The sequence below is a fragment of the Diaphorina citri genome, unplaced genomic scaffold (assembly GCF_000475195.1).
Source record: "Diaphorina citri unplaced genomic scaffold, Diaci psyllid genome assembly version 1.1 scaffold885, whole genome shotgun sequence".
NCBI classification, from domain to species: Eukaryota; Metazoa; Arthropoda; class Insecta; order Hemiptera; family Psyllidae; genus Diaphorina; species Diaphorina citri.
This window is the reverse complement of record NW_007378317.1, coordinates 1-125,626: the sequence shown is the minus strand read 5'-3', so window position 1 is coordinate 125,626 and position 125,626 is coordinate 1. Positions and strand designations below refer to the sequence as shown.

The 125,626-nt window shown below is 38.5% G+C and overlaps 7 protein-coding genes and 1 long non-coding RNA gene across 11 annotated transcripts; 3 read left to right on the top strand and 5 right to left on the bottom strand.

Moving 5' to 3' along the window:
• Positions 1 to 39,375: 39,375 nt before the first annotated feature.
• LOC103512796 lies at positions 39,376 to 47,496 on the top strand. The gene is made up of 5 exons (XM_017445570.2): positions 39,376 to 39,477; positions 40,678 to 41,210; positions 41,964 to 42,768; positions 46,050 to 46,118; positions 46,307 to 47,496. Exons 1-5 carry the CDS (start codon positions 39,466 to 39,468, stop codon positions 47,396 to 47,398), a joined length of 2,511 nt encoding a protein of 836 aa, XP_017301059.2. The 5' UTR covers positions 39,376 to 39,465; the 3' UTR covers positions 47,399 to 47,496.
• On the bottom strand, positions 41,220 to 43,124 carry LOC103512802 (cuticle protein 18.7-like). Its single transcript, XM_008477592.2, has 2 exons — positions 42,989 to 43,124; positions 41,220 to 42,795 (listed from the first exon to the last, which is right to left on the bottom strand). Exons 1-2 carry the CDS (start codon positions 42,998 to 43,000, stop codon positions 41,932 to 41,934), a joined length of 876 nt encoding a protein of 291 aa, XP_008475814.2. The 5' UTR covers positions 43,001 to 43,124; the 3' UTR covers positions 41,220 to 41,931.
• A 207-nt stretch (positions 47,497 to 47,703) lies between the features above and the next one.
• LOC103512800 (skin secretory protein xP2-like) lies at positions 47,704 to 54,418 on the top strand. Its single transcript, XM_008477590.3, has 2 exons — positions 47,704 to 49,215; positions 52,554 to 54,418. Exons 1-2 carry the CDS (start codon positions 49,102 to 49,104, stop codon positions 54,156 to 54,158), a joined length of 1,719 nt encoding a protein of 572 aa, XP_008475812.1. The 5' UTR covers positions 47,704 to 49,101; the 3' UTR covers positions 54,159 to 54,418.
• A 7,750-nt stretch (positions 54,419 to 62,168) lies between these two features.
• LOC103512799 (proteasome activator complex subunit 4-like) lies at positions 62,169 to 63,588 on the bottom strand. Its single transcript, XM_026826188.1, has 3 exons — positions 63,443 to 63,588; positions 62,961 to 63,089; positions 62,169 to 62,410 (listed from the first exon to the last, which is right to left on the bottom strand). Exons 1-3 carry the CDS (start codon positions 63,584 to 63,586, stop codon positions 62,183 to 62,185), a joined length of 501 nt encoding a protein of 166 aa, XP_026681989.1. The 5' UTR covers positions 63,587 to 63,588; the 3' UTR covers positions 62,169 to 62,182.
• A 2,566-nt stretch (positions 63,589 to 66,154) lies between these two features.
• LOC103512798 (protein TRC8 homolog) lies at positions 66,155 to 109,251 on the top strand. The gene is made up of 9 exons (XM_026826187.1): positions 66,155 to 66,778; positions 67,268 to 67,573; positions 69,946 to 70,078; positions 76,050 to 76,286; positions 76,805 to 76,940; positions 77,361 to 77,471; positions 105,780 to 105,895; positions 106,243 to 106,450; positions 108,994 to 109,251. The coding sequence occupies exons 1-9, from the start codon at positions 66,520 to 66,522 to the stop codon at positions 109,249 to 109,251; spliced, it is 1,764 nt and encodes a 587-aa protein (XP_026681988.1). The 5' UTR covers positions 66,155 to 66,519.
• LOC103512795 (serine/arginine repetitive matrix protein 2-like) lies at positions 70,714 to 75,609 on the bottom strand. 4 transcript variants are annotated; one of them, XM_008477583.3, is made up of 5 exons: positions 75,303 to 75,608; positions 73,713 to 75,168; positions 72,819 to 73,442; positions 72,368 to 72,486; positions 70,714 to 71,374 (listed from the first exon to the last, which is right to left on the bottom strand). In XM_008477583.3, exons 2-5 carry the CDS (start codon positions 74,973 to 74,975, stop codon positions 71,128 to 71,130), a joined length of 2,253 nt encoding a protein of 750 aa, XP_008475805.1. In that variant the 5' UTR covers positions 74,976 to 75,168; positions 75,303 to 75,608; the 3' UTR covers positions 70,714 to 71,127. The 4 variants fall into 4 exon arrangements, 2 of the variants coding, with proteins under 2 accessions (XP_008475805.1, XP_008475806.1); XM_008477584.3 differs by having other exon boundaries at positions 72,372 to 72,486; XR_541560.3 differs by having other exon boundaries at positions 71,240 to 71,374; positions 72,372 to 72,505; positions 75,303 to 75,609.
• A 4,934-nt stretch (positions 109,252 to 114,185) lies between the features above and the next one.
• Positions 114,186 to 114,981, bottom strand: LOC113468902 (serine/threonine-protein phosphatase 2A 55 kDa regulatory subunit B delta isoform-like). Its single transcript, XM_026826189.1, has 2 exons — positions 114,748 to 114,981; positions 114,186 to 114,286 (listed from the first exon to the last, which is right to left on the bottom strand). Exons 1-2 carry the CDS (start codon positions 114,979 to 114,981, stop codon positions 114,197 to 114,199), a joined length of 324 nt encoding a protein of 107 aa, XP_026681990.1. The 3' UTR covers positions 114,186 to 114,196.
• Positions 114,982 to 122,763: 7,782 nt separating this feature from the next.
• On the bottom strand, positions 122,764 to 125,245 carry LOC113468903. Its single transcript, XR_003392489.1, has 3 exons — positions 125,013 to 125,245; positions 123,165 to 123,547; positions 122,764 to 122,981 (listed from the first exon to the last, which is right to left on the bottom strand). It is a non-coding gene; the product is annotated as an uncharacterized LOC113468903 (long non-coding RNA).
• Positions 125,246 to 125,626: the final 381 nt, after the last annotated feature.

Below are 125,626 nucleotides of genomic sequence, written 5' to 3'. Positions count from 1 at the left end.
AGGTTTGTCATAGAGAGATGAAATTAATTTGGTCTTTCCTGGTATGGTCCAAGGACAAGGACAAAACTGTTACAATTACCCTGGAAAACACAAGTGTTGCATGGTACACTCTGACACTTATGAATAACAAGTCCAACGAAGCTGCTGCTTCTTTTTAAAAAAGTAGTACATATTTTTTTTTTTACTAGGTACTCTGGTTTCTCCTCTACAACGGGTTGAAGATTTCATGTCCCTTTTTTCGTTACGATAGAATAAAAGAGAAGAGAAAACCCGTAAAAGAGGAAACTCAAGATAACTTGGTCTACCTTGTATTTTATTACTCACTCCTACCTTGACTGCAAACGGAAAGCGGAGCACTACTGCCTACCGCTTAATACTCGTAAAAGAAGTCATACCTGAAATACCTACTTACCAAGCAGGCTTTCTAATATTGTTCCAAAGAGATTTCCAAGGATAGCAATCTCAGCTTTCTGAATGGAAAGCAAAGTTTCAATTGCCCCAGGTACTGAGTTGGCTGGCAGAGGGGTGTCTCTATCTACACGTAATACTGACGTGTCACGTTTCTACACAAGTTGGGGTATGAAAGATTGAGGATGTAAGAGTTTAAAAATGATATTTCTAATTTTCCTTACTTTTTCTCTCTCCCTTTTTACTTTCCTTATCCTATAGGAAGTAAAGTAATGTAATCAGGTCAAATTTTCGATGGTCAGTTTTTAGTGCCAAAACTACCTACTATACGCATGTGATTCTAGCGCACTTGTTACTTTCCTTATCCTATAGGAAAGTAATGTAATCGGGTCAAATCGAAGTGTTAGGGGTTCGAATTTTTCACATTAAATATCTTGGGTACCTACTTTAGTTATTAGAATTTATTACGAATGTAAAAGTTAATTTGGAGATATTAGACAGGCTTGAGACTCAAAGAGGAAAAGCTGATTATAATCTCTTTCTTTTTATTACGAATGTAAAAGTTAATTTGGAGATATTAGACAGGCTTGAGACTCAAAGAGGAAAAGCTGATTATAATCTCTTTCTTTCTTGACTTTTCCCATGTTTATTTCTCCATTTCCTTATTAATATCTATGTAGGTATAAGATGTACGTACAAACTTATTCTACAATCTCTCATCTGATCTTTGATCACATAAGGGTTAAACTCGTAAATTAAACCTGAAGGGTTAACCCATATTCTAGAAAGCTATCACAATATGACACCCAGGTGCAATTTGAATTATTTTCAAACGTTCATTACAACGGGTTGAAAGTTTTTAAAAACCATGACGTCACATGTCTCTCATTAATACCTGAGTTGTATGTCAGACGTGAGATAAGTGACACACGGACACATACGCGAAAGCCATGTTCATATAGCCATATTAGGCTCGCCATGTAACGTACATGGCCTATGGTGGCTATTTATTTTTGACAAAATTATTGATAAATTTACTGATGAAATTTTGCAACTACTCATTCATTAATGTCTTACTTTACTTTGCTTGTCCACGATCCACGATACATGTATGATACCTAGTTCAATGAGACAACTCAACCCTACATCCCTACATGAGGTTTTTTCAAAAAAGTATCATTCCAACTGTCACGGAAAAAAAGTTTTTAAAAACCATGACGTCACATGTCTCTCATTAATACCTGAGTTGTATGTCAGACGTGAGATAAGTGACACACGGACACATACGAAAGCCATGTTCATGTAGCCATATTAGGCTCGCCATATAACGTACATGGCCTATGATGGCTATTTATTTTTGACAAAATTATTGATAAATTTACTGATGAAATTTTGCAACTACTCGTTCATTAATGTCTTACTTTACTTTGCTTGATTGTCTACGATACATGTATGATACCTAGGTCAATGTGACAACTCAACCCTACATCCCTACATGAGGTTTTTTCAAAAAAGTATCATTCCAACTGTCACGGAAAAAAGCGAAAATAATATGAAAATATGCACCAAAACTAGTCCAAAATATGCAACAACAAAAAATATGGGTACATGAAAGTTCCAAAATATGCATTTGAATTTTTTCATAAAATCTGGCCTTTAGTTATCATTATCATTATTTACGAGCTGGTGAGAGTAAGAAACCAAATATTTCTCTCTCTCTCTCTCTCTCTCTCTCATACACGCTCTAAATAGTCTAAACCTCCTCGAAGGTTTCACATGACCTGAATTCGACCTTGCTTCCATCTCTACCAATTTTCCTTCTCTCTCTCTCTCTCTCTCTCTCCCTCCCTCTCTCTCTCTATCTACGTCCTTCTCTCTCCCTCCCTATTTCTCATCATCTTCTTCTTTCTCATGTGTTATTTTTTTTTTTCTTCTTTATATCCTTCGTGTCATGAATTTCAGATTTTTCCCCTCCTAGATTTTCCCCGGATAGGGAGGGGAGGGGTTAAAACTAGTCTTTCCCTCCTCCACTCCTACTTCTATCATGTCCAATTAATTTAAAGTGGTCTGTATACTGTGTTTCTGTTTCCATCTCTACCGATTTTCCTTCTCTCTCTCTCTCTCTCTCTCTCTCTCTCTCTCTCTCTACGTCCTTCTCTCTCCCTCCCTATTTCTCATCATCTTCTTCTTTCTCATGTGTTATTTTTTTTCTTCTTCTTTATATCCTTCGTGTCATGAATTTCAGATTTTTCCCCTCCTAGATTTTTCCCGGATAGGGAGGGGAGGGGTTAAAACTAGTCTTTCCCTCCTCCACTCCTACTCTATCATGTCCAATTAATTTAAAGTGGTCTGTATACTCTGTTTGGAGTGGTACGCGGATACATTTTAGGTGGTACGCAGTCATATATTAATAACAATAAAAAATGTTGAATGGTGGGGTTTTAAGACTATAAATCAAAATTTCATTTTGTATCTAAGTGAATTCTATGTACAATGTACATACATACAAAACATACAGTTGTAGCATGCATTTTCCTAAACATGACCAAATGTAATTTTTCATCATTATTATTTTTTATTTGCATACAACCTAGGTCCTAGACACACTAGACAGGTATTTGTGATACGCTAGGATCCCATAGCGTGAAGTGATATAGGTACCCATTATTATATATAAATATAAGGTGGTACGTCAAAATCTCTGAAAGTTTCAAGTGGTACGTGTTTACTAAAAGGTTGAGAACCCCTGTCCTAGACACACTAGACAGGTATTTGTGGTACGCTAGGATCCCATAGCGTGAAGTGATATAGGTATACTTGTGTATTATGATACTCCTTTTGGAAACCAACAAAGATTTTCCAAACCCCTTCCTTTTTTATTTGCATACAACCTAGGTCCTAGACACACTAGACAGGTATTTGTGGTACGCTAGGATCCCATAGCGTGAAGTGATATACCTAGGTTTTTATTTGCATACAACCTAGGTCCTAGACACACTAGACAGGTATTTGTGATACGCTAGGATCCCATAGCGTGAAGTGATATAGGTATACTTGTGTATTACCTATGATACTCGCAAGTAAATTTACATACTGGAACTTTCCTCAGCATTCATGTGATCATGATATTTTGTATAATTTATGCAAATCTCATTCTATACTCCTAACTTCCACTACTCTGCAATAACGAGAGGAGTTGCTGCGAATATGTTGTCATATAAGAGATATAAAGGGAAAGAAAAGGGAGAGGAGATAGAAAAATCTGGTGTGAACATCACACGACTTTCCTTATCCTATTAAATGATAATTAGTTGAGTGCTCTTTTACCTTAACTTTTACAATAAACCGTTTAGTCGGTATAGCTGAAAACCGCCAGAAAACGGTCGAAAACCGTCAAAAAGCGGTCAATATACCAACAGCAGCACTTATATCAACCAATTGTATTGTGTTGCATCCTTGTCACATTTGTGAACTACATACCAAATTTCAAGTCTTTAGCTCATACCGTTCCCGAGATATTGTTGAACTACACCGAAAACCGCCAAAAAGGGGCAAAATACCGCCAAGCGTTGCACCGATCTTAACCAAATGTTTCGTGTCGGGTGAACTACATACCAAATTTCAAGTCTTTAGCTCATACCGTTCCCGAGATATTGTTGAACTACACCGAAAACCGCCAAAAAGGGGCAATAAACCGCCAAGCGTTGCACCGATCTTAACCAAAAGTTTCGTGTCGGATCCTTGTCACATTTGACAGCTACATGCCAAATTTCAAGTCTCTAGCTCTTACCGTTCTCGAGATATTTTGTTTACAAGTTAATCTCAAGAAGGAGCAATAAAAATTGAATGAAGAAACAGAATGGCATATTAAGTAGGTATCAATTTGGTAGGGTAGATTTCTCATACGGAATCACCCATTGGTATATTAACTGCTTCCTATGGAAAACGACAAATTAGTGGATGTGTCAAGTTTACTTCTGTATCATTGGTGCAGCTTATGGACCTTATTTGAATTAGGTACGTTTCTATCCCTCTTCAATAAAGCTAAATTAATTAAATTGCCGAAATAACGGGACTTCCCGTCTTAACTCGTCATTTATTTTCCGGAATTTTTCCCTGCTGTATTTCGCATTATTTTCTGAAATAATTTAAATTTTCCTTCCACCTACATGATGTAGAGAATAGAAGTTACCTGGTATTACTTTAGCCCCTCTTAATCTTTGTGTGAAGTACGTGAGAATATCGTATTGTCCATCATAAAAGGTATGAAAGATTGTATTTGAGAGCTTACCAAGGGACTGGAGCACCATCTAATAAAGCACAGAATTAAGAGGTTGAGATATTCTTTTGTCCTTGATTGAACCTAGCATAAATTTTCCGGAATTTTTCCCTGCTGTATTTCGCATTATTTTCTGAAATAATTTAAATTTTCCTTCCACCTACATGATGTAGAGAATAGATGTACCTACCTAGTTAGTTACCTGGTATGACTTCAGCCCCTCTTAATCTTTGTGTGAATTACATGAGAATATCGTATTGTCCATCATAAAGGTATGAAAGATTGTATTTGAGAGCTCACCAAGGGACTGGACCACCATCTAATAAAGTACAGAATTAAGAGGTTGAGATATTTTTTTGTCCTTGATTGAACCTAGCATAGCTGTTCGACCTTCACAGCTTGTTGAATTTTAAACTTTTTTGAAATCTTGTAAACAGCCAAAAGCCATGTTTAAACCAGTTAAAGTTAAAGGTATCTGACACAATGGAAAAAAATTGTACTCCAAAATTTCAAATTTATCAGCAAAAAAGCACGAAAAATATATACCTACATAACCCAACAAAATGTACGTTGCGTACCTGCGAAAAAAGTGTAGAAAACCAGAGAGATGGAGGAGAGGCAAAAAAATTCGAGTTTTAGGAGAGACAAAAAAGGGGGAGGGTGGGAGAGAGAGAGAGAGAGAGAGAGAGAGAGAGAGAGAGAGAGGAGAGAGAGCGAGAGAGGGAGAGAGAGAGAAGTCAAACTTATTTGCTACACATTGTATTATAAAGAGTTAAAAATATGAAGCGAGGGGGGAATGGAGAGAGAAAAAAGGGACTGAAAAATGTTTCATTTCACTTCACTTGTCTACAATTTTGATTTATGGAACATTGGAATTGGAACAAAATGGAAATGGAATTATAAATCAAAAAAAGAAAAATGTCTACCAGGACAAAAAACTTCACACAGTTTCTGTTGTGTGAAAATAGAAAGAATGATGAATTTGAATTGGGAGAGAAAGGGACCTTCACACAGTTTCTGTTGTGTGAAAATAGAAAGAATGATGAATTTGAATTGGGAGAGAAAGGGACGAGAGAGAGAGAGAGAGAGAGAGAAGGTAGAAAGGGAGGAGAAAGAAGAGAGAGGAAGGGAATGTGAGATGGAAAGAAAAATGGTCCGTATGAGAGAGAAGTTAAATCTCTCAGAAAATTTTGAAAAATATCAAACTCATTTCTCTCCTGCCTCTTTGCGGTAAGCTTTTAAAATATCATAACTACGGTGACTGACGGAAGTGTTAGGGGTTCGAATTTTTCACATTAAATATCTTGGGTACCTACTTTAGTTATTAGAATTTATTACGAATGTAAAAGTTAATTAATGAATGTAAAAGTTAATTTGGAGATATTAGACAGGCTTGAGACTCAAAGAGGAAAAGCTGATTATAATCTCTTTCTCTCTTTCTTGACTTTTCCCTTGTTTATTTCTCCATTTCCTTATTAATATCTATGTAGGTATAAGATGTACGTACAAACTTATTCTACAATCTACAATCTCTCATATGATCTTTGACCACATAAGGGTTAAACTCGTAAATTAAACCTCGGAACATTGGAATTGGAACAAAATGGAAATGGAATTATAAATCAAAAAAAGAAAAATGTCTACCAGGACAAAAAACTTCACACAGTTTTTGTTGTGTGAAAATAGAAAGAATGATGAATTTGAATTGGGAGAGAAAGGGACGAGAGAGAGAGAGAGAGAAGGTAGAAAGGGAGGAGAAAGAAGAGAGAGAGAAAGCAGGAAGGTTGGAAGATTTTTTTATTCTCTTGCCTACCTACACATTGTTATTTACTTAATCTCTTCTTCAACCTCGCCCTTGTCCTTGCCTAGGTTAGAGTAGTGTCTTAACTACCCAGAGCTTCGTGCCTTTATACCACGTAATCCTGGGACAAAAGTTAACCAAGCAAGACATCCATTCAAATGAGTTGAACCTGGAATAATTCTTTTTTATTTGAAAAGATAAAGGTTACCATTGAACCATTGTCATCCCTGTTTTCTTGTCTCTTTCTTTTTTTTTTCACAGCAGAAAAAATTGAAAATGTCATTTTCCGTTCTGTCGAAATCAATGAACCTGGAAATAATTCTTTTTTTTTTTTTTGAAAATAAAAATAATTCTTTTTTATTTGAAAAGATAAAGGTTACCATTGAACCATTGTCATCCCTGTTTTCTTGTCTCTTTCTTCTTTTCACAGCAGAAAAAATTGGAAATGTCATTTTCCGTTCTGTCGAAATCAAAAGCCACACAAAATCTCTGTGACGTCATAAAAATGAAATTAAATCGTTAAACAATACCCGACATTGTATCCAAGTACCTTTCCTCTCGAAATCAAAAGCCACACAAAATCTCTGTGACGTCAAAAAATTAAATTAAATGGTTAAACAATACCCGACATTGTATCCAAGTACCTTGATTCCTTTCGAAATCAAAAGCCACACAAAATCTCTGTGACGTCAAAAAATTAAATTAAATGGTTAAACAATACCCGACATTGTATCCAAGTACCTACCTTGATTCCTATAACTTGGGTGCCAAAGATGTTACAAATCGTGTTCTAAACAAGTTGAAGTTGTATACAGGGGTAATATGGTTCGTGCTTTCATTACAAAATGCTGCGAGGCGACCTTTTTATTTTCTTCTTCTGCTTCGCCTAAGTACTTCTCTTGTATAGTGTATAGCTGTTTCAGCATTCCTGGAACGAGTGCAGGAAGAATCATAATAAATGCTGCCATTTGTACAGGAATTTGTTTCTATTGCTGGAAAACACAAGTGTTGCATGGTACACTCTGACACTTATGAATAACAAGTCCAACGAAGCTGCTGCTTCTTTTTAAAAAAGTAGTAGGTACATACCTATTTTTTTTTTTACTAGGTACTCTGGTTTCTCCTCTACAACGGGTTGAAGATTTCATGTCCCTTTTTTCGTTACGATAGAATAAGAGAGAAGAGAAAACCCGTAAAAGAGGAAACTCAAGATAACTTGGTCTACCTTGTATTTTATTACTCACTCCTATTACAAAATGAAATTTTGATGTATAGTCTTAAAACCCCACCATTCAACATTTTTTATTGTTATTAATATAATTATGACTGCGTACCACCTAAAATGTATCCGCGTACCACTAGTGGTACGCGTACCACCGGTTGAGAACCTCTGATCTAATAGATCTAAAATATTTATGTTTGTAATGAAAAAGTATTTGATTCGGTCGAAAATTTCATATTCAGGAAATGGTTGTGTGCTGTTCGCACCAGATTATTATCTCTGTTATCCTCATACCTACTCGTTGTTTTGGTTGCTCGGATTACAATTATTGTTATTAATATATGACTGCGTACCACCTAAAATGTATCCGCGTACCACTAGTGGTACGCGTACCACCGGTTGAGAACCTCTGGTCTAGGACCTAGGTTGTATGCAAATAAAAAAGGAAGGGGTTTGGAAAATCTTTGTTGGTTTCCAAAACTTTTAGCTGAAAAATGTAAAAAGGAAGCATTATCTATAATTAGTATGTGTACGAGTGATAGGGATGTGTCATGTTGCACTTTTTTACTTTCCTTATCCTTTAATAACTCAAGTTGAAGAACTATAAACTATCTATGTTGCATTAACATTAATTAATTAACAGAACCATATAGGTACCTAGCTACAAATCCTACAGCACGTACTTAATCTTTTCCTAAAATATAGCTTTAAGATTTTGACACTCTTTGGTTATAATTTTCTCTATTAGAATTTAGAATACACCCTAGGTTCTATCCATAGACCGCGACTGGTATACAATACACCGCCACTGGTCCAACATTTTGTACAGAAAACTGTAGGAACGAAGTTTTCAGCTGTCGTTGAAACGAGACTTCCGTTCTCCGTTGTAACGTCAGGTGAGATTTAGATAAGAGAAAATGGCAGCAAATGTCAGTTGTGTGAGGGCATGTATACTCATATATGTTGAGAATTTTACACCCAGTTTCTCTCTTCCCTGATGTTAAGGTGTACACTTGAAAACACAAAAGTCAACATGTGTCATAAGCACTCATTCAAATTAGCTAGAGTCAGAATTCAGCATACCTTAGCAAGAAAGTTACCCGGATGAAGTATTTGCTCTTAATAGGATAAGGAAAGTCGTGTGATGTTCACACCAGATTTTTCTATCTCCTCTCCCTTTTCTTTCCCTTTATATCTCTTCTTTCTTTTTCTTCTTCTTTTTCTTCTTCTTCCTCCTCCTCCTCCTTTTCATCCCTCTAGATGTGATGTTTGTATAATTTAGCCTTATCTACCTTCCAGTTTTTTTTTTTTTTCTTTCTTTCTTTTTTTATCGCTGTTCTTTTCCATCTTGTTTTCTTTAGATTTGCTCGAGCTAATGTTATGAACATGGTTCTATCCCTCTCTTTCTCTCTCTCCCTCCCCCCCTCTCTCTCTCTCTCTCCTCTCTTATCATTGCAAAGAGAACTTATTTTGCAATGATTCTTTTCTCCCAGCTCTTGGTTCCATGTGAACTAATATTACATAGGTTATCATTTCATTAGATTGCATATTTTTATTACATAGGACTTGTGCTTATCTAAATAGCAGTATGAAGGAGAAGAGTAGATAAGTAGCATACAGTAGGAGACAATAAGCCAGTCCGATCAATGATTCTTTTCTCCCAGCTCTTGGTTCCATGTGAACTAATATTACATAGGTTATCATTTCATTAGATTGCATATTTTTATTACATATTACCTGTGCTTATCTAAATAGCAGTATGAAGGAGAAGAGTAGATAAGTAGCATACAGGAGGAGACAATAAGCCAGTCCGATTATTCAGTTCATTGCAAAACTGAACGGTCTAGCTTTTACTTGCAGAGTGTGCAGAGTTATGTTTGAGTTATTTTAACCAAATGTTCCAATTGGTCGAGAATTTCGTTTTAAAGTTCCATAAAAAGTACGTAGGTAACTCCTAGGATAGACAGGATTGAAACATTCAAATTTTAACCCTGATTTCCAGATATAGGATGAAATGGGTAGCTAAAGGTAAGATAAATCCATGTTTTGAGCAGTTCAACTGAAAATATTTATAAAGAGAGAAAGAAAGAGAGGGAGACAGAAAGAGGGTGGGAGAGGAAGGAAGGAGAGAGAGAGAGAGAGAGAGAGAAAAGTAGAATGAAGGAGAGAGAGCGTTTTAGAGTGTGCAGAGTTATGTTTGAGTTATTTTAACCAAATGTTCCAATTGGTCGAGAATTTCGTTTTAAAGTTCCATAAAAAGTACGTAGGTAACTCCTAGGATAGACAGGATTGAAACATTCAAATTTTAACCCTGATTTCCAGATATAGGAAGAAATGGGTAGCTAAAGGTAAGATAAATCCATGTTTTGAGCAGTTCAACTGAAAATATTTATAAAGAGAGAAAGAAAGAGAGGGAGACAGAAAGAGGGTGGGAGAGGAAGGAAGGAGAGAGAGAGAGAGAGAGAGAGAGAAAAGTAGAATGAAGGAGAGAGAGCGTTTCCAATATCATAAAAACCACTCAAATCTACATTTGAAATTACTCGTTCACCTTTCTTCTCTCTCTTATTTTCTCCCCCTCCTACCGTCCTTCGCATTTTGAGAATAAAAGAAAAATTTGTAATTTTAAAGTTTTACCTCGCACCTCTTCTTCTTTCATAGACCTTCTTTCTCCACATCTTTGCTTCCCCTTCTTCTCCTCCTCCGCTTTTCTTCTCCACATTTTTGCTTCTCCTTCTCTTTCCCTTCTTTTTCGCTTTCCTTCTCTACATCTTGGCTTTTTCTATTTTCTATGTAGAGTTCAAGCCACTTCTTTCATAGACCTTCTTTCTCCACATCTTTGCTTCCCCTTCTTCTCCTCCTCCGCTTTTCTTCTCCACATTTTTGCTTCTCCTTCTTCTCTTTCCCTTTTTTTTCGCTTTCCTTCTCTACATCTTGGCTTTTCCTATTTTCTATGTAGAGTTCAAGCCACTACCGTCTTTCGCATTTTGAGAATAAAAGAAAAATTTGTAATTTTAAAGTTTTACCTCGCACCTCTTCTTCTTTCATAGACCTTCTTCCTCCACATCTTTGCTTCCCCTTCTTCTCCTCCTCCGCTTTTCTTCTCCACAATTTTGCTTCTCCTTCTTCTCTTTCCCTTCTTTTTCGCTTTCCTTCTCTACATCTTGGCTTTTCCTATTTTCTATGTAGAGTTCAAGCCCCCCCCCTATCCCTAACCCATCGTGAGAGCAGAAAGTAGCTTTAGAGAGCGAACTCCCTGCATTAATTCTTCATTTGATAAAAGGTTTTCAGCTTTTCTCATGTTCACCCCACCAGGCATGAATTCAGCCCGTGGCATTCTGAGAATGATGAAGAAAAGGGGGAGGTAGAGTAATTCAGCCCGTGGCTTGTGGAGGGAGGACACAGGAGACAGAGGAAGAGAGAGATTAAGAGTGTCTGTATCTCGCGATTTCTCTTTTTGAATTTAATAATAATATAATTTTATTTTCCTTTTTTTCTGTTCTTTTTCTATCTCTCATTCTCCCTCCTTTTCTCTTTCACAGGAGACAGAGGAAGAGAGAGATTAAGAGTGTCTGTATCTCGCGATTTCTCTTTTTGAATTTAATAATAATATAATTTTATTTTCCTTTTTTTCTGTTCTTTTTCTATCTCTCATTCTCCCTCCTTTTCTCTTTTCTCTCTCTCTCTCTCATACACGCTCTAAATAGTCTAAACCTCCTCGAAGGTTTCACATGACCTGAATTCGACCTTGTTTCCATCTCTACCGATTTTCCTTCTCTCCCTCTCTCTCTCTCTCTCTCTCTCTCTCTCTTTCTCTATCTACGTCCTTCTCTCTCCCTCCCTATTTCTCATCATCTTCTTCTTTCTCATGTGTTATTTTTTTTTCTTCTTTATATCCTTCGTGTCATGAATTTCAGATTTTCCCCCTCCTAGATTTTTAGTTAATCTCAAGAAGGAGCAATAAAAATTGAATGAAGAAACAGAATGGCATATTAAGTAGGAAGAAATGTTGGAAAGAAAAAAAGAAGAAAGAGTTGTGCAGTTAATCTCAAGAAGGAGCAATAAAAATTGAATGAAGAAACAGAATGACATATTAAGTAACCATACTTCAAATTCTGCTTCAACTTGTGCTTTTTGCTCTAAAATATTTTCATTGTTCAAATTTCTTTCTATTCAGCGGAAAAAAAAAACTTTATTGTACCTCCTTACGCTTTCTTTCGTTTTACTTTGTTTGTTTTGAACGCGAAGAAATGTACTCTGTTTGTAATAGTTAAAGTGCTGTTGCTTAGAAGACTCTGATGTACTCGGTAATTTTATTGTGGAGTTTTGCATTATTATCGACTGCATGTCTACCATTTCCTATACATGGAATTTCAACTTAAAAGTACATTGGTACCTATTACATACTATCAATTCATAGACCTAGTGCTAAATGGTAAATAAACTGAAATTTTCTAGGTACCTAGGTATCTGCCTACCAACTAGATTATGTGTGGGTGTATTGTATGAGCTACCTAATATGTAAAATTTGGATGAGGATTTTGCTTTTTTATGTCTCTTCTTTAATTGCCATTCTAATGAAAAAGTTCAAAGAGTTGTGACGTCAGATTTCACGTCAAAATGCGCAGAAACGCTTGCGCATAAACAAATTAATTCTTCATTTGATAAAAGGTTTTCAGCTTTTCTCATGTTCACCCCACCAGGCATGAATTCAGCCCGTGGCATTCTGAGAATGATGCAGAAAAGGAGGAGGTAGAGTAATTCAGCCCGTGGCTTGTGGAGGGAGGACACAGGAGACAGAGGAAGAAAAGGAGGAGATAGAAGAATGAAGGAGGAGAAAGAAGAAGAGAAGCAGGAGGTTCTGATTGGGACAATTTTTTGGATTTTTTTTTTTTTTTTTTTTTTTTTTTTTTTTTTTTTTTTTTTTTTTGTATACAACTCCTGTTTTGGATTTATCCACCCATATCTCTTACTTAGTGTGCCAGTGTTTCCAGAAAGCATATTTATGAAAAATAATTTGTATAGTACATAGTTATTTCCCTACTGTACTTACCTATCCATGTCTTCATGTCTACTTGTATTTAACCTAACCCATAATACGCAGTTGTACGTCCTAGATCCTAGAATACTTGTATATTCTTCCTCATAGCCTAATATGTACGAGTATTTATAATTATTAACCTAACCCATAATACGCAGTTGTACGTCCTAGATCCTAGAATACTTGTATATTCTTCCTCATAGCCTAATATGTACGAGTATTTTTAAGGTACATAAGGTAATAGATTCAATGGTTTCACTTAGAGCGGGGTTTGAAAAATCATAACTGAGATCAATCTAGGATTGAGCTATAGGTACTTAATATACCTATATGTAGTTCAATCCAGAATTGAAGCCAAAAAAATCCGTAAAACATACGACGCAGAGGTCAAAGTCCTATTCAGAAATATTCACCAGGCAAGTAGGTACCTGTCTACAGTAGGTATACCTACTGTACCTACTTACAGTAGCTCCCAAAAGTAGGGGAAATTGAAATGAAAAAATATTGAGATGGAGAAATTTTTCCGCTTTTTTTTTTTTTTTTTTTTTATACAGCACTCCTGTATAAAAAAAAACTCCTGTTTTGGATTTATCCACCCATATCTCTTACTTAGTGCGCCAGTGTTTCCAGAAAGCATATTTATGAAAAATAATTTGTAGGTAGTACATATTTATTTCCCTACTGTACTTACCTATCCATGTCTACTTGTATTTAACCTAATACGCAGTTGTACGTCCTGGATCCTAGAATACTCGTATATTCTTCCTCATAGCCTAATATGTATACGAGTATTTTTAAGGTACATAAGGTAATAGATTCAATGGTTTCACTTAGAGCGGGGTTTAAAAAATCATAACTGAGATCAATCTAGGATTGAGCTATAGGTACTTAATATACCTATATGTAGTTCAATCCAGAATTGAAGCCAAAAAAATCCGTGAAACATACGACGCAGAGGTCAAAGTCCTATTCAGAAATATTCACTAGGCAAGTAGGTACCTGTCTACAGTAGGTACCTGTCTACAGTAGGTACCTGTCTACCTAAAAATAGAGCAACATTTTCTGAAAGTATGATGTACTATGTAGAACAAAAGTCCTTCAAATGCACAAGTCAAGCAAAGTTTCATTATTAGTATCGCACATGGAGTGCTATTTTAACCATACATAGGTACCTCTCACTATTCACCATTTTCATTCTGACAGAAACAATTTTAATTATCAATATGTAGGTATGTATCTGCTCTCCTCGTCTACCACATTATTTGTAATTTTTAAAAGTTATTCTATCAATGGAAAATTATCAACAACACGTGTTGGTCTGGTTGGTCAATCTCATATAGGTATTTGGTCCCTTGAAATTCTATATATATGTATTTTATTTGGGTATTTGTAATAATGACGAAACTGCTAATTTTACAATCCCTGATTAGGTAGACACATAATCGTGAAAAATATCGCCATATACAGGCACGACGCATCCCTGTATGATGCCCTAGACACCCTGTATAGAGTCTGTTTCCTCTCTCTCTCTCTCTCTCTCTCTCTCTCTCTCTCTCTCTCTCTCTTTCTCTCTCTCTCTCTCTCTCTCTGTTTTTTTCCAACTAGAGATAACCTTCTTTTATCATAGGTAATAATATAATATGACCTCTTTTGATAAAAGGAACTAGTTACCCATTATCTAATGCAAACCATCCACTTTCCATCACCCAGTTAGTGAACTCCAAAACTCCATTGTTGAACAACTTTGAACTTTGCGTCCCAAGATAATAATTATTTACAACAGCAAATCATTAGACTTCTACTTTTTTCTCCATACTTCAAATTCTGCTTCAACTTGTGCTTTTTGCTCTAAAATATTTTCATTGTTCAAATTTCTTTCTATTCAGCGGAAAAAAAAAACTTTATTGTACCTCCTTACGCTTTCTTTCGTTTTACTTTGTTTGTTTTGAACGCGAAGAAATGTTGGAAAGAAAAAAAGAAGAAAGAGTTGTGCAGTTAATCTCAAGAAGGAGCAATAAAAATTGAATGAAGAAACAGAATGGCATATTAAGTAGGTATCAATTTGGTAGGGTAGATTTCTCTTTTCTCATACGGAATCACCCATTGGTATATTAACTGCTTCCTATGGAAAACGACAAATTAGTGGATGTGTCAAGTTTACTTCTGTATCATTGGTGCAGCTTATGGACCTTATTTGAATTAGGTACGTTTCTATCCCTCTTCAATAAAGCTAAATTAATTAAATTGCCGAAATAACGGGACTTCCCGTCTTAACTCGTCATTTCTTAAAGGTGAAGTCTTGGAGATAGCCACAACCCTCTGTCTTATGTCGGTCTCATGTCGGAATCAGCACTAGGTATAATGTATTGTGACTCCTAATAGATACAGCCTACAGGCACAACAGGAATTTATTGTGCAGTGAAAAAAACTGTCCTCTTGTAGAAAATAGTAATGTGTTTTCAATTTTCATCTAATCCGATTATTGGTAAATAATGAACTTTGCTTGAAAGTTGCGCCTTGCCTTCAGTTTCTCGTCATTTCTTAAAGGTGAAGTCTTGGAGATAGCCACAACCCTCTGTCTTATGTCGGTCTCATGTCGGAATCAGCACTAGGTATAAGTATAATGTATTGTGACTCCTAATAGATACAGCCTACAAGCACAACAGGAATTTATTGTGCAGTGAAAAAGACTGTCCTCTTGTAGAAAATAGTAATGTGTTTTGTACATAGGTATTCTTTAACCACGATCGAATAAACTACGGGCTAAAAAAATCCCGGAGGGACGGACCCAGCTTGTTTTATTCCTATAAACTTTGTCTCGTGCAAGTTTTAATGAAAAAGCTGGCCATGAGAGGAAAAACGTGTGTTTTCAATTTTCATCTAATCCGATTATTGGTAAATAATGAACTTTGCTTGAAAGTTGCGCCTTGCCTTCAGTTTTGTGATTTTTCCTATAAACTTTGTCTCGTGCAAGTTTTAATGAAAAAGCTGGCCATGAGAGGAAAAACAACATGAAAGTTCCAAAATATGCATTTGAATTTTTTCATAAAATCTGGCCTTTAGTTATCATTATCATTATTTACGAGCTGGTGAGAGTTAGAAACCAAATATGTAGAGGAAAAACGGAGTTTCGAACCTATAAATAATTAACAAAAAGTTCTAGCGTGATGTGGAATTTTTATAAAATGAAAAATTCATCGTGCTACCTGTGCTTAAAAGCTTTCGTTCAGTATGCTAACTGGATTGCACCAATCAGTCTCTGATAATGATACATAGTAATAAAATCTCTAATTAGTAATTAGGTATTCTCTATTCAACATCGGCAGAGCACTATAGGTATTTTTATACAATGTATAGTATTTTATTCTACATACCGTGTATGTAAGTATTTAATAAATTTGACTCCCCAACTCCCATTCTATTTTTAGTTTTTACTCAAATCTACTAATCCCAAGGATATTCTTAATTGTGAAATAGACACATACATTCCTACATAAAACTCAAAACAAAACGCCTGCCTATTCTTAGGGATTCGAAAATTTTCATTTGTACACAGTTAAAATTTTAATTACCTACCTCCTCAGAAACGCCCCCAAATTTTAACCAAGCCGGATTAAGATTGAGCTGAAAATTTTATTCAGAGCAATGACATGAATACAAAAACGATGAAGTTTAAGTAATCAAATAAAAACTTTTCGAAGGCAGAAAGAAACTTTTTTTGGTCAAAAGCAGTCGAAAGTTGAGTAAGTGCTAATTACTAGGTATTCACATTTGAGGAAAAAAAAAAAATACTTTTATGGAACTGGTGATATTTTAAGATCAACCGCTAACTGCTTGAAGGCAGTTAGTCCTTCAAAAAAAAGGTACTGTTTCAAACATAGGTACCTACCTATTTCTAGAAAAAGTAAAAACACATACCTATTATATAGGAAAAAAAAAAAATACTTTTATGGAACTGGTGATATTTTAAGATCAACCGCTAACTGCTTGAAGGCAGTTAGTCCTTCAAAAAAAAAAAGGTACTGTTTCAAACATAGGTACCTATATCTAGAAAAAGTAAAAACACATACCTAGTATCTACCCTGCTTATACTGCCAAAGTAAGAGTCCCTTTACATACTTAAAAAAAAAAAACTGATAAGTGTGGGTAATTCCGCCACTGAGGTCAATTCGTATGCACTTTACAATTCCATGGGAACATAAATCTATATAGAAGAAAACTTGCCATGAAAAGAAAATAACGTGAAAAGCGGATGAAGATGTGTACACACAAATATGAATAGTGTTTTCACCATGAATGTAAAGCTATTTTAGAGTAGGGGAAGAGAGGAAACCTAGGGCTCCCTGACATGAAAAGAAAATAACGTGAAAAGCGGATGAAGATGTGTACACAAAAATATGAATAGTGTTTTCACCATGAATGTAAAGCTATTTTACAGTAGGGGAAGAGAGGAAACCTAGGGCCTCCTGAACTCTGGGATAAATATTCAACTTCCACTCAAGCATGTGTGAAACGAGAGTAAATGACGCCTGCATAATTTAGTACGTACAGTGTATGCTACACGCATTGACGTGATGGTATTCAAATCGTTTCGATTTCTGGTGTAAACTTTAATTTTGCATCTAGGTATTGGGTAGACACTGGTGTGGAGTGTGAAGACACTAAAAAGGGACACAATGATAAAAGAACACTTGAAATCAACACACACATATTTGCAATTTTCGGGAAAACCCCTCCACGAATACCGTCTGGAAATATAATGCACGCAATAGAATGTCAAAATATCGGAACCCCAGATCTAAGTCCATGAAAAGAAAATAACGTGAAAAGCGGATGAAGATGTGTACACAAAAATATGAATAGTGTTTTCACCATGAATGTAAAGCTATTTTAGAGTAGGGGAAGAGAGGAAACCTAGGGCCCCCTGAACTCTGGGATAAATATTCAGCTTCCACTCAAGCATGTGTGAAACGAGAGTAAATGACGCCTGCATAATTTAGTACGTACAGTGTATGCTACACGCATTGACGTGATGGTATTCAAATCGTTTCGATTTCTGGTGTAAACTTTAATTTTGCATCTAGGTATTGGGTAGACACTGGTCTGGAGTGTGAAGACACTAAAAAGGGACACAATGATAAAAGAACACTTGAAATCAAACACACGTCATATTTACAATTTTCGGGAAAACCCCTTCACGAATAGCGTCTGGAAATATAATGCACGCAATAGAATGTCAAAATATCGGAACCCCAGATCTAAGTTCCGTACGAAATAACGTTGCATTATTCCACTTTACTGATGTTGACTATTTCAGTTGTCTTCAGTCAGCAGTCGTGATGTGTCTTCAGCAGCAAACATTGCCATTTCATTTGCTGAATACAAAGTACCTTGACGTGATGGTATTCAAATCGTTTCGATTTCTGGTGTAAACTTTAATTTTGCATCTAGGTATTGGGTAGACACTGGTGTGGAGTGTAAAGACACTAAAAAGGGGTACAATGATAAAAGAACACTTGAAATCAAACACACATATTTGCAATTTTCGGGAAAACCCCTCCACGAATACCGTCTGTAAATATAATGCAGGCAATAGAATGTCAAAATATCGGAACCCCAGATCCCAGATCTAAGTCCCCTACGAAATGTTTTTTCTCCATAATTTAAATCCGTTGAGAATAATTTTCATCTTCAAAAGTTCACGGAGTATGTGCTTCTTCTCATTTTATGTTAAACTCTTATTCAACTTTGAACACTGATAAATCTTACTTGATTGCTATTCTACTGGAAGTACGTTCGGTGTCTTTGGACTCTGTAGCGTTAGTACCTATAACCTATAGGTGCGTACTGTAGGCTGTTAAGAAAGACTATCCAAAGATTCCCAAAACATACTATAGTTGTGCGCAAGCGCCTTTGAGGTATAGTATCATAAAAGTCATTTGGTTTTAACTGGAAGTACGTTCGGTGTCTTTGGACTCTGTAGCGTTAGTACCTATAACCTATAGGTGCGTACTGTAGGCTGTTAAGAAAGACTATTCAAAGATTCCCAAAACATACTATAGTTGTGCGCAAGCGCCTTTGAGGTATAGTATCATAAAAGTCATTTGGTTTTGGTCGAAAAAAAATGATCTTCTTCCATAGGAATTTTCTTATGACTCTGTTTGTGCCACAGTCCCCAAAAGTTGCAATAACAGCTTTTGGATGTTCAGGAAATCCCATATCTTTGATCTTCTACAGAAGATGCTTTTTACTTTATGCATTATCCATTGATATGTGTAACTAGCTAATCATTAAAGAATATTTATTGGACTTCTATTCATATTCATATACCTATGTATATTCTTTGTTATTCTCTCTCAATATGCCAGGGGAGAATCTGCCCTGTTCATTCCTTCTTAATATAGCATGATTCCCCAGAGTCTCTTTCAACTCTTTGGGTACGAAGAGTACAGTGCTTACATTTTTATTATATCTATTTATTTTATACAAGTATAATATCTTTGTTGTTTTTATTTGTGTTTTCTTCTAACTTTTGAGTCTTGAAACTTTCTTTTTTATTTTCCTCGAGCTTTCGCTGTTATTCTTTTCTCTCTTGTACGAAAATAATGTCCTACATTATGTTTACGGGGTACGTAGACATTTATGTATAATAGTTTATCTCTACGCAAAGAATGTTTTTAAAAAAATAGCAGTAGGTATATTTTAATAACTCTAATATACACCTCAAGCTTTTTCTCCAGCACTTGTTTCTTTCGTTCTGTACGCTACTGATTTGCCTTGGTTCAGACAGGCAGATGTCTGCTACAGAAAGTTTAGCTGACACTGCTACTAGAGTTACTGGCATCAGAGGCAAAGTCGTATATCACCCTACTATCACGCATCACTGGATCCCTTTGCTTTCTATATTCAATCTCGGCTTTCTCCCCGACTACCCCATTTCTCTCTTCTCCTAGTCTCCACAATCCCAATATGCAGTTTGTTTTAATGTATCAAATGACAGCATACATTTTTTATCATATAAACCATTTCTATGCACACATACATAAATAAAAGAGAGCAGAGGAAGGGGATCCTGTGTGGTACCCACTTGTCACTTCTACTCCATTTGTGTTGAAGTTTCATTGATGGTGTGTGTGTTCCATTGCAATAAATACATTTTTTGAACTTTCCTTATTAGGAGAATAAAGAAACTGTGGGAAAAGAGACACAGAAAATGGCTTTCTATTCTGATCGAGTACCTTCCTATCTGAGAACAAAACAAAATGTTTCCCTGTCATTGGTCAAAATTGTAATCGATCTGACATTACCAAAGTATCAAAATGTATCGAATGATGCTATGGCAATGGTTCCATCAAGGGATAAACTATTATACATAAATGTCTACGTACCCCGTAAACATAATGTAGGACATTATTTTCGTACAAGAGAGAAAAGAATAACAGCGAAAGCTCGAGGAAAATAAAAAAGAAAGTTTCAAGACTCAAAAGTTAGAAGAAAACACAAATAAAAACAACAAAGATATTATACTTGTATAAAATAAATAGATATAATAAAAATGTAAGCACTGTACTCTTCGTACCCAAAGAGTTGAAAGAGACTCTGGGGAATCATGCTATATTAAGAAGGAATGAACAGGGCAGATTCTCCCCTGGCATATTGAGAGAGAATAACAAAGAATATACATAGGTATATGAATATGAATAGAAGTCCAATAAATATTCTTTAATGATTAGCTAGTTACACATATCAATGGATAATGCATAAAGTAAAAAGCATCTTCTGTAGAAGATCAAAGATATGGGATTTCCTGAACATCCAAAAGCTGTTATTGCAACTTTTGGGGACTGTGGCACAAACAGAGTCATAAGAAAATTCCTATGGAAGAAGATCATTTTTTTTTCGACTAAAACCAAATGACTTTTATGATACTATACCTCAAAGGCGCTTGCGCACAACTATAGTATGCTTTGGGAATCTTTGGATAGTCTTTCTTAACAGCCTACAGTACGCACCTATAGGTACTAACGCTACAGAGTCCAAAGACACCGAACGTACTTCCAGTAGAATAGCAATCAAGTAAGATTTATCAGTGTTCAAAGTTGAATAAGAGTTTAACATAAAATGAGAAGAAGCACATACTCCGTGAACTTTTGAAGATGAAAATTATTCTCAACGGATTTAAATTATGGAGAAAAAAAAATATATACGGAAAATAGCGAGAAAAGGAGAAAGAGAGAGAGAGAGAGAGGGAAGGAGGGAGAAAGAGAGGGAGAGAAAGAGAGAGAAAGAGAAAGAGAGGGAGAGAGTGAGAGAGAGAGAGGAGAGAGAGAGAGAGAGAGAGAGAGAGAGAGAGAGAAAGGGAGAGCGAGAGAAGTAAGCGTGAAGTATTGAATAACAAGTTTGCATCATATGAAACTTAGGGAGAACTTTGCTATCAAAAGCTCCAATAGTGATAAGTGGATGAGCATTATATTTTCCGATAGTATAAGTACACATCCGAAACACAGTTTTGAAAGAAAAAATATTTTTGACTAAAGTGTGTTTGATTTCAAGTGTTCTTTTATCATTGTACCCCTTTTTAGTGTCTTTACACTCCACACCAGTGTCTACCCAATACCTAGATGCAAAATTAAAGTTTACACCAGAAATCGAAACGATTTGAATACCATCACGTCAATGCGTGTAGCATACACTGTACGTACTAAATTATGCAGGCGTCATTTACTCTCGTTTCACACATGCTTGAGTGGAAGTTGAATATTTATCCCAGAGTTTCAGGGAGCCCTAGGTTTCCTCTCTTCCCCTACTCTAAAATAGCTTTACATTCATGGTGAAAACACTATTCATATTTTTGTGTACACATCTTCATCCGCTTTTCACGTTATTTTCTTTTCATGGCAAGTTTTCTTCTATATAGATTTATGTTCCCATGGAATTGTAACAAAATACTTTGCCATAAGGCTCTTCTCCGCATCTCCACTTTAGCTGAGAGGAAATTACTTTGCAATATAGAAAGATCTTTTCTTGTAGTTACATATTGGTAGTGGGAACATTTTGCTGTAATAGACATCTTTTGCAGCATCTTTTACGATTACTATCCACCCCATGTAGACATCATGTGATATAAAGTACGCAGAAAAAGTAGAATGATATGGGAGTATTTTCCTAGGATGGATGAAGAGCTTACTAAATAAAACAATACTTTCATTACTAGTACCTATAGCTTCGCTATACTGTAGTAATAGATAATAAGTACAAATACAATATGCATACCTAGGTACCTAAATAGTGCTTTATTTAGAATGTTAAGCTTAGAACGACATCATAACAACACATCAAATTTTGATGAAAACTAACACGTGTTTTGGATATTTTTACGGCAAGGAATTAGAGCACGGGGGCAAATTTATAGCACAAGTACCCTAGGAGCCTAGGACCTAGGTTGTTTTATGGTCATAAAACTGATTTAGAAACATTTTATCGTACTCAAGAAAATAATTTGAGATACTTTTACTCCGAGAAAAAAAGAATCTTACCTAGCACAAGAAATTTTACCTAAAGCTACGAAATAGCGAGGTAAATAAATGCTCTACACGACATGCGACATAATAATAATAGCTATCGAAATGTTGGTTACACAAACCACTTCGGTAATGACTTTCCTTGTGCACAATGCCACGTGTCTGTCTGCAATTCAATTAAGAAATATTAATTCATAAAACCAAGGATCCCCCTGTCTGGGCAGGAAGAAAGAAACCTAGGAGCTACAAAGATTTTTTAAAAAGCTCTGAACTAAGCTTTTAGAAAACAACCCTTTACCCCGCGTCAGAATATATTCAAGATGAAAGTTTCTGAGCTTTGTATATCAATAGTTTCAGAAATGTATGCATTCAGAACGGATTCTTTAGTCAATAGAGTTTTGAACTTATTACTTTTGCTACTAGGTAAGTATATCAATAGTTTCAGAAATGTATGCATTCAGAACGGATTCTTTAGTCAATAGAGTTTTGAACTTATTACTTTTGCTACTAGGTAAGTACGTAGGTACCTATATATAGGTACGTACCTATCTTCCTACCTCTATGTACTTATTACTACATATTTATCATCATTATTTCTATCATTTCCATATACCTACTTTCTTCCTTATTTTATAGTCAACATTCATTCAAAGGTAGTTTATAAAGTACCTGCATAGCTGTCTAGGTTAGTAGGTAGATACTTACCTACCTGCCCAATCACTAAAACACAAAATTGTATGATCGCCTAGTATTTAACTTGAATATGCAATGTGCAAAGCAAAGAAATGTATACGGTCATACACATACCTACTGTGGCTTTGATTTCAGGGGTCGTATGTGCTTTTGCCTGCAAAAGTACCTGCATAGCTGTCTAGGTTAGTAGGTAGATACTTACCTACCTGCCCAATCACTAAAACACAAAATTGTATGATCGCCTAGTGTTTAACTTGAATATGCAATGTGCAAAGCAAAGAAATGTATACGGTCATACGCATACCTACTGTGGCTTTGATTTTAGGGGTCGTATGTGCTTTTGCCTGCATTATGATTTATGATCTATTATCATACAAATATATGTACGACATAATGTACCATTATTTTGGTGATTCCCTGTTCTATCTACATACCTACTGTACAGAGTACAAACGTATTTTTACTTTCCTTATCCTATAGGAAGTAAAGTAATGTACCTAATCGGGTCAAATTTTCGATGGTCAGTTTTTAGTGTCAAAACACGTTTTGAGGTGCCTAGAGCCTAAATCCAAAGTTTCAGCCATTGGTCCGTGTGTCTGTCTGTCCTTCTGTCTGTCTGTCTGTAAACAAAATATCTCGAGAACGGTAAGAGCTAGAGACTTGAAATTTGGCTTGCAGCTGTCAAATGTGAAAAGGATGCAACACGAAACTTTTGGTTGAGATCGGTGTAACGGTTGGCGGAATTTCACCGCTTTTTGGCGGTTTTCGGTGTAATTCAATAATATCTCAGCAACGGTATGAGCTAGAGACTTGAAATTTGGTATGTAGTCCACAATTAATGAGACAAGAATGTAACACAAAACTTTTGGTTAAGACTGAAATTTGGTGGTATGTAGTCCACAAATGAGACAAGAATGTAACACAAAACTTTTGGTTAAGATAGGTGCTGCGGTTGGCGGCATTTCGGCCGCTTTTCGGAGGTTTTCGACCGTTTTTTGGCAGTTTTTAGCTATACTGACTATAAGATAGGTGCTGCGGTTGGCGGCATTTCGGCCGCTTTTTGGAGGTTTTCGACCGTTTTTTGGCAGTTTTTAGCTATACTGACTAAACGGTTAGAGATATTGTAAAAGTTATTATAGAACATAAAAATAAGCATCATTCAATAGGATAAGGAAAGTCGTGTGATGTTCACACCAGATTTTTATTTTTAGCTATAGCATAAAAAGCTCCCTTTATAAAATAATTTTTGCTTTTAACTCTTTTGTATTCACATTTTATTTCATTTATAAAATCGAATAGGAAGAATTATATTTTCAAATTATTTTGAAGTTGAAAAATTACTTCGAATGTTGTTTTGTCTGATCGCTCTTTTATATTTTTCATTTTTTTTTTTAATTCTATTCATATATTTTATTTTATTATATTTGTGTGTTGAAAGCGATGTTAACATGTTCGACCTATGTAGCGTACGAATTTGAATAGGGAGAACGGTCAGAATAGAATAGAATAGAATACACAACAAAATGCTCGTATCTACAATGCAGCTCTTTATTTATCCCATCTCCAAACCAGAATAATAAATAGGTACCTGTGTATGCTCCTGTGGGGATGTGTGTACATACATGCCAGGTTCCTTGTTTGTTGTGAAAAGAATGGGAAATTCGGGATCGTTTTCCCAATGTTACCTAACAAAAGTTTTTTGAACAAAACTGGCCGTTTTCCTTAGGCCAATCACTCACTATCAGGTAGATCTGACAGGTACACTTGATCAGGTCAAGTGTACCTGTCAGGTCTACCTGATAGTGAGTGACTGGCCTTACATGCAGGCAAAATTCATTTAAATCATCATTAATAGTCCTACCTGATAGACTCATTTTATTGAATTGTAAACTTATAGGGGGTGTTACCCGAAAACGACATTTATTAGAAGCATAAATGCTTAACACATTTTTTTAGTCTTCATTTCAACACACTTCACACATTTACCTACAGACACAGTTCCAAAACTTAAGCATAGGTATACAATATTTTACAGTCTTCTAACCAAGATAATCTTATATTATAAAATCAAGATAATTAAAATAAAAAAAAAGATCCATTCACTCATTCACAGTTCACATTTCACACACTGATCGCTCTATCTCCTGAACCACAACACCTAGAAAGCTGAAATTTGGTAGGAATATTCCTTTTATAGTCTAGGTGTGCAATAAGAAAGGATTTTGTGAAAATCTAATCCGATCCTGAGATTTGATCAATTTTTGATCGCTAAAATCTCCATAAGAAATACACAGAGTGCAGAGACTGCGGGAGAGAAATGTTCCGCTCTCGACCAACATTTTCAGTTTCGTTTTATGTTTTTAGTTTGATAACTATGCAGCTCATAGGGAGCGCGCAGCGCGACCGTATTTTTTTATTATTTTCTACAAGTTTGGCCATGCCTTTTCTACAAGTTTGGCCATGCGACCAACATTTTGAGTTTCGTTTGTGTTTTTAGTTTGATAACTATGCAGCTAATAGGGAGCGCGCAGCGCGACCGTATTTTTTATTACTTTCTGCAAGTTTTGCCATACCTCGGGAATCTCGGGATGAACTAGCGGGATTCCGGAGCGAAGCGACGGAATTCAGCTAGTAGAAACATACAAGCCCAGGTCCTATAAGGTATAATAACATACATACTTTCGTGTCAGTATTTTATTTCTTTACACCTGACACACCGTTAGCGAGAAGCTAATGGCAAAAAACACTTTGTGCAAGAAAATATGAATAAGAGAGAGTACTGACACACCGTTAGCGAGAAGCTAATGGCAAAAAACACTTTGTGCAAGAAAATATGAATAAGAGAGAGTAAGAGAGAGAGAGAGAGATGGAAGGAAGGATAGGGAGAGATAGATAGCAATATGGTGAAAGAAAAATAGAGGGAAGGAGGGAGGGAGAGAGAGGGGGAGAAAGAGCAAATATGTACATTGCACTAAAGTAGAAAGTATGTTGCAAATTGCAATGCATCTAGGAGTTTAAGAGATGCATGAACGGTGAAAGAAAAATAGAGGGAAGGAGGGAGGGAGAGAGAGGGGGAGAAAGAGCAAATATGTACATTGCACTAAAGTAGAAAGTATGTTACAAATTGCAATGCATCTAGGAGTTTAAGAGATGCATGAACATAATACTAAAGATGTATATTAAATTGTTAAATATGATTTTTTAATATCTATAAGCATAAAAAAATACGAGTATCTACACATACTAAAAACGAAATATGAGAGGTATGATCAGACTTACCCCTGTAAAAACTAGGCAACAGACATACAAACATATTCACACGTATAAGCATAAAAAAATACGAGTATCTACACATACTAAAAACGAAATATGAGAGGTATGATCAGACTTACCCCTGTAAAAACTAGGCAAGAGACATACAAACATATTCATGACTTTTCCAGTCTCCATGAAATTCCCTGACTTTTCCCGGTTTTCCCGGTTTTCCAGTCTGGTAGACACCCTGTTATTATGTATTTGCGTTCCTTGATCCAGAAGAAGTAAGGATAACAGAACTAAAAATTTCACTATGTAGGTAGGTACTTTTTTTTTAAATCCCAAATAGGACGTGCACCTATTTTAATCTAAGAATCTAGGTACCTACCTATGTTTAAGAAGCATCTTCTAACACTAAATTACCTGTACAAATAGACGGAAACACTTTTTCAAACACTTATAATATACTTATTAAAAGAATCTAGGTACCTACCTATGTTTAAGAAGCATCTTCTAACACTAAATTACCTGTACAAATAGACGGAAACACTTTTTCAAACACTTATACTTATTATGTATTTGCGTTCCTTGATCCAGAAGAAGTAAGGATAACAGAACTAAAAATTTCACGATTCTAAGCAATGACCAGACAACAGTACAATTTCATTTATAAATAGACTGAATGCTAGGAAAGTAATGGGGGATGCAAAGAACTCTATTAGAAATGGGAAAAGAGAGAGGGAGGGAGAGAGAGATGTAGGTAGGTACTTTTTTTTTAAATCCCAAATAGGACGTGCACCTATTTTAATCTAAGAATCTAGGTACCTACCTATGTTTAAGAAACATCTTCTAACACTAAATTACCTGTACAAATAGACGGAAACACTTTTTCAAACACTTATACTTATTATGTATTTGCGTTCCTTGATCCAGAAGAAGTAAGGATAACAGAACTAAAAATTTCACGATTCTAAGCAATGACCAGACAACAGTACAATTTCATTTATAAATAGACTGAATGCTAGGAAAGTAATGGGGGATGCAAAGAACTCTATTAGAAATGGGAAAAGAGAGAGGGAGGGAGAGAGAGAGAAAGAGAGGGAGATAAAAAAAGAGAGAAAGAGAGGGAGGGAGAGAAAAAGAGAGAACTAGAGAAAGAGATATAAAGAGAGGGAGGAAGCGAAAGAGAAAAGAGAGAGAGCGAAAGAGGGAGGGATTCAGAAGAAATATGTACGTATTTGTAGTAAGATAACATTACAATAATAAACATAGCGAAAGCATTTGCGAAACAAAATTGCAACTACATAATATTACAAATATAAATACTAAGATAACATTACAATAATAAACATAGCGAAAGCATTTGCGAAACAAAATTGCAACTACATAATATTACAAATATAAATACACATACAAATACATACGAATATAAATATAAATACATACGAATCCGTTGCAATAGGAGCGATAAATTATCCGAAGCAAAGTGAGGGAGAGAAGGAGGAGGAGAAAGAGAAGGAGAGGGAGAGAAAAAGAGGAAAAAAGAGTGAGAGACGGAGGGAGAGAGAGAGAAAGGGAGAGGGAAGAGCGAGAGAGGAAAAAAGAAATAGGTAATAATATAGTAATACGAAGATATGTACAAATAAATAAAGATGGAGCGAGACAGAGAGAGAGGGAGAGAAATAGATAATATAGTAATATGAAGATACAAATAAATAAAGATGGAGATAAATATAAATACATACGAATCCGTTGCAATAGGAGCGATAAATTATCCGAAGCAAAGTGAGGGAGAGAAGGAGGAGGAGAAAGAGAGGAAGGGAGAGAAAGAGAAGGAGAGGGAGAGAAAATAAAGAGGAAAAAAGAGTGAGAGAGGGAGGGAGAGAGAGAGAAAGGGAGAGGGAAGAGCGAGAGAGAGGAAAAAAGAAATAGGAGGGTGTCTACCAAAATGGGAAAATAAAATTCCCTGACTTTTCCCGGTTTTCCAGTCCAATTTTTCAAAATTTCCAGTCTACTTTTCCGAGATTTTCCACCCTATTCCCACTGCACCGCAGCCGATTTTTTTTCCCCCAAGCACTCTCTCTCTCTCTCTCTCTCTCTCTCTCTCTCTCTCTCTCTTTCTTTCTCTCTCTCTCTTTCTTTCTCTCTCTCTCTGCCTTTCTTTCAGTTGAGCTATCACTATTATATGTCATTTGCACTCTAGCGCTAACTGAAAGAAATATAAAAAACGAACTTTTTATCAAGAAAAATATGAAGTTGGAGAATATACCTATAGGTGCATGGTGAAAACACTATTCATATTTTTGTGTACACATCTTCATCCGCTTTTCACGTTATTTTCTTTTCATGGCAAGTTTTCTTCTATACGAAAACACTATTCATATTTGTGTGTACACATCTTCATCCGCTTTTCACGTTATTTTCTTTTCATGGCAAGTTTTCTTCTATATAGATTTATGTTCCCATGGAATTGTAACAAAATACTTTGCCATAAGGCTCTTCTCCGCATCTCCACTTTAGCTGAGAGGAAATTACTTTGCAATATAGAAAGATCTTTTCTTGTAGTTACATACTGGTAGTGGGAACATTTTGCTGTAATAGACTTCTTTTGCAGCATCTTTTACATTTGCCATAAGGCTCTTCTCCGCATCTCCACTTTAGCTGAGAGGAAATTACTTTGCAATATAGAAAGATCTTTTCTTGTAGTTACATATTGGTAGTGGGAACATTTTGCTGTAATAGACATCTTTTGCAGCATCTTTTACGATTACTATCCACCCCATGTAGACATCATGTGATATAAAGTACGCAGAAAAAGTAGAATGATATGGGAGTATTTTCCTAGGATGGATGAAGAGCTTACTAAAAAACAATACTTTCATTACTAGTACCTATAGCTTCGCTATACTGTAGTAATAGATAATAAGTATTATCCACCCCATGTAGACATCATGTGATATAAAGTACGCAGAAAAAGTAGAATGATATGGGAGTATTTTCCTAGGATGGATGAAGAGCATACTAAAAAACAGTACTTTCATTACTAGTACCTATAGCTTCGCTATACTGTAGTAATAGATAACAAGTACAAATACAATATGCATACCTAGATACCTAAATAGTGCTTTATTTAGACTGTTAAGCTTAGAACGACATCATAACAAAATTCACATCAAATTTTGAAACCAGGGATGCACTATTCCAGAACGGGCACCAGGGGTTGGGATCACTTTGATGACATTTTCTTCCAGATTTTCCCCCGGATGCATTTTTGTAAATAAGGAAAGTTTTTCACATGAAAAATATCGTCATTTCCCTGGTGACCGTTAGTTGACGTCGTCCCTTCTCTATGTAAAATAAATCGTTTCATATTACACTATGTACTTGAGTCTGATTTATATGATTAGACATTACGTGTAGTGACTTTACTATGTGAACCAGTTGTAGTCACTTTACTATGTGACACAGTTGTAGTGACTTTCCTTTGATCCCTTTTGGCTCTTGGAGAACGCTGGGCCTCCATAAAGCTCATACACGTGAGTTGTATGAACTTACACGATTCTGTGTTAAACTTTGGACGTATCTATATGTATAGGGTTTTCACATCCTGGAAAAATATGAAACCTCTTTTCCTGAACCACAACACTAACTTGGTATGATTATTCGGATGTGTACTTATACTATCGGAAAATATAATGCTCATCCACTTATCACTATTGGAGCTTTTGATAGCAAAGTTCTCCCTAAGTTTCATATGATGCAAACTTGTTATTCAATACTTCACGCTTACTTCTCTCGCTCTCCCTTTCTCTCTCTCTCTCTCTCTCTCTCTCTCTCTCACTCTCTCCCTCTCCCTCTCTTTCTCTTTCTCTCTCTTTCTCTCCCTCTCTTTCTCTCTCTCTTTCTCCCTCCTTCCCTCTCTCTCTCTCTTTCTCCCTCTCTCTCTCTCTCTTTCTCCTTTTCTCGCTATTTTCCGTATATATAAAAGCCAAGAGAGAGAGAGAGAGAGCAAAATTATAAAAGTTTTCCCCCTCTGAAATCGTAATTACAAAATTATGTAATAATAATTATAATTATTGTTGAAATTATGAAAATTTCGAACAACCGAAAACACAATAATAATCATAATAATAAAGTTATTAAAAGTTTAAACTTGGATTGGCCGGGAGCGAGTTAGATTCTACATATTTAATTTAGTAACATCTACATATAGGTAGGTATCTAGATACAGTTAAATTCTACAGTAAAGTATTGTATTGCCCATCCCACCTCCAAACATAACCCTGGTTTCGTACGCGAACGACTGTTCGCTTCTAATTTCTGGCACGGACACCGAAGCAATGACCTGAACAACTACCTAAATACCCTGCATACATGGTTGAGCAACAGAAACTTCCAGTTGTCTCCCGAAAAGTCCACATCCACCTTTTTCACTACGTGGACAAGAGAGGTCAACACACAACTCAATATAGTGGTTGACGGCAAAACCCTGCCCACTATCAAAGATCCCAAAATCCTTGGCCTCACGTTCGACCCCATCTTGACTTTCCACCTCTATGCTGAAACCACTGTCAACAAACTAAAAGCAAGAAACAACATGCTAAAGGCTCTAGCAGGAGGCTCCTCGGGCAAGGATAAGGAGACTATGGTCATTGCATACAAATCCATCTCACGTCCAGTACGACCCCATCTTGACTTTCCACCTCTATGCTGAAACCACTGTCAACAAACTAAAAGCAAGAAACAACATGCTAAAGGCTCTAGCAGGAAGCTCCTCGAGCAAGGATAAGGAGACTATGGTCATTGCATACAAATCCATCTCACGTCCAGTCCTCAACTATGCCGCCCCAATCTGGACACCCCAGCTTGCCAACACGCACTGGACCAAACTACAGACGTGCCAAAACTCCACTTTGAGGACCGCAACAGGATGCCATCTCATGGCCCATGAGGACTATCTCCACACCGAGACTGAAATCCTGCCGGCGAGGACTCACAACCAGATGCTCTCTGAACAATACCTGCTCGTATGCCACGCCCCCCAACATCCATGCTCCAGTCTAGTCAATGGGGACCCACCTACGTAGAACTGTGCGAGAGTATGAGAGGAACATCCAACACCTCACCAACCAATCCTCAGACTCTTCCAGTCTGAACTCAATACACACCAGCTCTGTCTCTGAAGCCACCTCTAAGTACAAACCAAATCGAGTCCTCAACACACAACCCCCTCCAATAGCTCCAGAGGAGAAACATCTACCTAGGGAAACTAGGGCCAAACTCGCACAACTTCGCTCCAGGTTCAGCAAACTCCTTAACTCTTAACTTATCCAGACTCATAGAACTGTGCGAGAGTATGAGAGGAACATCCAACACCTCACCAACCAATCCTCAGACTCTTCCAGTCTGAACTCAATACACACCAGCACTGTCTCTGAAGCCACCTCTAAGTACAAACCAAATCGAGTCCTCAACACACAACCTCCTCCAATAGCTCCAGAGGAGAAACATCTACCTAGGGAAACTAGGGCCAAACTCACACAACTTCGCTCCGGGTTCAGCAAACTCCTTAACTCTTACTTATCCAGAATCGACCCTAACATCAAAGATGAGTGTCCACTATGTTCCGGAGCTCCACATGACACTAACCATCTTTTGATCTCTGGATAAGTCCAACCCAGGTTGCCTCCTTCCTGGAGTTCAAGACAGAGAGGGAGTGTGGAGAGGAACAGTAGTCCGCTGCCGCTGCTATTAGAACAACAACATGTTTACTACCTAAAAGTACCTACCACATATTATAAACTGTTGTGGAGAGGAACAGTAGTCCGCTGCCGCTGCTATTAGAACAACAACATGTTTACTACCTAAAAGTACCTACCACATATTATAAACTGTCAGAATAATGGGACAACTTGTTCTAACCTGACAGACTAAATAAAGCACTACTCATACTTAATTACTTACCTCATGGTACCAACTTCATGAACTTACCCAATATAAATTTATCGTCATTTTCTGCTTTCAGATGAGCGATCCTGATGGCATTGGTCAAAATTGTAATCGATCTGACATTACCAAAGTATCAAAATGTATCGAATGATGCTATGGCAATGGTTCCATCAAGGTATTATTATCCCTCTACTTTTCATAACTCCATGGGTCAAAAGAGGCCTAAAATTGACCAAATTTCTTCTGTGTATTACTCAGATTTGCCAAATATGTATTAAAGTCGTACAAACACTACAAACCGTCCGAGAGATTTCGCCAGAACAAACAAACAGGAAATGAAACTCAGTTTGTATAGTCAATAACTGGGATGACTTCCTGGAAGTCTAAAAATAGAGCAACATTTTCTGAAAGTATGATGTACTATGTAGAACAAAAGTCCTTCAAATGCACAAGTCAAGCAAAGTTTCATTAATACTATCGCACATGGAGTGCTATTTTAACCATACATAATAGATACTATTCACCATTTTCATTCTGACAGAAACAATTTTAATTATCAATATGTAGGTACTAGGTAGGTATGTATCTGCTTTCCTCTTCTACCACATTATTTGTAATTTTTAAAAGTTATTCTATCAATGGAAAATTATCAACAACACGTGTTGGTCAATCTCATATATAGGTATTTGGTGCCTTGAAGTTCTATATATATAGATAGGTAGGTACCTCTCACTATTCACCATTTTCATTCTGACAGAAACAATTTTAATTATCAATATGTAGGTATGTATCTGCTCTCCTCTTCTACCACATTATTTGTAAATTTTCAAAGTTATTCTATCAATGGAAAATTATCAACAACACGTGTTGGTCAATCTCATATACATAGGTATTTGGTCCCTTGAAATTGTATATATAATTATGTATTTTACATTTTATTAAAACCAATATTATCAGTTTGTTCTTTTTTTAGTTTCACACCCTTGTGTGTTCGTCCCGAAACCTACTTTTGTTGTTTATCCTTCCTTCAGTTTTACACCCACGTTCGAAATCTCGTCCCCTTGTTTCATAAAGGTACATAATATCTACATTATGTACAAGTTTCCAGGAATTCAAATTATGGCGTATATAAGAAATTCAGAAAGTATATGAGAAAACCTAGAGCTCCTTAAAAGTGGGTGAGAGAGAGAGAGAGGAAGAGGGGGGAGGATTGTTTTCCGGAAGTATCTGCAATTTTCCAGGAATTCAAATGATGGCGTCCATAAGAAATTTAGATACCTATACATATAGAGCTTTTAAAAAGTGGGTGAGAGGGAGGAGGGAGGGGGTTGTTGGGCGCTATAAATAATTGCAATAATAAATCATTGGCTGTTTAAAAACTCTTTTGGCATTAGCTCAAAAAGGGGTTGTTGGGCGCTATAAATAATTGCAATAATAAATCATTGGCTGTTTAAAAACTCTTTTGGCATTAGCTCAAAAAGAAAAAAAAAAAATGTTCCAAACTAAAAGGGAGAGAAAGCTAGAGGTAGGAAAGTGCTCATTTCTATTAGGGTAAAACTATAACAGTTGTCCAGGCTCGAAGAAAAGAATATATCGGGGACCAGTGGCCTGTTCCAAGAACGACTCCGAGCAGTCAATTTTTATCCCAAGCCCAGAATAGGTATTTTGATAAAAAGGTATTTTGAAAAGAGGGCCCTGGAAAAACCTACTATAGCATTGCGAAGTTTCCCTGTCTTTTACTGTGAATTAAATTCTTGATTGTTAAATATGTCTACCAACCACTCTTCTTTGGCCTACCTACAAACTACCATTGGCTATTTATCCTGACTATACTACAAATATATCCACTTCTCTCCCAATTGTTTCTTTTGTTTCTCCTTATTTTCCTTCTTCCTTAGGACATGCCTGGAGAAAGATAGATAATCTACCTACAAACTACCATTGGCTATTTATCCTGACTATACTACAAATATATCCACTTCTCTCCCAATTGTTTCTTTTGTTTCTCCTTATCTTCCTTCTTCCTTAGGACATGCCTGGAGAAAGATAGATAATACGAAACTGCTAATTTTACAATCCCTGATTAGGTAGACACATAATCGTGAAAAATATCGCCATATATTGGCACGACGCATCCCTGTATGATGCCCTAGACACCCTGTATACAGTCTGTTTCAGTTGTGAGATTTATTTTATATTCCCCACTGAAGTGAAATTAATGTGGTATATATTTTGCATCTCCGTTCTCTCTCCCTCTTGTCTGAATGCTTCTTCGTTTTCGTTTTTCTGTGATTCAAAATTATGTCTACCAACCACTCTTCTTTGGCCTACCTACAAACTACCATTGGCTATTTATCCTGACTATACTACAAATATATCCACTTCTCTCCCAATTGTTTCTTTTGTTTCTCCTTATTTTCCTTCTTCCTTAGGACATGCCTGGAGAAAGATAGATAATCAATTCAATTCGAATTAACAGTAATAATAGTTATTTCCCTTTGTACCCCTTAATAGTATTGTTAAAATACTGCTTCCTTCCCTTCTCCATCTCCTTCCTTCCATCTCTTTCCTTTCCCTTGATCTCTTCCTTATTCACAGTCTTATTTTTCTGTACCTACTGGGAAATGGAAAGTAAGAGAGAGAGAGAGAGAGAGAGAGAGAGAAAGAGAGAAAGGGGAGGGGGAGGAGAATTAAAACTACTGAACGAATTATAACGAGAATAGAGAAAGACAGAAGGGTACCTATTACCTAAATACCTGGAAGCTGGAAGCCTAACAGAGAAAAGTTGGAATAAAAAATTTTGAAGGAAAGTTCATGATAAATTTCAAAACTTGCTTTTTTGGCACAATGATATGAATTTTGCCTGAAGTAATACAAATGTTGCCAGGCAAGAAGACCTTGTGATGTGCGACACTTGCCTCAATTCTCAACAGAGTAATTTTTCATATGAATTTTGTCTCTGTGACACTCCTCTTCCTCTTTTGTCATTTATAACATCTTCATGTTGGTAGCTATGTTCGTCTTCTGTGCTTTTCTTCGTTTCCTCTTCTTTTTCATTCATCTCCTCCTCCTCCTTTTTCCTTTTCTTCGATGCCTTCTTCATTTTACTCTCCTTCTACTCCTCCTTTTTCTCTGCCTTTTCCTCCCACCTCCCACACATTTCCTCTGTATTCTTGTACCCATCTTTCGTGCTCTATCACATCTTCTTTGTATTTATTATACTCCTCTTTTCATATTCTTCCTCGAATCAACATTAGGGTATTTGAAACAAAGTTGTTCGCTTCCATTTCAGAAAATATTTTGAATGATATAATTATGTTAGATATGTATACCTATGTTTGAGAATGTTGTTTGTTCTGGTGTAGGTATATTAGGGAATTTTCAGGAGATAGGTAACTTTCGGTAGTACAATGAACTTTGAAATAATTGAATATAGAAGTAAACACTGAATGTTAGACACATTATACGTATACGTACTTGCATTATCATCGCACACTATATAGGTAAGGATCGCACATTTTCTTCCAGATTTTCCCCCGGATGCATTTTTGTAAATAAGGAAAGTTTTTCACATGAAAAATATCGTCATTTCCCTGGTGACCATTAGTTGACGTCGTCTCTTCTCTATGTAAAATAAATCGTTTCATATTACACTATGTACCTGAGTCTGATTTATATGATTAGACATTACGTGTAGTGACTTTACTATGTGAACCAGTTGTAGTCACTTTACTATGTGACACAGTTGTAGTGACTTTCCTTTGATCCCTTTTGGCTCTTGGAGAATGCTGGGCCTCCATAAAGTTCATACACGTGAGTTGTATGAACTTACACGATTCTGTGTTAAACTTTGGACGTATCTATATGTATAGGATTTTCACATCCTGGAAAAATATGAAACCTCTTTTCCTGAACCACAACACTAACTTGGTACGATTGAACAACAACAACATGCTTAATGTGATATTCCTCCCAGAGGAATCCAAAGAATCTCATGGGTACAAACGGGTACAATGCAATTTCTCCTGAAGATAGTGTATTGTACCAAAAGTTACCAACCCAACCGCTTAGATGTAAATATGCATGACATCGACACTTTATGAGTGTTGATTCTATTGTTTTCCTCTGTTCAGACTGATGTAATTGTAAAATAAATTGTGTGTTTTTATTTTATGTACAACAAATCATAATCCTGTTGGTTGATTGGATTTTCTTTTCAAATGGATTCTGTCTCATGTTTAGCCACCCCCATAGAATAAGATCATCTATTTCACATAAAATTGCACTTATTTTCGAAATGTTGTCTGGAGTATTTTCAATGGTGGGTGGATCATAAAATGGCACATGATTATATGTTTGTATTTTCAATTTGTAAAGTGTCGTACAAATTCCCGACTACACTACTGGATATGATATGGATTAGATTGGATTAGTCTGATTTGATTTTCAATGTTTTGCCTCGAACCAACATCTATAAGTTGAAAATTAAACAAACCAACAGCAGATGAGAGGGACAACAGCGCCAACTATCAACGTAACAACTAAAATGATACAGCCCTAGACCAGATCAACAATGGGTGCAGTAACTGCAGCACCCACAAAACACATATGTATTTAATAATTAATAATGCACACAAGTACAAAATTCGTTTGGTTCGAAGATAGAATCTCCGCTGGGTTGAATGATAGAGATTGCCTCAGGGAATAATTTCTCCCATTGCCTATAATACTGCATATTCTTTGAACAAATACAATAATTATAGAGCTCTATGGAAATGCGAGTAATAATCTAACTCTGCAGGGTTTATAGGAACGTATGCTGTAAGTGTCTTTATGACGTGTCTGCGAAAGATGGCATTTTCTTGAGTTTTTGTTGAATTCAATTGTCTAGTTAGGTACTACCAAACAAACGTCAATACGAGCATTTCACATGCGGGAATTCAGCGCAGAGAGCGGTTATTCGGAAAAGATCTCACTTTTCTAGATTGGTGAAGTGATCCCGTTTGGAAAGTCTCTATTTCTAGGAAGTTACGGAAAATCGACATTCCTGGTACTAAGTGCTACTCCTATTACTAAAATTTTGATTTCTGAAGAATTTCACGCAGAGAGTACTTCTGAAAAGTTTCGCCTGCGGCGATCCTGGAAAGGCCATACTGGAATGCCCCCCCCCCTTCCTCCAATATGAGAAGGATATACTATTTCACTTCAATTCCACGTTCATTGACATTGTAATTTCACATTTCAAGTACATAAATCATATTTTTCTCACATTGTCAAATGAGATTGCCAATTTTTTATTGCTTCTCGTAATAAAACACCAATGTTCACCAAACTTGCAAATTAGTGCCAGTAAACGCTATTGAGTCTATTGTCCAAATTGTTTATGGTGGGAATTTTTTGTATATGAAATGCAACATGTTACAAATCTTTGCGGTGAGTAGTGACAATTTCAGAGTAAACCAGGAGTAATTAATCATTTTAATTGATTCTTTGTTTCAACGACAGTACGAAAAATGCTGATTCTGGTATTGCAGTATAACAATAGGCAAGCAAGCAAAGTTACAACTCTTTTTATTTTTCAATAATTGATATGATTATTTATTAAAATTTATTATTATAGTCATATCTTAACAGAGATTGAAAGTAAAACATAGTATATCTACTTTAGATTCAACAATTTTAATAATAGTGGATTTCACCAATTGTTAAGCTAACAGCCTGTGAAGTTCAATTTTATTTGTATAGGCTTAACAGGCTGTTCAACTAACGGGCTTTTAGGGGCTAGAATGTAAGTTAGTGAAACCCACCCTCGAATGTACATGAATAGGTAAGCTCAGGACTTCAGGACATAAAGCTGAAACACAAACGCGGATAAACCAGGATATTTGTACAGGATATTATATAGAAAGCCATTAGTTCCAATGATATGTAAGGGGAAAATGTATAGCCGATTCAATAAATAAATTATGTTCATATGTGAAAGAAGGAAAAATATATGGGTCTTCAGGACATAAAGCTGAAACACAAACGCGGATAAACCAGGATATTTGTACAGGATATTATATAGAAAGCCATTAGTTCCAATGATATGTAAGGGGAAAATGTATAGCCGATTCAATAAATAAATTATGTTCATATGTGAAAGAAGGAAAAATATATGGGTACTCTATCCTACTTTACATTTACAATTTATACCACTAATAAATAATTTATAATATGAAAGTCATTAACATAATGGAAAATGAGTAGATCGATCATAGTAACGCCTACAAACTGCATTTCCACGCTATAAGCTATGCATTCGAAATGCATTTTTCCTGTAATATTTTTAGCTGAATAAATATTGATCTTTTTAGCTGCTATGGTGCAAATAAATATAGACTTTGATGTACAAGGTACAAACAAAAGAACAAGGTAAGAAAATTCGGAAGTTCAAAAATCGCTCTTTTCAACAACTTTTCTTACAAGAAATAATTTGATCTAGTAATCCGGTGCTTGTGACATGTTAGGACTAGTGGTTCAGTGAATTATACAGAACTTCTTCGGAAGAAGAGTCCTTTTTCCCCCCAAATATCAAAATTGTACAAACCGTTAATAATACAAACCGTTCAAACGTTTTGATGAAACAAACGAACTGAGGGAAAATTGGCAAAACTTTGAACTCACTTCATTCAAAACCTGTTTCACTGGAAGTTTTAGGGTGACAATCATAGAGACAAAAGAAAAAAGACTAAAAAATTAAAGCTGTCACTGAACATCAAAATCTATGACAGCAAAATCCATCGAAAATGTTAACATCTATGATGGCAAAGTAAATCGAAAATATCAAAATCTCTACATGGAAAACTCAGAATACTAATAATGAAATTATTAAAAGTGGGAAAGCTATAGAGATTGAAAAACTCAAGTCGGATAATCCAAAATTCCCGATGGGAAAATACATACATCGAAAATGACAAAACCCAAGAATAGATATACTCGTACTAACGAAGAACATTCGATGAATGGAGAAAACCAACTGGAAGAGAACTAGAGAAGTTAGAGAAGTGAAAAGAATTGATACCTATGATCTTACTGACCTCACCTGAGAGTCTATTAATTGAATACACTCGAGTGAAAGAAAGGGGAAAGGGGTGTACCCTGGCAATTCCATACACAAGGAAATAGAAAACTGCCCTTGATAAAGCTCGCGGTAAGCTTTCATATAAATATAAAGGTGCAACCCTTGACCAAACACAATTCATTACCAGTATCAGTCACCGTACGTGAGGATACCCAGGAACACACAACAAACCCACCATGCAATTCCTCGTAAGTTACTGTTTTAATTGCAAATTTTAAATAGTTTCAGTGTTAAGAGTTAAAACGAATCATTTTTTGTTAAACTTTTGTGTTTTAATAAATTTCCATAAGTATTCCGTGTAAAAAGTTTCTAACAATCAAAAATAGTTTTCATCTAACAATCAAAATAATCTAATGAATCCCATCTAACAATCAAAAGCTGCTGTGTATTCAAATTCAAATGCTAATTTCAATTACATATTTACGTATGTGCATTTTGTTGGCAAAAGAAACTTCCAAGTTATAAGTAGTTATAGTGTTGTGGATAAGTTAGAATCGAATAAAATTAGATTTGTTCAACCAACGAACGTGTCAATTTTCCAAATCAAAAAATTCAAGTGATCCCATCCATCTTATTTTCCAAGAAATTTCCAAGTATTATATTGGAAATATTTAAACACTTTGGAAGAGAAACAAAAAGAAAAATTCCGTCAAAAGATGGTAGAAAATGCCTACAAGCCTATACCGTTTTTCTTGAACAATAAAGTTGGGCTTTTGAAAGAATAACTACATATCTAGTATCTAACAACATAACACCATTCTAAGTTACTCAAAAAAAGATGGGTTAGAATTTTATCCGGTTTCCCAACTTTCAAGGTTTTGCACAAACCAATCGTTTATCGTTTCAAATCAGAATAACAAATAAAATTATTAGAACGGAATCACTTTTGATTTTGATAAAAATATCACCAACATTTTTGCATGTCTTAACGTAATTGGTGCAGAAAGGACTTAGGAATAAGTGCAAGTGCAATACCTATGTACTATTTCTGCCAAGCTGATTTGTGATGGATAACCATGAATTAACTTACAAGATCAAGATCAGAATAAAATTATTTACGTTACAATGCCAAAATTTACATAATTTATATTTTTATAAAATTAGACAGGCGACAAGCTTCGTATGGCGAATAATTTCTTGGTGTTATTAGTATTATTTCCTTTTTTTAAATGAAAAAAGAACGTAACGAAAGGGAAAAATGCAAATATAACGCAATAGTTCTAAATAATGAAAATGAAATCGACATAATTAACATCAGGAAAGGAAATTTTTGTATATTTCCAGTTGAATAATCTACATCAAATATAAAAATATTTACATACCTTTCTCAACAAAATACATCTGATACATGGCGACTCTAAAACAATCTTTTTGGTTTTGTGTTACAGGTAGCTTTCGTCGCCACCCTGGCCTGTGCCTCCGCTGCCCCAAGCGTCTACGGCCCATACCCAGCCGCCCCAGCCTACCCTGCCTACCCAGCTGCCCCAGCCTACCCAGCATACGCCGGAGCTTACGCTCATGCCCCAGCCCCAGTCAAAGTTCTGCCAAGTGGATTCTTAGCCGACACCCCAGAAGTTGCCCACGCTAAGGCCGCTCACTTGGCTGAGGTTGCTAAGGTTGCTTCCAAGGCTGCCTACGCCCCAGCTCCAGCTTACGCTCCAGCTCCATATGCTTATGCTGCCCCAGCCCCATATGCTGCCCCATACGCCGGAGCTTACGCCCACGGACCAGCTGACATCAAGGTCCTTCCAAGCGGATACTTGGCTGACACCCCAGAAGTTGCCCACGCCAAGGCTGCTCACTTGGCCGAGAAGGCTAAGGTTGCTGCTGCCGCTGCTGCCAGCCCTGACCACGAAAGCTACGCCTATGCCCCAGCCCCATACGCCTACGCCGCCCCAAAATACTACGGCTCTCACTACTAAGATCTCCTCAGCAACAACAACAACATGCTTAATGTGATATTCCTCCCAGAGGAATCCAAAGAATCTCATGGGTACAAAGAGGTGCAATGCAATTTCTCCTCAAGATAGTGCTTTGCACCATATTAAACGCTTAGATGTAAATATTCATGACGCCTAATTTCACAAGTGTTCATCCTATTCTATTTCCTAAAATTTTCTACTCTTCCTCTACATTCTACAAATCTACATAACTAGTTGTTTTTCTAAAAATAAAAGAAGACAAATCTTCTTCAAAAACTTATATTTTACTGTTGTTTCTTAAATGATTTCTTTCCAGATTGTAGAAAAGCATTGTCCATATAGGAGTATTATTATGAAACAAAGTTCTAGGTATAATGTCTGTAGTTACAAGATTGCACACATGCGAAAAGCAGTTTTTTTTTAGAAGAAAATTAGTTATGTAAGTACCTACTGCAGTAACTTCATACATAACTGTATTAGTTCAGAATTCATGAGAAAATTTGATAAGTGGAATGTTAGTTAAGAAAGTTGTTAAAAATTATTCATTCAGCTCTAGACTAGCTTCACAAAAAGCATTGGAGAAAAACTAGAAATCAAATAACATTGAATAAAATCAAAAATAAGTAAAAGTGGAGATTTGAATTTTATTTTGAATGAAAATGAATTGTTTTGGAAAATTGTGATGACAGGATGAAAATGAGGATGACATGATGAGATCATTTAGGCGACATATGAAGCTCTAGCGTGTTCAGCAAAGTGAGCAACCTTGGCAGCGGCTACTTCTGGTGTATCAGCCAGGTATCCGTTGGGCAGGACAGTGATGGAAGCTGGGGTGTAAGCGTATGGGCTAGCGTAGGAGTAAGCTCTGTTGTAGTCTGTGTTGTAAGCTTGGATGACTGGGGTAGCTTGGGCAGAAGCTTTGGCAACTTCAGCAAGATGAGAGGCCTTGGCAGCAGCTACTTCTGGGGTATCAGCCAGGTATCCGTTGGGCAGGACAGTGATGGAAGCTGGGGTGTAAGCGTATGGGCTAGCGTAGGAGTAAGCTCTGTTGTAGTCTGTGTTGTAAGCTTGGATGACTGGGGTAGCTTGGGCAGAAGCTTTGGCAACTTCAGCAAGATGAGAGGCCTTTGCAGCAGCTACTTCTGGGGTATCAGCCAGGTATCCGTTGGGCAGGACAGTGATGGAAGCTGGAGTGTAAGCGTATGGGCTAGCGTAGGAGTAAGCTCTGTTGTATTCGGTGTTGTAAGCCTGGATAACTGGGGTAGCTTCGGCAGAGGCTTTGGCATGTTCAGCGAAGTGGGCAGCTTTAGCAGCAGCAACTTCCGGAGTATCAGCCAGGTAGCCGCTGGGCAGGACGGACACGGCAGCTGGTGCGTATTGGTTACCCTGGGGGTAGGTTTTGTAGTAGTTGAGGTAGTAGTTCGTCACGTAGTCTGGGGCTTCACCGACAGCAGCAGCGGCTTTAGCTTTCTCTTGGAAGTGAGCGATCTTGGCGGCAGCTACGTCTGGGCTGTCAGCAAGGTAGCCACTGGGGTAGACGACACCCTGGGCCAGAGTGCAGGCCATGGTAGCGGCGAAAATAATCTAGAACAAAATTACCACAAAACAAATTAGTACTATTCATTGCTGAAACTGCCGAATTTTCAATCAAAGCTGACTATTTTTTTAAAACCCAATATAAACCGGTTATAGCAAATTAGATGATTTGATCTACCCATTAGGTAGGTAGTAGGTAGCAGCTACTTATGTATAAGAAAGGAAAACTCAAAGTACTTACAAAGAATCTCATGGTCCTGGCTGTCTTCACTAGAGCTGAAGATGTGAATGATGATTAGACGAGGATCCTCTGACTTTTTATAATCATTAGTATCATCTCGATGGACATTATGATATTGTCAGGCCTACCCCCTTGTTAATTACGTAACTATACCACGTGCGATACATCCATAGGAATTAGAACATGAGAAACCTCTTGTAATGACAAATGTTGCTTCCTCGTAGGATTCAATGAGGTTGATACAGTGTCCGATTGATTCAGATTATCGTAATCTCATTTCTATTGAATGTGTTTCTACTTTCTACTTAGGATTTTATCGGATTCTGTCTGACAAGAAGTCGATTCTATCATATTAACTTAATGTTTACCGGATGATAGAATTATCACCCACTTGGGCTTAAAAATATGATACAAAATTAGTTCATCAAAATTTAATATTTTTTGAAAACTACCTACGGTTCAATAAAGTTAATTTACATTACACAAGATAAATAATTAATTGTACTTGGAAAGGAGAAAAGATTTCCATCAGTAGTAGTGGTAGCAATAGCTGAAAAGTTTGCCATTTAATTAGCATTTTGGCGGTCTTTTTAGGGAAGACTTCAATTTCACGGACAAATTCTTTTGGCTTTTTTGACTGCGAGTACCTGACTAAGCTCACGGTGCTCGGTTATGATAAAAACTATGCGAAATGTGATTTCAAAATAAATAGGATTGACCTGGTCAAGTCTACCAAACTTGCCCATTATTTCAATCAATGGCTCTCACTGCTCATTGAGGTCCAGCAAACGCATGGAGACTATGGAGAGTTGTGATGGTGTTTCGCCCAAAGCGTATCACGGCGAGATGATATTAGCTGGCATCGTCATACAAACGATAATCCGTGTTCCTTTCCTTCGGTTATAATCGTAACTAAATAACTGATCAGAGTGTAGTGGCGTGGTCAACATCCTTGGGAAGCACCGCTTAACTTCTTCTCAGGGCCGTATTTAGGGAGGCAGGAGGTCCGGGACCCCCCCAGGCTTTCAAGATCTTTCTTTACTGTAGGCTGGACTCCGAAAGTTTGGAGCGCCCACCTCCCCTTCTCCCGGAAGTCACTGTTTGGATTCTTGCCCCCCCCCCTCCCCTACTCAAAACTTGCCGAGAATATAGTAAGCGATTTTGTGATTAACCAACCTAGATTGTAATTCCCACCACTCAAGCGCAGACCTGAGTCCCTTACAGTCTGAGCGTGAGAGGTGGAAAAATCTAAATAAAGACCTGGGTCTGTCAGAGCGTCTGAGATATCTAGTCTCATAAGCTTTTTCCCCCCACTCACGTTTCGTCTGACAGACCCTGGTCTGTGAGACGGTCTGAGCGTGCGTGGTTAGCCTGCCAGTGGATCAGCATACTATAAAAGGGTTTACAGCTTCCCTTGTTAAAAATCTCACGCCACACTACTTTGTGGAGCTTAGCACAACTTAGGCACCCTTCATCCTTACACTTGAGCCGCAAGGTGGGTTTTTTGTGTACGCCACTGTAACTGATTGACCTTCCAGTGGTCTTGTCCCAACCATGAAACATGTAGACAATACGTTAAACTGATGGACACTATTCATTCATGACCTGTAGCTATAGGTGGATTAAAATGTAATACATTTTAATGTACAATGAAGAACCGCCGACCACCTAGACCTAGATTATCTCACAAGTGGGGTCAAAGAAAGAATCTTTCAATTGATATCAAAGAACACAAAGTTTCTACTATGGTTCAAATTGATATGATTTCCCTGCAAAGGTCTTCGGGTGGCTCCATTTATTTCAAAATATCGACTTAATACTACTTTCAGTTCAATTTTTGAGACTATGTATTTGTAAGTTGCAGTTGTAATGAGTAAAATTTACTAACAACGAAAGAATGCAGAGAGAGACAATCAATAATTTATTGATGAGCTGCCCAGCGTCTGTGTTGCCATATGACACAGCATACTACTCAAACAGACATGTCACATTAAAATTAAATTGAAAAGATTAAAATTTAAAAAAAAAAAAAAAAAACATGGATAAATTGGTGTAGGTGGTTGAGATTGTATCAACATTGCGGTGAGCTGTAGAGATGGCGATGGATAATAGCGAGCGTATGGAATTAACGTAAGAATAATAGGGATAACGTAAGAATTTGCAAGATGGGGGAAAGTTCAAAATCAAGTACGGGTGGTCGTCTCTGTCAATCACCTATTCGTCAGACAACTAGGACATTATCTTCCTGAAGACATACTGTGTTTCATTGTACTTTTCAATTTATTTTCTCAATCAACATGTGTGACTTCTTATATGAGTGACGTCAAAGTCTACGTAACAAAAAATCCTTATGAAATGCATTAACATATCACATTCAATAATTTATAGATCACTTGGGGATTTGTAGGATGACGTCAAATTTTGAATTCCCTTGCTGAGGGCTGAAGAACTGCAGGACAATTTGAACCTGATATGAACCGTGTGGACAGGAATTCAAGGGAGGATTCCCTGCCAAACTAAAATAATTGTGTTGCATAATACGGGGCTTTGTCTGAAAGTTTGTTTGTTTCATCATAGTTAGCGAATGGTGTTCCAATGTTGATGAAAAGTGGCAAAAATGTTCAAACATAAAGGAACTGTGATCATTAAAGTTTGAGCTCGATCGAGCTTTGGCAAGCCCATTTCCCAAGTAAGAATTAAAGTTCACTAAACTTATTACTTACGAGTCTTCGCACTCAATTTATTGCTGTTTTACTTAAGTTAGTTTATGAGCTAGTGACTATCAGCTATCAGCCAAATACTCGATCCCATCTTTAGAACAACCTTTTTCGAATAATAGATGTGGGGATTCTGGGGCGCATTGATGTGCTTTTTCTTGCAGATACTTACGGTACTCGTAAAACGCCCTATGGATTGAAAGCTAAAATAGACCTAGACAGTATCTGTACGTTATTGTGTTTCCTTCATCCTATACAAGGATGTTTCATATCGTATCCTTGGGCTAGATACATATTGGTGACATCCCTATATAAACAGTGATACCCTTATCACTAATCATCAGTCACTTGGCATCACTTGTTCAGTCATCAGGAGCAGGGACAACAAGGAAATAGACACCATGAAATTCGTCGTAAGTACTTGAATTAGAAACTGATAGGGAATCTCACAGTAGTTTGAACTAGGTTGATAGTAGGAATGTATTGTGATGAGGATGAGACTTCAACAATAAGTTGGAACACTACCAATTAAATTCTGAGCGTTATTATTCAAAAATATAAACATAAATTGAGAAGAACTAATAATATCCTTATCTTACAGATCACTTTCGTTGCTATCTTGGCTTGTGCTTATGCAGAAACCGCTGTCCAACCAAGCGGATACCTGGCTGATACTGCTGAAGTTTCTCAAGCTAAGGCTGAGCACTTTGCTGAGAAAGCCAGAATTGCCTACGCTGCCGGAACTACCCCAGACTACTACACCACCTACTACAACAACTACTACAGAACATACTACCCAAACACCTACAACGCCCCAGCTACCATCACTGTCCTACCCAACGGATACCTGGCTGATACCCCAGAAGTAGCCTCCGCCAAGGCTGCCCACTTCGCTGAACATGCCAAAGCTTTATACTCTGCCGGAGCCAGCCAAGATTACAGTGGAGTTTCCTCCTACGCTAGCCCATACGCTTACACTCCAGCTTCCATCACTGTCCTGCCCAACGGATACCTGGCTGATACCCCAGAAGTAGCTGCTGCCAAGGCCTCTCATCTTGCTGAAGTCGCCAAAGCTTCTGCCCAAGCTACCCCAGTCATCCAAGCTTACAACACCGAATACAACAGAGCTTACTCCTACGCTAGCCCATACGCTTACACCCCAGCTTCCATCACTGTCCTGCCCAACGGATACCTGGCTGATACCCCAGAAGTAGCTGCTGCCAAGGCCTCTCATCTTGCTGAAGTCGCCAAAGCTTCTGCCCAAGCCACCCCAGTCATCCAAGCTTACAACACCGACTACAACAGAGCTTACTCCTACGCTAGCCCATACGCTTACACTCCAGCTTCCATCACTGTCCTGCCCAACGGATACCTGGCTGATACCCCAGAAGTAGCTGCTGCCAAGGCCTCTCATCTTGCTGAAGTCGCCAAAGCTTCTGCCCAAGCTACCCCAGTCATCCAAGCTTACAACACCGAATACAACAGAGCTTACTCTTACGCTAGCCCATACGCTTACACCCCAGCTTCCATCACTGTCCTGCCCAACGGATACCTGGCTGATACCCCAGAAGTAGCTGCTGCCAAAGTCTCTCACTTCGCTGAAGTCGCTAAAGCCACATCTTCTGCTAGTTCCAACCCATTCTACTCAGAATACTACACCTGGAACGGAAATGCTTGGGTTGCCAACCAATAAGCCTATACCAGGGGCGAATAACCGGCTCGAGGGCAAAGAGGATTGAGGAAACCTGTCATGGTTTGATCAGTAACTCTTGAGACTTCGATACTACCTCAAAAACACACAAATAGATACCAATAACAGCACTCCATGTAAATAAATCTGCAGTATTAAAATGTGTACATTATGGTTGAAAATAAACTTTCCTTTAATATGTACACATATTTTTACTTTTTTTAAATTGGTTAATTTTCGACCTGTAAGCTCCTCGCTGCTAAAGCCTTTTTTTTTCAGAACCATTAAAGCTTGATTGTCATGTCATACACGGATAGTGGGTTTTCTCCGTAATGAGTGTAGTTCGGCCAATAACTTTAAACATTTCCAATTTTTTTTACGAAAAATACGGGTCCAATAAAAATTGTTCCGAGACAACCTATACTAAAGAAAAGAAAGAAAGAATAAGAGAGTAGCAATATAAAAACACAATAGTGAACTTTATTACAAATACGTTAAACAAGAACAGTAATAACAGAAAAATTATTTTATTTTATTATCAAAGCAAATTGAAGAGAAAAAATAAAAAACTCCTGAAGACCAAGACACTTTGACTTTTAGTTTTTCGTACTAGAATTCCAAGAAAACCAAGTCGAGTATGTAATGTTGTTAGATAACGGACTCGATCAAAACTACAAATGATTACGAAAAGTTTTCACACTCCGATCTGGTTCAATACTCGGAAGGGCGAACAAGAAAACTGAACCAAAAGTCCAGAGCAAAACCGAACTTGCCTCTAGAAGTCATTAACTCGTAAACCTGTCACGGGCGAAACTTTCAATCACCTCGGTGTTCATTAGGAAAACCTTTGACGTAAAAGTTTGTCCTTTCCGTCACTGAGAAATGAATGAGACATCTACCTTTTCAGTCCTTTCTAGTGGTCCATGTGAGAGGTCTACGAGAGAAAGCTTGACGATGACGAATTGGAAATTGAGCTTTATGATTAGGACTTGGAAATCAGGAAAAAGTTGAGGAAAAGTAGTAATTTCGCCGTGAAATGAAGGAGACACCTATCCTTTTAGTACTCGTAGATTCGTATAAGCTCAACACTTGTTTTGGGGCTGTTTGCCCTTACACCTAAGCCTCAGACTGAGCTTTTTGTGTACGGAGTTAAGCTGAACCTCTCAAGTACTTGTGATAGGCCGACGGGAAATCTTAACAATGATGACTTGGATTTTGGAAACTAGGGATAAAGCAGCAACGAGATAGAAAACTTGAGAAAGCTTGCTTGAAGAAATTAAAGTATAGGCCCGAAATTTGAGTTGACAAAAGTTTTACCTATCCTACAGAAAAAGTGGAGAACTCATTCATGACTTGCAGGAAGAAATCACTGGAATGTGTGATTGAACGCTGAGAGAAAGACTATAAGTAGTTATTATAGGTTGTAGTTGTAGCCATCTTCAAATTCAAATGTCTCCATCTCCTTTTGCTGAATTCGCTGTCGGCGATTCCCAGGTATTGTGTTATGCCACTTCTATAAGTTTCAGCCAGAGATGCAGGACATGAGGACATGTAGAAGTGTCAGAGATGTGAGGGTGTCAGTTGTGTGGAGCGAAACGGTCCAAAGCTACAAAGGTCCGAAGAGGCCGAAATGGCCTAGACGTCAGACTGGGAAGGTGCCACCCGCACGTGTAGAAAATAACTAGCCGAGTAACTGTACACCCTAAATGTCCTTGGTTGAAGCTTTGCATGGTATATATGCTTCAGTGACCCTTTACCAGGAATCATTCACAGTATCAGTCACTCAGAGTGAGGATACCATCGACATCATGAGAATATTAGTAAGTACTTTCTAGCTTTCGAATTTCTAGTTTTACTTTTCTTCCTAAGCTTTCCAATGTCTTTAAAGTAACTTTCTTTTTTCACAAGAATCAAAAGTTCACCTTTGCAAGTGCCGAATTCAATAAGAGTCCAATGTCTACCTTTAAAAGTGGCTTTAGTTTTGTATAGGACATATACCTAGATACTTTTCTTCATAAGCTTTTCAATGTCTGCCTTTAAAAGTGGCTTTCTTTTGCTGATTAGAATTCAAAGTGGCTTTCTTTTTGTGATAAAAATCGAAAATGACTTTCTTTTTTGGTAAGAATTCAATGTTTACCTTTAAAAGTGTCAAGTCTTTTAAGACTCCAGTGTTAATACCTTTCAAGTGCCTTTCTTTGTGATAAGAATCATATAAAAGTTGATCTTCAGGGAAATGAAATTTCCAGTCAAATTAGAAAACTTTTGAAAGTGTTTCAAGTTCAGCCTTTGTAATTTGCTTCCTTTTGATGACTAACTATTATCATTTTCAATTGAAACTAATCAAAGAGATACTGATATAGTATTAACAAAGCCGGTAAATTGGAGTCGAAGAAAATTGCTTTTACTTTGAACAAGTTTCCACTTCATTATTTATTGATTTGTTTACCAAGTGCATCTAGTGTTTTTCAAGTTATTATTGGGTGCATTCCTTCAACATATCGTAGTCCAATTAGCAGCAAGAAAGAAATTTCAAACTCAAGTTTAATTGAACTCTGTGCCTTTCTTCAAAAGTTGACAACAAAGAAGGTATATTTTTTATTGGGGATTTCAATTAGGTCTGTGTTTCTTTACCTACCTGTCCATGTTATTAATGTTATATTTTCCAACTTCTTGGCAAACTTGGGAAATCAAGTTTATAGGATTGTACAATGACTTACATAGAGGATAGTTAGGAAATGACCGGTAAATCCTATCTTTGCATTATTTCTTAAATACTCAACTTTCATCAACCGAAGCTACTCGTAGAATACTTTACTTTTATGAACCTCAGTGGTGTAGCTGTTAGCGCGATGGACTTCAGATCTAGATGATGGTGGTTCGGGTCCAAGTCAAGTCATAAAATTTAGCATAGTGTATTGGGGAACGACATTCGTGACGAGCATTTCTGCTCAATAATTTCTTCCCTCTTTTACATCGGCTTGCATTGTTTTCCTTCCTGACCATTTGTGCACCCTACACAAAATGTATTCTTAGCAAAGTTTGAATTCATAACAATAGTACCCCTCCGAAAGTTGTTTTGTAAACAAAACACCAACATGATTTCCAAAGACAAACATCATTAAAGCTTTGTTTTTTTGAGCAGACCTGATCTAACGAGAGGTTTAAATCAATAAAGAATTGCCAATGACTTATCGCCAAGCTAAAACCAGAAATAACTATCTTATAAATATAAATTCCGGCTTTATTAGTTGACGTCTGAGTTGATTCCATTTATACGAGATAGATAGTTATAGTTGGACATATACGAGAGTTAGATAAATTGTATCAACTCCACCGAGAATAAGAATAGACGCGGCGATATTTTTAGACCAATGGTCATTTCTCGTAGGGAAACAAGGCGGGTGTAATTATTAGTGGCAGTGCCCGGGGCAAATCAGGAGTTGAACCCACGCCAAGTTCGCCCTCGAGAGTTGTAAATCAATTTACAGGAAAAACAAGATCAAGAGTAAGGTCTCTTGTCTGGAGACACTCGCCTCTGTCTCTCTCCGTTTAGATTTTCAAGATCAATGAAATTGCATGGGAGTTTTGACAGGGTTTGTCATTCGATTTTGTTTGCTTAGAAACAGTTTTACGTGATTTTATTTGAAATCTTTCCCTGTTTGTATGGGTCAAATTTTGCACATTTCATTTGATTTTTTGATCAACTTTTTGTATCTTGGATGAAAGGTGAGGAATAACTTTTGCATTATTATTTGTAGGATTTATGGTTACAAAGGACTTTTTACTGCTTACCAATAAGATTTCGTAAGCTGTTAAAGAAATTCATTATTTGCACATCAAACGGTTTTTATCCTGTGAATAACCAAGTTCGGGGTTTACAATCATATGCTAATTTTAAGATTGCTAGGAAACAATGCTCGAGCAGTCTCTAAGCACTCTTTAGACGAAAATGTAGACCCAGGGGTGAGTGGAGGTCAAACAAAAAACCACAGTTTCCATGGCCCATCTAGATTTTAGAATTCTAGATTTTAACGCAAACGCAAACCCAATAATGCAACACCACTGTAACTTCATAACTTCTCTCTAACTTCATAACTTCTCTATAACTTCAGAACTTCCCAGTAACTTCATAGTCACATTATAACTTCATAATTTCTCTATAACTTCATAACCACACTATAACTTAATTTCACCTTGACAGTCATTTCATTTTCGCTCCGGCTTAAGCCATACGATATTCAGCTAGATTTACGGCAGTTTATATTTAATCTGTATCACTCGAGTCAAAGCCACCCATTACGTAATCTCACTGTTCGACCACAACCCAGTGGTTAGCACGAGACCAAGACCATGTGGCCTCCGTCATTACACCCGCTGGCATCCGAAGGAAAATGAAAATTTCTCATACAGGGTTTATACGCTTTTCCCGGAATGAAATTCCATGACTTTTCCAGAAAATTTTTACGAGTTTTCCAGAAAATTAGGGGGCGGAGGTACTTAAAAATCAGTAAGATTACCCCTTAATTTAAATAAAATATGCAATATGCAGAACGTCATGGAATATGAGGGGGAATGCGCCGCAGACTGTTTTTCGGAAAAAACTTGATTGATTTCTAATCTTTTTTGGGGTGGGATGGATTTTTGTTTATTTTTTGTGGGCACTTGATTTATTTTGGGAGGAAAGACTTGGCGGTTCAATTGACCGGGTGGCAAATTTCATGACTTTTCCAGGTTTTCTTTAAATTTTCACGATTTTCCATGACTTTTCGATGACTTTTTGGCCAATTTTCAGATTTGCGTAAACCCTGTCATAGCGGTCTGATTTATGACGCGATAATCATTGGAACGCGTTGGATTTCTATGTAGGAAGCCAACTTGAGTTTCTAGGAGTAAGAGTACTATTGTAGATTGTAGGCTTGTAGTTTGAAAATTGAGCCTGTTTTTATGCTAAGAAAATTAATGTTCCACGGACGGTTTTTATATTTTTCCTTTTATAATTACTTGTCATGAAAGATTAAAATGCTCGGTTTCAGTGTCACTTAACCAATAACTTCTGGTCATTTTGTTAGCTCAATAACTCTTTTGTTGTTTAAGTTTATCCCCTAGTATTTCTCAATAACGGCTTCTAACCATAGATGTGTTGTATTTTGTGTTTCAGGTCGTACTTTGTGCAACAGTAGCCCTCGTGCTAGGAGCACCAAGCGCGTACTACGCTCCCCTGAAATATGCCCCCCACGCCCCCCTTCCAGCCCCTGCCCCCACCACGCCACCACCTCCCACCACAACCCCTCCACCACCCCCACCACCAGCACCAGTAGTGTATAGACCTGTACCCTACACCTACCTGCATGCTCCTGCACCAGTAGCCTACGTGCCTGTTCCAGCTCCAGCACCCAAACCTGCACCAACACCTGCACCTACCCCTGCTCCTACCCCAGCACCTACCCCAGCCCCAACCCCTGCACCTGCACCAGTACCACACCCAGTTGAAGTTAAATCCAAATACCACAGCCAAGATGAACTCGGTAACGCTGCCTATGGTCATGCTGAACCCACTCAGACTCATCACGCTATCCAAGATGTTCATGGAAACAAAATCGGTAGCTTCAGTTACGTGAGACCTGATGGTAGTGTTCATAGAACCGACTACATTGCTGACGGTGCAGGTTACAGAGTGGCTTCCAATGAACTTCCTATTGGACCCGTACCAGCCCTGGTACCAGTTCCTCACAAGCTCCACAAGAGAAGTACCTGGGGTCTATGGGCGCCTGCCCCAGCACCTCCTGCTCACCCTGCTGATACACCAGAAGTAGCTGCTGCCAAGGCCGCTCACCTTGCTGAACACGCTAAGCTAGCGCCCCGTGCCCCAGCCCCTGCACCAGCCTATGGGCACTGGTCACCCCCACCCCCAGCCCCACCAGCCCCCGCTCCAGCCCCTGTCCTACCCAGTGGATATCTCCCAGACACACCAGAAGTTGCCGCTGCTAAGGCCGCTCACTTTGCCGAGAAAGCAAAGGTCGCTGCTACCCCCGCTCCTCCTCCACCCCCAGCACCAGTACCATATGCCTACGCCCCATACGCTCTACCCTTCCCAGGACATTACGCCCCCGCCCCAGCGCCTGCCCCGGCACCAGCCCCCACCCCAGCCCCAGCCAAGATCACTGTTCAGTACTGCGGACATCTCGCTGACACTCCAGAAGTAGCCCATGCTAAGGCTGCTCACTTCGCTGAGAAAGCCAAGGCTGCTGCCGCCGCTGCTGCTCACCCAGAACACCCTGCCCCAGCACCTGCCCCCGCGCCCGTCCCTGCACCAGCCCCTCACCCCTATGTCTACCCCGCCCCCTATGCAGGACACTATGCTGGTCCCTACGCTAAACCTGTCGTCACGCCAAGTGGCTTCCTGGCTGATACACCAGAGGTCGCGCATGCCAAGGCTGCCCATCTTGCTGAACATGCTAGACACAAGAGAAGTCTGTACGCTCCACTACCAAGATATTCCTATGCTTACGCTTACGCGCCACTGTATGCTCAGACCCCAGCCAGCACCGTACCACTAGTTCCTCTGCTTCCAGTGCACCCTCCAGTACCCGCCCCTGCCCCAGTGGTACCAGCCCCTGCCCCAGTAGTGCCAGCCCCAGCACCTGCCCCAGTCGTACCAGCACCCGCCCCAGCTCCAGTTCCTGTGGCCCCCCTACCACCCTACGCCACCAAAACCACCATCGTGCATAACCCAGGACATGCCATCTCTTACGTGGTCGCCTAAACGACACCAAACCCCCCATCCACCACCTCCTAAGTCACTATTTTAGTACGTTTTTTGTTTAAATTAAGTCTTTGTACAGGAACTCGCCCGGGAATTTTCTCTCCACGATGTGTTCACTTACAAAGTTCAGCGTATACAAGTTATTTTGTACATAGTATAAATTATTATTTTTTGTAGTACCTCAGTACAATTTTGTTCTCCTAATTATTTGAAATGATGTCGATGAATAAAAAAATATAAGAGTTGTTTTTCTTATAAAATTTGGAGACTTTTTCATTGTTCAAAATCAGGAAAATCGATCTTTCCACTATGCAAAACCACACAAGTCGCTCAAGACTCTCAAGAGTGATAGGACAGACAAACAAAAGACGATCTAAACGAAAAATCTTCAAGTTGAAAATTAGACTTCACTTCGTTTTATTTAAATAAAAGCATCCCAATCAATATACCATAGATCAATTGGGACACCACAGACCACTATTAATATTGAAGTTGAAGATATTAATGAATGCCTCCAGTAATATTTTCATTGATGACTTTAGAGTTAGACGAGGTTGTCCCCTCGAATGTGACACCCAGCAAGGTCATCCGATTTGACCAACTAACTTCCAAGTGTCACCCCAGTCTCTAGTCAGCCGTACCTAGTGTATTAATTAGAACCTAAGTCCAATCCAGTTGCGACCACAGTCCTAGTGCATTAGTTAGACCTAATTCGGTCAAGAAAAACACCTGCAGTCAAATGCAGTTTTTGCATTTTTCTTCGAGACCTGTCTGTAACATTTTGCGAGAAGTTATTTTCGTCCATTTTGTGAGATCAGCTCTGAGCATAAAAAACCTTCCTCTCACACATGTGGTATTTTCGAGTATAGAACCTTAGGCATAAAAAACACTTGAACCTGATTCCATATACATTCAAATCGTGTTAGAGACTAGTTAGCTTGGAAGGTAGTGCATCTGCCTTGTAATTGTGGCTTTCTTCTATCCAGTTTTTCCTTCTCTCATCACTTTTGGGACGATAAGACCTAAGCCGTAACAGTTTCCTCTATAGCTGTGTCCACACATAGTCGATGGCCGTCGATCGATGTCGACTGAAACCGTCCCCACTGCGTCGACAACAAAGCTTCACCTCGTCGATTGACATCATCGATCAATGGCCGTCGACTATGTGTGTACACAGCTTATCAAACCTATTAAAAAAAAATCGTGTTTGACTTTCGCAGAGCGACCGATTTAACAATTCTCGTGGTCAGTGCTACCAATAGAACAACCTTGACAGAGACTGATGCATTACGCCGTGTGAGATGGTGTGGTTGGTGAAATTCAGTACACACGACTATAAAAAACCATAAAGTTCACATAAATACCGTAATTACTTCATTTACAATGGGGTTAAGATAGCATAACAAGTACCTATAACAGTGTACCCAATTGTACTTAATGTCTGTCTTGTAACACAATATGAATGGGATTACAGCGAAAATTTTACCTTAGTGGTAAATCGAAATTTCAGACCAATTTGAAAATTTTACTTGGTAAAATAGATCTTGGTGTTTGGTAAAATAGACCGAAATTAAAAATCAAACATTTAAAACAGCGCGAACGACATGCCCATAAGCATTGTTTGTTAAAGCGCTTAAGAGAGAGAAAAAAAAAAAAACATTTAAAAGTTGGGTAGCTTTTAAGGATTACACACGACACCTGGTAAAACAACTAAAAATCAAAAGTGAAAATAATAACATTTAGCTTTAGAGATGTTATGCTATTTTGAATAGAATATTGAACAAAAAAGACAAAAACTTTGACTTTGTCTTTCCTTTTCCAAGTTTCGTTATTTATTGGGCAAAAATATTCTTCTCCGTCGACCTTGTTTTCAAAGTTGCTGTATTTTACAAGCAATAATTTACAATACAAACGTAATTATGCTGAAAATACAGTAGCATGATCATCGTGCTAAAACCTGTATGATTAATATATTGTTTCAATTCAGCCATACCTCTGTGCTACTTTAAAATTAAAAAAAAAAAAATAATAATAAATAAATAAAAAATACTACCTACTTTACTTAGTAACACCTAAATGGGAAGTATTGTGTCTCTTCTCGCTCATCTGATGAGAGGCATACTACGAGATGGGCATGCTACGACACAGACCACAAGCGCCTAATGTAGCAGTTGTTTCATCGCTACGAAATAAAAACGGCGGTGAAACACTCATCTTTTTAATAAAGTAAAAAAAAAAATCTAATAAATGGGATGCATATCCCGTAAAGCTAAAAGTTCACTGAACTAATAGTTTACATGCCATATGCATGCAGAATTGCAGACACTGGTAGATTAGTAGATTTTCTACTAGAAATATCAACTGAACGCGATAATCATGCCCTCTTTAGGAACTCTGGTACCGGGGTTTTAAACTAGTGGATTGTATTGGTGGGTGTTCCATATACACTACAGAGGTGTTCAGTTAGGTGTTAGGAGTAATGACACTTTGGTTCTGCTATTAAATATACATCCGTAATTCAGTACCATACTATACGAATATTCTTAGGTGCTGAAAAATACGAAGGGCATAGCATCTGAATAGTCAGAACTTCTGATGCACATATTTTCATATTTAGTAGCAGTTTTTAAGTTAAAATTCCTCGAAATGCTGAGTTAGAAAACCCAAAAACCTCTACAAATGAGGGAAAAAATTAGTCGAACCGTTAGGTTCTCTATCATCTCTAATTTAAAACAAGCAAAGAGGGGTCAGTTTTCTTCTCGGATTCACTTTCGTAGTCCACAACAATGACAATAATTTACCCCGGGGTCTCTATTAGAATAAAAAAAAAAAAACAATGTAAACACTTATAAACATAGGAAACACTTAACATACGACCAGTCAAATACTGGTCCGGTGCTATTTTTAACAATGAATGACTATTTTGGGGACTGGATAATAAGGTATGTCTACAGAATTTAAACTATGTCGATCGACCTATACAATAAAGATATAGGAAAGATCGGCTGGGAACTGGAAACCCATGTAAAGAAGGTAAGATCAAAGGATATTGGTGGAATGAAAACGCAAAGTTTAAAGTGTGGACGTGTTTCAGTGAATGTCAACCAATTATAGTGCGAACGTGATTATCCAAGCACATAAAAGGAAAACACTGAGGAATTTCCAAAATCCCCTATATCCTGTATATTATACTGTTTGAGGAAAATTGGAAAGATCTGTATTGGTTTGACAATGAACAATAGCTTGAGGTAAAATAGTGAATTCAAATACCTTATGGATTGCTTATTTGGCGATAGCTTTTACAACAATCGCCTTATGCATACAGAATCATGCGTTCCATCACGGTCATTCAAATGACGTCAAACGACAATGTGGATTATACTATTTGGGAAAAATTGGAGAGAAACATTTATTGATGAAATGCGCGAAGTATTTAGGTTTCCAATTGACACTATGTATACCAAACAAGACAATCAAACAAGATGTTAAAATTAATGCAATTTTATTAATATGGAAACAGCCTCCGAAGTTCTCGATGAGACCTTGATAGATCTTGGAAAATGGAATGCCAAACGCTTTCCCGATCCGAGACTTGCTGAACAAGCCAACTATCCATGTCTAGACACTTGACACAAAACTCTGACATCCGTGCAATTTCAGCAAGAGAAATTTTCCAAGGGTCCAATGAAGTCCAATTTGCTTCGACAAAAGACGCACTCACAATGGTAAGACTGCGGTTCAGGACGAACCAATTAAACCCCGGTACCAATACCTGTATAGCTGATGAAAACGAGATCTTTTTTTTTCTTTCAGGTATTTTGCAATCAACAATCCGCTGAAGCCGCAACAATCAAGAAAAATGAGAGCGATTTGAAAAATGTTTTGTAAATCGATGTTAGCGATTTGAAAAAATGTTTAAATCGATTATTTTAAATTGCTCTGTCCGTCTCCAAAGTGTCGCTGTCGCCATACACCTCAAGTTCCCGAGAGTTGATCATGAACTGGATTCCAAACCAAATAGCCCCAGAGTTATTGACAGAGAATATATCAACGAACCAGATCATCGCATTGTGAAGAAGATAAGTGAAGATACCAAAAATGGGAGGAGACTTCGGAGACGGGGCAGAAGATGCCTCCGAAGATGGTCCGTTTGGAGTCAAGGTGGGGGGGTTTGGGGTTCTGGAAAGTTGGCGGAACTTGGGCTCATCCTATATAAACTGGGCCGGGGCTTCATTGGGCACACGTTTGACTTTGCCCTACAGTGTGGATAGTGTCTTACGATAGGTCCGAGATGAAGTTTTTAGTAAGTGCCCGATTAAAAGTTTGTTTTTAAGTTTGATTTTTCAGTCTTTCTTTTTACTTGGTTCAATTTTTAATCTTTTCTTGTTACTTTCTTTTTCTTAAGTTCAATTTTAATCTTTCATGGTTTTCCTTTTTTCCTTAGCATACATAGGAAAGTGATGATTTCGCATATTGGTTTTTCCTTATAAAGTTTTTTTTTTCCTTTTTTTTTGTGAAGTGATTGTTGAAAGAGGAAAACAATTTCGTTCTCGGAACGGCTGGCTTTCTCCTATCCTCTCTTCGATTTCGGGACGATAAGACCATAGCAGTTACAGTTACAGAGGGAACTGTAACTGCTATGGTCTTATCGTCCCGAAATCGAAGAGAGAAGGAAGACAGGATATAGGAGAAAGCCCAGCCGTTCCGAGAACGAACATTATCCCATCAGGATAAAATTCGCCCCGGGCGAGAATCGAACCCGCTTACAAGGCAGACGCACTACCAACTAAGCTAACCAGGCTGGCCAACTCACAAGTTAATAAACACTCTAACGTGAGATTTCGGACCAGGTTGTTCAAAGTCCCATTAATAGAATTAGATATATTTGGCGGTACCCAATACCACCCTCTCTCTGTGATCACCTGAAATGAGTGTTGAAACACCTCAACATTAGACATTAGCATCATCGTGTCAGATAGAAACATAGGGTGTTGCACCACAACAGATTCAATATAACTTCGTATACAGAGTGAAACAGTGACAGTCGCCAACCATCACGGGTGTATGGGAGAAACTAGTGAAACAAGAAAAGACGAAAGAACCAGCCTAGTTAGCTTGGTTGGTAGCGCGTCTGCCTTGTAAGCTGTAAGCGCTAGGCCGCGGGTTCGATTCTCGCCCGGGGCGGATTTTATAATGAAGATGGAAGGTTCGTTCCCGGAACGGCTGGCTTTCTCCTGTCCTGTCTTCCTTCTCTGTTCAATTTCGGGACGATAAGACGATAACAGTTACTGTTCCCATTATCAAACCTCTCGAAAAAAAAAAAAAAAAGACGAACGAATTAAAAGTCCATCCTGTTTAAACTCAATGACATACTATAGCACGACTCTGCCTGGTAGCGTGACTAGAGGAGATACTGAGTGTCAGGGCTGTTCATAGCATGACCACGGGGCCTGGGGATAACTCCAAAAATGGGGATAACTCCTCTGAATATTTTTTTTTTTTTTTTTTAAAGTTTAACTCTTGACTGTTTATATTTAACTCTTGGATTAAGCAAGTTAGATAATCGGCTAAAAACTTTGGAAACAACCAATCTGATCAGTGATCATGATCACTTAATACCTACAAGAGTTTAAGGGCCGGTTCTAGTAAATGTAAAATTTTCAAATAAAGTCGAAATTTTCGTCAAAAACGGCAAATTTTCGCCAAATCCGTTCTAGGTAGAAGGAAGAATTTCAAAAGAATTTTCAGCCAAAAATACTAGAACCCGGCCTAACAAACTTAAATCGAATTTATTTATTTTTATTATTTTTTTTTTTTTTAATAATTGTTTAAACGCATAGTTTTAATGCTTTTACATAAACAATTTACAATTTACATCAATACCTAAGTTTTAATGCTTTTACATATTTAAAATATTCTGATCAGGGCCGGATTACCCATAAGGCAGAATGGCAAGACTGCCACGGGCCCCGCGCTTTTGGGGGCCCCGCGCTTTGAGGACTTACACTAGATATTATGGTTTTTTTCTAAAAAAAGAACTGTCAAACCTCATATAAAAAATAAAAAAAAAAAAAAAAATAAAATGAAAAAATACTCGTATCAATCTTATCCTCAAAGCTGTCATACAAAGTGGTCAGAATTTTGTGACAGTAAAATTCGATTCTTTCTTTCTTAATTTAATCTTTTATTTAATTTATTGATTTTTTTTTCACTCTCCGGGCTACAAAAGTTCAATGCTTTCAAACGTATAAAATTTGTAACTTGTTCTTCTAAATTGCATGCAAGAACCCTTCAAAATTTTGACGTATAAGAAAGATCTATTTGTTAGATATCGATTTTTTTTTGCATGGAGAAAATTGGTAGTTATTAGGTCATTAGAATAGAATAGAAACCCTCTTGATCTAATAATCTAACGTCTTGATCTAATAATCTAGCATAGTATGCAATTATTTTCTTTTTTTCACTCGAAAGAAACCTTGAAAAAATCTTAAGTAACAAAAAATAGTATTCCCTAAGGCTGGATAGTGAGAATAAAATTGGTGAAAATTAGCATCACCCTCAGGGCGCTCAGACAAAAAAGAATCAAAAATAGAATGGTTCAATTTGTAAAAAAAGAGGAATTAAATTTAAATTTAGAGGTGCTAAAAATATTTAATGTAAAGTGGTCCCCCTAAATCCAAAAAAAAAAAAAAAAAAAAAAAAAATTGCTCAATTTTAAAATAATTAAACTTGTACAACAGTAACGAAGGTCATATGTTAGATGTTCGAAGGTCAGTGTCTGGTTAGTGTTGCTCTGAGTTCAGGGGTAACTATTTAATATTGTCCGTAGGTTATCTGGTGGTTTGAACAACATGTATTCAGGTACCTATATTACAGCTGTGGAACACAGTGGAACATGTGAGTTACCCACATTAGGTATCCATATGTTTGAATTACGGTAGTACAACAAGTACCTATTGAGTCTGCTTGGTACAGTAGGTACCAAGTTACTAATTACAGTAACAAAGTAACTGTTCATTCAATGTTTTATTACATCATTGAATGGGATAAACTTACCATTACCTACGTATATTTAATTTTTACATTGCGAGTAGTTACCCATTCCAAGTATTATACCTATACCTGCTGTGGCTTAGCTTGGTCTGCTTGGTAATGGATTCTAGAAATACTAATTAGCAGAGTTCAAGTTCAGTACACTATAGAGCACAAACTCGCACAGAATGTATGTGGTTTAAACTCTAAACCCCAGCTGTTTTTCATTTAGGTTTGATTTAAGATATTTAAGTTTGATGTTTGATAGAGGAACTGTAACTGCGAAGGTCCCACCGTCCTGAATGCAAAGAGAAGGAAGACAGGATAGGAGAAAGCTAGGCTTGCCGAGTACGAACCTCATCTGTTTAGGATAAAATCCGCCCCGGGTGGAAATCGAACCCACGACCTGGCACTTACAAGGCATTCGCGCTACCCTCCTTTAGGGCTGTTTGCCCCTCCAAGCTAGCTAGGCTGGCAGTTTATTGTGTTAATGTTATTACTTACATACTTTTATTTTCTAATTGCAGGTCCGTACTATAAAATGCTGAATGCTCTGATTCCCATCAGTTTCACAGCGCCCACCATTCTGGTTATTTTCTCTCTACCATCGTCTATTCAGTCTCATCTAGCTGTGTTCTCTGCTCTACTACCTCTGGGTAAGTTATACTAATCATTAGCTGCCATCTCTTTAAGGCTGAAGGTGCCCACTGAAAAAAAAAAAAGATTTCTAGATACCTATCAGAACATCCAGGACCCACTAAACGCCCTACTGGCACCTTAGCAGTTGTACAAAGACTTTTTTGAGCAATATAATTAAGCACTCTAATTACATTTTCTCAAACTGAAACTAAAGTGGAGAGATAAGGTTGAGGAAGACTTGAGAGAGAAGCGAGGAGGTGTTAGGTACAAGGGTATGGAGGGGCTAAATAAAGGACAACGCCGAAACCAAATAAAGAAAAAGTGCATTGAAAGAAGAAGAAAATTTCATTTTCTCAAACACTTACCTTGAATATCTGTGTGGAAGTTTGATCGAGCAGAGTTTTGGTGATCGAATCAATGGCTCCCTCTGCTAAGCTCTCCATGGTACTTCTATTCTCTTGTTCCCGCTCAAGACGTGTTGACTCCAGGATTGAACTTTCCACCAGGACAAACAGGCGGTCCAGGAATTGAACGATGAAGTCCTCAAACTGGGCAGTAGCATTGCATACGATGGACTCTTCCTGAAGAAGGAATAAGGAAGAGTGTATTATGAACAAAACCAGAAGGTTTCGGTCGCAAGTCGTAATACAAAGAGGCAATACAGTTAGAACAGGTACCCACTGTCGTTCGGGGGGAAAAAAAAACGTGTCGTGTTCAGTGGGTACACTGTCGTTTAAATAACATTGTCTGCAGGACATTCGGGAAAATGGGCACAACCCTTCATGGTTTCAGATTAAAAGATATTTTCTTCTTGTAATATTTTTAAATAAAAAGGTTTTCTATTTCAATTATGATTTTACAACCAATGAAGCCAGTCTTGTTAGCTAAACTCAACCGTGCAATAAAGCCTTGTTAACTTTGAAGGTAGCCTGCTTTGTAATCGCTAGGTCGCGGGTATGATTCCCGCCCAGGGTGAGCTTTATACTAGTCATCAGGTAGGGTAGAACCCTACCTGATGACTAGTATAGGTTTCGTTCTAGGAAAGGCCAGCGTTCTGCTGTGCTGTCCTCTCCCCCTACTCTCTTCGATTTTATGAAAATATGGTATTATGAAAATGAACATGAACTTTACCTCAGTCAAATTATGATACTTGGCAGCATCGGATGAATTCACGATTGGAATCAAAATGGCGAATGTCGACAGATATTGGATCGTGACAAAACACTTGTGCAAATCATTCGGATCTATACCTGGCAATACCTGGAGGACACAATATGGCAGATGAGTAAAAATAAAAAGTCAGCTCCCATGGCGTAGTGGTCACTGCGCTCGCCTTGCACGCGGGAGATCCGGGTTCGATTCCCGGCGGGGTCGAAAAATTGGTATCATGCAATTGATTGATTCCGTGACTGGCTGTTGAGGGGCCCACTCAGCCTCGTGAGGAAAATGAGTAGCTATGTAATAATGATCGGTGCCAGCATGGTAGGTAAACCATAAGCGATAGATTATGGAGATATTTGGAAAATCCTACCATGCTGCAGTGAGCACCAAAGTTGTGATATGATAACACAAAGAAACGGCATTTATTTATTTACAATAGGAAAAGTATTTACCGCTATCATGAGTGGTATAACATGGGTTATTCCCTCGGGATAAACGTCAGCGGATTGCACCAGGGGTCTGGCTACTGCCACCATGCATTGCATCACACAGGTTAACTTGTGTGGCTCCGTGATTGAACCCAACGTGTAGTACATTCTGAAACGAACATAGATACATAAACTACCTGAAAACATATCTCTAGTAGCGCGGTCAAACTTTCTTGACTTAGAGGGGCGGGAGCGCTACCGTGCTCCTTAATAGTTACCAACCTCAGGAGTGTAGTGGTTGGCGAGGTGGACTTTGGATCCGGAGATTAGCAGTTCGAGTCTAAGTCAAGTCTAATTACTTCAAAGAAGTTAAACTAGGAAAAAAATCGATTTTTTGGGATTTGGAAAAAAAGTCGAAATTGGAAAAATAAGTAAGTATAAATAACTACCCGTAGCTTACCGATAGGAGATACAGGGGGACTCGTTATCCTAGTTATGCGATCATTTCTTTTAGTTTATTCTTCTCCTCCTCTCTCTTTTTACTTCCTTTATCTTCTTCTCTTCCTCTTCCTTCTACTAATCCTCGTCCCTCTTTTTTTCTTCCTTCTGCTTTTTCCTCCTTGTTCTTTCCTCCTCCTCTTTCTTCACCTTCCTCTTCTCATTAAAAATTAACTGAATGCGACAAATTTCAAGATCAGAGCTCATTTGTGTGAGAAAATGTGAAAAAAATCCCCCAAAAACCAGTTTTTTTTTTGGCTTTTTGTCGCGACAAATTTCAAGATCAGAGCTCATTTGTGTGAGAAAATGTGAAAAAAATCCCCCAAAAAACAGTTTTTTTGGATTTTTGCTTTATGGTTCTCTGCACAAAATTTGCACCACCATTTTCGTGTTCCTGGTTAAAAGACCTTCTCCGAAACTCATGCAAATGCTTTGACTGAAATTTGACACCAATTCTATCAAATGTCTGAGCTGTTCTTCACCATTGGCATAGATCTTCAAATTTTGTGTGTTTTGGGGAAAATGAGAGGCACCCTCAGAAAAAGTTGAATAACTTTTTTTCTACTTGTCGTAGAAAGAAACGGTTTTCTTTTTTGAAATTTGCACAAAATTTTACATCTCGAACAATCATAATAATATGCAAAAAATACAAACTTACCTGTTTTTAGGAGTGATTCTCTCCAAAATTTCAGTTTTTGAGATTTTTTGACCAACTTTCCGCTCGAATAACTCGAAACTTTTCCCCCATAGAAATCTAGTTCTCATCAGGAAAAACTTGAACAGGCAGAACAGAAGAGAACTCAAGGGATCACCTTGGTAGATACCTCTCTTGAACATGATCTTCCCAGTTCTTACTTCATTTGCTCCCACAGCAATGTAACAAAGAAGATTAGTTACTGTAGATCTCTTGGCAGTGAAACCGTGTTGTTCATCAGAGATGAAATGCTTACACGCAGCAGAAAGACTGATAGAAACCAACTTGTCCAAGACTTTGGGAATGGCAGACTGTATACAGACGCCTTTGTAATTACCTACGTTGCATCTATCACCAGACTTGAAGATCGGAATAATAAAACTCAATTTCCAGGCCTCAGGGAAAATACCAGATGACAATGACCGATTAAAGATAACCGAGAGGGGATTAGCCAAAACGGAAGCACATTTCCTCAGGATAAAAGAAACGTTGCATGATATTTTGCATGAAAGATGTGCTCACAAACATTAAAACTTCAATGTGTAAAGAACTGAAACGGCAAAATACATTTTATTAACAAAACTCGTAGTCCGGTAATGATTGATACAAAAGATAAAATATAAGATACCTAGGTACCCAACTACTAGTGTTCCATTTTCCTTTCTGAAAAAAAAAGAAAGAAGAAGAAAAAACACCGTTTGTTCTGTGTTCCTTGGAGCCCGGGCCCAAATGGGGCCGGAAAGAACCCCCCTATGGCCGGCCCTGGCTGAATGAATAGGTAATCTAATAGACAGTAGATAGCACGGATAGTTAATAGTTAGGTAGTGGTAATTATTCAATGAGTGCAAGAGATGTTAATTACTTCATTAGGATAACAGACGCGTGGATCTATAATAGGGAGTGTAAATTTTAAATCAAATCATGAATTCTAGGTTTTCATGAATTTTAGGTACGTATTTTAGGTATTTTTATTTGTGGAAAAGCAGTCTTTTCACAACCTTTTATAGATATCACAGCATTACTGAGTGCCTCCTTTGCAATCAATTTCCATTTCCATCACCTTTATTATTTTTTATTTATTATTATTATTATTTCACTGGCTGTTTGCCCCCACAACTAAGCCTCAGAGCGGGCTTTTTGGGTACCTAATGCCGCCACTGGTTGCTACTTGATTACAATAGGTGTACAGCTACTCCATTGCCCGCAAGCCAAAAGGGGTATAAGTTTGTAGAGGTAACTGTAACAATGGAGGTCTAATGGTCCAAGAACCAACAACATTTCCGAGAACGAACTTTATCCCTTCAAGATAAAATCCGCCCCGTTCGGGAATCGAACCCGCGACCTAGCGCTTACAAGGCAGACGCGCTACCAACCAAGCTAACTAGGGTGGCTTTGCTTGTTTTATGCTTACACATACACATAAAACGCCTGACGAAAATTTCCACAAGCTTTATTTATGCAATGTGCACGACACTTATCGTTTGAAAACGTAAACAAAACCTTCATAGATCAGCTGATTGCTCAAGAAATGAACTTTAGTTTCATTATTCATTTTGGACAGTAAAAAAAACTCGGGCAAAAGTTCAAAGTTGTGTTAAAAAAGTTCTTGAAAGTTACGTTTCCTTGGTGTGTAAAAATTGTAAAATAGGTAGTAAATTTACGACGGTTTACAGAGCAATTTTATTTTATTTCCCTACAGTGCCCCGAAAAAAATCTGTGTCTGTTTTTACTTTTATTTTTTGTTGAAATGGAAACCTATCAAAGAGTTTACATAAGTTTGAATTGAATAAGTAGAGAGTTTGTTCCTAGCAAGTGCAAGTTCAAATGTAGTGCACTCACTCCCTAACCCACAAAAAAAAAGTAGTTCAGAGATAATTCTCATCGTAAAAAATTGATCTCAACCGTCTTCATGGCATTACGAACAAAGGTTCTCAAGTTTGTTGATGTGATCCTTCGGGTACCTCCACTATTTTTCATTGATGAAATCTTTCGCATTGGATTTGGTATTCGGATAGGATATGGGCTCAAAGTTCCAGGCAATGAGAGGCTCTTTGGGTTGAAATATTTGGATCAGTTTGAAAATAACACGACTGAATTTGATCTTGGAGGGCCCGACTCGTACAGTATTGTTGTGTATTCATTTTTCAAGCTTATATTGTCAATATGTGGTAAGTAGCACAATCACATGCAACAGGCAGCACATGCTAAAGCTGGTTTATAGTGTTTAGTTTCTTTTTACCTACTTACCTAGGTAGATAATAATTTGGTTCTTGTTGAACTGACATATGAGACTAAAAAAAGGAGAAGCAAAAAGTAAAAGTAAATGAAATCCCAGTGCAGTCTATTCAGATCCAGAGGTTAGTGGTTTGAATCCAAGTCAGGCCATTAAATTTAGGTAGGCCACTCACAATCAGGTAAACCTGAGAGGTAAGCCTGAACAGGTCTGCCTGTCAGTTCTACCTGATACCTGAGGCTTGCCACTCACCATCAGGTAGGCCTGACAGGTAAGCATGAACAGGTCTACCTGATACCTGTTAGTCAGTGGCCAGGTTTAGGAAGGTGCATTATTCAAGAAATGACTTTTGTGACAAGCACTCTATAGGTACCTACTTGGAAAAAAAAAAAAAAAAATGCATATTCTATGTTTTATATTCCAGGTTGCCTTATAGCCTTGTGCATATTCATGCTCCGAACAAAAAAACTCCTCCATGTCTACATGTTCATACTCTCACTCGGCTGCATATTTCTCTCGCATAATTTCAACGATGGATTTGTCCAGTACATTGTCAACAATATTGCCAACTACAAGTTGGGCAATCTCGAGTCGCTATGGACACTGTTGTTCCGACCAACTGGATTGCCGAGACTCGGCTCTCTTGTTGATGAGAAGGTGTTTTATAATTTCTACTACAATGTGGCCATTCAAGTTGTACTGTCTGTGTTCTTTTTGAAAGTCCATTTAGGTGAGTAATTTTTATATCATGAAGTACCTACCTGTGAGCTGTGAGCAGAAGGGTGTGTCAAAATATCTAGGAAAAAATAAGGTTTATTTTATTTATTTATTTATTTACACGCTAAGCAACAAGGCCATGTGTGAAATAAGGTTTATGTTTGATGTAAAAAATAATAATGTTGATAAAAAATCCTCTACAAAAAATTCAAGTCTGAAACCAGGAAATTGAAGTAAATGTAATGCAGTTTATTTGTGTTATTATATCACAACTTTGGTGCTCACTGCAGCATTGTAGGATTTTCCCAATATCTCAATAATCCTAAAATCCCATGTATTTTTGTCACAACTTTGGTGCTCACTGCAGCATTGTAAGATTTTCCCAATATCTCAATAATCCTAAAATCCAATGTTTACCTGCCATGCTGGCACCGGTCGCTATGTGCATTTATATGTCGTAGCTACTCATTTTCCTCACGAGGCTGAGTGGGAAATTGAAGTAAAAGATAGGTATAAAAAATGAGAATTTAAAAAAAAAGTACCTACCTACCTGTAGGTACAATTAAAAATGGCATACCATAATTTAAATGACAAAAGTTTACTTGTCAAATGCAAAGTGTATTTGAACAGAATAATAAGTAAGTAGGGTATAGTATTACCTCAAGTATTATTGTGGCTAGTCCCATAGGTACTTATCTAATAAGACATCTAAAAAAAAAAAATACTGTGACCCCTCCAGGAATCAAACCTGGGACTCCCATGAATGGCATCCTGTGGTACCCTCCTCAGATCACCCCTGCCTTATCAAGTACAATAGACTTTATTCTAGTCACACGTGCTATGGTATTGGTCATGCAATGAACTTTTCATGATAAGGTTCAATACAATAGGGTATTAGACCAGTCATAGACAACAATATGGCATTGGGAATTGAAATTCATTAAACAGTATGGGAGTACAGGGCCAGTGACTAGGTTTTTATTTATTTATTTATTTTTTTACATATGCATATGCACCATTCCTTTTAACCAAATAGGATCTTGAGTAAAGTGTTTTAAGACACTTTGTTTCTTTGTCTATCTGTCCATCAGTCTCTGTTTTTTTTTTTTTTTTCTCTCTTTCTTTTTTCCACCAAGCCATCGAGTCCACCAACCCTTCCTTCAATGACAATCCACCCATCTCTGACAATCCCCTCATAATTACTAACTTGAACATGAGTCATGTCATGAGACTAAAATGTTGATCATTGGCATGTTGATTTTTTCTTTTCACCTCACTGGGAATCGAACCCAGATTCCCCTTGGGTAAAGAATAGGAAACACTTTTTCGTTTTGTAGCAATGAAACATCTGCCACCTACATTAGATTTCACAGGTCTGTGTCTTAGCATGCCCATCCCATAGTATGTCTCTCACGACCCATGACTTTCATCAATTAGATTATTCCCTGTGCTTCTAACAATTCTTGGTAGGTACAGAATTTTTGCAATAGGTACCTCTAAGTACCTACAAAAAAAAAAAAAAAAAAAAAATTGCTCAATTTTAAAATAATTAAACTTGTACAACAGTAACGAAGGTCATATGTTAGATGTTCGAAGGTCAGTGTCTGGTTAGTGTTGCTCTGAGTTCAGGGGTAACTATTTAATATTGTCCGTAGGTTATCTGGTGGTTTGAACAACATGTATTCAGGTACCTATATTACAGCTGTGGAACACAGTGGAACATGTGAGTTACCCACATTAGGTATCCATATGTTTGAATTACGGTAGTACAACAAGTACCTATTGAGTCTGCTTGGTACAGTAGGTACCAAGTTACTAATTACAGTAACAAAGTAACTGTTCATTCAATGTTTTATTACATCATTGAATGGGATAAACTTACCATTACCTACGTATATTTAATTTTTACATTGCGAGTAGTTACCCATTCCAAGTATTATACCTATACCTGCTGTGGCTTAGCTTGGTCTGCTTGGTAATGGATTCTAGAAATACTAATTAGCAGAGTTCAAGTTCAGTACACTATAGAGCACAAACTCGCACAGAATGTATGTGGTTTAAACTCTAAACCCCAGCTGTTTTTCATTTAGGTTTGATTTAAGATATTTAAGTTTGATGTTTGATAGAGGAACTGTAACTGCGAAGGTCCCACCGTCCTGAATGCAAAGAGAAGGAAGACAGGATAGGAGAAAGCTAGGCTTGCCGAGTACGAACCTCATCTGTTTAGGATAAAATCCGCCCCGGGTGGAAATCGAACCCACGACCTGGCACTTACAAGGCATTCGCGCTACCCTCCTTTAGGGCTGTTTGCCCCTCCAAGCTAGCTAGGCTGGCAGTTTATTGTGTTAATGTTATTACTTACATACTTTTATTTTCTAATTGCAGGTCCGTACTATAAAATGCTGAATGCTCTGATTCCCATCAGTTTCACAGCGCCCACCATTCTGGTTATTTTCTCTCTACCATCGTCTATTCAGTCTCATCTAGCTGTGTTCTCTGCTCTACTACCTCTGGGTAAGTTATACTAATCATTAGCTGCCATCTCTTTAAGGCTGAAGGAAACAAGCTGGGCCCGTCCCTCCGGGAATTTTTTAGCCCGTAGTTTATTCGATTGTGATTAGAGAAAATCAGTACCTATGTAGGTACCTACCTAATTTGTTTAATATTCAGTTTATTATTATTCTTGATTTGATTTTTCGATTTTACTTTCATATAATGATTTCAAATCAAGACTAGAGCCCGTTCTCCCTTTATTCCCAATATAATGTTTAAGTCACCCATCTATTTATTGGCCTTGCTCGGCGTAGCTTGACAAAAACTTTTCCTACGTTTAATATTTTCTCTCGCTTTCAGTTTTGAGTTTTCATTTCTTCGAGACAAGACTCAGGGACGATATTAGTTTCCAGGGGCGAAGCCAAGGGAGAGCGAAGCGCGACCTTATGCACAAACCGCGAAGCCCCGCGAGCGCGCAGCGCGACCGTAAACAAGGGAGCGCGATGCGCGACCACATGCACAACCCCGCGAAACCTCGGGAGCGCGCAACGCGACCGTTTCCTACTGACGGAGAATTATTTTCTTACTAAAATATTCTAAACCGTGGCGAAGCACGGGCACCACAGCTAGTTTTATTAAATAAAATAAAAAGATCGTCTAAATGTCTAGAAGTTATTTACATTTCTTAGCAATCTGGTTGGTTGATACTTCTTTAGGAACCCAAATATACAACACCAAATTAACCTTCCTTTTACCTTTGATCTAAAATCTATGTTATCGACTTTGCTTGGTTTTTCATCCAAATTGTTCTTCGATTTTATGTTTTTGGTCATTTTTCTTATAATTTCATATCTTTCATCAATTTTTCTTGAGATTTCATTTCTTTGATGATTTTTTCTTGTACATAATTTCATAATTTCAAATCTTTGATGAATTTTTGTCGAGGTTTTATGTCTTTCAATTATTTTTCCTTGTAATTGCATACCTTTTATTGATTTTTTCTTGAGATTTCATTGCTTTGATTGGTTCTTCATTTGAAACTCGTATCCCATTCGGATTTTCTCCTCACCTTTTTCACTTCTCACTCCCCTCCCCTGCTGTCTGCTGCTGCGCATACTTGGCCAGTGTGGACAGCGCATGCGCACTGAGCCGTATAGACGCCTCCACGCATTTCCCCTTACCCCCCTCTTCCTGTCTCTCTGGAGATTTACTTCGGTTGTTACGAGTGCTAGAGGTGCTTCTGGCGGCAGTGTACAGGGTGATGTGTTGGTCTAGTTGTTGCAACGCTTGCTTTTCCGTCTTGCTGTTTCGATGGAGCGGGCTGTGGTCGGAAATTGAAATAATTCCAATTAACCCAAAATAGGGAAAAGAGTTGAGACAATGGAAGTGAGGGGGAAAAAAGGGCGAGGGAGGCCGAAGAAAAGGTGGAAGGATTGTGTGAAGCAAGACTTGAGTGAGAAAAATTCAACAGGGTATGGGGTACACAATAGGGCTGCCTGGAAGGGACTTGCAAGAAAAAGGTTAGGAAGAAGAATTAACTTGATTTATTTCCCCCAAGAGGTTTTTTATTTTTAATTTATTTCGTTTGATAGAGAGAACTTATTGTAAAAACGGAGGGAAATCTTGTCGTCCCGAAATCGAAGACAAATAGGACGGGACAGAGGAGAAAGCCAACCTTTTTAAGAACGTACCTTATCTGTTTAGGATAAAATTCGCCCCGTACGGGAATCGAACCCGCGGCCTAACGCTTATAATGCCCGCCACTCAGACTGTCTGAGAGACCTAGGTCCTGCCACACACGTTCCCTCTCAGATGGTCTGAGTGTGGGCGACCATAGATTCATATAAGCTTAACCCATCTTTTGAAGCTGTATTGCCGTCACACCTAACACCTCAGTGTGGGCTTTTTGTATATGGAGTTAAAGTGGCCATAAGGCAGGTGGTCTACCTTCCAAGCTTAGCTAGCTAGCTGGCTGGCTGGCTGGCTCTCTGGGACCTTCGAGAACTCCATAGGGACTGCTTTTCCCGAGGTTGCAGTTGAAACTACAACTAGGCCAGCCACTCACTATCAGGTACACCTCATCAGGTCCGTTTGTCAGGTTTACCTGATATTAGGATCGTGTGTTCATCAGGTATAATGTAGATCTAGCAGGTGGACCTTTTCATCCGTACCTGTCAGGTCTACCTGATAGTGTGTGTGCTGATCAGGTACCAGGTAGACCTGATCAGATGTGCCTGATAGTGAGTGAGTGACTTTCCCTAGGGGTAAACAGTCCCAAAAGGTTTTGTTAAGCTTGGACGAATCTACGACATACCTACTTGCAGTAGTGCTGGTTCCGGTTTTGTTCTTGCAGTGTTGACAGAGAGGCTTATCATGAGAGGATCTCTTAGAGAATAGGCGGTCTCGACTGATGTTTGTACCCGTGTGACGCACCTGAGGGCAAGAGTAGGGTCTAGTCCTGTGAGTAACGCTGCAAACAATTCTGTCTGTCTGCTGTAAATCTAAAAGTCCATTATTCACGGGAGAACGACTCGACCGATTTCATCTGTGACTAAGGCAACAATTTTTCCAACAATATTGTTGGGTCACAGAAGTAGTAAATAAAACTTAGGCTACCATAAGTAGGTACATACTATGTAAATGTAGTAAGGTCGTGGTGCGCAGTAATATTGTAGGATAATCGCTCGATTATCCTCCCTTTACAGTACACGGACTCACGGACAACCAGCTCCTACTTCCTAATCTGTCTATTATCGTCGACCTACCTCATCATTATTTTTCGGACACATTGTCACAATATTAATCTCCTTGAGTGAATGATCCAGCACACTGAACTTGCTCGGCTTCACGGAAATCAAATGCTCTTGATATTCGCAGCCACGCGTGTGTTTCGCCCGCACACTATTACCTCGTCCGGTTAGGCTGGATTTACTTCTTCCACTGCGTTGGAGCTCTCTTTCCCCGCCAGTATCCCGTCCGCTAGCTGGTCGCTTGCTGGAACCGCGGTGAGTCTCTCTCTCGCCGCCCGAATCCCGTTCTCGCGCGGGTATGCTGGATTTGCTTCTGGTCCCGCGGTGGAGCTCTCTCCCCCCGCCAGACTCTCGTCGACTCACCGGTCGCTTGCTGGAACCGCGAGGAGCCTCTCTCTCCCCGTCAGAATCAGGTTCTCGGCGACTAGGCGGTTTCTTGCTTGTTCGCCGCGTGTCACTCGGTGTTTTCCGCCAAGCCAAGGCCTGCTTGTCCTCCCGTGATGTTCCCCCGTGGCGGGCGTCGTATTTACCACCCCTGGTTTTGTTGGGTTGCCGGTCCTCTCTATCAACTGATGTGTCTGAGGCCACGTCACAATCACATTGAATTTGCGTGCATTCTCCCCGTTTGCCTTTGTTAACCTGTGAAATTTGAATGTTGGGGAAAAAAAAACGGTTAAAATTTACTTTATAAAAGTTTAGTGATTGTTTTAAAGCTTTTAACTCTTTCAGTTTTTTCTGTGTTGGTTTGTTTTGTGAAAACTCCCGAACGGTATCACCGATTTTGATTAAATTTCAACAAAAATGTTCAATACATAAGTAAATTTCCTTATATTCCTCGTTAGTGTTTGAACCCAAAAACTAATGAACGTTTTCTGAGTGAGGTCTACAGTTTACTAAACTAGTACTTACCTTGCAGTCACATTGGATTCGAGGTGAGGCAGATCTTAATTGACCAGCGGTCTTCCTCTGTCTAGACCAATCTCTTTTCCCCTCACTCTTAGACTCCGGCCGCTGCTCTTTACTTCGGCGAGACGCTTCTCGGTTCTTATTACTCTTGGACGATCTGACTTCCAAAGACTCGATAGAGTCTTCTTCCCGCCTGGTTTTATCTCGGTTAGATCGTTTGCCCCGGTCCAGAGAGTCCTTAGGCTTCACACTTGGTAAACTCTCCTCGGAGTCGCTATCTTCCAGGTCGTCAGGCGAGCGACTTTGCGGCACTTTACAATTTCCCTCACGATTCTTGGGCGAGTAATGATATTTCTTTTGCTTTCCTGTCACCATTTTCCGGTCATAATCTTTTCCTGACGCATCTAATTTGCGCGACTTCAAAGTCTTCCCGCTTGTTTTGCCACCAGATCGCGTTGGTTGAGGTGACCTTTCTCCCGAGGTGAGCGAGTCTTCGCTGTCAGATTGGCGTTCCTTACGGTGAAGTTTCTTGCCCGGCCGGGGCGCTTTTGGCTTGGATCGCGATTTTTCTTTCCGCGCCGGGAAGCTCTCCTCTGAGGGAAGTTCATCGATTTCCTCTTCATCTAAACTGTCGGAAGAGTCGGATGTTTTAGATCGCTTCCCGCATGCCAGCTTGTATGTCGTCTTCCCCCGATGCTTTGTCTTGGCGGGCGGTTTGGTCACGGGACACGTCAGTTCTTCGGCGCTCTCTTCTTCTTCTTCAACGTCTTCCTCGCTTAACTCTTCCTCTCTCGCCTTCCGCGCGGACGATGGCCTGGAACCCCGGTACTCCCGTCTGTCACGCTTGTGTTTGGCGGGTAGGGAACTTTGCGACGCGTCCTCGGGTGAGGAGCTCCGGTCCCGCTCCCGTTGTACCGAGCGCTGCCACTGACAGCAGTGGAGGCTACTGCCGTCGCGCTGGGGACCTTTGAGGCACCGTACATCGCACTGGCACGTGGAGCCTGCTCGCTCGGGAGAGGCTGTCTTAGCGCGGGATTTCGTCGACTTCTTGGCCTTGGATTTGTGGCGGGCAGGCTGGTCCTGTTTCGGCTTGCGTGATGAGCGGCGGGAATCATACTCTGACCCGTCACTGTCGCTACCACCCATATCTAGTGACTCACTACTAGTCCGATGACCATCGACAGCGCTGGATAGCTTGTTGAGTTCTGCATTCAGATCTTTCAGATTGAAGCAGATATATTCACCGCTGTCGTTCGGAAGTGACATGGTAGGTTTCGGTTTGGGCCGTGGCGTGATAGAACCGGTTTGTTCCTCGTATAATGCAACACTGTATCTTCTAAAATTGGCACAAATGACAACACTGTCTGTTATATCAATGTTTTCCTCTCACTGATAATGTCAAGTTCGGTTTTTGTGTTCTTCCGTTTCTTTGTAGTTTTGAGTTGCAATTTTATCCTGTCTGAAAATAAAATTCGAAGTTAAGCACTTAACCAGGGTACCTACGTACCTAAGTTCTAGTTTCAGTAAGAATCTTTTCTAACTTCTTGCCATTATTGAATGATCTTACATCTAATGCCATTGAGCCAAGCTTACCTCTAATGCTTCACTGAAAGTGACTTTCATTGTTCCACATTTCAATCGTGTGTTTGCTTCAATTGTTCCACTTTGCCTCGGTGTTTGAGTTGTATTATATGTTCTTCAATTGATCCACTTTGCTGTTAAATGTAATTTTTGAGTTATATGTTTTGCTAATGAGAGAGAGAGAGAGTAGTATTTTTAAAGTATTGTGTTGTTTGTGTGTTGGGAAATTCTTCTGTAATCTGTACTTGTGTTAAGTGGATTGATGACTGTGTTTAGGAATTTATTTAGATCCGATGCTGTTGGAAGGTGGCTGAAAATGTTCCCACAACCGTTCACCCCAGATTTACTCTTCTAGTTTTCTAGTCTCATTTTCACTTTTTTTTCTATTGCTGGCTTTTCCTGGCCACACTCGGGCCGGATGAGGTTAATGTGAGTAGGCGAATAGCTTGTTGCGAATGTAGGGTGAAATCCCCGTCCATCAAACACCTTAGGAGTTATACAGTGATACTAAACATTTATTTAGAAGAAAAAAAGTAGGTATCACATTTCATATTCTAATTATTTTTTCTAATTAACTTTTTCTTTCTATTCTAATTTACTTTTTCTTTCTATTCTAATTTACTTTTTCTTTCTATTCTAATTAACTTTTTCTTTCTATTCTAATTTACTTTTTCTTTCTATTCTAATTTACTTTTTCTTTCTAGTCTAATTTGTTGTAATGGCCTTTTCTTTCTATTCGAACTAATATTGTTCCTCTCTTCCTCAGATCCTTCAAACGGAAGACCAAGACGACAAGTCGATAGGCACCGTGTCCGCCATTTTGTTTTACATTCTCGCTCTCCAGACCGGTTTGACGGAGTTAGAACCCGAGGATCGGTTTGTGCGGCTGTGTCGCAACTTCTGTCTATTGTTCACCGCCCTGCTTCACTTCATTCACAACATTGTCAATCCGCTGCTCATGTCTCTGAGCGCGTCGCATAATCCGGCACTGCATAGGTGAGTCACAAATTGAATGTTTGATAGAGGGAACTAACTGCCAAGGTCTTACCGTCCCGAAAGCGAAGAGAGAACAGACTCAGTATAGAAGAAAGCCAGCCATTCCGAGAGTGAACCTTGTCTGTTGAGGATAAAATCTGCCCCGGGCGGGAATCAAAACCGCGACCTAGCGCTTACAAGACAGACGCACTACCATCCAAGCTAACAACAGATCGAATCAAGTGAAGTTTATGTTATCAGCCCGAGCATTTTGTATTTGGCTGAGTAACATCAGAGGCAAAAGCTTCTAGTTCGTTTTTACGACTGCAAGAGGGGAAAAATGGGATCAAACTTTCTGGTCTTCTTGTGTTGACCGAGCACCTACATGGAAAGTATTATGTCTCTTCTTCAGTTACGGAATGGGCATGCTACGACACAGACCCGTAAACAAAGCGAAGTGCAGAATTTCAGTGATTCTTCATTTTAAATTGGTATTTTTTACCAACATACGTTTCGTCTTCTCCTTTTCTCTTCCTCAGACATGTCCGAGCGCTAGGCGTATGTTCATTTCTGATCATATATCCTACATTACTTCTGGTATATCTGTGGACTAATCTACAACTGTCTACCTGGCTACTAGCTGTGTCTGCCTTCTCTACAGAGGTGATCGTCAAGGTATGGAGTGTTATGAAATATGTACCTATATTTCTTGAGAAAAAGTGGCAGAATTTTTTTACTTGACGATATGTTCTTTAGTTTTTGTTTATTTCACCAAACTCTCAAACGATTTGTCTTCTTTTATTTATTTATTTACCTATTTTTTTTTTTTTTTTCTCAATCAAATTTAGTATAAATGTTCGATATGTTTGGTAGTTTTGGCCAGATGAATTATTACAATAAATGTTCAATCTGAAATCTTGAAATCCGTGTCTTCCACACTAAACACGATACTTGAAATTTTCTCCATAAATTTGGTGCCCAAAAGGTTTTTTGACGTCCTATAGGGCCGCATTTTCTGCAAGATTTCTACACGAAACCTGTAGTAGTATTGAGTTATTGACCTTAAATTGCAATTTGGGTATGATTGTGTTCCAGGTAACAGTAAGTCTAATGATCTACTGTCTGTTTCTAATCGATGCTTGGCGAGTTACATTCTGGGAGAAGTTAGATGACTATGTCTATTATATCCGAGCATTTGGCAACACGGTAAGTGACATGCTGGCATCACTGTAGAATAATACATAATATATTTGAGATCGGCTGCATAGTAGATTTTACTGCGGACATAGGTAATTTATTGTTGTACCGACCAAAATTAAACAGAATGTCTGTTTCTGTGTCATTTTTCTTACCCGGTAAAGCAGTCGATTTTCTCATAACGCATCTTTAGGACTTTTTCCATCCAATCACAACTTGAAAAGTTATTATTCTAAAATAGCGTGTCTTTCCGGAACTCTTTTGAAAGTTTGAATTTTTTATAGGTTACCTACTCATTGTATGCAGTGAGGTTAAGGGAGTAGGCACAAGGTGGTTTGAAACTACCAAAATCTCAAATAAATCGACCTCGGAAGTATTTAGATTAGAATACTTCTGGCTTGTAAATTAAATTGCCTGTATTACAAGTCTTGTAATACAATAGTTTGATGAAACGAGGCCCAGGGGCTCTCTATATTATCAAGTGGAACTTGAAACCGCAGCCTTGGTGGAATATTTTTAAAAGGAAAAGAGAAAATCTTATCCACCAAATCACTCAAGAGATGCTCTTAGTTTTAATCCCCTGATTAGACCGTAAAAAATCTCTTTGTTTTCCCCAACTAATTTGTCAGTGGGATACCCTCCCTATACCCTAAACACCCATCCCCTAAACCCTATGTATTTTGTATACCCTAACCACCCCTATACCCTAAACACCCACCCCATCGTTGATACAGTTTGAATCCTTTATTTTACCTCTAAAACTGAATCGCTGTAAAACTGCATTAACTGCTCTAAACAACTTTATTGGACAAAAGTCTTCAGGGGTAGAAGAGATCAACCTGGATGTCAAAATAGAGTACTAAGTTCTACGCTAACTATTTCAGGGTTGAGTACAATACAGTACGTACTAATGTATGTTGGTCGTCAGGGCCGGTTAGGAAACTATCAGAGAGGGAACAGAAGGAAAGGCAGCTTTGGTTGGAAGGATGGGGTCGTTAGCTCCGGCCCTGCGGATGGAATGGAAAGCATCGAAAAGCTTTCTATTATTGGAAAATGTGTTTTCTTCGGGAAAACAATGCAAAGTTTTAAATGTGTGCTAGACTGTTCCGTCCTAAAGGTTCTCAGGAACGAGATACTCATCTACAAACGAGTAGTACAAATGTGTTATCTTGGAGATTCAAACAACAGCTCATCGTCCCGATCCAGATATAGATGTGGCAGACCCAATTCTTTGCGAACCACTAGATATTCTAACCATTGGAACCATTTTGAATACTGTCTCATGTGCTTGCTCTCAGGTGTGCTACTGAGCCGGTCTCTAAAGCTATAGGACTGTCAGAATGTGTGTGGCTGAAGACTTTTCCGACTTCTAGGTCTCTCAAACGGTGTGAAGACTTCAAAAGCTTCTTCCGCCACACATGTTTCGGCGGTCTGACAGACCTATATTTGCCGGGAAGTCGGAGCGTGAGTGACCAACCCAAGATGTCTTCGGACTGTTTTTCCCCTTTCCCCGAAAGGATTGTTACTCCTGCTCTGGTCGAATTGTTGATTTCTGAGTTCTTTGGGCACTGAACAGTCCCTAAGTGGAGAGGGTTTACAAGAATGCCTCGTGAATAGTGCTTCCCTCGTGGTGATGATTTTGAATATATGAAACTTTCCTTTCACACAAAAGGAAAAATTTCCCTCCCAGACAAGTACAAATGCTCGTACCTCTATTATACCTTCAGCTAGAACGCTAGGAGTTGTGCGAAAACAGTGAACAACAGTTGGCAAGTTTTTAAAAGGTAGATGTTATGTGCTTATGTAATAGGTTTGTGTAGACTTACATTACCTATTCACACTTTATATTATGAGATTAATTTATGAGTATGAGTACACTAGGGGCTCACAGTGAACTCTAAAAATCACTCATATGAAGAAGAAGAAGAAGAAGAAGAAGAAGAAGAAGGATCTTCGTTATGAGTATGAGTACACTAGGGGCTCACAGTGAACTCTAAAAATCACTCATATGAAGAAGAAGAAGAAGAAGAAGAAGAAGAAGAAGAAGGATCTTCGAAAAAAAAAAAAAACATAAAGTTTATCCTTTGCTTAGCCATAACTGCCGAACGGTTAGTCTGATTTTGATGAAATTTTCCAAACAAGACTTACACCTAATTACATTTTCCTCATTAGATTTTTAGGCCCGAACGGTCATTGAGGTGACCAACAAGGGGTACTTTATTGAGTAAGTTCTACAGTTCACGGAACCACTTATTATAGGTACACATAGATGTGTATAAATAGCTCAACACCAGAATCTCATTTACCTTCCGTTTCGGCCACCCCCTCAAAAAAAAAGCCAGATTTCAACAAACATTTCCAACACAACTTTTCATTTGCGAAAAACAATCCGAAAACACACAAAACACCAGGCTATCCATCCCATGTACTTTTTTTTTTTTTTTTTTTTTTTTTTTTTTTTTTATAAAATCTCAATTTTATCATCACATCTATCACCTAACTAAGTTACTCTGTAGCAATTACCTATGTGCTTTGCAATTTACTGTTACTGATTTCATCAGCGTATTTTTGGGGTGCGGCATCTGCGACACCAGTACTTGTTGGCATATATAACTACCTACCTATTTACATATTGTTCATTTTATTTTTCTTTTTAACTCTTATTTTTTATCTTCCGCATTTTCCTGTCTTTTTTTATCCAACCAAATTAAGAGTCAACCATCAAGTTCATTCATTCGTCAGGACTTACAGACAGAGGACATATTAAATTAAATTACACGAAAAGGTACAGACGAGGTAAAGAGACGGAACACTGCACAATTCCAGGAGAGGGTAAAAACTGCATTGATGATGATCTAACTAAATTCTACTCGTAACTGGATAATGAGGTTACAATGCAGCTTCCAACTGACAGTGGAGGATGGACTCGGTGGAACGAGGGGTTGAATTTGTAGAAGAGTATGGCGAACAACCAGAAACGGATTTCGTGGGAAGCATTTTTCATGTGCAGTTACCTGAAGGTCGGTAGTAAAGGAGGCTACCTAAGGCTAGCCACACACTATCAGGTAGACCTCACAGCTACGGCTGAAAAGGCCCGCCAGTCAGGTCTACCTGATAGTGAGTGGCTGGCCTAAGTTGTATTTTACTTTCGAAATTTCCCTTCTTCTGAAGCTCGTTTCAAATCTTTTCCTTATGGTTTAGACTTTAGTACGGTGATACCAAAATTGTGCTTCTCTTTAGGGAGTTTTTACCCCACGATCTATGACACTGATGGGAAAACATTATAACTCCTGCTTCTATCCTCCTCTGATATAGCGTCATAATGAATTGTTTATTTTTCAGATGTTGCAACATCTCCCTCCCTCTTCTCTTTCTCTCCCTCTCCTTTTATCCTTCCCTCTGTCTCTCTACTTCCATCTTTCTCTATCCTTTTGCCAGATTCTCTCTCCATTCTTTCTCTGCCTTCTCTCTCCCTCTCCCCTCCTATCTGTCTATCTATCTCTTTTTCATCTCCTTCTCCTCTCTTTATCATTCACTCTACCATCTCTACATTCCCCTCTCTTCCTTCGATTTACCCACTCTATCTTATGTTTCGACCAATGTTCGATTCCCCTTGGTCCAAATTATTTGGAAAAAAAAAAAAAAAAAAAAAAAAAAAAAAACTTGGGGAGAGTTCTGATTTTATGTATTATGCATGAAAAAAAAAATATTGTTTAATTTTTTCCCCCTAAAAAAGCATTTTTTTGCCCACTAATATTCAGTACTTTTTTTTACAAATATATGCAGGATATAGGTGTCATAACGAAATGATAACATTTTGATGTACCTACCTAAGTACTCGTATATCAATTTTATTTTCATCTGTGAATTCTGTGATCCTTCGAATTCGAAAAAAGGCAGGGTACTGAAGCAATTCCAATATCCTTTAATCCTAATTAATTCAATGGAAACGTAGAAAAAGATATAACATTTTTTCAAAATAAGAAACAGCGAGAAGTTATATTATGAAAATAACGCGAAATTCGACTAAATTGTTGCATATTGCATACACAGAAACATGTACATGTATGTCTGTCTGTTACGACGCTGTTACTCTGATGGACCTTTTGTTGTCCTCTTTTCAAGAAAAAACGGCTTGACCGATTTTGATGAACCAAAAGGAAATCCTCTCCTTTGACCTTTTAGTAAAGGATTCACCGAGCAAACAAATTTCATTTTGTTTATGAAGGAGAAAAAAAATCGAGCTTTCAGAAGCAGAAAGCCTTTTTTCTTTAGCCTGAAAATTCCTTACCCCTTCTCCCCCGAGCTTTCTAATTAGACGGCAAAATCTAATAACTGGTTCCCTATCTTGCAGGCAATGTGTTTGTTTTTAAAAACCAGCTAACCAGCATTTTTATTCTCCTTCTTCTTCTTCTCCTTCTTCTCTTTCTTCTTCTTCTTGTTCTTCTTCTTTTACAGGCAGTAGGGAGGTAATTTCCTTGAACAAAGGTTGCATGGACTGTATCAAAGACGGCTTCAGCTAGCCATACAAGCTGAATTTTCAAATACGCTTAAAGCCAGCCCAGTTAGCTTAGTTGGTAGTGCGTCTTCCTTGTAAGCGCTAGGCCGCGGGTTCGATTCCCGCCCGGGGCGGATTTTATCCTAATGGGATAATGTTCGTTCTCGGAGCGGCTGGCTTTCTACTATCCTGTCTTCCTTCTCTCTTCGATTTCGGGACGATAAGACCATATAGCAGTTACAGTTCCCTCTGTCAAACCTCTTAAAAAAAAAAAAAAAATAAAATAAAAAAATACGCTTAAAAAACTGGGTAGGTACCTCGGATAGGTATCGTCTCAAGAAAGTTAGTTGAGTGGAAATAATTCGGGAAAATTGTCAGGAGGGACGAAAACAGAGAGGGAATTGTCGCCGTGAGGGAGGGAGATTTCGTGAGGTTTTCTGAACAGTTTGAAGATTAGCTGAGGGATTCGGGTGGGACGGGGGGCGGAAAATTTCCCCGAAAATTAACAGACCGAGTGGGAAATTTGAGGGAAAAAATTACCCCCCACTCAACTTACCGTGGCTAATTCCTTGCCAGCTTTAGAGAGCTTTGGGTGAACGTGGTGTGTAGTGAGGGACTCGCTTGAAAAGTGGGTTGGGAAGGAGTGAGAATAGGAAGAATAACCCACCAAAGGCGTCCTCAGTCGTCAATGGTGGTATCTCAAGCTAAACCACTTGTGTATTCTCAAAAGATGTTGTCCTAGCCCTAGATAGACATAGACGGTTAGGACCACCAGGATAAAACCCACGCCCTTCTCTTTACCATCAGGCGAGAAACAAAAGAATTGAAAAAGCCAGCCTAGATAGCCTTTCGCTCCTTTCTCTCTCTCTCTCTCTCTCTCTCTCTCTCTCTCTCTCTCTCTCTCTTTCGTTCTCTCTCTCAGTCTCTCCTTTCTCTATCTCCCTCTCTTTTCAATAATCTGTTTTGCGGTCAATCATGGAATAGTCCGCAGTTTCCAATGTTTTCATAAGTGGAAGATATAGGAATAATAATTACATAATTTCATGTACATAAAATTACATAGGTGTACATAATAAATGTGTAAAATTATGTAGGTAAGTCTATCTAAAAATATTATGTAATTTTAAATAGGCCTCTCTTTCTCTCTCTCTCGCTCTCTCTCCACAACTGTCTTTAAAAATCACTTTTTTTTTTTTCTACTTTTTCCCATTTAAACCTGTAGTACGTACGTACGTAACGTACAGACCATGGGCTAAAAACCACTTTTTTGAATCAGGGTCAAAACACGGATATTTCCAACCATTTCCCGATTTTGAAAATTTGGACCGATTGCAATACTTTCATTACTAGTATAGCTCCGCTATACTGTAGTAATAGAAAGTAAAAAGGAATGGGAGAAATGAAGAGGAAAATTTGGAAACTATTGGACATGTAAATAGCATTAGGTATGTAGGTACATCTTACATCTTTCCATCCAACAGTACACAGGTATGTATTACAAGTGTACAATATTGTACCTAATAGCTGAGTATGTACACATTTGAATTTGGAAGACATGGGAATTGGAACATCTGGATTCTGGAAATGGTAGAGAAAAAAATGATGGGAACACACACAAGAATGAACCAGAATTATCCTAACTCCCTCTTTCTCTCTCTCTCCTTCTCTCTCTCTCTCTCTCTATCTCTCGCCCCCTGTCTCTCTTTTACTTCTGGTTTTCTCTCTCTCTATGGTCCATTCTCATCCTCTCTACTTTTCCCACAATTCCCTATCTCTCCCTTATTCTCACAGTATTCGCTATCACCCTTTTCTTAAATTCCCTCCTAAATCTCTCCCACGTCAGGAGGGAAAATACACGACTGCTTAGGGAACTATTCACACACAACTGACGAGCAAACACAAGAGAAAAGTACCAAAGAAATACATAGATAGGTACCTACATAGTAGCATGAAGAAAATATTTAAAGAAAAGGAGGAGGAGGAGGAGGAGGAGAAAGAGGAAGAAGACTAGGAGAAGGAGCAAGGAGCTAGAAGGAGAAGAATGAAAGGTAAGAATGAGAAGGAGAAGAAAAAGAAGGAGAAAGATGAACACATTTTGATAGCACCCATATTAGGTATCACTTGATGGTTGACAATATCAACAGATCCTGATAGCAATACCTATATGATGTAGCAAAACGTAGCTGCAAGGTAGCAATGATAGAACTGACTGTGAAACCGCTAGGTTTGTGCTGACTCGAACAACAAAAAATTAATATTTAGGTCATAGTAGGTACAGTTTTGCTAGAATTTCAAAGTACCTTGTGGGCCTGGAAACTGGAAGAGGTCAAAGGGGAAATTCATGCTGAAAAACAGAAAGAAGAGAGAATAATAACAAGGAGAAAGAACGTCATAAACATATCAAAGGCTTTCCATTTGAGAAAGAGAGAGAGAAAGAGAGAGGAGGGAGAGAAAGAGAGACAAAGAGAAAATTAACATCCTAATCAGCTTTTCTTAGTGAGTTTCTAACACATTAAACTCGTTTGCATAATTTCTTTTTCGGCATTTTTCTTTCTCTCGTGTGAGAAAGAACTCAAGGGACTTTCACCCCCTTTTAGGGGGGCCGAGGACGTTGGAGTTCTTTCTCACACGTCCCAATTCCGTCCCCCTTTTAGGGGGTGAAAGTCCCTTGAGTTCCTTCCCCTTTTAGGGAGTGAAAGTTCATAATGGGTTAATAGGATTTGCTTTTATGTCTGCCTTACACGAGGCCCGTAACCTGTAAGCCGTTCTGGCCTAGTCAGTCAGTCAGTTTTAATTGGATTTGTATTTGTACAGGAGAGCTTTTTGCTCTACTACGTTGGAGTTCTTTCTCACACGTCCCAATTCCGTCCCCCTTTTAGGGGGTGAAAGTCCCTTGAGTTCCTTCCCCTTTTAGGGAGTGAATGTTCATAATGGGTTAATAGGATTTGCTTTTATGGCTGCCTTACACGAGGCCCGTAACCTGTAAGCCGTTCAGCTACTGGCCTAGTCAGTCAGTCAGTTTCATTGTATTTGTACAGGAGAGCTTTTTGCTCTACTACCAGAAGCTGGACTGTTTTCTGTCCCACCTTAGTGGGGGAAAAATCTTCAAATTATGGGTTAATCCCCTTTCCTCCTTAGGCCATTTAAGAGTATACCATTACATGTACATGGTACGTTGCTAGGTAGGTACCTAATCTCTCTTGTACATAATGTTGTATCTTCGAAAAGATGAATACTGCAAATGTAATTCCGTAGGTAGATACCTAAAATAAGATGAAGTTTATGATCTTCAGCTCAAAAAAAAGTAAAAATATTCAACTCGGAAATTTTACAATCGTAGTTTAATCTTTACCTTGAAGCAAGAGGTTTGTACAGTAGTAAATTTTACTAGCGCGAAGGTTTTACTGAGGAGAAAAAGGAGAAAGGGGAAGAAAGAAGGAAAATGAAGAGGAGAGAGATGGAGAAAGGGAGAGAAAAGTCGTTTTTTCTCCACCTTAGGCACTGTAGGCAGTTGCCATAAAAAAATAACATATTTTCTTTTCTCGGAAACGAAATATTAATGGGAGCAAATATGTGGTTGTGGAATGCCGAGGGAAAAAAACTGGAGGTTTTTCCGACACACCGAGAAAAGAGGGAGGGAAAAGAGAGGACAGAAGTAAAAAGCGTTAAAGACGGACAAATAGAGGCCAAAGAGAAAGAGGGCAGAGACAAAGAAGCAAAGGAGGACGAAAGAATAGAAAGAGGAACAATAAAAGAGGGAGAGAAAGAGAACTTGTTAAAGAGAGGACTAGAAATAGAGAGAGAAAGAAGGATAAAAGGAGTGAAGTAGAGAGGAGATAGAGGAGAAACGGGTGTGAAGGAAACCGTATAAAGTGGGACAGAGAAAAGAACTTGATACCTACTTGGAAAAAGAGAGTTGAGAAATTGAGAATGAGAGAAAGCAAGGGAAAAAGAAAGCAATATAGAAAAATTGTGAACAGTAGAAAGAGAAAAAGAGAAAGAGAGTGGAATAAAGAGGTAGGCATAAAAAAAAGGAACATGGACGGGAGAAAGGAAAAGGAAGAGTGAGAATATGGAAAATAGAGAGATGGGAGGGAGAGAAAGAAGAGGACAAAGAGAAACACAAGGGGAGAAAGAGAAAGCAAAGTTAGAGAGATGGGAGGAAAAGGAGGAGTAAGAATATGGAAAATAGAGAAAAGCGAGAAGGAGAGAAAGAAAGGGAGAAAGAGAAATAGGAGGGGAGAGAGAGAGAAAGCTAGAGATATGGGAGAGAAAGAAGAAAGGAAGAGTAAGAATATGGAAAATAGTGAGATGGAGAAAAAGAGAAAGCAAAGTTAGAGAGATGGAAGGGAAAAAGGAAAAGGAAGAGTAACAATATGGAAAATGGAGAAGATTGAAAAAGCCAGCCTAGATAGCCTCCAGCCGTGGAAGATGGCACACCTCCATGTAAACGCTACCTGGGTCTCGGGTTCGATTCCCGCCCGGAGCGAACTTTATTCTAAACAGATAAGTTTTGTTCTCGGAACGGCTGGCTTTCTTCTATCCTGTCTTCCTTCTCTCTTCGATTTCGGGACGATAAGACCTCATTTACAGCTCCCTCTAAAAAGCCAGCCTAGATAGCCTCCAGCCGTGGAAGATGGCACACCTCCATGTAAACGCTACCTGGGTCTCAGGTTCGATTCCCGCCCGGAGCGAACTTTATTCTAAACAGATAAGTTTTGTTCTCGGAACGGCTGGCTTTCCCCTATCCTGTCTTCCTTCTCTCTTCGATTTCGGGACGATAAGACCTCATTTACAGTTCCCTATGTCAAACTTCTGTAAATAATAATAAATTAAATGTAAAATGCTTACGTAGGCCACCTATGAGAGGTTCACCATAAACATCCAATGGGCTCGGCCTCATTTTTACCTTTTCTACCGCACCGTCCGCAACGCATCAGTTAATCGAGCTAAAACCCTTACATTAAACTTCTTACACACTGAGGATTTACCTCCCAGCTTAGTGTGTCCAAATTGATGTCATTAAATCTTAGGGGGGAGAGGCATCCAGCTGAGCACTTTGGTAAGAGGGGTGTACTCGAGCTAAAACCCTTACATTAAACTTCTTACACACTGAGGATTTACCTCCCAGCTTAGTGTGTCCAAATTGATGTCATTAAATCTTAAGGGGAGAGGCATCTAGCTGAGCACTTGGTAAGAGGGGTGTAAAGAGGGCTTGAAGAATATTTTAGGGACGGGATTGGGATGGCTTGAAGAATTTTAGGGACGTGTGCTAAAACCCTTACATTAAACTTCTTACACACTGAGGATTTACCTCCCAGCTTAGTGTGTCCAAATTGATGTCATTAAATCTTAGGGGGAGAGGCATCCAGCTGAGCACTTTGGTAAGAGGGGTGTAAAGAGGGCTTGAAGAATTGTAGGGACGGGATTGGGATGGCTTGAAGAATTTTAGGGACGTGTAAGAAAGAACTCAAGGGACTTTCACCCCCTTTTAGGGGGGCCGAGGACGTTGGAGTTCTTTCTCACACGTCCCAATTCCGTCCGCCTTTTAGGGGGTGAAAGTCCCTTGAGTTCCTTCCCCTTTTAGGGAGTGAAAGTTCATAACGGGTTAATAGGATTTGCTTTTATGACTGCCTTACACGAAGCCCGTAACCTGTAAGCCGTTCAGCTACTGGCCTAGTCAGTCAGTCAGTCAGTTTCATTGTATTTGTACAGGAGAGCTTTTTGCTTACTGTCCAGAAGCTGGACTGCTTACTGTCCCACCTTAGTGGGGGAAAAATCTTCAAATTATGGGTTAATCCCCTTTCCTCCTTAGCCATTTAAGAGTATACCATTACATGTACATGGTACATGGTATATAGGTTGCTCCATAATTATTATATGGTTTTCATCTACATTTGCATATGAAGCCACGTCATACAATGTACTCATGCATATCTTTACAGATCAGTGCCGTAGGTCTCCATGAAAGCTGGGGAAACACAGCATCCCTTCCTCTATACGGGGTTTTTTATCAAACTCCTTAACTCGAAATAAATAGAAGGTGACACATCAAATTAATAGATGACTTACTTTTTTTCTCCTCCTCCTCCTCCTCCTCCTCCTCCTCCTCCTCCTCCTTTTTCTTCTTCTTTTCTTCCTTCTTCTTCTTCTTTTTTTCCTTCTTCTTCTTCTGGTCCAATAGGTAGTGCTCAATATCCCGGCTCTTCCAAAATCGGACCTTACCTGCTGATTAAAGTAGCTAGTATAAAGATTAAAGTAGCTAGTATAAAGATTAAAGTAGCTAGTTGAGGCTGAGTGCAGCCCGTATTCCGATCAGAAATCCGAAACTTTGACTCAGCCGGGAACCGAACCTGGGACCTCCGATGTGCAATTCTTACAACATAATTATAATTACCTACCTTTCTGAACCGTAATTGTAAAATCTATTAAAAACAATAGGTAAGGTACCTATTTTTCCAGGTACAAGTTACCTAGAATCTCGTATAGGTACATGGATTGTTAAATTTCCATAATTATTATATGGTTTTCATCTACATTTGCATATGAAGCCACGTCATACAATGTACTCATGCATATCTTTACAGATCAGTGCCGTGGGTCTCCATGAAAGCTGGGGAAACACAGCATCCCTTCCTCCCCTCCAACTTACCACTGGGTGATTATTCAACCTGGATTTTCAGACCACCAGCAGATCGAAGTCATATGAGTTTGTGGTTTCCCCATTTCAAAATCTCACCCCACACCACTGCTCTATAGATGAATTTATAGCTTCCCCATTTGAAAATCACCCCACGCCTCTGTTTACATTATACAATTAGATATTTGTTCAACTCTGTAAGATAACATCGGGACCATATTTTCAATAGGGAATACAATATGGATCTGTTTTCGTATGGATCCCAGTCCGTTTATGTTCACAAGAGCTATTTCATCTAACCAATTTTCCATGATTCAATTTACAATGTGCATTCAAAATGGTAAATTGCTCTCTCGAAAATCTCCGAACAATAATAAATATCTATAGTAATAATATTTATCTACAATAATGTATCTATAGTAATCATATTTATTTACAATAATATGCCTGTTTGTGTTATTTCTATTATGTGTACTCGTTTGGTCTATTTTGTACGCAGGACCTCTTCATGGCCAATCGATCTGGTGGAATTTGGACCGCGAAAGAAGCAACAAAAAGGCCATAGAATAGTCCACATACCCACCAAAGTATGACAAATGAGAAAGAATTACTCACTGTCACTCCCATTCTGATGGGTGCACCCAGAGTTTGGTTAAATATGAGTGCACGTAAATAATATTGAGTGTGAAGATATAAATTCTGAAATAATTTTATTTCTAATTTATGCTGATTTTATACATATTTCTAATCATTTATTCTAGCTTTATATTTTCCAATTTATGCTAATAAAAACGTCACTTTGCGCCTATTAACAATTAATTTGACGGAGGAAGACGACTAAAAGGTTTCTGTCAAAAGCAGCATCCAACTACAGTATAAGGTACGTAAGATGGACATCGACTGTAAAAGAGAACCCAGAACCCATGACCCACAAAAAATCAGGTGGGTAAAATCATAGGAATTTGATGAAAAAAGAACTGAAAAAGGGCTATACCTAATTTGGACGTGTTTTAGTTCTTAGCATTACCATTACCTAAACAGGTAGATTGTATGGTATGGTAAATATGACACATCCACTAATCTTGTTTCGATTGCAGTGTAAGCCCAATGCGTGATACACACTCGGCTATGGCCATTGATCACTCAACGGTCTATTTTATCGAATGTAATTAATAATAATTATTAGGAACAAAATAATCAAATATATACCAATGCATATTGTAAATTATCTCTCATATTTAAGAGAGGACCTTTCCATCCAATGGGATTTAGAAAGTTGAGAGCAAAGTCGCCACGGTTGAAAGCCAAGGACAAAAGAGTTAGGCAATGAGATATAAACTAACAAAAGTACCTTATATATCTGTGTATATCAGAAGTACCTACCTACCTTTACATGAACATTATAATATAGTACAACATATTAATATACAGGGTGGTCAAAAATTAAGGTACCAAAGCTAAACAAACGGGTGATTTATTGGGTTATACTGAGACTTTTCTCTCTATGAAAATTAAGGGTTCGCAAATGTTCTGGATTTGAGCTACACGGGGTTCAAAGTTGCACCAAAATTTGGGAATATTGTTAGTTCCTATTTTCCAAGACGCATCGGATCATTATCAAAATCACATTTAAAAAAAATATTTGTGTTCATAACTTTTTTTTCGTGATTATTATTTAGATATATGTATTCTAATTTCAATAGAAAAATCTGAATGATCTTTGAAAGATAGAATAGAATATACCTTGTTTATACTACCAGCATAGGACTGAAAAGTCCCTTTACTCTCGCAGTCTAAACAAGGTCTTATATATTTGATTGGTAATAACATTACATTTTATGGAACAATAAACAATTTTTTTAAAAAAAAATATTTTTTTAAAAAAAAAAAAAAAACCTTTTTAAAACCTGTTTAAATTTAAAAAAAAAAAAAAAAAAAAAATGTCTTCACTCACACATATTGCCATACACATCTCAACCCACGAACATACATACCACTGCACATGCTCACCATCACCACACACACTATACCACCCACAAAGATGTGAGAAAAAAAAAGCTTCTCATAATTTTCTTCCATAACTGTAGCTTATTTACTATTTTTTAAGTGCAAAATAGAAACCCTTTGACTCACAATGAGAGCATTTACGGCTCCCTATTAAATTTATAGGTGGAAAAAAGTCCTATTTCAACCCAATAAATCACCCCCTAAAATCGGTACACCAACTGCCATAACACCCTGTATGGGTTATGTATATATCTGCTTGGTACGTATAACTCTATCAAGTCTATTTTACTGTATTGTTCTGTGTCTAGGCTGTCTAGCAAGGTGGAGAGGGGGGCAAAAGTTAAAACGTATTATTCCAGGATGTGTGTCTGGATGTGTGTATTGTGTGTGTTCAGCTGCCTAGGCCTCACACCCAGACATCCCCGGGGAAATAATAGAGTGTAGGAAGAGATAGGAGGTAGAGGAGGGAGGGAGAGACTGAAGGGAGAGACAGAAGCGAGAGAAGGGAGAGATCAGAGGGGAGGAAAACTGGCAGAATGCGATAGGAAATGAACTTGTCTCTCTGAAGAGATGGACAGTGTTCTGTTGAGAAAGGAGGGGGGAGGAAGTGAAGAAAAAGAAGAGGTAGGAGGGAGAGGAGAAATTGGATGTGTGTGTTCAGCTGCCTAGGCCTCACACCCAGACATCCCCGGGGAAATAATAGAGTGTAGGAAGAGATAGGAGGTAGAGGAGGGAGAAAGAGACTGGAGGGAGAGACAGAAGCGAGAGAAGGGAGAGATCAGAGGGGAGGAAAACTGGAAGAATGCGATAGGAAATGAACTTGTCTCTCTGAAGAGATGGACAGTGTTCTGCTGAGAAAGGAGGGAGGAGGAGGTGAAGGAAAAGAAGAGGTAGGAGGGAGAGGAGAAATTGGAGAAGAAGAGCAAAAGTACGAGGAAAGAAGGGAATCAATTCTACAGAAAGAAATACAGAAATAGAAGAAAGGAAAAATAATATAATAGGTACCTCACTAAATGTCTTTCAATTTTCAAAGGTCCACCAAGAAAGGTTGTTCCAAATTAGTGGATGTGTCAAATTTACTTTACTAAAATAAAAATAAATAAATACTAAAGTTCTTACTTGAGTAAATAAATACCTAACTAAGTGAAGGTACAAAATTTAAGTACCTACCTACCGGAGGAAATTGGTGGATCTACTCATTGGAAGTCTCATATCTACATTCAGGAAATCACACATGTCACAGACGAACCTACTTTTAGGGTATTTCAGAAAATTAGTGGAGATGTCAATTTTACTCTTAGTGGAGATGTCGAAGTTCTAAAAGTACCATGTTTTGGAGTTGGATCTAACACTCCATATTTAACATCAGGTTTTAAATTTAGTGCCAGTAGCACCGGGTTTTGGATTTAGCCCCCCCTGTCCTGAGTTCGAATCCCAAGTTCACACGACTCTTAGATTCATCTTCTGTGAGTCGGAACCAATTGATTCCAGTTGATTATGTTTCTGTTTGATATTGATTTTTTGATTCTGGTGAAGCTCTTCAGTGCCTAATGGCCGGAACTCGAAGTGGATGTACCTGAGTTTCAGAGTATGTTCTCTTAATGTTTCTGAGTAAGGTCTACAATAATTCATTCAACAAGAGTGTCAGGTCTTTCTTGCAAACGCTAAGTCGCCCGTTGTGATCTTTATCCCAAACAGATGTTTAAAATTGCAAATAAATAAATAAAAAAAAAAAAAGATAAGGTTCGCTCTCGGAACAGATGGCTTTCCCCTAATATCCTGTGGCTTTCTCCTGTCCTGTCGATTTCGGAACGACAAGATCTCGATTGTTACAGTTCCATAAAGTTTTATTCATAACTACCATAAGGTTCTGTTCGTTAAAATGGTAAGGTGTGGGTAATGAATCTAGGAAAAAACCAGTTGGGTCCTTTTTTTGTACCAATTGTGTCCCGGATTTGCGAGGGTCATGGGCCCCAACCACTCAACTAAAGTTCGTCCATGGATGTTCACTATTTCAGAGGACTGGAGAGGTGTTGTTTGTATTTCTAAACCGTCACGCTAACCTGCCTAAATGAAATCATATTTCAATAATCTATACAAACAGGCACAGAATACAAACATAGTCGATAAGTACATACAATAGCAATGTACATATTGATTTTATGTATAGTTGGCTATATCTCCAATATACTTACCTACCTATGTACAGATGGCTATTGGCTGTGTATCTACTTATTGGTGGTTGGATCTTCAATAGTCAATATTGACGTAAGTAATCTGTAACGTTCAAATTAGGTGCTGGCTAGACGCACTTGTTTTTCAAGTTCCTCTGAATACCTACATTTAGCCACCAGACCTCTTTGGGTGGAATCCTTTAGACTCTAAACTCTAAAGGGTTCCGCCCACAGAGGGTTCTTCTGAAAAGTTTAAGGTCTTTTTAAGTCACTCTCTTTTCACTTTCTTCCCCCTAACCCTATTCTTCCTCTTCTCCTTCCTCTTCTCTTCTTCACCTACTTACCTTTGTCCTCCTCTTACTATTCCTCCACTTCTTCCCGTCTCTCTCGTCCTGTTTTTTCCCTCCTCCTCCTCCTCCTCCTCTGTACCTAAATACAAGCGTCTATTCATCCCCTCTCTTCGTCTACATCTTTATTCCTTCCTCTCTTTCCACTCATCCTCGTTTTCTTTTTCCTCCCCTTCTCTGGCCCTCGATTTAGTCCTCTTTTACTCCTCCTCCTCCTCCTCCTCCTTCTCCTAACTAGCTCTGGTTTCTTCTTCTTCTCCCCCTTCATTCGTCCCTCCTTATTCGTTTGTTCTGAAAGAAAATTCAACGAATGGGAAGGAAATCGAGCTTGGAGTATTGGAAAAAGTAGACGCGGGTTTCGAAAAGGTTGATTCGTGCAATTACTTACCTTTCCATGCAGTTATAAAGAAAAATAGCGAGACAACAAAAGTTCGATTTGTAATGGACGCGTCAGCAAAACAAATTCGGTCAAAACCTTCTCTGAATGAACATTTATATCGCGGCCCTGTTCTGCTCGAAAATTTATGTTCCTTGCTTCTTAGATTTCGCCTGCATAAAATTGGTTTTGTCGCAGACCAACTTACCACTGGGTGATTATTCAACCTGGATTTTCAGACCACCAGCAGATCGAAGTCATATGAGTTTGTGGTTTCCCCATTTCAAACTCTCACCCCACACCACTGCTCTAGATGAAGTTATAGCTTCCCCTTTTGAAAATCACCCCACGCCTCTGTTTACATTATACAATTAGATATTTGTTCAACTCGGTAAGATAACATCGGGACCATATTTTCAATAGGGAATACAATATGGATCTGTTTTCGTATGGATCCCAGTCCGTTTATGTTCACAAGAGCTATTTCATCTAACCAATTTTCCATGATTCAATTTACAATGTGCATTCAAAATGGTAAATTGCTCTCTCGAAAATCTCCGAACAATAATAAATCTATAGTAATAATATTTATCTACAATAATATAATTATCTGTAGTAATAATATTTATTCACAATAATATGCCTGTTTGTGTTATTTCTATTATGTGTACTTGTTTGGTCTATTTTGTACGCAGGACCTCTTCATGGCCAATCGATCTGGTGGAACTTGGACCGCGGGAGTAAGAATAACTAAAAATTTCACGATTCTAAGCAATGTACAGACAAATCTACAATTTTATTTATATAGATTTTATGTATAGTTGGCTATATCTCCAATATACTTACCTACCTATGTACAGATGGCTATTGGCTATCTACCCACCAAAAGCTACTTAATTATTGTCATTAGGCCCTGAAATCCAATCACAAAGCCGAAAAAACGAAGACTCTGCTGGGAATCGAAACCATAACCTCCAGCGTGTAAGCCCTCTCCCTCCCTCCCCCCCCCCCTTTCTCCCTTTCCTTTCCATCCGTTTTCATTGTGTACCTTTCTTTCTCTCGTTTTTTTTTCTTCTCTTTATTTATATTCAAACAAAAGTTTTCATTAGTTTTTCTGATGCTCCTTCTTCCTCATTGCTTTTGTTGGGTTCTTTATTAGTTTGCATCCCCTCCCTTGCTGTGGTGTCCAGTGCTGTAGGATCACTGGCCATTTGTGGACGAGGGAAGATGTTTTGATGCATCGTTTTCTTCTACAATTGTAAATTAGTACAGTTAAAAAGATGTTGGAATTCGAAATTGTCTTTCGAAAAGAGGAAAAATTGCGTCAGCCTTAAACTAGGCAATAATTTATTTCGTCAGCCTAAAACTAGGCAATATTTAGGCAATAGTAATTCTTTGAAGAATCTAAAGATTCCTGAAATGGAAGGGTGGCTCTTTTCCTTGTTCTTTCCGGTAATCTTAACATTCTTAACCATCCTTCAAAGAGGTACCTACCTGTTAAATTTTTGCCTAGTTTTACGTTGACTCCAGTTTTAGGTGGAAGACTTGCGTCCATTTGATGATTTATTTTGGCTCCATAAGGTATTCCTATCCTATTAACATGTAGGTAGAAGATATCTGATCTTTATATTCTTAAGTTGTTGACCATTCCTCATGCACCAAAGTTTGCAGATAAATTCAGACATAGCCTTGTCTAAAGTTCAGCATAGTGTAGCTATAGACGTACTTGCACCTTAATGTGCCATAACATGGCGGATATGTTTCATACGCTTTTCACATGAATGCAGTGTTCTTCATACCTTCCCCACATAATGTCAGAGTTTTTCATACCTTTCTCGCCATCGTCACTGATAAAATCCTATCCTGTCTTTCTTCTCTCTTCGATTTCGGGACGATAAGACCATAGCAGTTACAGTTCCCTCTGTCAAACCTCTTTAAAAAAAAGATGCTCGCATGGTAATCAGGGGACGTGGATTCAATACCAGCCGACGCAACGCGACGTATGGTATTTTGTCCTTCACATTATTTGAGAATAGATCAGTTGCGCTTACTTGGGTGCTTAACTATGGTCAAACCTATCTAAGTGGGACTCATATGGGAAACTTGGATAAGTCAGAAAAAATTGCCAGTCCCTTGGATTCCTCCTTCTCTTTGCTTTTCTCTTCATCTGTGTTTGTCTTGTTCTTTTATTTTTCTTCGGCCCGGGCGAGGGGAATAAGAACGAGGAGGGGAAAAAAACTTTTAATCTCGTCTTTAAGAAAGTTTAAAATTATAGAAGCGTGTGTACAGGGTGTTCTTGCTGTTGTGTCGTGGGAAAATTTACACGTCGTGGAAAATTTTCTATGTGGGAATTTTTTGTGCCCCGTAGGAAAGAGGTGCTATAGTCTCAAGGCATTTGATTGGTCAATTTTGACTTGAGACTGATCTAAGAACGATCATTCTTGTTCATAAATACGAGTGTTACACTCTTTGGGTCGAAAACTTTGGTTTCTCTTCGCCCCACATAATGTCAGAGTTCTTCATACCTTCCCCACATAATGTCAGAGTTCTTCATACCTTCCCCACATAATGTCAGAGTTCTTCATTCCTTCCCCACATAATGTCAGAGTTTTTCTTCATACATTCCCCACATAATGTCAGAGTTCTTCATACCTTCCCCACATAATGTCAGAGTTCTTCATATCTTCCCCACATAATGTCAGAGTTTTTCATACCTTCCCCACATAACGTCAGAGTTCTTCATACCTTCCCCACATAATGTCAGAGTTCTTCATACCTTCCCCACATAATTTCAGAGTTTTTCATACCTTCCCCACATAATGTCAGAGTTCTTCATACCTTCCCCACATAATGTCAGAGTTCTTCATACCTTCCCCACATAATGTCAGAGTTTTTCATACCTTCCCCACATAATGTCAGAGTTTTTCATACCTTCCCCACATAATGTCAGAGTTCTTCATTCCTTCCCCACATAATGTCAGAGCATTTCATACCTTCCCCACATAATGTCAGAGTTCTTCATACCTTCCCCAAATAATGTCAGAGTTTTTCATACCTTCCCCACATAATGTCAGAGTTTTTCATACCTTCCCCACATAATGTCAGAGTTTTTCATACCTTCCCCACATAATGTCAGAGTTCTTCATACCTTCCCCACATAATGTCAGAGTTATTCATACCTTTCCCACATAATTTCTACGACTTCTAGATCCCGAGATAAATCGATTTAAAAAATACCGGTAAATCGTAAACTTTGACGTCACGGCGTACCTTCCCCACATAATGTCAGAGTTTTTCATACCTTCCCCACATAATGTCAGAGTTCTTCATACCTTCCCCACATAATGTCAGAGTTTTTCATACCTTCCCCACATAATGTCAGAGTTTTTCATACCTTTCTCGCCATCGTCACTGATAAAAATCTCACTCTCCAGGTTTTTTTCTCTTCCTCTACCATCTTTCGTGATCTACTTATTGGTGGTTGGATCTTCAATAGTCAATATTGACGTAAGTAATCTGTAACGTTCAAATTAGGTGCTGGCTAGACGCACTTATTTTTTAAGTTCCTCTGAATACCTACATTTAGCCACCAGACCCTTTGGCTTTTGTTTTAGATAGCATAGTGATCAAGATGCTCGCGAACTGATAAAAATTGCCTCTGGTCATGCTAGTATTATCTTCCTTTTACTGCGTCTACCTTCCTTAAGTATTATATCTTCCTTTACTGTCTGTGTTCCTTCACACTATTCCTTCTCTTTGCTTTTCTCTTCATCTGTGTTTGTCTTGTTCTTTTATTTTTCTTCGGCCCGGGCGAGGGGAATAAGAACGAGGAGGGAAAAAAACTTTTAATCTCGTCTTTAAGAAAGTTTAAAATTATAGAAGCGTGTGTACAGGGTGTTCTTGCTTTAGTGTCGTGGGAAAATTTACACGTCGTGGAAAATTTTCTATGTGGGAATTTTTTGTGTCCCGTAGGAAAGTTTCTGATGGAGATCCCTAATATTTGGACGGAAAGGGAATAATTTTTTACCCACCTTTCTTTTTACAATTTCTCCGCCCTCCTTATTATCGTGAATTTTACCGAGTCCAACCATTTAGAGCAGCTGTTGACTTTAAGGAATTGGATCCGTAACCCGGGAGGCGGGAGGTACGCTGATGTTTCAATAGTAGGTAGGTATCTTCCCTTCCTTTCCCTTCTCATCAATGGAGGGGAAGCAGTGTAGACATGGGAACTCCAGGAGGAACAATGAAAATAATAGGGAGGACGAAAAACTGTTTCCAACAGAAGATGTCTGCTGAATAATTTTCCTCAGTCACCACTATCATCAGAGCTACAACGAGCTCCTCTCGTTGGAAACAGTATAGGATGCAAAGGAAAGTGGGTGAGATGAAAGTTATACATTCCAATGCAAATGCAATCTTCCATTGGAAACTCCGTCTCCTTTTTTCCTGCCTCGGATGGAAATGACCATTACTTTGAATAGACGTTGCAATAGTCAGATAGACATTGCACTGTTCCAGGACCATTACGCTATTCCAGGACTATTGCGCTATTCCAGGCGGCGTGTCGCTTTAGGAGTCCCATGGGAGAGGTTCCAGGAAGGAAAATGAGGAAGAAGGAATTGGAATCTGCTCGTAGGCTCCGACCAGGCGAGCGTTGGCCGTGGAGGGCGAAACATGGGAAAGGCGAAATCGTGTCTTAGGGGAAAGCGGTGGACAATGCTGGTAAAGGGAAATGTATCGAGTGGGATGCTTTAGTCCCACTTTCTTGCTGAAAATTTTAACATTTCCGGAAAATGAATCGTTCTCAGTTCTCATAACTATGTATAACAGTTCTCATAACCCTCTACCCTTCGCCTTACATATCCTGATGTATCCCAACAATATCTAGTTCTCTTGAGAACCAAGGATAGCTATCATTTCGTCCACACTTTCGAAACTTTCAATTTCAAACTTTTTCAGAGAAACGTTAAACCCAAAAGGAAGCACGGTCATCCCAAGCCCAGACGAGCCGACCCTCGACGGCGAACGTCAATTGACCCGAGTCTACTCCTTCGTATTGGATGTCGTCACATGCCATTATCCCTAAGAGTATCTTCCGTAATGGTTCAGGCAAAAATAAAGAGAATGACGTTCAGGTTCGTCACTTAATAGAAATTCCGCCGCCCCAGTAACGCCAATCCCCCTAGTCACACCGTTCCCGTAATTAAGGAGCTGGGTGCAAAAAGGGCAATAAAATGAAAATCATCAAACTGAGATATTTAAATTTAAAGTTTTCAATTTTTCATCTAAATCCTTGAAAAGTATGTTTACAGAAAACGCTGCAACTCATCGAAAAAAAAAGTTATCACTGCAGTTCAAACGCCGGAAGATAGAGCGCACCACGTTCTATTCAAAAAATCGTTTTACGCAAAAAGGGCAAAAATTCCATATTTCCCTTTTTGCATCCAGCTCCTCCATTCTAGTAACACATTCTGACCATTGCTCCCACGACACCTCGCATCTTATGGAATTTTTTCCAGATATCTTGGTAGCTTTCTATATGTAGATGGGCTGTTTGGGTGTCCCCGACCTGGTTACACAATTCTGCCCATGTTTTTTTAGTCCCTCTGCACTTTTTCCCTTACACAATTCTGTCCATATTTTTTTAGTCCCTCTGCACTTTTTCCCTTCTCGTAGTTGTCGATGGGCTGTTTGGGTGTCAATTGTCCATTTGTCCCCGACCTAGTTACAAAATAATTGTTCCCTCTACGTTAATCTCGTTACATCGACTCCTAGATCCTTGTTTTCAGAGCCCTTTTAGTCTTCTAGTATTTTGTTTTCTTAAGGTGTACAACAGGATTAAAAGATGAATCCGAGTAAGAAAATTGAAAGAAAGGAATGTTCTCTCGACTTACTGAACAGCCTGTAGTTATTTCTACCCTCAGTGTAGTAAAACTTACTGAACAGCCTGTAGTTATTTCTACCCTCGGTGTAGTAAAACTTACTGAACAGCCTGTAGTTATTTCTACCCTCGGTGTAGTAAAACTTACTGAACAGCCTGTAGTTATTTCTACCCTCGGTGTAGTAAAACCAGGTCACTGAGCACGCTGAATAGCGAAAATATTTCTTACAATATGATTTCCATTATTTATTAATTCGTGAAATTCAATAGAAAGGAAATATTATTTTAATAAACCGATGAATTAATTCCTAATAGTAATCCTCGAAAAGAAAACGCAGGAAAGATAGAGGACGAGAAAAAGAGGCGGGGGATCTTTCTTCCTTCGTTTTTTAATTGAAAGTAGAGAGTGCAGAGAAAGTTGTAAAGTTTTAACTTAATTTAGAGAACTTGTAATGACCATTAAAACTTTGGTTTGTATAAATAACGCTCGTTCAGTGGTGGAACTTTGAAAATGAAGTGGAGGAGGTAAAGTTTTAACTTAATTTAGAGAACTTGTAATGACCATTAAAACTTTGGTTTGTATAAATAACGCTCGTTCAGTGGTGGAACTTTGGAAATGAAATGGGGGAGTATTATGCCCCGAAGAACAGAACTTGAAAACCTAAAGCCAGAAAATAGTGCTTTTTAAATATTAAAATGTTTGCGGTCGAACCAAAAGAGAGTAGTGGCATTGCAAGTTCTGACTTTTTAGTCGATTTTGTGAATTACAGCAACATGGACTATATTGTGGTATTGGATGTACATAAATTCTTAAAAAATGTCGTAACATTTTGTTGAATCCCGTATATATTTTTAGTCGGACTCACCATAGGGTGATGGTATGCCCCGAAGAACAGAACTTGAAAACCTAAAGCCAGAAAATAGTGCTTTTTAAATATTAAAATGTTTGCGGTCGAACCAAAAGAGGGTAGTGGCATTGCAAGTTCTGACTTTTTAGTCGATTTTGTGAAATACAGCAACATGGACTAAATTGTGGTATTGGATGTACATAAATTCTTTAAAAATGTCGTAACATTTGTTGAATCCCGTATATATTTTTAGTCGGACTCGCCATAGGGTGATAAGTGCTTTTTAAATATTAAAATGTTTGCGGTCGAACCAAAAGAGGGTAGTGGCATTGCAAGTTTTGACTTTTTAGTCGATTTTGTGAAATACCTACAGCAACATGGACTAAATTGTGGTATTGGATGTACACAAATTCTTTAAAAATGTCGTAACATTTTGTTGAATCCCGTATATATTTTTAGTCGGACTCGCCATAGGGTCATTAACGGGGGTCAACAGATCAAACAATCTGTTTCGGCGAACAAAAACGGGTTAACTTGTTCGAACAAAGTTGATAAAACCTTTGTTTGAGCATTAAAAAAGCTCCAAGTAGATAAATATTATGGGCACTCTTCGCAGAAATATTGCTTTGAAAAGTTTGCCCGAAAGGAGAAAAGTTTTCGTTGTTGAAAAATAGCCGATCTCGGTCAGCTTTATTACCCGGGAGGAAACTTTTCACAGTCATTTAGGTAGAGACTTTGAAATGTTTCTCGCCCAAGAGGGGATGTTTTAGCCGAAGAGGAATGTCGTAAATTTATACGGCTTGATTTTAGCGAGCTATCCGGTGGCGGGCGGGGTGGTAGCGGTGGTGTGGTTTGATTTCCAAATTCCAATAAGGGTATAAAGTTGCTATCGAGTATTTTGAATGTGAATTTCCATGGAAGAATGTGGTGTCTGACAACAAATAGTCGCTTTCCATTACATGAAAAAGAACAAGAGAAACTTGCAGAGTGGAAAAAAAAACAACAATTAAATAATCTTGGGGTATACTCCATGGAAGAATGTGGTGTCTGACAACAAATAGTCGCTTTCCATTACATGAAAAAGAACAAGAGAAACTTGCAGAGTGGAAAAAAAACAACAATAATCTTGGGGTATACCTAACAAGCGGGGCCCGTCCCTCCGGGAATTTTTCGATCTTGGTTAAAGAAAATCAGTATTTATGTACCTACCTGAGTTGCTATCGAGTATTTTGAATGTGAATTTCCATGGAAGAATGTGGTGTCTGACAACAAATAGTCGCTTTCCATTACATGAAAAAGACCAAGAGAAACTTGCAGAGTGGAAAAGAAAAACAACAATAATCTTCCATATTGGAAAAGGACAAAAAAAATTGTCAATGGCTGAGGACCTTCAAAGCTTAGGGTGAAATAGCTCGTCATTTACAGGTCAACTTATCTTTACTTACTTACTTACTTACTTACTTACTTACTTACTTACTTACTTACTTACTTACTTACTTACTTACTTACTTACTTACCTACTTAAGAGGTGTTATTGAAATCCATATCAAGTGAACATGCATGACCTAGGGTACAAGAAGTCATGAAGCTAAGACCATATCACATGTAAGATAAAACATTATCGACATGCTCGTAAATACGCTATTAACTTCGAGTAAGTAAGTAAGTAAGTAAGTAAGTAAGTAAGTAAGTAAGTAAGTAAGTAAGTAAGTGAGTAAGTAAGTAAGTAAGTAAGTATAAGTAAGTAAGTAAGTAAAGATGAGTTGACCTGTAAATGACGAGCTATTTTACCTAAGCTTTGAAGGCCCTCAGCCATTGACAATTTTGTTTATTGTCCTTTTCCAATATGCAAGATTTCCAATAGAATTTTGTGTAATCAGGTTTTTAGTCCCTTTCCTTTATTATTACAATAGTAATAAAAAGGTATAAGGGACGGACTATTGTATTCGCTTCGGTGTCTGTCACTCGGTCGGTCGGTCGGCCCAGAAGAGGTTAGGTCGTAGAACAGCCGCGGTAGACAGTAATAGTACACAGAAAAAAGACGGAAGAACACGCGAAGACCGAAGGAAGACCTTGTTTATACCTAACACATTGACATTTCAAGTCCAAGTCAAGTCATGAAATTTAGTGTATTACTTAAGCGGGGAACGACATTTCTGACAAGGATTTATGCTTAATGAACTCAAAGCGAGAAAGTTTTAGATAACACTTCAGTCGTTAATTTAAGACCGGTTTCAGCGTCATCTATGTTAAGCTACGCCGAGAAAGGCCAATAAATGGATGGGTGACTTAATCATTATATTGGGAATAAAGGGAGAACGGGCCCTAGTCTTGATTTTAAATCATTAAATGAAAGTAAAATCAAAAAATCAAATTTAAGCATAGTCTCAAGGCATTTGATTGGTCAATTTTGACTTGAGACTGATCTAAGTACGATCATTCTTGTTCATAAATACGAGTGTAAAAATTCCTTTGTTTATTTACATTCACTAATGAATCTAGTGACCCACATTCTATTCTCTTGTCTTCTTCTTTGTTTCTCAGAGTTTGGACAACAAGATTCACGAGACAGTGGAAACCATCAACAGTTTGAAAACTAATCGTGAGTTCTTCCTGAGTTTCGCTAAGGATCCTCAACAATTCATTAACAAGTGGATTATATCTCAGACTCGAGATCTCAAGGTAAATCATCCAACTCATATTGATATTGAACCCCAAAAATGGAAAGAAAAAAAAGCTTCTTTCTTGTGAACATAGACAAACCTGTAAAATTTATCGAGGTGCATATAAAATTCAATTACCATTATAATAAAGTCGAGAGCCTCATCAGTCATCACTATTACCTAGCATCTTCTGTAACTACTAATATTATTCTTTTTACACAATCAATGTTCGCTAAACCGCTACTCAGTTTCAAGAATCGCTACTCAGTTTCCCACAAAGCTTGTTGCACGGAACGAATTCCAAACTTGAAAAAAAAAAAAACTTGGTCCGAGTATACATATAAGTCTCAAATATAAGAGTCTAAAATTCTACTCTAATAAGACTAAATAGTTCTTTTTACACTCTCTGTAAGCTACTATTATTGTGTTCAAACAATGTTGAGGATAAAATTCCCTAGCTCGCTCGTGTCCTTGCTTTGGCTTTGTTTAAAAAACTTTGTATGTGTAAAACAATGTAATTCACATCTAAAGTCAAAAAACCAAAAAAACTGGTTTTTGGGGGATTTTTTTCACATTTTCTCACACAAATGAGCTCTGATCTCGAAATTTGTCGGCCATTAAATGGATGGGTGACTTGAACATTATATTGGGAATAAAGGGAGGACGGGCTCTAGTCTTGATTTTAAATCATTACATAAAAGTAAAACCAAAAAATCAAATCAAGAATAGTAATAAACTGAATATTAAATAAAATAGGTAGGTACATAAATATTGATTTTCCTTAACCAAGATCGAAAAATTCCCGGAGGGACGGGCCCCGCTTGTTTGTAGTCAAAAAGGGAGATTCCACCCTGTATGTGTAGATTTTGCCGGATGTCGCGTCGCGCGTCGGCATCACATAAGATTTCTTAAAAGTTGGCGCGCCTCCCAACACCCTGTACCTACTTAAAACATAGAGCGCTGTACTTGATACCTTTATAAATATTATAATGACCTAATTTTGAGAAAATATTTTTATCCGCCTCCACATTGTATAAGTACCTAGAGTCTCTAGAGCAGGGGTTTCCAAATTCCATGTGTATTCGGGCCACATGCTACATTGGGAGGTACTTCGCGGGCCACATATGTACATAGGGGAGCACCCCCCCCCAAAAAAAAACTTTTCAGAAATGCAGTCCGATGAAATTTTTCAAAAGTATTTTCCTAGTTGTAGCTTTTTTTTACATTTAGGTAAGTTCTTTTTACCAGGAACACGAAAATGGTGGTGCAAATTTTGTCCAGAAAACCATAAAGCCAAAAAACCAAAAAAACTGGTTTTTGGGGAAATTTTTTCACATTTTCTCATACAAATGAGCTCTGATCTTGAAATTTGTCACGTCGACCTATGAACTCAAAGCGAGAAAGTTTTAGATAACAGTTCAGTCGACAACTTAAGACCGCTTTTAGCGTCACCTGGGTTAAGCTACGCTGAGCCAATAAATGGATGGGTGACTTAAACCTTATATTGGGAATAAAGGGAGAACGGGCTCTAGTCTTGATTTTAAATCATTATATGAAAGTAAAATCAAAAAATCAAATCAAAAATAATAATAAACTGAATATTAAACAAATTAGGTAGGTACATAATAGGTACTGATTTTCTCTAATCACTACGGGCTAAAAAATTCCCGGAGGGACGAACCCTGCTTGTTAATACACGGTCTTACCACAGAGAGTTTGCAGTTCATACAGAGTTCAAGAAATACTGGCCTGTGTAAATCAACTGGGTGACGTTAAAGAAAATCCTTTTGACATTGTGTTAACTCTCGGCCATTGTATTAATCAAATTTATTGTCTACAGGGATTATGAGAGCCCAAGCTAAGTGTAGTCGCAAACATAAAATATTTCAAATGGTTCAAGGTATACACTTAATAAAATACGAAAAGAGGCGACACAATACATCCTTGCAGTAGTCCCCTGAGTATTTGAATATGATCTGTGTGTTAAGTTGTTAACCTTTCATTTTCAAAGTTGTTCTTTGTCTCCAATAATTCCTATGACTCCCAGATCTTTTTCACACATTCTAGTACTTTTCAGGGGCCACTTTTTTTAACTCGGTCAAATGCTTTTTGTTAGTCTATTGGGCAGTTGGAAATGTTCCTGATAACGACTCTGAGCGTTTGAAATTACAGTTTCAAGGTTTTTCTTTATTATTATATTAGTTTATTTTTGTATCTTGTTTATTTATTATTTATAAATTATAAATCAAAATATAATTTATTAATTTCAGGTATCTTGTGATGAGCCTTTACCTAGCTGTAGTATAACTAGAACTGAATCCATATCTAATGATATTCAAACTGTAAGATCATCTTCATCTACATCTAGTAGCAGTAATGAACCAAGTAGTCAAACTTCAAGGTAAGAGCTCTCTCAATCTTTCTTTCTTTTTTTCTTCTTCTCTTTCTTTCTTTTTCTGTCATTTATTTACGGAAGAAACGGTTAACAGGACTGGAAAAGGCTGAGTAGAATACTTACGAAGGTCTTATCGTCCCGAAAGAAAGAGAGAAGGAACACAACACATTTGATTTCTTCTTCGACGCCTATGATAAAATCAGAACTAAATATTACCTATTTCATGGCCTAGTACCGTAATTACTCTACTTTCATTGTCTACCCCTAATATTAGATTTCCTCCGAGTACCCCCACTTAGCCAGGGTTTTCTTACATCGGGAAACGCCCACTCTGAGTCTGTTCAAGGTTTTCCATGTGGTGTTCTTTCCACCAAACAGATGTGACGATGTATGAGATCAACTTTGATTGTTAATTTGTTTTTGTTTACAAATACAAACGAATTAGCTATTAGGCCATTTTCCTTGATTGTGAACTTTCATGTTTTCAGATCGAGTTCTGTTTCGGCATCTTCCTCTTCTTCAACGGAGCGTGGATTCTGTTATTTGAGTCCGGGGGCGGAGTGCGGGCTGCCATGATGTGCATCCACGCCTACTTCAACATATGGTAGGTATATGTTTTTTTTATTTACTAATAACAATAGAACAGTTGCGCTTACTTGGGTGATGTTTCAAAGTCAAAAAGCTGGGAAAATAAGGGATTCCGGAACTTTTCTTTTTCTTCCACGACTTCTAGATCCCGAGATAAATCAATTTTAAAAATACCGGTTAATCTTGAACTCTGACGTCACGACATACACTCCCGCACGCGATGACGTCACATCAAATATCCCTGCAAAGCTCCCTCGCAGGCAACACATTAATCTGTTTGTGCTTTCTTCTGGGCTTTCAACATAGCAACGAGTGTCCATGATAAAGTAAGTCTAATTAATGTCCAAGAATATTTGTTTTCAGGTGCGAGGCGAAGAACGGTTGGGTGGTGTTCATGAAACGCAAGACGGCGGTGAAGAAGATCGAATCCCTCCCGGAGGCGTCTCGGGACCAGCTCAGAGAGTTTGACGATGTGTGTGCGATATGCTATCAGGATATGATATCCGCCAAGATCACGCGGTGTAACCACTACTTCCACGGGGTGTGTTTGCGCAAGTGGCTCTATGTACAGGTGAGTGTGTGGAGAGATAATGAAAGTTGCATCAACGAGATACAGCCTGATTTCCTCGAATTTGTCATCGAAAATTTTGTCAAAAGGAAACGAATGTACCATCAAAGTAGAGGAAGTTATTTGTCTGATTATTGTTCCATACAAAATTTCAGAATGTTGACTTCTAAAATCATCTAAGAAGTCCATTTTATTCCACGGAGAACCATGGTTTATTAAACAATCAAATCTTGCGTTCTTATTGGGACACCCTTTATAAGTACCATGAAATAAATATCAAATGAACCGTCAAATTTTCAGATCACTTTGAAAAAAAAAAAAAAAAAAATCCAGCCGTTCCAAAAACGAACCTTATCTGTTTATGATGAATCTCGCCGCGGCCGGGAATCCGCAACCTAGCACTTACCTTCCATTCTAACTAAAATGACTGTAAAAATCTAGAGACCCCTGAAAATTTGGAAATTTCATTGAATATTATGCATTTCTTTAAAAAATTGATTGAATATTATGCATTTCTTTAAAAATTTGATTGAATATTATGCATTTTTTTTATGTATTTCAGATCGCGTGTTGACTCTAGTTTGGATCAGGTGCGAGAGAGGTTGACTGCTGATCTAGATCCTGATCAGAGATCCAACAGCACGGACCAGGCCACCCTGGTCACCGCGGAGAGTTTACTCAGGAAGAACTCGACCAGTTGAGACACCCTGTAAGTAACTCGACCGAATACCCCGTAATCGAGATTAGATTAGTTTCTACCTGTTTACGTACTATTGTGAAATTTAGTAGGTATTGAGACCTTTGTAAAACTAATTATATCAAAGATGAAGTTGAAATTATAATTATGAAAATTACCTACTTTGCAAATCTTTAGGGGTAAAAGAACTGTGAACTGCAGATTTTGGAATCAATCAAAGAAAAAAGGTAGATATTCAAACTGTAAGATATAAAGTCCTCATCCTCTCAAGTTATACCTCGGCACATCTTTCGCATTACTTCAAGGCACATTCTTCTTCATCCATGCCTATCCAGCCAGGAACGGTAAAATTCGATGAGATAATTTCGGTCCCGGCTGGGATTCGAACCCAGGACCTTCGGGTTAAGAGTCGGTGCTCTGCTGCCACAGCACAGATGAATGTCTCATTGGTTGTTTGTTTTGTATTTTCAGATGTGCGTTGTAAAGTGGGAACTTCGAATGTGATGAAGAAACATATAGGTAACAAGCTAACAAGTAAGATCTTATTAACAAACTATTCAGGTTGGTAAGTCGATTTCTTTTGAAGAAAAATAAAAAGGTAACAGTCTAATTTGATTAAATTGAGGCGCTAGTTAATATCGCATCGAAATGGGGAGACATATAAGCTGTTTAACTCATTAAGAGCCTCTCAATTGAAGGGGGAAAAAAAAAAACAAAACTAACAAACAAAAACACACAAAGCAATAACATAGGAAAATAAGAAATTTTTATACACCCCTCTGAGGGTCAAACTTAAAAGATTAAACATTCAAAGAAATTTATTTTTCGAAATTTCATGTTTTTGTTTTAGGAGGAAATCCTCATTTTCATGTTTTTCTTGTTTTAGGAGGAAATCCTCATTTTCTTGTCATAAAATTACCTGTACGTATTGCAAGCTGTTGGTCTCCTATTTTACTTTTGACACTCTATTGCCTTTTTTTTCACCTAATTATTTTTTTAAGCCCTCACATTTTTGTACATAATTCAGTTTTATTTCTCAACAACTTTGAAATCTAAATTTCTGGCTTTATCAGTAGGTGCAGAATTTTTGCGAATATTTTTTTAGATATTTTGCTGAAAATTATTGAGTTAAATACTTTGCGATATTTTTAAAATATTGATCTGAAATTCTGAATATTTTCAGATATCCCTGAAAATGAAGCAGGTACGTAGGTAGGTACATTAGTAGAAATTTAAAAATATTTGAAAGATATTTTGAATTACTGAGTTTAATGTTTTCAAATTTTCAGGCATTTCAAAATATTAAATGAATATAAATTTTAGTAAGCTGATCAGAACAAAAAAGAGTTGAAATTTGTCGCGACGACCTATGAACTCAAAGCGAGAAAGTTTTAGATAACACTTCAGTCGATCATTTAAGACCGGTTTTAGCGTCACCTATGTTAAGCTACGCCGAGCAAGGCCAATAAATGGATAGGTGACTTAAACATTATATTGGAAATAAAGGGAGAACGGGCTCTAGTCTTGATTTTAAATCATTACATGAAAGTAAAATCAAAAAATGAAATCAAGAATGATAATAAACTGAATATTAAACAAATTAGGTAGGTACACAGGGATTCTTTAATCTTTAACCACAATCGAATAAACTACGGGCTAAAAAATTCCCGGAGGGACGGACCCAGCTTGTTTTAATTGAATTCCATTTTTCCCCCCTCATCTTTTTCTTTGTTCTGTTATAATCTTTGTGGTCGTAGAAGTGTTTTATTATTATTATTATTAGTATTATTATTATTATTATTTTTCTAGATTTAATGATATTAATGTCCTCCCATTTGCTTCCCCTCAGGACCGATGTCCTCTGTGTCACAAGATCCTGTACAAGTTCAAGTCGAAATCCACTGGGCACAAATCTTCCTCCTCGGATAACAACGACCTCATAGTGTACATGCAGCGAGATACTCAGGAGGGAGGAAGCGATGAGACGTCCCCTGCTACGACAGGTGCTCCCTCTGGCTCTCAGACACGGGAGCAAGGCTCTCAGACTGATGAGGTGAGTGGGGGATTTCTTGTCTCTTTTAACCAAGCGCTATATCCCCCTTTTTAGTCCGTCCTTCCTTTACTATTACAATAGTAATAAAAAGGTATAAGGGATGGACTATTGTATTCGCTTCGGTGTTGTCTGTCTGTCAGTCGGTCTGTCTGTCTTTCTGACCCCAGATTTGGATTTTTCCCAACTTTTTACATAGGAATCGACCATTTATTTAAAATTTTTACCCATTTGCAACTGCTCCATTGTACACAATGAAATATACAGAATTTCCTTGTCCTTGAGAGAGAGAGAGAGAGAGAGAGAGAGAGAGAGAGAGAGAGAGAGAGAGAGAGAGAGAGAGAGAGAGAGAGAGAAGGGGAAGAGAGGGAAAGTTGTGATGCCAGCCCATCCACTAATTTTAGAGGATGTGGTAAATGTAGCATCATCAAGTTTTAATGAATTTATCCTCGTGTCTGTATGTGTATGTGTGAGAGAGAGGGTGAGAGAGAGAGAAAAGGGGAGAGCTGAGAGAGAGAAAGAGAAAGGCCTAGAGGAGGGAGAAAAAGGGAGGGAGGGAGAGAGAAAGAGAAGAAGAACGAAACGAAAAAAGGAAGGAGAGAGAAAGAGAGGAGAGGGAGAGAGGGACAGGAAAGAACGAAAGGAGGGAGGAAGAGAGAAAGGGGGAAGGAGGGAGAGAGAAAGAGAGAAAAAGAAGAACGAGAGAGGAGGAGGAGGAGAGATGTGAGAGAAAAAAAGAAAGAGAGAAGGGGAGAGGGAGAGAGAGAGAGGTGGAGGAGGAGGAGGAGAAAAAGAGAAAGAGTGCGAGGGAGAAAGAGCAAGTAAATGATAAACATTAACAAAATGAACGACCTAAATAAAATCCCGACTTGTCGGATCGAGTTAAAAACAATATGTCCGAGTGACTCTATAGAGTGGCCTCAAAATAAACAAGTTTTCAATAAAATGTTCAACTGAACGAGGTTGGGTGGAAGTGAGTGGACAGTGAGTGATAGAAGGGTTGAGTGGTAGAGGACGGGAAGATGAATGATGTTGTGTGTCAGGGCCGTATCCAGGATTTTTCCAGGGGGAGGGTCCAAACAGGGGTCCAAATTATCGAAGTCTGGCCTACAATAAAGCAGAAAAATGAAGAGCGAGGGGGGGTCCCCTAAATATGGCCCTGGCTTGTGTGTGTTTTTTAATGTTGTTGAACTGACGCCATATAGGAATTTGCCCTTTCCATATTTACACTCTGGCGTGAACAGACTTCCATACCCTGGAGATTCCATATATTGGGAGATGTGTAAAGCTAGAAGCTACAAAGTATGAAAGTAAGTGAGTTGAAGGACTACTCTTTTCAGTGGACTATATCTTTGGGGAATTGCAGAGAGAGCTACCTATTTTGGAATCCAAGTATCCGACTCACTGAGTACTTTTGACATTCGCGCGCGCCTCCAAGCAGTCTCGACATGCTCTATTTTCAATTTGCGCGCACCGCACGCCCACTCTATCAATCATCTGTGTAAATATTCGGAAAAGCGTGCCAGCAGAGGCGCTCGAACGTCAAGAGTTAAAAAACAACAACAATTTTTTTAAAAAAAAAACAAATTCGCCACGAAAAACATATTTTTGTACAGTAACAATACAGTTTTTTTTTTCACAAAAAATACACTACAGATAATGTTCGTTCTCGGAACGGCTGGCTTTCTCCTATCCTGTCTTCCTTCTCTCTTCGATTTCGGGACGATAAGACCATAGCAGTTACAGCTCCCTCTGTCAAACCTCCTTAAAAAAAAAAAAAAAAAAAAAAAAAAAAAAATAATAAAATCTTAGGTTGTTTAAGATGCTCGATTCAAATTCCGGACGGGGTGTAAATTTTCAGCCCCAAGATTTTCCTTTCCCCGCTAAGGGCGCTAAGAATCTAAAGGAATGTGGCTTGAAGCGGTTCCGGTTGCTTGAAGGAACGCATTCGAAAGCGGTCCCAAGGTACAAAATACGTAACTCCGTAAAACAGGACCCTGCAGACTTTGTCAACCGAAATTCAAAAGCAATGGAGTGGAAAAATAAAATAAAAACTCATAAGTAATGTGTATCTAGATACTTGTATTTACCCTAAAAATAAAGTGGAAAAAACCCGATTTTCAATTTATTTCAAAAGCTACCTTTCACCACATACCAAAGCAGTCAAAGCTATGAAAGCTGCAAACCCATTTTGTTTCTACACATATTGACCTTTCGCCTTTTCTGTTTAACTTTCCAATTACCAGAGCTTGAACGTGTGATATTTCGTACGTGCTAGGTTGCCAAACGAATTTCTGATTGGGTAAATAAACGTGGTTACATGAGGCCAGCCACTCACTGTCAGGTAGACCTGATCAGGTATGCCTGATAGTGTATGTGCTCATCAGGTATCAGGTAGACCCAACAGGCGGCCCTTTTCAGCCGTTCCTGTCAGGTCTACCTGATGATAGTGTGTGCTCATCAGGTAGACTTGACTGGCGGACCTGATCAGGTGTACCTGTCAGGTCTACCTCTAATAGTGAGTGGCTGGCCTAAGGGATATCTACACAGGGTTTTCATCAAGGGGTATAAATAATAATAATAATAATAATAATAATAATAATAATAATAATAATAATAATAATAATAATAATAATAATAATAATAATAATAAAAATGTTCTAAGCCCTCTTTTAAAAGCCCTAATCCACGAACTATTCTTCACTCCTCACTTATTGCTCCACAGGCAGAAAAAAAAGTCGCACAAATCTTTAAATATAGGGCCAAGGGCCTGGATTAGGGCTTTGAATAGAGGGCCTAGGACGTGGATTAGGGCTTTGAATACAGGGGCTGGGGCTTGGGAATAGACCCCAGGGCTTATTTGTGGATCAGGCATAGATTGGATGCCTGATCCACTTTAGGTAGATGGCATATGGAATTAAATGAACAGGATACCAAAAAGGGTTAGTTCCCGGAGAACACAAGCAGAAAAAATGACCATGCTCCAAAACATTTAAATATTTATGACTCTCTCTCTCACACACACACTTCATTTTCGCGCTTTTCTCTCTCACACTCTTTTTCTACTAATCTCTCTCTTCTTTTCCTTCCATCCCTCTATAAATAATCTATTCCCTCCTTTTCTCCTTCCCTCTTCATCATTCTTTCGTCCCTTCTCTCCCTTTCCATTCCCTATCTATCTATCTCTCTCTCTCTCTCTCTCTCTCTCTCTTAGTTCTGCCTTCCTCTCTTCCTATCCACCTCTCTCTTTCTTCCTCTCCTTCCTTTCCGCCCTCCTCCGTTATGCCCTCTGCTTCCTACTGCTTCCCCCTTTTCTCACTTTCCCTCCTCCTCTTTCTCCTTCGTTCCTATTCCTCCTCGAACTCTCTCATTCCCTTCCCCTCTTAATCACCCTCCCTTCCTCTTCTCTCCTTCCTTTATTTCTATTCACCTCCCTCCCTTTTTTACCCTCCCTCCTCACCTTTTCTTCTCTCCCTTATTATTATTATTATCCATTCTTTTCCTTCCCCTCTTCCCTCCCAATGAATCATAAACACAACCGTGTTAACCTAATTTTTTACTCGACTAATATTTCACATTGTTCCTCCTCCGTTATGCCCTCTGCTTCCTACTGCTTCCCCCTTTTCTCACTTTCCCTCCTCCTCTTTCTCCTTCGTTCCTATTCCTCCTCTAACTCTCTCATTCCCTTCCCCTCTTATTCACCCTCCCTTCCTCTTCTCTCCTTCCTTTATTTCTATTCACCTCCCTCCCCTTTTTTTACCCTCCCTCCTCACCTTTTCTTCTCTCCCTTATTATTATTATCCATTCTTTTTCTTCCCCTCTTCCTCCTAATGAATCATAAACACAACCGTGTTAACCTAATTTTTTACTCGACTAATATTTCACATTGTAAACGTACACAAATCCACCATTCATTATAATATTATTTTTACGAGTCCATTATTACATGGCATTCACAGTTTATTGTTATTATCACTATATTATTATTATTGTTGTTGTTGTTGTTATCATGATGGAAGACTCAGTAACTTTGTTGTGGTTGTTGTTGTTGTTGTTTTAGCATGGACAATTTTATTCAAAACCGTTCGCTTCGCTCGAAATTAAAAGTGTCTGTCCGTGGCGAAGTATGCGTTGGATTAATTTACACATTTTACAATTTTACAGTGTTTTTGCCTATATCGTCAGCCATTCGCTCATTTTTGCTTCCAATCCAACTTCAAAATTTCATTAGTTGGGATGTTGGTAGTCCCAAAATGTTGAGACCTATGTAGATTCCCAACTAAGCGATCTAATCACGATCGAATAAACTACGGGCTAAAAAAACTCCCGGAGGGACGGGCCCAGCTTGTTAAAATCTTTGGTAGTGCCTACGACGAGTATTTTCAACAGAATAGGGACATTTCTGAGCTAACCACTGGATCTCGTCTTTTCTCTTTCTTCGATTTCGGGACGATAAGACCCGAAGCGAATACAATAGTCCGTCCACTATACCTTTTATTATTAGTAATAATAAAGGAAGGACGGACTAAAAAGTCATCCCCACTCAGATGCTGAGATGATCAGCTGGTATCCTTTTTCCTCTTGCCTCCCGTACATACCTGTTTAAAAGGGAAGGATTTATTAGCGATATGTTACATAGGGAGAAAAATCTAGATTAAAAAAAAAATAGCTAAATTATGGAGTCTCGTCCTTTTTCCTCTTGCCTCCCGTGGTGGAAAGAGGGTGCGTGTTAAGTCTTGGTGAACAATATTAAAGTTAAAGTAATAATACTTAATGGCCAGGTCCACAAAAAGAGTTTAAACTACGTGTAACTTTTGGATTAAACCATTTGATTTGTAGTTGGAAATAACCCGTAAATCAGATTTCCTAATCAAGAGTTCAAACTCACTTTGTGGGCCTGACCGTTAATGGGTCTAATAAATTCATATTGAGATCTCTGCATGCAAATCCTTCTCAGACGGTAGTATTTGGCATAAAAGGTGTACCTATAATTTTAGGGCGGTTATGGCCAGGCGGTGTGCAGGATTTTCTTGTTGAAGTCCAAACAGTCGACGCTGATCTCGTCCTTTTTCCTCTTGCCTCCCGTACATACCTGCGCGGTGGACAAAAGACTTGTGTTAGTATTGAACGACAATAAGATAATCTGGACCAGGAGGACAGGATAGGAGAAAGCCTGTCGCTCCAGGAGCAAACCTTACCTTTTGTGAGCACTTAGGGGCAGCCACTCACTATCAGGTAGAACTGATCAGGTCCGCCTATCTGGTGTACCTAATAGAGTGTGTGTGCTTATCAGGTATCAGGGAGACCTGACAGGCGGACCTTTTCAGTCGTACCTGTCAGGTCTAAATGACAAATCGAACCCGCGACCTAGCGCTTAGAAGGCAGGTCAACATCTATCTTGGTCTGAAGATGATGTCCTGAGTGACATCGAAAACTCACCAAATTAAAAACCTAATCTAATCGTAATTGTCTTGATAAAAATATATTTTATTTTTATCTGTTTTTGATTTTTAATATGTAAAGATAATTTTAGGGGGTTATATTGAAACTTACTTTTCTAGGTCTGAGGAGGGTTTTGGGTTTGGCGATCTCGCGGGCCGCCTCCAGGGTGGCGTCCCGTTTGTTGATGCGGTCAAACATGCGGAAGAAGTTGTTGTAGGAGCCGGTCATGATGGCGGAATCGGTGCCGGACCAGCACACCTCGAACTTGTCGAAGATGCAGTCGTTCTCGTACAGCGAGCACAGCTTGGAACGGAGATATTCGTGAACCTGGGGGGAGGGAAACATCGATCAATGCCGAGGGAATCGGGAATATATGAATATCAAAAATTCAAAGTCTGAGTAAAAAAAAAAAAGAAAAATAATAATAATAATAAATAAATATTCTATTCAGTGTTTAACTCACCATTAGTGGAGAGAAGGAAGTGGGCCTGGTTCTTTCGCCGGAGCCATCGGATTTTGTTGATCTTCTCTTCGATTTCTAAACTCTTCAGGTAGTCAAACTCCGGCTCGTGGCTCTGGAATGTCGAGTACACGTTATACTCGCCCCGTTTCGGTATACTGGTTTTGCTCTGCAAACAGAAAAGGGGTTAAATAAGACACAATTTCAATGCAATAAGATATTGACAACTTCATTCAATACCTAAATTTGACTGGATAAAGAGGGGAATTCCTTGTCTTTTCTGCTTGAAATGCAAAATGAATTAAATGTGAACCAAGGTGAGTGGATAACCCAAATGTTAAATGTTTTCATAGTAGAGTGTGAATTCATGACACAGGACTACAGAATGACCAAATTTTAGGATTTTCCAAGCTCTAGGAAGAAGGGGATTTCTAGATTTTTTAGGCTCAGAGAAAATTACCTAACTCCCAAAGGATCAAAACCTCAAATACCATTTTCAAACGTAGCAAATCGAATTCAAAGTTGGAGATAAATCGAATTAAAAGTTCGAGATAGGAAGAAGAAAATTGACCTAGTGAGATCGGCATAAAATTATAAATAGTACTACAATGTTCCTCTTTGAAGGCCAAGGGCAGAACCTGGTATTTGCCCATGACATTCCCCAATGCTATGAGAATATGTGAAATGAAAGGATTTATCTCGATACAGGGTGGTCTGCCGACGGTAAGTGGCACCCATTTGATAGAGGTCTTACGAAAAAAAACAACTGCGTTAAGTCTGACGTCACACATGTTTGAACGCTTTCATTAGAACGGAAAATAAAAATTGAATTTTTGACCTTTTACAGTTCTTTTTTTGGAGTTTTGCCCATTTATTTAAAAAAAAATTTAATTTTTTGCCTTTTACAGTTTTTTTTTTGGGGTTTTTGCCATTTTTTTATAATTTTTCCCCCCCCCCCCCCGATATCACCAGTTACATAATGTAGGTTGGGGGGGAGGGAGAAGAAAAACACATTTTCCAGAGTTTTCTATTTTGAAATTTGATACGGGAAAAGTTCACCACATCCTTCTCTCTCTCTATCCCTCTCTCCTCTTCTCTCTCTATACCTCTTTCCATTTTTCTCTCCTTCCCTCTCTTTCTTATCTGGAATTTCTCTCCTCCTCCTATGTCTCTTTTCTTTTCTCCTTTCTTATTGAAGTATATTCTTTCTCCTCTCTCTCTCTCTCTCTCTCTCTCTCTCTCTCTCTCTCTCTTTCCCGCTCTCTTTCTCCCCCTCTCTCTCACTCATTTTTTAGTCCGTCCTTCCTTTATAATTACAACAGTAATAAAAAGGTATAAGGGACGGACTATTGTATTCGCTTCGGTGTCATCTGTGGTTTTGATAGAGGGAAAGTTGTGATGCCAGCCCATCCACTAATTTTAGAGGATGTGGTAAATGTAGCATCATCAAGTTTTAATGAATTTATCCTCGTGTCTGTATGTGTATGTGTGAGAGAGAGGGTGAGAGAGAGAGAAAAGGGGAGAGCTGAGAGAGAGAAAGAGAAAGGCCTAGAGGAGGGAGAAAAAGGGAGGGAGGGAGAGAGAAAGAGAAGAAGAACGAAACGAAAAAAGGAAGGAGAGAGAAAGAGAGGAGAGGGAGAGAGGGACAGGAAAGAACGAAAGGAGGGAGGAAGAGAGAAAGGGGGAAGGAGGGAGAGAGAAAGAGAGAAAAAGAAGAACGAGAGAGGAGGAGGAGGAGAGATGTGAGAGAAAAAAAGAAAGAGAGAAGGGGAGAGGGAGAGAGAGAGAGGTGGAGGAGGAGGAGGAGAAAAAGAGAAAGAGTGCGAGGGAGAAAGAGCAAGTAAATGATAAACATTAACAAAATGAACGACCTAAATAAAATCCCGACTTGTCGGATCGAGTTAAAAACAATATGTCCGAGTGACTCTATAGAGTGGCCTCAAAATAAACAAGTTTTCAATAAAATGTTCAACTGAACGAGGTTGGGTGGAAGTGAGTGGACAGTGAGTGATAGAAGGGTTGAGTGGTAGAGGACGGGAAGATGAATGATGTTGTGTGTCAGGGCCGTATCCAGGATTTTTCCAGAGGGAGGGTCCAAATAGGGATCCGAATTATCGAAGTCTGGACTACAATAAAGCAGAAAAATCAGGCTCGAGCCTCCCCCCCAAATATGGCCCTATTTTCGGAGTCTGACCTACAATAAAGCAGAATACAATAGTCCGTCCCTTATACCTTTTTATTACTATTGTATCTAATAATTAAGGAAGGACGGACTAAAAATGAAGAGCGAGGGGGGGTCCCCTAAATATGGCCCTGGCTTGTGTGTGTTTTTTAATGTTGTTGAACTGACGCCATATAGGAATTTGCCCTTTCCATATTTACACTCTGGCGTGAACAGACTTCCATACCCTGGAGATTCCATATATTGGGTGATGTGTAAAGCTACCGTTCTCGGAACGGCTGGCTTTCTCCTATCCTGTCTTCCTTCTCTCTTTGATTTCGGGACGATAAGACCATAGCAGTTACAGTTCCCTGTCAAACCTCTTAAAAAAAAAAATCATCGTAAAAACTGTACAAACCATCTATTTATTCGGAAACAAACCGTGGATTTCGCATTTTGAAAAAGCACAGCTGCATGCAATTGATACCTACTTTGTTCATCCCGCTCGAAAAAAAACTCGTCTAGGAAAACACCCACCTTCAAATTAACTCCATTTTCATCATGGAAAATTCACATGAGGTCCTGTTAGTTTAAAAACCGCGCTTTTGATGAAACCCCCCTCAGCTCGAAGTTTCGACTTTGATGTTGAAAATTCCGTAATAATAAGGCAGCATACACCATGTTAGGGTTCATTTGCCCTTGTAACCCGCAAGCTACGCCAGTGGTGTGTGGTGTGACTTTCAAAAAGGGGAACTTATAAACTCAGTATGTCGATCTGCTAGTTGCCTTCCATTACATTAAAATGAGGGACTTTTCTGACGGAATTCCTGTGTGCGGAGTCCAGTATGTATAGGGTGACCATAATTTTTTTGGCCCAAAGCGGGACGCATTTAAAAAAAAAAAAAAAAAAAAAAAAAAAAAAAAAAAAAAAAAAAAAAAAAAAAAACTGTACAAACCATCTATTTATTCGGAAACAAACCGTGGATTTCGCATTTTGAAAAAGCACAGCTGCAATTATTGATACTTTGTTCATCCCGCTCGAAAAGAAAACCTCGTCTAGGAAAACACCCACCTTCAAATTAACTTCATTTTCATCATGGAAAATTCACATGAGGTCCTGTTAGTTTAAAACCGCGCTTTTGATGAAACCCCCCTCAGCTCTCGAAGTTTTGACTTTGATGTTGAAAATTCCGTAATAATAAGGCAACATACACCATGTTAGGGTTCATTTGCCCTTGTAACCCGCAAGCTACGCCAGTGGTGTGTGGTGTGACTTTCAAAAAGGGGAACTTATAAACTCAGTATGTCGATCTGCTAGTTGCTTTCCATTACATTAAAATGAGGGACTTTTCTGACGAAATTCCTGTGTGCGGAGTCCAGTATGTAGGACTATTGCACCCCATTCTTGTTGTTGTTTCACTCTTCTCCTTCAACTTCAAGCATTGGTTGCCATAATTATTAGGAGACTTAGTTTGAAAGAACTCTCTATTTGGGTTACTTCCCCTGCTTTATGTTTGTTGGAATGCTATAGTAAAGTGTCGGGCTTCCTGATATAGGGTTCCATATTAGAGTGCCGGAACCCAGTCACTCGATTGGGCTTAAGGCAATCTGATTTTAATCTCAGTTTAGGTAATGAAAATGGGTTTTCAATCATTATAAGGCACCCCTTTGGAAAACCTCACCACACACCATTCCTGATATAGGGTTCCATATTAGAGTGCCGGAACCCAGTCACTCGATTGGGCTTAAGGCAATCTGATTTTAATCTCAGTTTAGGTACTGAAAATGGGTTTTCAATCATTGTAAGGCACCCCTTTGGAAAACCTCACCACACACCACTACAAGGCTCTTGTATGTTGATGTATAAGGTATGCTCGCTTTCATCCCCACTCTTATTCCCACCCATTATCATAACAGACAATCCTGGCTAATTAAACAAACCCACCCAACCACTTCCTACTCGCATACAGGGTGGTTCAAACAAAGGAACTCTGAGAGGATACGGCTCGTTCTCGAACGACTGGCTTTCTCTTATATCCTGTCTTCCTTCTTTTCTCTCGCTTTCGAGACGATAAGACCTTGGCAGTTTCAGTTCGGCGTCCCAAAAAAACCCAAAGACCAACGGGTTCGATCCCCCCCCCTTGCCCCGAGTTGGAATCGAACTAGCGACCTAGAGCTTACAAGGCAGAAGGGCTACCATCCAAGCTAACTAGGCTGGATTATATTGACATCTGACTTCTCTAGTTGTCCTGTAGCATGTAGCTTTTTTTAGCTTAAGCATGTCCCAGAATCGCACTTGTCTCAAAGTACCCCATCCTACCTTAGGCCAGCCACTATCAGGTAGACCTGACAGGTACACCTGATAAGGTCCGCCTGTCAGATCTACCTCGAACTGATAGTGAGTGACTGATGGCCATACAAAAACCCTCCATGTCCACACTAACTTCTAACCGCCGCCAAATTCTCTGTTTCCAGATGAGTGCCGCCAGATAGCACGACGCGTCACGCCGGTGTGGCCGGGGTGTGGGGGGGCGGCCCGCCAAAGGCCTGCAGCCCCCCCGCCTCCCCCCCACCCCAGAACAAGTTCGCCATCAAGTCCTCCTCCATTATTCGACAGTCGAGCATCTCCAAACTTATCAACACAGCGGTGTCTAAACGGTGTGGAGGCATTATAGGTGAGTTATCGGGGGGTCCGGGTTCGGAGCCAGCCGTTTCGAGAAGGAACCTTATCGGTTCAGGATAAAATCCGCCCCGGGCGGGAATCGAACCGGTGGCCTAGCACTTACAAGGCAGACGAGCTACCAAGCTAACTAGGCTGGATGGGCGTTTTTCATGGGCATCCCAATCAGCCCTAGCTAGGTGGTTGCTTCGAGCTGACATTTGGTTTTCGCTACACAATTTTTACGAGTAGATGCCCTTCGCACTCAAAACCTTTGCTATTACGTTAGCAAGAGAAATTTCAGGCAAGTATACTTCCTGTTTAAAGTCCCCCAGCCAGGCTCCAGTATCCCTGTGAAACTAAGCATTATCCCGCGGGACTCAACTGGAAAAAGTACTTAATAAGAAACCTGAAATTTCCCTCAATATGACAAAGTTTTTTCCTGCTGCTTTTTCTTCTTTTCTTCTTGTTGTACTTCTTCTTCTCCTCCTTCTTCTTCTCTTCCTCCTTCTTCTCCTTCATCATTTCTCTTATTTTCTCCGTTTCTTTTTCATCTTATTCTACTTCTTTTTTCGTCTTATTCTTCATTTCTTTTTGTGTTTTTCTACTTCTTCTTCTTTTCTTTTGGTGTTTTTTCTTCATCTTCTTATTTCAAGCACCTTATATTTTTCTCAAGTGTCAACAGGATCTTGATTTTTATTCTTTTGTGTGTAAGCATCACACTTCACACGGCTTCCTATCAAAAGACTTTTTTTCATCAAGTACCAACACCGCATGGATTTTAGCTTTATATTCTTTAGAAGTTCATTTTATTATTATTATTATTATTATTATTACTACTATCATCGTTCTTATTATTATTATTTTGAAGAGGTTTAATAGAGAGAACTGTAACAACGTAGGTCTTCTCCTCCCGGAATCTAAAAAGGACGGGAGAAAGCCAACCGTTCCGAGAACGAATCTTATCTGTTTGGGATAAAATACATCCCGGACGGGAATTAAACCCGTGACCTGCTTCTTTACGGTACCTATACGTAGGTACTCGTATTATGAAATAAAAGAAATTAATCTTATATTATAAAAGCAAGATCCATTCACATGTCACACACTGATCGCTCTATCTCCAATTGTGAAGGCGCCGCGGCCCTTTTACCATATTTTATGTGACTCAACTTTACCAGAGAGCCATTTCCAAGGGGCCTTGTGCCCCCCTGGAAATCCTTCGTGGCCCCCCAGTTTGGGAATCGCTGCTGTATGCTACTACATATTAAGAAATGTATCTGCCATCGAGCTTCTTTAATCCTTTTTACTAGCATCTCTCTCTCTTTTTGAAATTCTCTTTTTTCGTCTCTCTTTCTTCCCTTTCTCTTTCCACTGAGTCTCTTTAAGGACGAATGGAGAAAGAGAGGGAGGGAGGGAGGGAAAGAGAGAGAGAGAGAGAGAGAGAGAGAGAGAGAGAGAGAGAGAGAGAGAGAGAGAGAGAGAGAGAGAGAGAGAGAGAGAGAGAGAGAGAGAGAGAGAGAGAGAGAGAGAGAGAGAGAGAGAGAGAGAGAGAGAGAGAGAGAACCCGATCCCCTCTTCTGTTTCTCTTTTTTCCCTCTCTCTTTTCAAAATCATCTTTTCCATTTCTCTTTCTCCCCCTCTCTTTTTTTGAAATTATCTTTTTTCATCTCTCTCTCTTCCCTTTCTCTCCCCACTGAGTCTCTCACTCTCTCTGTCTTAAGGAGAAATGGAGAAAGGGAGGGAGAGAGAGAAAACCCTTTCCCCTCTTCAGTTTTTCTTTTCTCCCTAAATCTCTCTCTCTCTCTTTGCTTTTCTCTTTCAAATCCCCTTTTCAATGAGCCTCTCACTCTCTTTCTCTCTCAGTCTTAAGAACGAATGGACAAAAGGGAGACAGAGGACAATTTTCCCTGTTCTGTTTCTATTTTCTTTCTCTCTTTTATACCGTACCTTTCCTCTCTCTGTCAATCTCTTGTACGCTTTCTTTTCATATCCATCCATTCCTTTCCTTCCTTTTTTCAACTACCTACTTCGTTGCCTGTCCTCCTCCTCTCTCTCTCTCTTTCCCTCAGACCATCATTTTGTACATTGATCTCGCTTTCTCAGTAATTATCTAACCCGTCTCTCTCTTCCCATCTTTCATCTCTCTCCCTAATTCTTCCCCATCTCTCTCTCTCTCTCTCTGTGTCTCTGTGTCTGTGTGTCTGTGTCTCTGTCTCTCTCTCTCTCTCAGACGAATATTAGCATTTAAATTCCTCTTTCATAGCACAAGCAATTAAGCATTATACTATACAGGAGGTACCTAGTATTTAAGTAGAACGCATTATAGCATACCTAAATACAGAGAGTCACTAAAGGGCAAATTGGAATGCATACCCAATAATAACCTTAGCAGTCTTAGCACTGCACACAGAATGTCGCCTAAAATCCACACCATCAGTGTAGAATTACGGGTTTAGTAAACCACCTTAATTAAAATGCTTATATCATATAGGTTACATTTAACCATACCTAACTGTACACAGAATGTCGCCTAAAATCCGAAGCATCAGAGTAGAGTTAGAGGAAGTTTAGTAAACCACCTTAATTAAAATGCTTATATCATACCTACCTGTAGGTTTCATTTAACATTTAACTATAAGAACAAGTGACATACTTGTGGTTATCATGCAATTACCAAAACATTTATTGCTTGAATGCTTGGACTTTTTTTTTTGTCTCTCTAAATACCCACAAGTAAAGCATGTATGTAGGTATCTATATATCTACCTATGGCACACTTACGAGTTTTTTATTTATTTATTATTATTTTAATAAGTAGCTATTATAGAAAAAAAAAGTAACAGATTAACTCAAAAAATAACAACTGTAAAAAGTATACCATTTATTAAATGTTGACTACAATGTTTAATACTTTAGACCTATGTACAATTGTACACAATGAAATATACAGAATTCCCTTGTCCTTCTTTATGTCACCATCAGCAACTGTCACAAGTCACTGAGGTCACATACTTACGGAAGCATCTATCTGTTTTTGCACGGTGACCAATTTTTGTTTCAACCTCTCTTTCTTGTACTTGAGAAATGCAATTCTCAGTTCTTTCAGCTTCCATCCCACCACAACCCCAATGGAAAACGTCAGGAGGCCAACAAATTTGTTTTGGAACTGCACCAACATTGCCGATTGTATTTTTAGATGCTTACAACAATATTTTTCCTGCGCGGTTACCAATTTTTGTTTCAACCTCTCTTTCTTGTACTTGAGAAATGCAATTCTCAGTTCTTTCAGCTTCCATCCCACCACAACCCCGATGGAAAACGTCAGGAGGCCAACAAATTTGTTTTGGAACTGCACCAACATTGCCGATCGTATTTTTAGATGCTTACAACAATATTTTTCCTGCAGAGAAACTCCTTCCTTTTTTTGATATTTTATGACGAAATTCTGCAGCTTTCAACAAAACTTGTGTAAATAGTCCTTGACTTTGTGCAAATTTGCTCCTTCTTCATCGCTCATTTCTGACAGCTTCCTTTGGTCGTTTGTCCAAAATATTGTCTCTGTCTTGGTTGCCAAAATACTTTGTTTCTTTACAAGTTAAAATATCGTGTCTCATAGGTTTGTAATGGTCTGGAAAAAGGAGAATGTGTATTGTTTATGTGTTTAATGTGAGTTACCAACCAGTAGCAGTAGGAGTGTTTAGTGCTTCTTTATCATTCATTCATTGTGGCAACATCGCAGTCGATGCTAATTTACTTATACTACCAAAAAAAGGACTAAAGAGTCACTTGTCACATAATCCAAGCTGTGCTATTATTGTGATCAAATTCCCAAAACAATGTTGAGGATAAAATCCCATGCCTTGGCTAGAATTGAGCCCAGGTCATTCTGATTACCAGGTGAGCATCTTGACCACCACCAAGGCAGTGTTTTTTTTTTTTTTTTTTAATTTATTTACTTATTTATTTTAAAGAGTAAAGTTCTAGGTACAAGAAGATACATTTTTGTCGTATTTTTAAAGATCACACTGAATAAAACAGAGAAGTTAACTTTCTCAGAACTTGAAAGATGCAATGAAGTGAAAACTTGCAGCATACATTTTTGAACATGTCAAGTATCTGGGATATTAACATTTGACATTGTTCCATTCTTCATAGCTAAACTGCTTGTCCTCAACAAAATGGCATTGCATAATAATATGCATTATGTACAAAACATTCCATGATATTATTTACAAAATATTTCAACCTTCCTGTCTCCAAGTATCTAGGGTCCTTCTCAACCAAACAACTTCCTTGGTAAGTATAGCTTATGGAGTCATATGATTACCTCAACTGTCTAATGAGGAAGGAATTCATAGATCAGAGGATCAGAGTGAACCATGAAATAGTGGACACACATCAAGGGATGCTCCAGAATCACTCTATATTTTGCTCAAGAGCCAATTCCTACTTGTCCTAAAAAAGTCATATATTATGTACTGGGAACACCCTCATTAAAAAATCACATAGGTACCTACATTGCCTACAGGGCAGTTTGTGTCATTAAAAAAAAAAAAAAAAAAAAAAAAACACTTGGGGAAACATCAAAAAACACAATTTACCCATAATTACGTTTAATAATAGACACTGTTGTGAGTTAGTAGATCTCCCTGAGGCACGCCTCTAATCATTGCACAGTTTACACACTTGTTATCTTGTTAACCAGCTAATTATGATGATAAAATATGTGTGCACCAAGTTCTGGATTCTGGACAAAGATATGGGTGCCTGGGCACGTTGTCGTTTGGGAGGGACTGTGGAAAACGTGCCACGAGAAAGTCGAATGCCGTGGAATCACCAAGCGAAACGCCGTTTTGTGTCCATGTACTGTGCATTTTATAGACTTACACCCATATTTATGAACAAAATGCTGGCTCTTAAGTTCGTGCTAAGCATAGTCTCAAGGCATTTGATTGGTCAATTTTGACTTGAGACTGATCTAAGAACGATCATTCTTGTTCATAAATAAAGTGTGTGCGGTACTCCTGCATTAGGAGGTAGAGGTGTATTGAAGATCATTAAAAGTAGCTCATGCAAAAAATTTACCTACTTACCAAGTTTTGAGCTTTCAGACAGATGGCCTCCTACTTTTGGATTTCTGTACTTTATAAACTATCGAGTACAAAGATTTCAAAACGGACATGAATAATAGTCTTTCTCTCGTATCTACTTATTTTCTAATAAAAAATTCGAGAGTTAAAAAAGATTAAAAGATATTTTCCCAGAAAAATGAAAAACTTCAGAAATCACAAACTATGATAGTACGTAAAGTTTCGGTAGGTCAGGATCCTACAATCAGCTGTTTATTCGCATGCTTGTTTACATGCGAGAAGCTAGCCAACGCTTTTCACGTTCTGCCAAACAACAAGCTTGCAACCCTAGAAAAATAAACGAAATATGAAACTGTAGAAACCAGGCGCGGATCTACCTATTTTTACAGAAATTAAAGGACTTTCCTCGAAAATAGTCGATTTATTTTCAGTATTACGATAAAAATGGAAAAATAGCATGTGAAAATTATTGATTTTTCCTGGTTTACGTAATTTTTCCGATGAAAATAAATGTTCCCAGAAGTACGTGTTTAGTGACCTTTTTCCCCGGTCAAACTTCACGTTGCACAACCTGTTCAAAAACACCCATCAGCTTTTTTCGAAAAGATGCTTGAAAA

Excerpts from the sequence above, each read along its gene's own strand:
- LOC103512798 (XM_026826187.1), top strand. The coding sequence starts at position 66,520 with ATGGCATTACGAACAAAGGTTCTCAAGTTTGTTGATGTGATCCTTCGG. Across the intron at positions 77,472-105,779 it reads TCCGAGCATTTGGCAACACG|ATCGAGTTCTGTTTCGGCAT; the intron begins GTAAGTGACATG and ends TCATGTTTTCAG. Across the intron at positions 106,451-108,993 it reads GCAAGTGGCTCTATGTACAG|GACCGATGTCCTCTGTGTCA; the intron begins GTGAGTGTGTGG and ends GCTTCCCCTCAG.
- LOC103512799 (XM_026826188.1), bottom strand. The coding sequence starts at position 63,586 with ATGTACTACACGTTGGGTTCAATCACGGAGCCACACAAGTTAACCTGT. Across the intron at positions 63,090-63,442 it reads TTATACCACTCATGATAGCG|GTATTGCCAGGTATAGATCC; the intron begins GTAAATACTTTT and ends TGTGTCCTCCAG. Across the intron at positions 62,411-62,960 it reads AGTATCATAATTTGACTGAG|GAAGAGTCCATCGTATGCAA; the intron begins GTAAAGTTCATG and ends TTCCTTCTTCAG.
- LOC103512795 (XM_008477583.3), bottom strand. The coding sequence starts at position 74,975 with ATGTCACTTCCGAACGACAGCGGTGAATATATCTGCTTCAATCTGAAA. Across the intron at positions 73,443-73,712 it reads GAATCCAATGTGACTGCAAG|GTTAACAAAGGCAAACGGGG; the intron begins GTAAGTACTAGT and ends CAAATTTCACAG. Across the intron at positions 71,375-72,367 it reads ACCAGCACTACTGCAAGTAG|CCCGCTCCATCGAAACAGCA; the intron begins GTATGTCGTAGA and ends TTCCGACCACAG.
- LOC103512800 (XM_008477590.3), top strand. The coding sequence starts at position 49,102 with ATGTCCTTGGTTGAAGCTTTGCATGGTATATATGCTTCAGTGACCCTT. Across the intron at positions 49,216-52,553 it reads TCGACATCATGAGAATATTA|GTCGTACTTTGTGCAACAGT; the intron begins GTAAGTACTTTC and ends TTTGTGTTTCAG.
- LOC103512796 (XM_017445570.2), top strand. Across the intron at positions 42,769-46,049 it reads ACGACACCCTGGGCCAGAGT|TCACTTGGCATCACTTGTTC; the intron begins GCAGGCCATGGT and ends ACTAATCATCAG. Across the intron at positions 46,119-46,306 it reads TAGACACCATGAAATTCGTC|ATCACTTTCGTTGCTATCTT; the intron begins GTAAGTACTTGA and ends CTTATCTTACAG.
- LOC113468902 (XM_026826189.1), bottom strand. The coding sequence starts at position 114,981 with ATGTTTCCCTCCCCCCAGGTTCACGAATATCTCCGTTCCAAGCTGTGC. Across the intron at positions 114,287-114,747 it reads CCCTCCTCAGACCTAGAAAA|GTATGTACGGGAGGCAAGAG; the intron begins GTAAGTTTCAAT and ends TCCACCGCGCAG.